The sequence below is a fragment of the Triturus cristatus genome, chromosome 7 (genome assembly GCF_964204655.1).
Source record: "Triturus cristatus chromosome 7, aTriCri1.1, whole genome shotgun sequence".
NCBI lineage: Eukaryota > Metazoa > Chordata > Amphibia > Caudata > Salamandridae > Triturus > Triturus cristatus.
Genome location: NC_140590.1, coordinates 793,247,981 through 793,392,159, shown reverse-complemented (window position 1 = coordinate 793,392,159; position 144,179 = coordinate 793,247,981). Strand labels below are relative to the sequence as shown.

The 144,179-nt window shown below is 47.4% G+C and overlaps 1 long non-coding RNA gene across 2 annotated transcripts; it reads left to right on the top strand.

Moving 5' to 3' along the window:
* The first annotated feature begins 22,742 nt into the window (after positions 1-22,742).
* Positions 22,743-143,176, top strand: LOC146810588 (uncharacterized). 2 transcript variants are annotated; one of them, XR_014965704.1, is made up of 6 exons: positions 22,743-23,019; positions 23,294-23,355; positions 23,465-23,655; positions 135,571-135,609; positions 140,437-140,531; positions 140,619-143,176. It is a non-coding gene; the product is annotated as an uncharacterized LOC146810588 (long non-coding RNA). The 2 variants fall into 2 exon arrangements; XR_014965705.1 differs by lacking the exon at positions 23,465-23,655.
* The last annotated feature ends 1,003 nt before the right edge of the window (positions 143,177-144,179 follow it).

The window sequence follows — 144,179 nt, the reverse complement described above, 5'->3', positions numbered from 1 at the left end:
ACTAAACCACCTTTTGAAGATGAGAAACAAGTCCCAAGGTTTATCACCACCTACAGCAAAGAGAGTGCGCTCATTATGATCAAAATTAAGAAACACTGGCACCTGATCACAAAAGATCCTGATATTGGGAAACTAGTTGGGATAAGACCGACAGTAACTTACAGAAAAACGACATCATTGAAGGATATGCTTGTCAAGAGCCACTTTGTTCAGGAAGAAAAAACCAGCTGGTTAACTGAACAACGAAATGGGTTTACCAAATGCAACTCTTGCAAGGCTTGCAAAATTGGAAAAAATGTGAAACACATTGCTGAGCCGAATGGAAACACTATAAACATAAGAAAAAGAATAACCTGCAACACCAAATTCGCTATTTACATTATCGAGTGCACCTGCGGTCACAAGTACGTAGGTAGTACTATCTGCCCACTCAAAAAACGCATTCTAGAGCACATCCGAGCAGTTAAAAATAAGGACACTGCATACGCAACTGCCAAACACATGATATCATGCCAAAAGGGAAACTGGCGAGCAATGTGCTACTATGGAATCGATACCATCGTGCCAAATGAACGCGGTGGCGATAGAACCAAAAAGCTACGACAGTTGGAATCCCGCTATATTATCAGATTACAAACTAAGACCCCGAAAGGGATGAACAATGATGAAGAACTTTACGTGCACTTGGAGTAACGAATTGAGATTTCCTTAGCCATCAGTGACAATTTGAGACACTAGTATCTATCCCGTCCCTTTTTATCCCTCTTCCCCTTTCTCTTCTTTCTCTCTTTCACCTTTTTCCCTCTCTTATATACTTTAAGCACTGACTCTTTTTCAACACTATATAGTACTTTCTCCTACTTATTTTCACTTTCTGAGTTCAGATATTCCGCCGTTTGTCCAGTTACGTACTATACAGAGACACTAGGCTGATTAAGCTCTTTGACCTATTTTTTGAATAAGTTTTCTGAATACCTTTGCATATTAATGATATTATTTTGTGAAAATCATTTCCGTACTAGACAATGACTAAGTTAACATGTGACATTATGTAATTCTTAGGTACTATACCATGATTTGCTGATGCTAATCCATTTACCTGTTAATAACAGTATAAGATCGATTTTCTTTTAGTTAAAATAGTACAACATTGTATTGATTGCACTACATCCCCCACAATGCCATATTCAGGCTAGCTGGGTATATATAGTGCTATAGAAGAAGGACTCACTAACCGTGAGCAAGGCCGTGTAGGCTGAAACGCGTTGGTTGAGCTGTGTGACTAATAAACACGTTGTTTGAAAATACCTCCTTTCCGAGTGCCGCATCTTTGGATTGATATTGTGGTTTTCGTGGCCAGGATCCGGCCCGTATGCTGAGCACCCGCTGGTAGTGTGCCCCGGAATGTGGATCCCTTTGCCTGGATATATTTGAATCCGTGAGCACCCGAGAGTGCGCGCCTTCACGCCGAAAAGAAGTAGCTCGCTTTGGAACGAAGCGCCGTAGGACGGAGCCGGAGGACGCCGCCTTTACGGGAGCCTTCACCAAGGTGAGTGACACTTGCCTGATAATTAGCGCATTTCTCGAAGCGGCCATTGTTTTGTAGTTGGACGCAAACGACCCGATTTGTGTATTTACACAACGGGAGCCTCCTCTCAAACCGGCAGGGAAGCGAGACTAAACTGATTAAATTAACATAAAGGACACACACAGCTCAAAGTGTTTTTCGATCTGGAGACACAGGAAGATGGAAGCTCGCAAAGGCAAACGAGCCACAACGGCGGCAACATTGTTTAAAATTGTTGAAAGTACAGCAGGGGACGCTGTCAAAGAACCAATCCCACCAGTTGATCTCACGATCAAACAGCAATTCAATAAAGCAGAAAGATTATATAGAAGGGAGATAAATAAGAGCTGGGAGATACTTGCCCTTGAGAACTACTTAGAAGTCAAGAGAATACCAAGAGGGCTACGCATTTTCACAATGCCCACACATCCGGACACTAAAATTGATCTTCTTGAGGAATGGGCAGAGAACAACGCCCAGTGTTCTGCGAACATGATGCGAATTCTAATTAAGCATGCTAAAATCGATCTAACAGAAATAACCAATCAGTTAGAAGAATTGGAGACATTAATACAAGCACATACGAATGTGGAGGAAATTGCAAAATTGCGTAAAGAAATGGAATCAAGATTAGAAAATTATGAGAATGAAATTCAGGAGCGGAAAAAATGCAAATTCATTAGAGATTAGCAAGATTACCGGCATGGCAGAATCCTAACATTTGCCAAACGGTTTGAAACTTTAAAGAAAAATTACCCAGTGAACACATTGGGAGCTACAGGCAGCACAACGGCAAGTGAATCAGACCTCAGCGAAGGAGAACTAAACACTGGGGCTACACCTGGACCAAAAACCAATTTTTTAGAGGAAATGCGCCTGATGCATGTAGATCAAACCCTGACACGAGGAAGAGGCCGCGGAAGGTATCAGAGGCGCGGACGAGGACGAGGAGAGAATGCCTCGCAAGCACCAGAAAAACCAGACGCGCAAAACGCAAAAAGGTAATATCCACTACGAAGTCGAAAATGAATGATGTAAATTTAATTATCAATCTTTCAAAGCACATATTGACACCTGAAGAAATATCTGCTTTAAATAAAGGATTATCTTTTTGCCCAGAGAGCCACTTTGATCACACACAAGTGAGAATAGACCTATATAAATACATCCGCAAGCTTAAACTAGCTAAAGTCCATGCCAACAAAACCTCCAAAGAATCTACAAACGTTCATGCACATAATAATGAACAGACATCCAATTCGGATCCAATGCTTAACATTGATCAAGCCACTGATTTAAAAACTATTTTTGACCTCCTATACGATCTAGAAGATGACGACATGACAGAAGAACAAGTTTTGGACCATCTGTCAATTGAAACAGATAAAAGAACCAACAGTGGGCTAAAGAGAAAGTCTAAGTACTGCCCTGTTTTACCACCAGGGAACCGCTTTGACCAATTCAGTGAAGCCGTAATTGAAGAACTAAATAAAATCAAAAACACTAGGAACAACACCAACAGAGAAAATTTAAGCAAAAAAGAACAGGAAGCAATCAAACACCTGATGCAAGATAAAACTTTGACTATAAAACCTGCTGATAAAGGTGGCAACACCGTACTGTTAAACACCACGGACTACCTGGATGAAGCATATAGGCAATTAAATGATACCACAAATTACAACAGGATTACCACCAATCCGATGAATAAAATGATACATGAACTAGAGACTAAACTAACGGGATGGTACAAGGACAACTTAATCAATGATGAAGAACTCAAATTCTTAACGAATGAATTTCCGGTCACACCGACCATTTATTTTTTACCTAAAATTCATAAAACCCTGAATCACCCACCGGGCAGACCGATTGTCTCTTCATGTAATTCACTATATGAAAATATCTCAGAATATGTGGATCACTTTCTTGCCCCCATCGCTCAGAGTATGAGCTCTTACATCAGGGATACTGGTGACTTCCTACGGATCCTGGATGGCACTTCCTGGAACAACCAATACCTTTTAGTCACCATAGACGTTGTGTCACTTTATACGTCAATACGACATGAGGTGGGGCTGCAAGCATGTACCTATTTTTTTAAAAAAAGGAAAATAACTGAAATGAAGCACACACAAATGTTACTCAGCATGATCGAGACATGCCTTACTAATAACATCTTCTGTTTCAACAATGAACTCTTCAAACAAATGTGTGGAACGGCAATGGGCATTTCCTTTTCCGTAAACTACGCCAACATCACAATGGGATGGTGGGAAAAGACTGTAGCCTGGAACTCAGATAATCAAGAAGAGATGGACAAGATTATTTTATGGGTCCGTTACATCGACGACCTGTTCCTCATCTGGAATGGCACAGATGGGGACTTTCGAAATTACTTTAACAAATTGAATAACAACGAGATTGGTCTATCTTTTACATATGAGATGAGCAGATCGAAGATTCCATTTCTTGACACTCTGATCTACATTGAAAATGACCAGATCTACTCAACACTTTACAGGAAGAAAACGGCTACTAACAGTATCCTGCACGGAACCAGCTTTCACCCCAAACCATTGTTGGACAGTATTCCCTTTGGTGAATTCATAAGACTCAAACGTAACTGCTCTAAACCAGAAGATGCAGAGGAAAAAATACATGAATCCATGGAAAGGCTCAAACAAAGAGGTTATACTGAGTCCATTTTAAAGCGGAACAAAAAGAGAATTGATGCCAAAACCAGAGCGGATACCCTCATGCCTAAAACTAAACCACCTTTTGAAGATGAGAAACAAGTCCCAAGGTTTATCACCACCTACAGCAAAGAGAGTGCGCTCATTATGAGCAAAATTAAGAAACACTGGCACCTGATCACAAAAGATCCTGATATTGGGAAACTAGTTGGGATAAGACCGACAGTAACTTACAGAAAAACGACATCATTGAAGGATATGCTTGTCAAGAGCCACTTTGTTCAGGAAGAAAAAACCAGCTGGTTAACTGAACAACGAAATGGGTTTACCAAATGCAACTCTTGCAAGGCTTGCAAAATTGGAAAAAATGTGAAACACATTGCTGAGCCGAATGGAAACACTATAAACATAAGAAAAAGAATAACCTGCAACACCAAATTCGCTATTTACATTATCGAGTGCACCTGCGGTCACAAGTACGTAGGTAGTACTATCTGCCCACTCAAAAAACGCATTCTAGAGCACATCCGAGCAGTTAAAAATAAGGACACTGCATACGCAACTGCCAAACACATGATATCATGCCAAAAGGGAGACTGGCGAGCAATGTGCTACTATGGAATCGATACCATCGTGCCAAATGAACGCGGTGGCGATAGAACCAAAAAGCTGCGACAGTTGGAATCCTGCTATATTATCAGATTACAAACTAAGACCCCGAAAGGGATGAACAATGATGAAGAACTTTACGTGCACTTGGAGTAACGAATTGAGATTTCCTTAGCCATCAGTGACAATTTGAGACACTAGTATCTATCCCGTCCCTTTTTATCCCTCTTCCCCTTTCTCTTCTTTCTCTCTTTCACCTTTTTCCCTCTCTTATATACTTTAAGCACTGACTCTTTTTCAACACTATATAGTACTTTCTCCTACTTATTTTCACTTTCTGAGTTCAGATATTCCGCCGTTTGTCCAGTTACGTACTATACAGAGACACTAGGCTGATTAAGCTCTTTGACCTATTTTTTGAATAAGTTTTCTGAATACCTTTGCATATTAATGATATTATTTTGTGAAAATCATTTCCGTACTAGACAATGACTAAGTTAACATGTGACATTATGTAATTCTTAGGTACTATACCATGATTTGCTGATGCTAATCCATTTACCTGTTAATAACAGTATAAGATCGATTTTCTTTTAGTTAAAATAGTACAACATTGTATTGATTGCACTACATCCCCCACAATGCCATATTCAGGCTAGCTGGGTATATATAGTGCTATAGAAGAAGGACTCACTAACCGTGAGCAAGGCCGTGTAGGCTGAAACGCGTTGGTTGAGCTGTGTGACTAATAAACAACGTTGTTTGAAAATACCTCCTTTCCGAGTGCCGCATCTTTGGATTGATATTGTGGTTTTCGTGGCCAGGATCCGGCCCGTATGCTGAGCACCCGCTGGTAGTGTGCCCCGGAATAAGTTTGATTGAGAGTTGCGAGCGGTCCCCTGGACCACTGCCTACTCCCCACTAAACGTTTTGGTTCGACATACATTACAATTCGAAATTTGGAGACAGTAACTTTTCAATGTTTTGTGACCGGAGTTTGGTCGCAAACATTGATAAATATTCTGAAGAATCGCCATTTAGAAAGAGGAGCCTTGAACCCTTTGTTTGTTCTTTCTAAGCTCATTTTGCGATTCAGTAATATGTTACCAAATTTCAAAATGAGTTTATTACATGAAATAGCTTGAGTGATTTAGACTTGGGTGATGAAAGGAAGTCTACTGATGTGTTGAGGAAGTGCTAAATCCGATTAAAATCCATCAGCTCAACATCTACTGCCATGGAGAAATTACGGTGGAGGAACTTCTACTGTGTGCTCCACAAAAAGACAAAGCTGTTGTTATGCTTTCCCTTCTTGACTTCTGTTTCAGGAGCAATATACAAAAAAAATAATCATAAACATTATTAAGACTGAAAATCGTGTGAAACCACTGGAGACACTCAGCTTCAAGAGACCCAGTTGGGGCTGTGCTTATAGAACTGTTAACAGATAATCCATTGTGTGCAGTATAAAGGAAAAAACATGTGACCGTTGAGCAATCAAAAGTCTGCATCCAATATAGCGTCCCATCTTGGGCCACAAACTTCAGTTTTCTTTATTGCTTAATCGTGTAGTGTGCTGAGGACATGTCAGTTCAGCCCCCTTCAGGAGTGTTGTCTATATACATTTACCCATATACCACAGGTATAACTAGTCAGTGACCCTGCTAACAAAAGAGAGCAGGAGAAGCATGCCCTCACTCCAGTTTCTCACGCTCACTCTGCCTCCATGTCATAATTATGGTAATGTTGCCCTAGAGCCCATGCCACCACATTGGCAGTAAAGATGGCCACGCCCTTTTTCCTTCACAGTCCTGGCCTAGGTGAGGCCTGATTCCGGCTGTGGAGACACGCTGCTTCTGTCCGGTGTTTGTTAGTGTGGGAAGGAGAAGTGCAGTGCAGTAAGTCCTTTCTATATGTGACCTATTGGAGAATTGCCGGCACAGGAATTGTGACCATCTACACAGTCATCCAAACAGATGTCTTGGCCCCCGGACTCTGAAGTGGTGGGCTTTAGTTGCTCAGAAACCTTCGTACACTACCAGAGGACAGCAACCTACGTTCTGTGGGTCTCTGCCTTTCAGACCCATACATTGTTGCTTATATTCCAAGTGAAGATTGGCTACTTTCCATGCGTGGCAGGTTCCATTCTTTTCTGGAACAGCTTTTAGTAGAAGAGTGCATCCATTCAACCGTATGTCCCAGGCCTTGGTGCTGCCAGTATTATTACTAGCTCGAATCTTCACTGGATCTATGTGAGGAAGCGCGCTTGAAAAAATGGCTAATAACAAGGCTAGTGCAGGGGGGCGATACTGCAAACCCACTCCCACTGAGTCCATCTCAGTTTAGGAAATGCTTGTGATCCTTGCAGATTGTCAACACTATCTGGAGAAAGGGTTCACATGTGTGCTGAACTCAGTGTGTGATAGCACCTCGATTCAAGCCACAGTTCCCAGCAGGTCATGATGTCCCACATATTTTGCAGAACCACCCGCCATTTTGGATTTCTAGTTCTCAATTCCCTATAACTCTTCTCTATGAATCATCCCCATTACTCTTCGGAGCAAATATTCAAGAAACTGGCAGAGCGGTGTTACGCCACAATTGGTCACACCAGCCTCCGACAATTTCAAAACACAGGGATGCTTCGTAATTACAAATATGCAGCGCACCCCTGCGTTTCCCCTAGCGCTGGCGCTAAAAAAGCTGTCTAGTGCCAGCACAGGCACCTTGGTGCCATTTTGCTTGGGTGCCTGCGCTGCAGGGGTGATTGTTTATGTGCAGCAAGGGATACCTTCCTACACATAAACATCCTTTAAAGGTGATTTGCTCTTTCTTTGTGTGCTGCAGAATGCAGCACATGTGGAAAGAGCAAAATACGAGGAGAAATAACAAATTCTCCACATATCGCCTGCTTAACACCAGGTATTCCCAGTGGTATTATTGGTGCTGCTCAGTACTTTGTAAATATGGGGCAGCGTCAAAAAGCAATGGTTGTTGTGGCAGAACGCCCACTGCGACAGCCATTGTATGCCCCTTTCACGATAAGTGTTGCGTGAATTGGGGCATTATTTAACAGGCAGCGTTAAGCCACGTTAAGTGGCTTAATGCCGCCTTGTAAATAAGGCGAAGGAGATAACGCACCAGAACGTCACTAAAAGTGACGTTCTGTGTGCGTTAAGTCCTTGTAAATATGCCCCTTGGTGTCTTTGCTACAGAATTGTATAACTATGTTGTTGCAGCCAAGACCTTGCTACACAGATCTAGGCTTTCTTTTGCAATGGCAAAAGTCAATTAGAAACCATAGCTCATCTTCCACAGAGAATGCATAGTGACAAAGCTTGAGGTGTTGACTAATATATATTAAGATACTTATCTCTTGTATGTTAGTTTCAGGAATAACAAGTTATGCATCAAAGTACAGAACGTTGGTTACACAGAGATATTACTAAGGCATATCCATTTACTGTTACATTTTAGTTTAGTACTGTTACAGCCAATTACGAAAGATATCTGATATTGCCTTTAGACAGTTCACTATGTCTTGCAGACCCCAGTGCAGACCCCAGTGCCCAACAGAAGTGATGAGTCAAAGTATTGGAGCCACGTGTCTATATTATATCACTTATCCCATTACCATTTTCCCATTTCTACAATGGCTTTCATATTCTGGCACTTGTGCCCATTGGTGGAAGCAGTGAGAGAAAGAAGAGTGCATCACTCCCTTGGGATCTTGAGGACAAGTTTAGTGCTCTCTGACACTCCAGCGATTGGGGCCATGCAAGACTCTCTTCATGCTGGGATTTCTCCATTGTGAGGGAGGTACTCCTGAGACGAAAGGTTTTGCACCAACTCTCAGTGTTGTACTTCTCAGATTGTTGGCACCACTTTGGTGGGAACAGGCCTCCGACTTAAGTCAAGTTACCTTTGAACACTTTGGAAAATGGGCACACTCAAAAGGCAACTCAGGACAAGTATCCACAAGTGGCCAGAGCTGAAGTAGAACGTAGAGTCCAGTGCGATACCCATTGCAAAGGAGGCATACTTTATAGCCCCGGTGCTGGGGAATGAATGAAGCCTCCACAGTGGATATCTGAGCAGATCTATCATCCTGGAAATTTGATTGGAGAATCTATGAAAGTTGCAGAAAACAAAGAAACCATACTTGCTCATCCTAAAATGGTGTAATCGAAATCTGATTGCTTTTCTCCCAAACTGGCTAAGTACTCTGGTAATCATCATAAATGAAGAAAAGGGCCTACTTGAGTTTCTGCCAACACTGCTGAAGAAGTGCTTCTTTTCTTACAACTTCCTTGTCTAGTCTACAATTAAAGAACTACTCTATCTACCTGTTCATTCAAGATGCAAATATGTCAATCTGTTACCTGCCTCGTAGCTTCAGCAGGATTACTAGCACCTTATAGTTCCCTCAGACACCACTGGCATCTGTGAGAAAAAATAAAACAATTTGGCTACCGTGAACTAGGCTAAAGATACATCACTATGAAGATCCATCCAGGCAACCGTTCCAAAATTATTCAGTAACTCTAGAAAAAGTTGCTATCTATTCCCTTCCAAATGAGTTATATGTTGTATTACTGAGATGCTGCACATCTGTACTGGATTCCTTGACACACCCCTTGTTTATGCTGCGACACTTCACAAGAAAGGAACCAACAGATCACTCCTATCAACTGACAACTTGGCATCAGCCGTGAAGTCACATCCTTGCCAGGCATCCATATTTTCCAGTAACCAATTCCATATAAGCTTCTACATACAGGAGAACTTTTCCTGAGTAGGCCAGATTACACCACAGATGCTCGATCGTCAACCTCTGCAGGGCTCTGTTAAGCGGCACGCATGGGAAAATCGCTTGTATGGCGGACAAAAGCAGTACCACTGATCTGGCTAATTACCTAAACAAAATTGTGGCCCTTAGCAGAGCCAACCTTATTTCAGAGCCATGCCTATTTCATTCTTGGTGGCAAAACACTTTTGTAACAGGAGTTGAAGTAAGACTCAAATCAAGATCACTTTGAAACCTAGAATCTCCATCTTGTGAGGTAGAAAAATCATGGACTCATCCCAGTTGGCAAATAAATGCCTTGCGACATGTGAATGGCTATTTGCACTTGTTGAGACCTAAATTCCTGGTGTTGTGCAAGATCATATATTTGGAAAATGATAATATGCATACACTCCTGGTCATGAGAAACACTCTCACAGTTTTCAAGAGCTTGTTTAAAAATATTAGGGCCGAGGGGACACCGAATTGAAGATTGGAAAATTCCCATGTCCGGGCGCCCTTATGACCTGTAGGAACCTTTTATTTGAATCTCAGAGTAGTTCTGCTAGTTTTTTAGGTCCAGATGTGCAATCAGTCTCCTGTTCCTCAAAGCACTCTCCAGTAATAGAAACACTCCATCTTAAAGTGTCTGTATAGAATCTATTAATTGAATTGCCTTTATTTTATAATTGTCCCATCTCCTCATACCTTTTCTTTTTTGCAAGAAACAAAATTGTTCTGAAACATCCTTGAATGTGGTAGCGTGTTTACAATTGCTTATTTATATTCCATATTCCTCAACACTTTGTTCACTAATGCACACTTCTGGTGTAGGAATTTCGCAGAAGCAGACAATTGTCTTGTCTTTAAGAACAGTAAAATTCAAGCTTGAAGTCTTAAACTGTCTGTAGTACCCAGGCATCCTGTGAAATATCTCTCCGTCTGTCAATGAAATGTACCAATCTTCTGCCTAGCAAGAAGACTTCAGTCTTCATCAGTAAAGTTCCTGGAGGTTGTCCTTTGTTCTTCTCATCAAACTCTACGTCTTTGCACCTGTGACCTCTATTAGAAGAACATATTAAATGTTTTCAATTCTTTCAACTGATAGAAAGTACCTTTTTCATTGGATGTTGTTTAGCATGATCCTCAGCTGGATGAGCAGCCCCAATCTCCAACAGTCCTTGTTAAAATCTTTTTTTTACATATGTTTTTATTGGGGTTATCAACTAAGAAAAACAGGTACATTGACTGTTCAAGGGTTACATAGAATCATTTCAAGTGTCCAGGAGGCCACTATGGTGTACAAAGGGCGAGGAATCTAGGAGGAGGGAATTGCATGTGAAGGGTGGTCGGGTGAGCAGTGCAGCTATACGAATGGCTCAATAGTTGCGTGGGTAAACCTTGCGTCCTGATTGGGTAAGAGTTTGGGGGCAGGGAGCATGGTTAGAGACCAGGGCACTCCTCAATTTGAAGCTCAGTTGATGTTGAGGTGTGGGTCGCTGAGTGGGCTGGGTTGTGTCAACAGCAGCATTGTTTGGGGGAGAGGGCCTCGGCGGGGTACATCGTGGGTGTTAGGAGAGGGGATAGGGATCTGACACGTGAGAGGTGGGTCCAAGGTGGTAAGTCATCATCACAGTGAGTCGGAGGAAGTGGTCAAGGAGAGTGCCCCTCACAGGGGAGATGGGGCGACTGCATATACACTGAACCTCAAAACATAGGGCTTTGCCCTCGGCCCTCCTCCACCACTGCATCGCTCCATACCAGTACTCTAGCTTGGGGGGCTGGGTTGATCACCAGTGAAGGGTGATAACGCACTTGGCTAAGAGTAATGCAAAGCTAGCAAAGCACACGCTGACCGCTATGCGTTTTCCATGATTGAAAATGCCCAGTGTAGAGGCCTCCCACATGCATATGTATGTCTCTGTTACTTCGCAGAGCTTTGCGATTTTATCTGTCAATATCTGGAATGGGTGGGGCCGGACCACAACATATGCTGTAGGTAGATGGACAATGTGTGGTAGTGCAGGCAACCCAGTCGGGCAGTGGGGAAGAAACGGTTGAGCTGATGTGGCGTTAGATAGGCCCTATGTAGGATGGTGAATTAAATACATTTGAATCAGACATTGCGTGAGACTCGGCGTGGGAATACATGGGCCCTGTCCCATTCAGTGTTGTGGAGTACATGCCCAAAATCTGTTTCCCATTGGTCTCTAAGTGTCGTTAGCGGGGTACCTGTGTGTTCCCTCATTGCCCTGTAAAGCCATGTCACAAGATGGCGTCCGCTTCCCATGGTTAATTAGGGACTGTATGACAGATTGAGTGGGAGGCTCGGTATCCACTATGGACTATTGGGTGCAGAGCATGTACCACATCTGGTGAAACAGAAGGTATTGACCCCCAGGTAGAGCAAAGTTGATGATTAGGTGGTCGATGGTAAATGTAAAATGCGAGAAATGCAATCCGACCGAATGTTTCCTACCGCATTTTGTTATTGTAAACTATAAATGCCAATAAAAACATGTTTAAAAAAATAAAATAGGTGGTCAATGGTAAGAAGTTGCCCTTCTTGAAATAAGTTGAATAAGGTAGTACGGTTACAGGCTTACCAGGGCGTTAGGTCTCTGAATGAGTGAGAGTTGGAAGGGTATGGGAAGTCCACAGGGAGAAGGCAGAAGCATACGGGATGATGTGGCGAGTAAGATTTAGTGCCCGCCTAATGCATTTGTTTGCAATTATCACTAATTGTGATTGCTGCTGTAGGGGGGCTGCCTTGGGCAATAGGAGACTCTGAAGCACTGTGTGGGTGAGGGGGCCCGTGCCTGCAGGTGTTTCAGCCAGATAACGTTGATCCAGCCATCATAAGACCCATTGAAGCTGGCCTACCAGTTAGTAAGCTTCAAACGAGGATGGGCCGAGGCCGCTCTTCTCCACAGGCATCTGTAGTTTCTGCAGTGCTATGCGGTGTCGTTTGTTGCCCCAGATAATCTCTGTGAGCAATGTATCAAGGTCCTGAAAGAAACTGCTGGGGGGATGATGGGAAGATTGGCAAAGTAGTAGAGGAGGCGGGAGAGGATAATCATTTTGCAGATGGCAGTTTTGCCTGTTGTGGCCAGTGGGAGTGTTTTCCAGAGTTGGACCTGTGATTTCAAGGCTGTGATCGTCCTCCTGAGGTTGCCCTCAAAGAGCTCAGTGTGGGTGTGGTACAGGTGCTCCCCCATGGTACTGGATGTTGTCACCCCTCTACTCTAGCTGGCGTCCCCCCATCCGAACCTCGACGGGGGACAAAGAGCCACCCATGGGGAATGCGCACGACTTTACCCAATTAACCCATAGACCAGCTGTATGCGCAAAAGAGTGCAGCGTGGCATAGATGGGGAGAGAGGTCCGTACGTATGTCCCGGAAGTAAGGGAGTAGGTCGTCCACATAGAGGGAGACCTCCTCGTGAGTTGTGCCATCTAGGGCTATACCTCAGGCCTCCCCCTCTAATTGAAGTGTAGCAGCTAGGGGTTCCATCGCGAGGACAAATAGCAGGGGAGAAAGGTGTCAGCCCTGTCTTTCGCCCTTTTCCACTTGGAATGCTGAGGATATCAATCAGCCCAGCCGGACTCTGAATGCGGTGTTTGTATATAGCAGCCGTGTGTATGCATGGAGGTGCTCGCTGACCCCCAGGGTGAACAGAACCTGGAAGAGGTAGTTCCACTCCAGGGTATCAAAAGCCTTTTCTAAATCTAGGATTAGGCGTGCCACATAGGAAAAGCGGCAGAGGGCTTGGTCCATCAGATGAACGAGACGACATATATTTTGAGATGTGCTCTGCCCTGGGACAAAGCCATTTTGATCAGGGTGGACTAGGGTCGGCAGGATCTAAGCGTAGCATCCAACTAATATTTTCCTCAGGATCTCGTAATCCATACCCAGTAGGGCTGTAGGATGCGAGGTGGTTCAGGTCTAGGTCGAGCTTCAGGAGCGAGGTCAGTACGGACTTGCATAAGGATGGTGCTAGTTGTTTGGCTTGCTGAGCCTCTTCAAATATCTTGGCCAGGCAGGGGGCTAGAAGGGAGCTAAGGATGCCATAATATTCAACTGGGAGACCATGCAGGCCAGGGGTTTCATGCCTGGCTAGAGTACGTATAGCCTGTTTGATCTCCATGTGTATGCACGGAGATGCTCGCCCTCGAATCCACAATGATCCAGCCTGGTATTGATGTAGCCAGTCCCAAATTTCTTTGGGGTCCATAAAGAAGAGAGACTTGCCCTCTGGGAGCAGCTTGAGGCGGACTGGGAACAGTAGAGAATATTGTATTCTGAGCTTGCGGAACCTCTTCTCAGCACTCAGGAAAGAGGACCTTTGGTGCTGCACGGCTGGTGTGTAATCCGGGAACAGCATGACCATTTGATTGTCCAGTTTCAGGGGGCCTTCCGAGGTGGGGACGAAGGAGTGGAACCATTTATCAAAGAAAGTTATCGGATCAGGGCTCTCCAGGCCCTCCGCCTCCTATGATGCAAACATTGCTTCTCTGGGAACGACCCTTAGCGTCCTCCGCCCACTTCTTCAGAGACTTCACTTAGGCCTGAGGGTCTGTTGGCATCCGCTGGGCCTCAAACATCTGAGGCTGGAGTGTTGTTAGCTCCTTTGTGCCCTCTGCCATTCGGTCTGACAGTTTTCGATGGTCGTCACTAAGGAATCTGAGATCAGTCATCAGGGTACCCACTGTCGATTCCATGGATAGGCAGGAGCTCTTGATAGTGGTGAGTTTGTCATCAGGGGGCTGCGAGTTGTCCATTGGGTTATTGGCAAGAGGAGTCTCTGCTAAGGCGGAGGAGCGTTGCCCCACTGCTTATGAGCAGTGAAAAATAAAAAATAAAATGATAACAAAAGTTAACAGCATTTTATTTTTCCTCCCTTCTCCCTTACTTCCTGCAGCTGAGCTGAGGGTGGGGCTGTCCATTCCAGCACGTCAACACAGCCGCAGGATGAGGAAGAGGCACTGCTTAAAGTGCGCAAGACAGTTTGGCCGGCCGTTAAAGGCCGGCCAGGCACTCATGCTCACTTTTATCTCTCCACCCGAGCTGTGCTTTACAGCCGGGTGGAGAAATAGCAAAGGGTCATAGACCCTTAGTGAGCGCCTAACTAGGGTGCTCACACCAATCACAGTGCTGCCCTCATGCTGGGTAAAACCAACATGAGAGCAGCGTCTGGATTGGTGTAGGGGACCCTGTGGCATGCCAGGAGTCTAGAAGCAGAGGCCGAAAGAGCACCGATGCTGCAGAATTTAGGTAAGCAGTTTTTTAAAGTATTTCCCCCGTGCTGCAGTCTTTTACTGCTCCCCCCGCTGCCCTCCCCCGCTCTGCCCACCACTTAAATGCTGTAGCAGCCACTACTGATTCTCTGGTACGGTAGTCTGCAGCCCGGTTGGCCGGGTGTGACAGCGCGGGCGTCGTTGTCCTGTGCCTGATCATTATGACTGCTGGGGGATAAGTTGGCCCCCCAACTGAGTTTGGCAAGGTGAGGGTGTAGTGGCGGCTGGTCCTCCGGTGAGTTAAGTTCTCCACGGCTAGGCTGGGAGTCTGTGTGGGGGCTCTTAGTATGGGTAACTGCAGTGTAGCCCACTGTCTCCCAAAGGGGGGGCAGTGGATGGGCGAGTCGCCAACAGCCTCTAACAGGAGGGACTGGCCTGGGCACCATGAGGCAGGAGCTGTATGAGGTGGCCTCCCAAATGTCATGCTGTGCCGCAGAGTTCTGCTGCCAGCGGCTGGTGGTGTCCAAGGATGGAGGCAGAGAATGGTGAGAGGACGAGGAGTCCAACTGAGGAGCACCAGGGGGGTCGGCGAGGATGTCTTCCCTTCCATGGCGGGTCTGGTGGCTCAGTGGACTAATGCATCCACTGCAGGGGCCTTTGTTCGACCTCATGGTCACAGGTTCAAATCCCGGCGGGTCCACTCAGCCTTTCATCCATTTGAGGTCGATAAAATGAGCACCATTGAGTTGGGTATGGATATACACCTGTTATTTCAGCGCCAAGATGCCCCTTTGCTGGGGTGAACGTGCGCTTTACAAATACACGTGTTATGTTATGTTATGTTATGGCATTGTGGGGGCACCCCCCTTGCTGCCACTTTCCAATCAAAGGGGAAGCGAAGCTCCCCCCGCTGTGGCAGGTCGCTGATGCTGGGTGTGAAAGGCAGAGGAAGGCGTGCAGTGATCTGTGTGTATTATGATGGGGGGCCTTCCCAGGAGTCCTGGTACCAGTTGGCCTGCGGGTTCGCTGTGCTGGGCCCCCCTCTCCTCACCTCTCACCCGTGGTTGCTGCTGCCCATTGAACTGTCCTTGAACTGGAGAAGTCCTGCTAATAGCCTTGGGGGCCGCCCAAAGTAGGCTCGCAGACTCGTCCGGACCTCTTGTGTCCTTGTTAAAATCTTAGACCAAAATATCTTCTTCAGAGTCTCATAAGTCCTTCTAATTTGCTAGTGGGTGTATACATTGGCTCCTAAACTAGAGCTTTTGTCCTAAATTGGGCTCCAAGTAAAAGCCATGTGCCCAAAAGTGCATAGGAGTAGTACAGTTATGATGAGATCCACTCAGGGGGGCCACCGCAACTCCCAGTTACCTTTATCTTCAACCCGCCACCACCTAGGACCGTGACTTTGCTGCTTTAAGCGAAGGCCACGTCTGACCATCCCAGAAGCGGGAGGGAGACTGCATGCTGCTGCTGGCCTGAGCCAAGCGCTTTGTGGACATGCACTGTGGTGAGAATCCAGAGACTATTTTCGAACTGTGATAAACTGAGCGCATTGAGCATGCTAGAGGGGTTAATGTGCTCTTGAGCATTTATTCAATCCAGTGTAGGTTAAATTCGGCAAAGGTGTAGTTCTTGCGGGGCCTGCCGCCAACATAGGGCAGGTGACACTGCAGAAAAATAAATAATGCTACCACCTCCTCCAGCAGCAGCCCGTGCAAGTAAGAGCGGTGGGGCCAGGTGGGTGGGATGTCGACAGATGACGGCGAGGGAAAATTAATTGTTTATTTAATTTTCCCTAGTGGTCGTCTGTCGAATCACCCCCAACCCAGCCCCACTGCCCCACCGCTCTCACCTGCACGGGCCACTCCTGACCTTCTCTGACAAACAACTGTCAGGACCCGGTCAGTAACGTTGGGAGCAGGTATCACTGGACCAACTGCCTACCTGTATCATGACTGGGGGTCAGGATTAATTAAACTAAAATACAGACTGTAGGGAAAAAGAAAGAAAAAGAAAAGTGACAAGTAGTGAAAATAAAGTAAGAGGTGAAGAGGTGGGCAGGAAAAATGTCAAACTGGACTGGGATGGGCAGGGAAATACTAGGGAACAGACAGGGAGCACTAGAAGGCTGGAGTCCGAAATACCACATAGTTATGAGAATGGCTGCTGGCATGCTTTTTAGGTCTCGCCTGAGGCAGTGCATGCGCTGCGAGACTTTTAGTAAGGGGGCTTCAAAAAGCTGACCACACACTTTTGCTTGTGGCCTAAAGCTTGCGGTTACGCGCACAGTTACGCGCAAAGGCGCCATCTGGCTTTCCTCTCTTGTCATGGCTCATTAAGCGCATCGCTCGCGGGCACCCTTACAGCACGCGCACATAGCACACCACTCGCCACCATCTGGCTTTCCTCTCTTGTCATGATCGCACGCACATCGCACACCACTCGCCAGATGTGCCTCCTTGTTTTGCGATTTACACACTTTTTCATTATTAAACACACACATCCGCCGCGTTGTTTATATACTTTTTCATTATTAAACACACACCTCCGTCGCGTTATTATTAGCAGCCCTTTAGCATTTGGAACTCACGTGCTCTCTCTCAAAGCCAGCGTCGCCCACAATTGATACACTTTTTAGTCATTAAACAAACATCTACTGCGCATAATTGTTAAATAAATAGAGCGCGGCCCCAGTAAACACATCATTGCAGTGCCAGCAGTGTGATTTTATTTTACTTTTACAAGCACGCGTGTGAGCGCGGCCCTTTGGCATTTTCAACTGACATGCTCTCTCACCAAAGCCAGCCTCGTCCACAATTTGTACACTTTTGCGTTATTAAACACACATTTCGGGGGTGTTATTATGAAATAAAAAGAGCGCGTCCCTTTAGCATTTTGAACTCACGTGCTCGTACACGATTTAGAAACTTTTTTGTTCTTAAACAAACATTTCCGGCTTGTTATTAAAAAATAAATATAGCGCGGGCCTTTTGCATTTTGAACTTACGTGCTCTCTCACCAAAGCCAGCCTCGTACACGATTTAGAAACTTTTTCGTTCTTAAACAAAAATTTCCGCTTGTTATTAAAAAATAAATATAGCGCGGCCCTTTTGCATTTTGAACTCACGTGCTATTTCCCCAAAGCCAGCCTCGTCCACAAGTAATATACTTTATCTCATTGAAGCTCCTTTTCGCATTTCCCTCTGTCCCGGTTATTATTAGATTAAGCATTTACTAAACGCCAAACAACCCTGCTTCCCTTTTTGTTGTACAAATAACTGTTTTTGTTTTGACTTCATTATTGAACATCTCTGTTTCGGTCTCTGCTTTTGACTGCTACAAACATCCTATATTGCTTTTAAAACTTCACCCATATGTGCAACTGCAGTGACGCCACATTTGCCTCTCCTAACGCCGATACTGATCTTTACGAGGATGAAACCATTGTCTTTATTCAGCTTCGGCAGACTCCCATTTAACCACAGGTAGTAACTGTTCGGACGTTTCACACCAGTCCAGATTGGATGGCGGCTACACTTGGGAGTCTTTTTCAAACAAGGTTTCGATGCATTGCTAAAGGATTCCACTTCACAGCTTGACAAAATGCTACATTTTCCTTAACTTCTTTGCTGGCCATTTTTTAAACATTCTTTACATTAAGTTTTAGTACAGCTTGAGATATAGTATGTAGTTAAAGGAGAGTATGGTGTTGCTATGTACGTATTGCGCAAACGCTTTACACATTAACTCAGGGATAAGCCAAACTGCTAGAAAACGTATTTCCATATCCAAGAAAAGCAAAAAAAATGTTATTATCCAAAACAAAATCCTTAGTGCAAAGACAACAACTGTTACATTGTTAAAAAATTATAAGATCCCAAAGGCGAGACCTATTGGCTTTGCCAATGCTTTTTGTACCATGCCACTTTTGCGCTGTTTTTTAACGTGCAATGCACCTTTGAGTCATATTTGGGTGCAAGGTGTCAGAACTGCATTTTAAGTAATAATAAGTCGTCTCACATACTTTTCTGGGTATTTTGTGTAATTTCATTGAAGGAAATTATTAAAGTTACTCCTACCTTACTACCAGATTGAGTGAAAATAGAACTTCTTTTGTCTCCTTTCTCAAACCTGCTTCCCCTGACCATGCTCTTGTCCTTTCCCCACCAGTAGTGGTGGACAGGTCCTCTGAAATTATTCTTTATTCTCACTTTCGTAACTGCAGGCTGGAATATCTCGTAGACTGGCAGGGTTATGGACCAGAGGAGCGTACCTGTGAGTCTGCTTGTCACCTCCAGACTCCCCAACTTGTGTCTTATGGGTTATAGGTGTCTCCTCAGTGTAGACTTAGAGAGGGATTTACTGTCACTTTCCTTATCTTTGCAGTTTCTCCCGCTGCCTGACTTCCCCCACATCACAAATGCCCTGCAGGTCAGTTCACAGTCTCTAGCAGTCCTTGTGATGGATAAACCCCTACACCTTTCCCTGCTCCCATTTCGCCTGTAACAGTTGTGGATGGGCAAAGCAAGAGGACAGCAGCGGTCAGCGGAGGTTCCTCCGTATGAGTGGAGAAGCGCCGCCACCCACACTGCTGTGCAGAAAGCTGGAAAAATAAAATGGTAATAAAAGGACAGAAACTAAACGGAAATGAGGGTCACAAAGGGAATGGAGGTAGGAGTACTTCCCCTCCTTCCAAAAATGGCAGTTACTACTAAATATTGCGAGACAGTTCACATCAAAAAGGACTGCCCAACAGTGGATGCAGTAACCTGATTGTCAATCTAGCTGTGAACACTGAGGACTCTCAGTAGCCCAGTATAGATGGCAGTGGGAGGCTGACCATCACATATTCAACTGAGTTAATCCCAACACACACGGTTTCCCACAGACTGTTTTTGCTGATGGGTAACAGCTTGCCGCTCTCTAGGGCAATTGAGCTGGCAGAAGTATGGTGGAGAGAATATTAATTGACCTCAAGAATATCTTTACTGATAGGGTGAGTTAGCTAAGTCAGCCAGTTGCTACATTCTCTCTTTCCAGTGCAGAAGTGATGCTTTAAGTGAGGAGATAAAATTGAGCAACTGGGAGTGGGGGGTCCCATAGATGTCAGTGGGATGGACTGTTTGTTGGCCAATGACATGATATCCCTGTTGATAGTAGAGACAGTCCTGATTTGCTTTCAGGCTACCATCTTCCCCCCAAAACGCTCAAGATTTACCTTGTGTAGAGAAACAACCTCAAACTGCAATACAAGATGTCAGACCCAGGGAGACCCCAAGGCTGCACTGGTTCACAGCCTAACACCACCTCCTACATATGCAAGGAGGCTGCACGTCTTGAAGGAGATCATGTGCTGGAGACTGGATCTGTACCAAGCTAAAGGAGTTGTTGGCTACTGGAGAACCGACCCAGAGGTATTTTATCTAACTCAATCAGACTGGTGAATCTGGTAGGTCTGAGGAAGGAGGCCAAAGCTCAACTTACTGTAAAGTGGCTTGATGCTTTGAGGTGGCTTGGGAAGATAAACTCCTTTACAGTGAATCCACCAACACTGAACCAGGGTCTAGCTAAGGGCTAGCATTTCCCCAAATGCACATCATTTCTCTGATGCAACTGGCCCATAGGTACCATTAATTGGCAACCTAGGCATCACGAAGAACAAGGAGAGTTACCTCCTCTTCTACTTTCTTAGTATGGGGAAGATTGTTGATAAGTTTTGTACAGCTTACCAGCTCAGTGGGAAGTCTGGGAGTTAGGCAAGGGCACCCTGGATACTCCTCCCAGTGTCTGTGGTCCCTTCTCAGAGGGTGAGGGTTGACCTTCTTAGTTTCCTGGAAACTCCTACAACTTCAGGCAACAAGTAAATTCTGGATCTCTCCACTAAGTACTTTGCAATTTCACTACTGAGGAGTGCCCTAGCAGGTGGTGGCTCGGGCACTTATTAGATTGTTCTGTTGGATATCCCAGGACTGTGACTTCTGATCAAGGAAGTAGTGCAATATCGTCCTGAATCAAGGCCATATAGTATGAATGTGATATGAACTGCCGCTTCTCCACATACTGACATCCACAGACTAATGGTTTGGTGGAGTGTTAGAATAAAAATCTGAAGTGCATAATAGCAAGCAGCTCTGACTCCTAAAAAAAGTAAATTTCCTGTTCAGTTGGAGCACATCAGAATTGTGGCCTGGGCATTGGTGGTAAATGACAGGACCCATGCGGGATAGTCCTGGGTAATCTCTCAATGTCCTAGGACCCTAAAAAACCCTTGTCTTACAAAACACATCACCATACTTACTTGTGTAAGTGGAAGGTTGAATTGTTGGATCGCTTTGAGAGAGAGACCCTTAACCCAAAATTACAGGCATCAGTCTTCCCACAAGAACCTAAATCGCTTAGAAATTGGCTGCAGCATTCAGAAACTACTAATAACGCATGGCAGGCTGCCCACCAGGGTCTAGATCAGGCACCAAGGTACTTGAAATATATTTCCATGGGCTACATGAGGCATAAAAGTCCCTATCAATTTGGGACACAGTTCAGGTGGAAACTAGTTAATGATCTAACTGGTCTCCTAGTATTTGCAATGGCGCAGATGTAGTCTGTTAGCACCTGCTATGACATTACACATGGATACTACATTTTTGGGGCCTGTATCTTGAAAAGCTATTGTAGTTAACGATTTCTGATGGTATCAATTACTGGATGCCAAAGCGTCCCCAGTTCTGTCTGTAAAATGAACTTTAGTTAGAGACAAACTGTGACTTTAAACTTTAATTTCTCTGGAACCATAGGTGCTAGAAAGATGCTTGCGTCAGTTCCAGAACTAAAAACTGTTTTTCACCAATGGAACACAATCTTATTCGTAAGACTTCACATCCCTCTAGGATTGGAAAGCAGGCCGATGCAGGCACACTAAATGTACTGTACTAGGAGGGCATGGTGCAGTTTCACTTTTTTGTCATTTATATTAACATTTTGTACTCACACAAAATGAGGTGGGCTCACCCACCTAACAACATTCCCTAAGGATATCCTCCCACCCATTGTCAAAGTATCCTGTTCTCTCCCACATTCTAGTTTCAGGCTCGGACTCAGGGCTTCGCTGGCCCACAGGCCACAATGTTTCACAGGTATCTTCCTCTCGGTTGGTCGTTCCATATAGGAGGACTTGGTCTCTGACCATCAGGCGCAGTCTGCTCCGGAATGCAGGGCCGGCTTTATGGTCTGTGGAGGGGGGCGCTGTGACCTCAGGGAGGCGCTGTGTTTAGCAATATCTTATGATGGAAGAGATAAAGGGCACTTGCAGGTGGTAGGGAGAGAATCCGAAGAGGTGGTCATGGGATGTGGGGGCGCCATGGGACATCGCATAGGGCGCCATCATCGCATAGGGCGCCATCGGCGCTAAAGCCGGCCCTGCGGGAATGTAACACCCATGTTGTCCAAATTTAAGTGTGCCAGAACATGTATTCCACAATGTAGTAAATCTGTATCACATGTTTAAAGCCGTATGCTAGTTTCTTGTGTCCCAAGAGTACCCATACCCTCTAAATCCAGAGATCGTATGTTGAGGACATTTTCTGACCCCTCAGTAATAAAAGTGTAGTGCCACCTATCTTGTACAGCACCTCCCTTCCGTGTGCATGTTGAGAAAAGTTGTTTGCTCTAATGTATATCTCACTACACTGCTTGTTATTGTTGGGATTGCTGACCGCATATGGGGGCGGGTCAGAGCAAGTCAGAAATAAAGAGGGAAGCGAGAAGGAAAGAGCGCTTCGCGTTCTTGTGCACACGTGACGTGCGCGTATTCAGTCCTTGACCTCTGAACTCACCGTCACTTCTGGGTCCCGTTGGCGGTCGATGTTGGCGTTTGGCATCGGACTGCGCCTCGTTGTGTTTCCGTACTCTAGGGAAAACTTCCACTACACAGCTCGCCTCGCTACCCCTCGGGTCATCAAATCCTACAAAAAAGAAGAAAAACCATGACAATTAAAGAACCAGCAGTTCCAACTTGATCTCACGTGAGGCCATCTTAATTAGGTCATACTTATCTGCTGTGTCTCCACGGCGTTTGGAGATTCCGTTTCCTATTGTGCACTGCTGCTAGCTGCAAAAAGAAAGTAAGAATACTTATAACAAAACAAATCCTGAAGTTAAGGAACGAATTATTTTGTTATATCACCCCTGCCTATTTTTTGGTAAATATTTCTTGTTTTTCTTATTACGCTGGTCCACTCCATCCCGTAAATATGTTTTTTGTTTTTATTCCATTGGGATTATTATATTTTGGGACTATTCTGGTGAGTTAATATCTGCCTTTGTACATAGAATATTTACACATTCATTATTCTCTATATTATTGACACAACCTAATACGCATATTCTTTTATATAGGAAGAAAAGTGCTTCTCTGCCTCGGATACCTATAACATTAACGGAAGAGGATAAATTCACAGGTAGTTGTCACAGAGATAAAAACACTGCATTGATGGGGGAGTACTGGGATTGTTGCTATGTATTAGTTCTATGTAGTCATACACATACATACCTCTTGTCTTACTGCAGGCATTGTCTGTGATCGTGAAGATTCCTATTCAGCCGTGAATATTTTGGAAGTGTGTCTTTTTTTCCCTTGTTTCCCCCCTCTTCCCCATTTCACCATTGTAGACTTTGACCTCGTTGGGCCTCTGTGGTGATTGGGGGGAGTTGGGAACTTGCTACTGGCCTTCATCTTGCCCCTGCGGAAAACCCCAAAGGTGAGAATTACAATGATCTAGGGTGATTGTCACTGCTGTACATATTTTGATACAGGTTGTCGTATATTAAGCACCATATATGTATTTTGTCAGGGGTGAAAGAGGACACCCCTGACAGGTAGCTCCAAAGACATTAATGCACTTTGAGAGCCTTCCAGCAAAATGTAGCCTGTCCCATGGAAATTTGTAGAAAGCATCTATCTATCCATAAGGCGGTCACCTATCTCAGATTTCCTTATAGCATCACTCATTATGTCTCAGTCTACCCTATCAAATGATTTTTCGTTGTAAGGGACAGAAGTACCACCTTCTTGGTGAGTTTTTTCACCATGTCGATCAAATGGAGAGCCCTCCTAGTATTAACACTGGTTGAACAAGAGGCAGGACGCCTCAAGCAAATGAAAACAATAGCAAAGGACAAGCTGGCAAAGCATAAATCTAAGCCCCTCTGGAATATCTGGAAGAAACTAATCTCTTTACAAGGTCAGCTCCGCACCCTTGAAAAAGATACACTTAACCATATTTTTCCCCGAATAGGGTGCAGTAAAGTGGGTACACTTCTAGAGAACACACTACATGCTGATCAAGCCCTTAGACATGTGGGAGAGGTTGTAGATGCTGTCTGATCTGCATGAGTTAGAAAAGGCATTTCCCTGTCCAGATAGTTTACCAGTATCTTGGTAAAGATCTTTACATCTATGTTTAACAGGGAGATTGGGCAGTACAAAGCAAAAGTGGGATCTTAGCCTGTTTTTGCTATGAGGGATTTCCCACCCACATACAAACTCAGTGAAAAGCTCCATCAAGATCTTAAGTAATTGATGGACAATTTTTTTATAAAAGGAAGCAGTGAAGCCGTCTGGCCTGGGTGCTTTGTCTGGCTTCAAATTATTTATCGCCCTTAGAATCTCCTCTTTGATTATGTGGTTGTCCAACTGCGTCATATATGAGGTAGGAAGCTTAGCGAGTGTCACAGACTCCAAATATCGTTGTGGTCACAATGAAAGCAATTGTTTACAGCATTTGTTAGTAAGAGGGGACTACCTGATTTTTCTCTTCCTCACTCATTTGGACCTCTTCTCTCATCTAAGACCTCCCCCACATGTCTATGGGCTTGGATAGCACATAGTCTATTCTCTAGGAGGGTACTCACTTTACTACAGGATGACAGAGTACCACCACAAACGACTGGAGTGAAGATGGAGAACAAGCCATGACGACACAGACAGGAACACCTTTAAATCCATTCTAAGATGCTACCAGCAGCAGATCCACTCCACCTAGTGCACCATGCTCGCAGACTGCATCAACGCCTGAATCCAACAGCAGCAAAGAGATCTTTGCCATTGTGAAAGATTTCCCCATACACAGCAATTTCAACCTTCAACTGGCCCCACAGACCTCATAACACAACTCTCCATCTCGTTCAAAGGCACAACTCTGACTAAAGGGCCTGCCATCACCATGATTGGACCCACTGCTACCATGCAGATCATCCACTCTGGGGCCCCCTTGTCCCACCAAACCTTTGGCAAAGGCTTTCACCCTTCAGCACAGCACTCACGCCAATCCTGAATTCTCATTGGCCACCTTCTTGGACACCTGGAAACACACCACAGTCCTCCCCTACTCAAGAAGCCCTCCATAGATCCCTCTACACTTGCCAACTACAGACCCACCTCCCTGTTACCATACCCAGATAAAGTACTAGAGAACCTCATCGCCAAACGCCTCACCAACCATCTCAACAACCTCCAACTCCTCAACATCCCGCAGTCTGGGTTTAGACCTAACCATAGCACTGAAACTTCCCTCATCTCTGTCACAGAAAACATCCGCATGATTCAGGACATAGAAGAAATGGCTGCCCTTATCCTACTGGAAATCTCTGCAGCGTTTGACATGGTTTCTTACCCGATTCTCATCTGACGTCTGCAAGAGTTTGGAATCGAAGTACTCACTCTCTGCTGGATTTGCTTCTTCTTCAATGGAAGGACACAGTCAGTCAGCCAGGCACCCTACTCTTTGAAAGCACGCAACCTCATCTGCGGGGTACCACAAGAATCATCTCTGAGCGTTACAACGACCGCGTTGTTACATCACACAACCATTACAATGCAAGTGGTTATAACGACTTGCTGTAGGAGGCACTGGATGTTGGAATAGTATAATTTACTATTCCAACTCCAGTGTGTACAACAGTAGGGTATGTGTTGGAATAGTAAATTATATTATTCCTTAGCTTAGAGCGCCCCCTACAGCAAGTCGTTGTAACGACTTGCGTTGTAATGGTTCTGCAATGTAACAACACGGTCGTTGTAACGACCACGTTGTAATCGCATGCATTGTTATGCATGCAATGTAATGGCTGTTTCCCCTGACCCTCTTCAACGCATACATGTTCTTCTTGCTAGTACCATCCACACCCAAAACATAGATGTCCTTTCCTAAGCAGACGATACTCAACCCATCTCGGAGAAGACACCCTACACCCGAAACAAGTTTGCCACCTTCATGACTGAAGTCGCAGACTAGATGAAGACCAAGTGTCTCAAACTCAACACCAACAAGAAGGAAGTTGTGATGTTTGGGAAGAACCCTTCTTCTTGGGACTCAAACTGGTGGCTGGCCAAACCAGGACCCACCCTCACCACCCAATCTTAGAACCTCTGGATTAGCCTAGACCGTAAACTTGAAATAACCAACCAAGTTAACCCCATCGCTGCCTCTTGCTTCCTCACACCGAAGATGCTAAATAAAAAAATTCAAATAGCTCCTGACCAACTCCAGCAAAGCAATCACACATACCCTTGTCACCGGCACACTGGACTACTGGAACACACTCTATGTTAGGATCAGCAAACAACTCACCGACAACTCCAAACCATCCAGAACTCAGCAGCAAGAATTACACTCAGCCATCGATATTACACACACATTACACAGCACCTTGGAGAACTCCACTGACTCCTACTACTCAAATGCAGTTCAAACTCCTCACACCCACCTTCACAGCACTTCACAACAATGGCCCAGCCTACCTTAATCCTGGCCCGCCTCTCAATTCACAAACCATCCAGATACTTTCACTCAGCTAGACTTTTTCTTGCACACATCCTTCACATATTTTGCATATGCAAACACAGAACTCCTGGCAGGGACTTCTGCTTCATGACTCCTAAGGCCTGGGATGACCTGCCAATACACATCAGAGCCTCCTTCTCGACTTGGCTCTTCATAAGTTCCTCTTGCCTACCCTAGGCAAGGCTAGACTCACACCTGCTCAGTGCCAGGATAACCTCTCTGGTAATTGTACGCTTTACAAATATACATAACATAAAATAACATTGCAAGATGGCTCCTCCAGTCAGTACACACTATCCATTTCCTCTCCTTGTTTGGTTTAGTGTTGTGTTCCACAAAGCTGTGTTGGGAACTCAGCAAGATTGCTGCTGCCACTGTTTTGGTTGGCACTGAGGCATGCTACTGCCTAGAGAACTTGCACATCAGTAGCCAAAATTGACCCACAGGAAGTAGGTACATCCCATGCAGGAAGCAAATGTATGCATCCATGTATTGTAGCTCTTGCAAAATTTTCACTCGCTTGGTTGAGCTATTGAGACCTTAGACGTATTTTACAATTTTCAGTGTCCATATGGTGTGTGTCATCAGTGAGTCTTGGAAGTGTTACTGCGTGGTCTTTCATTGTTTGGGAGCTACCAGTGTTTGATCTAGCATAAGTCCGTTGATCTGGTTGGGAAGTGGACCACCCCCTCTTCCCATAATGTCTCTTCACTGGGAATAACCTGAAGTCAAGGGAGGAAGATAATACTCGCCTGTAACAAAAATATCCTTGTCAACTAGAATAATTTAGCCTGGCATCTCATCATGCTTCTCTGACATCTTCCCATGTGCCATTACTAAACGGCAATGAAAGGGAGTCTGAAGTAGGCTGGGTTTTTGGCCCTCTCGCTCCGCTGATTGAATACCATAATATTGGACTTCTCAAGGTTTATACTTAATCTGTTCTTTTTGGCCAAATTGCTCGTGACATTTATCAGATGCTGCAGGCCAACTGGGGTTCGGCTGATCAATATCAGGTCGTCGGCGTATAGTAAGTTTGAAAGTGTCAGACCACCCAAATTCGGGGCGTGGTGATGGCAATTATCCAACTCAGTTGAGAAGTCTGATACAAAAAGGTTAAACAAGGTTGGAGCAAGAACACAGCCCTGTTTTAACCCTTTAGTGGTTGGGATCCTCCTTGAAAGGCTGTTGCCGGTCTCCAGCTTAATTTGGACCCATGTCTTAGAGTGGAGTAAGATTAGCTGGTTCAAAAGGGTTGGGGCTATTTTCCACCCAGCTAGCTTAACCCACAAGTTCCCTCTGTTAACGCTATCAAAAGCAACTCTATAGGCGATGAAACAGACAAATAGTGGTTTATTGATTGCTTTTGTAGGGTCAATTAAAAGTGAAAGAGCAAGAATGTTTGTATTTGTCCCTAGGTTTTTTAAAAGACCTGTTTGGTTGATAGGGATTAGATCTTTTTCCCCTGCCCACTCAGTAATTTCAGCCAATAATAGGCCGGCATAATATTTGGCCTCAATGTCAATGAGTGTTATGAGCCTATAGTTCTTCGGTTCGCTCTTGCTACCTTTCTTATGGATAGGTGAAATGATCGATCCCTTCCAAGAATCTGGGATTCATCCGGTTTCAAGAATATTGTTAAAGAGTCGTAATAATGCTCCAGCCCAGTAGGTTGGGTCTTGCTTGTATATAATTGGAGGGAGGCCGTTAGGGCCAGGCGCTCCTTCGTTTCGGCTTTTTGAAATTCTATTCACAATCGTTTTAATTGAAAAGAGGGATACAGGCTCGGGACCTTGATGTTTTAGGGGCTGCCACTCACTCTGGCATACCACTACGTCTTGTGTGTTTTCACCAGCTTTAGGGTTGAAATGACTCTGTAGGTATTTTACCCAGGAATCCTCCGTTGTATATGAGTTGATTCCTGGTGCCATTGGGTTCTCTATACTCTTGGCTCTGTGCCAAAACCTGGTGCTATTGTTTGTTTTTGCATCGTATAACCGTTTTGCCCATGTTATTTCAGCGGTTTCCTTTTTCGCTAGCCAGATGATTTTATTTTTACGGGCCCTGAGCTTCCTTAGTTCCAGCTGTGTGTTGTCGGCGGGGCGATTTCGACGGAGGCTACGCATTGCTCTGTTGACTTTGCCCCTTATTTGTCTTAATTCGGCATGATGGGTTGCCGATAGAGGAATTCTTTGATTGCTTGCTGGCCTGCTAAGTGGTTACTGTCGGATTTTTTGCTCTGCTTTCGTTACGTTCGCATTAGGGCTTGATGGGCCAAGGTTTTCAGTAAAGAGTTTTCCTGGGTCACGTGTGTAACATTTTATTCTCCGGTGATTAAATGTGATGTTTGTGAATGAGTCAGCAATTGGGTGAGTGCTGTTCCTTGCATAGCAATTGTGAACTCTTGTGGTTGATGATCACTATAATCTAGCATGCCGATCCTGAAATCTTTTATTAAATAGTAAAGTGGTAAGGATGAAAAAGTATAGTCTATTGCGGTGTCGGCAAATGCATTGTGGAAAGTTGCAGCTTGGGGACGATCCCCCGTCAATCGACCATTTAGTGGTACCAAGGACAGGCTTTCTAGATCCTTCAACAGTTCTTTAGAGATTTTAGTTAGCTTGCCCCACTTACACACGCCCTGTAGTGGGATCGCCCACGCTGTTTGTTGGTCTTCTGCCGGCCTGTCTTGAGTCACCACTCCCTGTAATGAACATATTAAAGTAGCCGGAGTTGATATAGTTTGAAGTTGCCTACTCGGTAAGTTCTGTTATCAGTTGTTTCGCGGCGTTTCTTTTGTTCCGGGGGTGTTAATAGGTGTTAACAAGTATTAACTTCTGTTTGTCTTTAGGACCAGCTATTTCCAGTTGAATTGTTTTTATCTCATTTGTTGGAGTACTTTTACTTGTTAGTTCCTTAACAGTCGTTATGGTTTTAATCGAGGCGTAAGTCGTGAGGCCTCCTTTAAAATGGCCGAAGTTTGAATTTCTAGTTGCTGGAAGGTGATATGATTTAAAACCTAGTAGGTGGAGTGGATCTTCCAGCCACTTTTTTTGAAGCAGAATTAGGTCAAATTGTTGAAAGTACATCAGTAAAGCACTGTCCATAGTTTTAGTTCCAAGGCCGTTTATATTCCAGGAGCAGAATTTTAAGTTTGAAGTATTTGCTTCCTGTTCTGATCTCTATCAAAGGGACTCTGGTTTTGTGTTTATGGTTTTTGCTATCCAGGACCAGTCAAGTAGTGTGTCGATTCCTCCTTGACCCCGGATGTCCCAATTGATGGAACTATTTCTCTTCAAGGTCTCTGCAGAAGTACTACATGCCCTCTTGAGCACGGAATTAACAGGCCCAGAACCTCTCATTCTACTTGGTCTACTGTTGTTGGGCTCTTGATGGTGATGGAGTAGTGGGTCTGGATACCCAACTGCTTGGTGGAGATGCAGTCGGATCCCCCAAGTTTCTAATTGATGCTTTTCCTTGAGGATTTTCTCCACTATTTCTCCAGTTGCCCAGACTGTCTTGGTTGCTTCTTGCTACGAAAGGTGTTTAAAAATTTCAAATTCTACTGATTCCAATTCATGTGAACCAGATCCCTGCCAGATTGCTAATAGCAGTTAGTATTTGGAGAATATTACCTCTGTTTAAGGTATCTCCTCGTCCTTTAGATTTATACTCCGGAATTAACAGAATTGACTTGGGGATCTCCCGTCGGGGCTCATTCGGGGGCGATCCACTACATAGGGATTTGCCGCTTCTCCCTGCGCTTAAGGGTATCACGTTTTGTTGTTCTCCCCTTTCTGCGGTGTCCGGGCTTTGCTCTTATTCCCTGCGCCAGCCACTGACGCTTCGCTGTTTCACTGGCCTTGTTCTATTTGTTGTTTCCACTTTTGATTTGGCATCCCTTGTTTTTAGTTGTTAGGCATGTGCCATTGCAAATGCTGTTACCGCAGGGGCAGCTTCACCTACTGTTATAGTTTCTAGTTGATTTTCGGCCTGCTCATTTAAGTTGGTGAGTCCGAGGTAATTATGCTCGCTTATATTCACCTCTCCTGCTTGTTCCGTACCTAATGGGTGGGGGCCGTCAATGGCATTTGGCTCAGGCTGCGCGTTTGTTGGTTCCCCGCTTGCACATCGTACTCGCTGATGTCCACTCGGGGATTTTGATGCGACTTGAAAGAAGAATTTTATAGATGGATTCTTGTTCCTTCCTTTTCTCCTCTGTTTCCGACGCTGTTTGGATGATTGCCATTTGTTCGACTTGGCGTCCCCCTTGTCTGATTGGCTTATCTGCTTGTTGACACTGCTGGCGGTCTGCACCATCGATTGGCGTTCAGGGGTGACTAAAAGCCCTCAGTGGTCGGTGCTCAAAAGCTTGTTTACTTTGGCTGTTCCATGGGTTTCCGGTTCCTTATGTTGTTTTGACTCTGAGGTCACACCTACGACTGGCCCTGTGTCTTTCCCAACCGCCATGGAGGCGGTAACCAGAGTATTTCCATACTTGTCAGGCTCAGATCACTCTTTTTGTTCCTGGACGGGCGTAACATTTCCTTACAATGATCTTGTTGTAGTTTAATTTTGCTAATTTTAGGCTTGCCAATATTTGAATATGTACTTTTTAAATCCATGAGAAGATCACCCATCACTGTAGGCAGTGTTATGAGTTTCTCTGCAATTAAAAGGCAGATGCAGCTTGGAGGGATTATTACCTTTTCAGATTGAGCTCTTTTAATAAAGTTGTTCATTTCCGACAACTTGCTGTCAATGCAGTGACATGCAGGGCTAGACAGTTAAGGAGGGCAAGTTGAATGTCCATCTTGTCCGAGTGATATTCCAGAGCCTTTGTTGAAAGCTGCATGGTGTTTAAGAGAGAGGCCCATATTTTGTTTTCTCCTGTTGGTGTTTCCTCCTGACTCCCCTTCGTAGCCATTCCTGTGCCTTGAGGGGCTGTTTCTCCTTTGTCCTCGGTGGAGTATGTGGTGACCAAATCTTCACATTCTTCAAACGTAAGGAAAGACGTATTGCTGACCACGTAGTTCCGGGGTCTTTTTGTTCACCCCGTCTTTGCTCCTCTTTCCCCTCGCATAAGGGGGACGAGTTCCGACTGCGGTCCAAGGAAAGGTGGATTTGGTGACTTGACTTTTGTTTTAATGCCAATATCGGTGTTATTTACTATCGTTCCGGGGATCTCTCTGAACTGAGTCTTTGCTGTCATCGCTGTGGTCTTCACTGTGATCTTCCCGTTAGTGTCATTAATGTCTTTGAGATCAAGGTCAATAACATTCGGACTCAATTGTGGGGGCTTTCTCCCGCTGCTTTAATTAGGATTTCGTGTAGAGTAGAGGCAGCCGCAGTGCCCGCAGTTATAGAAGCTTCTGGACATGAGAGTGCTGAAAGTGCTGCAACTCCATAGGTCATTACATTCTGGCATGTCTGTATTTTAATATCTGGCTCCAATGGTACTCTTAATGGTAATCTTGAAGCCTCCAAAATAGTGGGGAAGGGCAGATTTCCTGTGCATTGTGTGCTTTCTTCCTTCTCTTTTCCGGTATCTTTATTGGGTTTTTTTGCATTTTGCTGAGCTACATGGGATACCGGTGGATCTGCAGTCTCTTTTGTTGCTCATTCAATGTCGGGCTGGGTAGAGCCATGCTACATCCTCCTGATTTGGTCAGTTTGGCCGATGAGCCTTTGCCTGTTGAGTCTTCCGGATGTAGTGGGGAAGGGAAATCCAGTTGTTTGTTAATACTAAGATTTAACACTGCACCAGATGAAAATTTGGAGTATATATTAGGCTGAAAATGCTTTTTTCCCCAAATTTGCTGGTGGCTGTGCTGGTCTGTCTGTTACTCCGCCCCCATCTATATCTACCAGCATGTTCACTAGGATTACAGAGTCCTTGTAGGCAATTACCTATGCTGTTGCTGCTGCTGAGGCCAGCGGCGTTGTTAATGTGGAAAAGTGACTTTCGGTTGATTCTCTTAGGATCTTGTCTTTCTTTTTTCTATTGTTAATAACATTTGTTACAGACCGCCTCTCCTTGCCAGACCTCATGATCACCTACATGGTATCAGTGTCGGTTTGTTGTTGTTGTTACTAATGTTGTTACTGTTGGTTTTATTGCTGTTATTCTTTTTGTTGTTATTTGATTAACTTTGATGATTGGTTAGTTTGTTGGTTAATCCGCAGTCCCCGCAGCCTCCCCCGATGACGGCTGCACTCACTCGCTGCTTACTGTCCTCGTATACTCACATTCTCGCTTCTTCGCTGAGGCACTGAGTCTGGGACTGCCGGTACCCAGTTAGGCTCCCCGCCTCAATTTCCGGTACACTTGGCGGCATTCAGCCGGTGACGGTGGGGACTTGGCGGGACTTGGCGGTGAGGACTTGGATCACCACGGCTATTTGCGGCTGCCGGCTGCTTGTTGCTAGCTCGTCGCACTCACACTTCCAATCAGCAAGCTGTGCGAGATACTGCAAGCGCCCGCCCTAATGCAGTCAATGCAGTCCTCCGCTTTCACACCCAAAAGTGGCACCTGAGAGCAGGGTGGAAGAACAGAGAACCAGGCACACCGAAAGCAGCGCTGGGAGCAGCAGGCCGGCCACTGGGGAGCCACTGGCGAGCCAAATCGCACCGGAGAGCAGGATGGAGAACAGAAAACCGGGCACACTGAGAGCAGGGGCCGGCCATTAGAGGTCGAGGATGGCCGACATCTCTCGCCCTTACCCCCTACCTCTTGCCACTGCTTCTGCCACTGTTTCTACCCTCAAAGGGCCCCGAAGTGTAAAATCATCGTGTGGTCAGTCTCCGCCAGCCCCCCCGGTTCGCCGAGCTGTCAGCACCCGGCTCCCGGTTTGCAGCCGCCACTCGCTGCTCGTGTCTTGCCTCACTCACTCGCTCGGCTTCTGCTTCCGCTTCCAAGTAAGGGACAGGAAACTATAGACGCTTCAGTGATATGAGACACGAGATCCTGTGCAAGATATCAGGGACAATCTGTGGGTTCTGTCCAGCCTTCTTAGGTCTCAACTTAACCTGGAGTGGACATCGTTAAAGACCTTCATAATGTACAATTTCAAGTTTCTGTGTTTACTTTGTGGGGACTCCCCCAATGTGGAAGTTATTCGCTCTAAAGTGATTCTCAATGTCTTCTCATTTCTCCTGGAGGGTCCCATGCTGCTTCTCGAGTGTTAGCATGCGACTCTGTAGATGTTCTCAGTTCTTGACCCCTTTCTAGCTTGTTCAGTCTGTGTCCCAGCTCTTTGGTGCCCTTCCTCATCTCTTTTCAGATTTGTTGCAGGCCTTTTTTCACTGTATTTCTTCTTTGACTTCTCTAAACGTATGCTAGAGGAAGTGTGTGGTTATCGTTTGATCATTCCCTTCTTGGAGTCTGAGTGTGTCCTGCCATCTGCAATATTCAAGCTCCCCTTTCACTGCTTGTTTTTCGAATTGCATCTTGGTGTAGGAAACCCTTGATATTGATCTCTTTTCTTTCCTGGCCCCCTGTTACGGTGTTGGGACAGTCAGGCAGGCCCTCAAGTCCAATTGAGTTTTCGCTTCTTGTCACAGGGTACTCTCTGCAAAAGTTGAGGAAATGTGCAAGTTTATTGAATTCTCTGATTCTATGAGGCTCAAAGACCCCAGGCTTTAAAGCAGTGGCCTTGACATGCTGTCTACCACATTATCCCCAGGTTTCCATCCACTTCCTGTCTCCCCCAGTCTCATTGTGTCCCTATGCAATTCATTCAGGCAGAGTCTTTCAAAGTTGAGCAATGGATACAGGCTAACCTCTATACCGGGCTTAGAGGGAATTATCGATGGAATCCAGTAGTGTGTGGAATACTTACTTGATTAAAACACAGCCAATGGGGTCCGCAGTTTGCATCCTGTGGGCAGCAGAGTGATCACTGGGTCTGTTGAAAATTAGCTGTGACCATTCCCTCATGACACTAAATGCCCAAAGGGTGTGAGGGGTGGTCCTCTACTCAGAAAATGGTGGTTTATCACTGGCACATAGTGCGCCAATGGTGCTCAGGGTTATTGGGCATCACTGATGTGAGAAAGGGGGTTTAGCAAACACTGGACAAAAGACCTGTTCACTCCACCGGCCCATCAACAGTCTACTAGAGACATAGCTTGTATTGAGATTCCTGTGGGTGGCCAGTCACTGCAGTCTTCTGCATTGAAGCTATCCCTCCCTTTGGGTCTATCCAAATTTGTTGGTGCGCCTAAGTGGAGGGAAAGAGGAGTACAAGCCATCTACCTCTTGCTGTCGCAGATAGACCCTTTGGCTGCTGTAATTTTGACATTGGCCCTTTTCACATATCCATGGCCTGGATGTTTTTTCCATGCAGTCGTCACTAGTCACACGGCTTGGGTAGGCATGAAGAACCCTCTCCATTGTCCCTGGGATTGACCACCTCCAGGCTGCTCCTTCATGAAGAGCAGAACCCCCTGCTGCATCGTTGTCTTCCTTTTTAAGCTGAACCAGGCTGAGCCGGTGCAAGCTTCCTCTACTAATTGGGACTTGGCAGGGCCTGCGACCCCTGGACTCTGCCCCCTCTCAGAGAGCTGCCTTTTCCGAGTTTGTCAGGTTCATTGGGCTTCAGTCCCCTGAGGTCTAGGCCACGACATCAGAGCAAGCACAGAGCCCGCTAGCTATCATCTTGGGTCTTGCCTCGTGACCCACACACAAAACTGAAGGGGGGTTGTTCCCAAATTCGGGGCCTGCTGGTTGGATTTTGTTGTTGGGCTACTGTTGTGTTTCCCAGTGACCCCTGAATGCTCTGGAGCGGCTCCTCTGGGTAGTGGATCTGTAGCGATTTGTGAGCTGGGAGAGGAGCTACAGGATCAAGCATTCACCATCTCAGGCTATTGGCAATGCCCCCGTGCATTTTACCAGAGATTAAGCAGGAAAGCATGTCTTCAGCTTCAATAACATTGTAGGCTTAGAAATCACTGAAATCATTGGAAACAATGAACCCTCGCCAGATTGATCTAATCCTATACCTCTCACCATTGCAAGAGATTATGCACTCCCTCAGTCATAGCTTTCTTCATGACTCAATCCAAATTGGCCCTGTTCGCCCTCACCTTAAAAAACACTATGCCTACCCTGAACTGTTTGTTTATTTATTTATTTATTTATTTTTTGAAACCTTTATTACAAAATTCAAGAGATATACAAGTATGGGCCTACAACCTTCAGGCCGGCCGCTAGCAAACAGTGAGACCATAAAACACATTTATAAAACATGAGCGGCAAGCGGTAAAAGTCCCACAAATCAAAAGTATCATTTGCGACTACATTGCCCAAACATCCCAAATGGCGGTTTCATTTTAAATGAAAAACGAAAAACAAACCCACAAGGCGGCAAAAGTCTAGGCAACATTATGTGCTCCCCTCGGGAGGACCCTACCAACCTACAAGAATAGGAGGGGGGACGGGCAGGGGCAGAGACAAAGTGGTCACGATAACACAGAATCAAGGGAACGTGCAGACTAGGGAGACTGGGCCGCCGCCAAGTCAGGCGTCAGTGGCGGGGTACAGATCGCGATAGGAGTTCCAGGGGCCCCACACTTTTACCCATTTCCCAGGCTTACCTCTCGCCACATACACTACCTTTTCTCGGAACATACACCAATCCATATTTTCCTTCCATACCGAAATCGTTGGTGACCTCTGGGAGCCCCACAATTGTGCTATGTCACGCTTGGCCACCATATATCCCAGTGTCACCCACCACGTTTGCGTCACCGTGTAATCAGTCGGCTCCCACACATTCAACAAACATCTCCTAGACTCGGGGAATAGCGTAACATGCGTGACCGCTTGCAACACCGCATGTACACCACGCCAGAATCGAGCCACCTCCGGACATTCCCACAAAATGTGGAAGAAGGTCCCTAACAAGCCACACCCACGCTTACACATCCCATCCACCGCATATCCCATACGCATCAGACCCGGTCCCGTAACGTAGACCCTGTGGAGTATTTTGAGCTGGACGAAACGAAGGCGGGCCGGTATGGCCACCTCTTTCGGGGAGGCCACCGCAGATAGCCAATCCTCGTCATCCAGCTCCAATCCGTCAGCAACCCATGCCTCACGAAGGCCGGCCAGCAGTCCCGATCGATCGTTGATGAGCTTTTTATAGATCAATGAGATAGTGCCATCCGGTACATGCCCGTCTAGCACTCTATCTTCCAAAGGGGAGCACTCCGGGATGGACGCGACCTCCGGGAATACGGAACACAACGCGTGACGAACCTGTACATACCGGAAGTACTCCCTGTCCTGCAACTGGTATTCCGTTTGCAGCACATCAAACGTTTTAAATCCCCCCTTCGTCCAAAGATCGCCCACCCTGCTGATGCCGATCGTGTCCCACTTCTCAAAGCCTTTCGTAGTCCACAAACAACCCAGTCGCTCAGATGCATACAATGGCGTCGCCCGGGTCAACCGACCCTTCCACCCCATCGCCGAGTTTGCCGCATGCCACACCCGTACCGCGACCCGTGTCGGACCCGTCAAACGTGCGTCGAGCGATCTAGAGTAGAGCGCACGATTGTAGTCGCCACCCGGCAACAACAATTTGTCCATTTCAAAAGCCGGATTAAGGGCGGGCCCATAAAGCCCGTGGTTTATCGCAGCCAGCTGGGAGGCCCAGTAATAACGTTTGATGTCGGGGAGGGCGACCCCCCCCATCGTACCACGGGAGCGTCAGCTTCGCGAGGGCGATCCGCGGCCTCCCATCCCAAAACAGTTGGCGCTGCAGACCCTCCACCTCCCGAAAGTAACGAGCCGGAACGACGTCCATCGTGTTTTGTGAAGCATATAAAAACCGTGGCAACGACATCATCTACTACAGCGCCGCCCGGCCGAGCGGCGAGAGCGGCAAGCGCCTCCAACGCGCTACATCCGCCTTCAAACGCTGGAGGGGGGGGAGTAGGTTCTGTGTGTATCGGGCCGCAGAGTCCAGGGTAATAAAGATACCCAAATACTTAAATCCCTGTTGAGCAACCTGGATAGGACAACCCCGCGGGAGGATAGGAGCCTCCCCTGAGAGGACATATACACAGGATTTAGCCCAGTTGATGACTAGGCCGGAGTTACGGCCAAAGGAACACAGCACATCCACTAACACAATCAACGATTCACGCGGGGAAGCAAGATACAAAAGAATATCGTCCGCGTAGAGAGAGACTCGATCCTCATACTCAGGAGTCCATCGGAGACCACGAATCGAAGGGTGCCACCGCAGCCACTCCGCCAGGGGCTCCAAGGCGAGCGCAAAGAGGAGAGGCGACAGCGGGCAACCCTGCCGCGTGCCCCTGCCCAATTTAAAAGGAGCCGATACTCTACCATTCACCACCACCTGCGCCAGCGGTCCGAATACAACAATTTCACCCAGCCAATGAATCCCGGGCCAAACCCAAACTTCGCCAGCGTCGCCCAGATATATGGCCACTCGAGCGTGTCAAACGCCATAGTGGCGTCCAGGGACGCCAAAATGGCTGGCTCACGTATGAACGGAACCCTCGAGAGCACCCCATGCAGACGCCGCAGGTTAAGCGCGGTGTTGCGATGAGGGATAAAACCGGACTGGTCCTGATGGATCAGATCGCACACCACGCTGACCAGCCGATTAGCCAGCACCTTGGCCAGAATTTTCGGTTCCGCATTCAACAGCGAAATGGGCCTGTAAGACGTGACCCGATCACGTGGCCTCCCCTCCTTGTGAATAACCACAATAGTGGCTAGACGCTGGTCCGCCGAACGGGCCGCGAGGAACATATCACGAAGATGCGGCGCCAATGTATCCGGCCGCAATTTGTACAATTCGATGGGAAGGCCATTAGGACCCATGGCCTTGCCAGAGGCGACTGAACGTATGGCAAGGGCAATCTCCTCAGATGTCGGAGCCGCGTCCATCAACGATTTATCCTCCTCTGAAAGGGAAGGCAACGCAATATCTTTAAGCAGGTCGCGGGAATCCTCTTCCGAGCGAGAAGATACCGGGGAATACACCCCGCGGAAATACTCTGCGAAGCAATCAACAATTTCCTCCGGATCAGTAACACACACACCATCCACTCTCTCAACCAACGGAACAACTCGACTCGCTCTCTCCTTTTTATCCAGCCACGCAATCAGTTTTCCAGCCTTATCACCCATATCATACAGTCGCCCCTGTTGCTCCCTACTCAGGCCCCTGGCCGCCTCGGTGACTAGGGCCTTGTAGTCCGCTTGTTTGAGTCTGAGAGCATGCAGTTTGTCGTCCGTGACACCACAATCCAGGTCACCCTCCAACTCAGTTATCTCAGACTCGATACGGGTCACCTCCTCCCGCTCGCACCTCTTGGAATGGGAAATGAGTGACAGGGCCTCCCCCCGGATTACCGTCTTGAACGCCTCCCACAGAGAAACAGCAGACGACACCGATCCCACATTATCTCCAAAATATTGCTCAAGGGATTTAATCAAATCTGCGCGAATTGCGGGGTTACGCAGGTACCAGGGGTTGATCGGGACCACCCTCCCCTCCGCCCCCGGGACAATATCGAAGTGTAACAAGAGCGGGGAGTGGTCTGAAATACCCCGAGCAAGATGTCGCACCTCCCCGCCTGTGCCGCTGGCATCAGAACATAATCAAGTCTCGAAAGACTACCATGAGCCCCGGAATGAAAGGTGTATTGTACCTGCGCAGGGTGTTTTAGCCGCCAACAATCCACCAGTCCCAGGGTATCCAAGAGGCCAGACAACCAAGTTTGGGCTCGGGGGAGATCCCTGGGTGGGTGACGATCCTCAGTTCCGGAGACTACAGCGTTAAAATCCCCCCCAACCACTAGAATCCCCTCCGGCAGCCCAAGAAGAAGGCGCCCCAAATCAGCAAAAGTAGTCGTCTGCAACTCCAGTGGGACATAAACAGAAACCAAAACAACCACTTTACCCTCCCATCTACCCACCAGAGCCGTATATCGCCCCCTATCATCATGGAACACCTCATCAACCTCCAACGGGAGCGAGGTTTTAACCATAATGCCCACACCCCTCGAACCAGAGGTGAAGCCCGAATGAGCCACAAGGCGGTAGCCCCGCCTATTCATAGCACAGAAGGAATTACCAATAAGGTGTGTTTCCTGCAAGAATACAATATCGGGTGAGATCCGTTTTAAAAACTGCAGGACCACCCCCCGTTTTATCCTGTCCCCCAGTCCGTTAACATTCCAGGAAAGAAGTCTCAATCCCCTACCCCCCATCACAGCCAAAACCAATCAGTCTCCTCCCAGAGAGCACTTTGGATATAACACAACAATACTTCCGCCTTGTGGTACAAACAAACAATACCCAACCCCAACCCAACATTCCAAACAAATCTCCCCCCTCCCTGCACCCCTGCATGAGCCCAAACAGCCCCCCCAACTTGCAGTGTGCCTGTCGCCCCTGCATGAACTAAACTACAAAGACCCCCTAGAGGAGGAAAGAGAACCTCCTCGAGACACACCACAACCTCCAATGGAGGGGGAGCAAGACACGACAGTCAAGAAAACCCTGAGCACAGCCGAAAAGTGGCATCATCAGGAATTAGCCCCAGTGTCAATACCTCAGGCCCGGTCCAGTGGGCACTCTCCTCCCCTCATCCCCTCTCGATCATGTCCCCTAGGCAAAGTGTCCAACCAGTCCCCGGCCGTCTCCGGACGGTCAAAGAAATGAGAGCGACCCTCGGACTCCACACGCAGCCTGGCCGGGAAAAGCATGGCGTATTTCAAGTTCATATCTCGGAGCCGCCGCTTGACGCCCATGAAACCCAGTCTCTGCTTCTGGACCGTCTGCGTGAAGTCAGGATAGAAGTTCACCTCCACGTTCTCCAGCTTAAGCGGCCCCTGCAGTCTAGAAGCTTGTAAAATCGCATCCCTGTCCCGAAAGTTGAAGATACGGGCAATAAGAGGCCGCGGGGGAGCTCCGACCTTCGGCTTGCCACCAGGAACTCTATGGGCCCTCTCCACCGCAAAGAATTTACTCAGTCCTCGAGGCTGCAAACGATTAGAGATCAGATCCTCCACAAAGAGACCCGCTGCCGAATCCTCCAGTCCCTCAGGCACCCCGATAATGCGAACGTTATTCCTCCGGGCCCTACTCTCGGAATCCTCCAGTCGCCGATCCGTGAGCGCACTGGCCTGCCGGAGCCGACGTACCTCCGTCTGGAGGGCCGCCACCTCAGTCGTGAAGCCCGACGCGGTATGGGCCAAAGAGTCAACACTATCATTTGTCTTGGAGAGATCTGCTCTAACAAGGTTGACATCGATGAGAACCGCGTCGAGTTTGTGCGCCAGGGTGTCAAATTGTTGACCCACCGAGGTCTTCATCTCCGCTATGGCGCCCATGACGTCCTGCAAAGTCAGATCCATCGACAAATCCGGGGCATCCGCGGGGCACTCATGAGACTTATGCGACCCGCCGGGAGAACCTTTCGGTAGGGTGTAGCGATCCATAATGTTGACTTGAAGTGCGGCGCCACGCCGGGTCGATTTGGCCTTCAGCCGCTCTCCATCCTGCTTCGTGGCCATCGTCCTGTATCCCGTACACCCACGAGTTATGCAGCGGAGAACGAACAATCGAGGCCGAGGACCCCAGAGGTCACCTCAGGAAGGCGGAGCAGGTCCCTGCAGGCAGGCAGGGTCCCCCAGCGAGGCAACCACCACACAAAGAAACGCCGTGATCCCACTCGCGATGATGGCAAGGGGACTCAAAAGCGAAAGTGAAAGTGTGGGGTACGCGGCTCGCCAGGCCCGTCCCGCCGTTGTTATTCACTTCTCCACTGGATCACCCCCCAACTCAAGTCCGGGGTCAGGAGAGGAGCAGGCCGCAAACTTCAATCGATGCCCATCACGGCACACAGGGTCAGATTCAAAAACGGGTACCACCTCGGCTCAGGTTCACCGACACAGTCCCCTCAACCGAATCAGGATGAAGACAGGATAGACGTAGGAGGTCGCGGAGGTCCTCGGGAGCCTCGCACCTACGCGGCCATCTTGGTTGCGCGCTAGGCTCCTCCTCCCCCCTGAACTGTTTAACAACTACCAATGCAATATTGATTTCATCTTTACTGCAAAAAAGATCTGAAAATATGTGTGGGTAATTAACACAAGAAATATACTTGCATTCAATTGAGTATTAGGAGACAACAGGGAAACCTCCTACTTAAAATAAAGTAATGTTGGCATGTTGTATATATTGAATTAGGGAAACACATGTGTCCTAAGGCTTCTTGATTTGTCTGCAATATTTTAAACTACCAATCAAAACGTCTTTCTAAAACTGTTAAGAGAGATCATGGATATTTCTGGCATCATTCTCAAATGTGTTATTTCCTATCTGACAAATAGATCCCAGTGCACAAAGATTGACAACGTAAAGTCTATTTCCCTTTATTTCCATCTCTCTCATTCTTTTTCTTTCTCTTGCTCTCTCTCATTCTTTTTATCTACCATGCTCACCTTAAACCTGCCTCTTTTCAGTTAGTTTCCTCTTTACTCTTCATCCAGTTGTTCAACCTCTTGGAAGATACTGACAGCCTGATTTATAGTTCGGCTGACAGGTGTGTACTTCACATGGTGACAAACTAAACCACCTCGTTACCCTGACGGAGTCCACGTCTGGCAAATTCTGAAATATCTGCCGGCCTCTCTAGAACTTTCGTAACTGCCGTCACAGTGGTTCCTGTCAATGCATTGTAAGTTTGACGGACGGCTCCGTCAACAAGACAGAGCTGCATGGCAAATTTTCACTTTTTTTTTTCATTTTCTGAAACAAAAATCTAAAGTGTATTCTTTTTAGAAATAAAAAAATCAATGCCCCTCTCACCATGGGAGTTTTCCCCTGGCAGTGACAGACCGTGATATCTGGCCATGTGTTTGCCCACTTTAAATCAGGTAGGCCGGTAAATGGCCATACCTTCGAAGGCCCTTAACCCATTGGGCTGTTGGAGGTTTATGTCGGCTGTGGAGATGGAGTAGTCTCCACCTTCGACACAATGAAGGTCTGCCCATCTCTAAGTGAGGCGGACGGACATTCAGTTTTCTAAGCCGCCCCAAAAAATTGTATCTTCTTACGCCAATCGCTGATGACAACAGCTATACTGAAAACCAAAGACAATCTCTAGCCTCATGCCTTGTTGAAATACAGGTTTGTCTGTCAGAATGTAAACTCAAGCATAACGATTATAAGACAACATTTCTCATTCTCTCCTCAAAAAACTCACAGGAAATGGCTGCTGAATAGATAAATAAGATGAAAGACCTCAACATTTCCCCTTAAATTGTCACCACAGCTATGTTTCTGGACTTTACACTCAGCAAACTACTATGTATGTTTGTGGTTTCTAGAGCGCAGCTGTTGCTCCATGGAGTGTCCTGGCGCTAATGCAAACGAGGGACTAACTGAGGGGGAATAAGGGTATGGGCTCAGATTTTAGGGAAATGCCACGTTTTTAGCTTTTTTTTCAGAATAAGAGGGTACTCTCAATGCGTGTGAGTTCCAGAGGAAGTTTGTTTCACAGAGAGGGGCCCAGGAAGGAGAAAGATCTGTCCCTAGACTTTGCCTTCCTAACTCTCTTAATTTTGGCAAGACAGAGGTTGGCAGAGTGCAGGTTTATCTGGGGAGAATAGAACTTAACTCTAGCTTGTAGACATTTGCGTCCGCAGAAATGTTTCCGGGGGTGGGGGCAAACTTTTAACTTCATCACCAACCTCCGACATGATTGAGCACAAGTATTAGAAAAATGAATAAAAATCTAATAAGACAAAGAGCTTAAATAAACAAAGAAACCCATAGGGGGAAGAGAAAATCGTGGGAGGCGCCACAGCAAATGACCTGGCAACTACAATGAAACAGAGGGAAAAACTAAAAATGGCTGGAAAAAACTAAAAAGTCTAAATCAAGTTGATGTGGTTCTAGAGAGATCCACATCAGCAAACCTTTCAATGATGATACAGTGGACGATTGTGTCAAATTCAAGAGCTAGTAGGATCAGCCTCGCTAAGCCACATCGTCTCAAACAATATTGATGAAGCAACTCATTTAGTACCAAAGCCATGACTGATTCCATCTATCTATTTGGACAGAAACTCACAGAGGAGTGTCCAGAGAATTGGATTCTTCAAGATAGTCGGTAAGTTGTTCAGACATTATTTGCTTTGTCTTTTTTCCAAAGTGGGTAACAGCACCATGAGATCAGAGATATAAACATTTGGAACTTCAAAACCATCTTTTAAAGGCAGAGGGCTAACAACACTGGATTTCCAAACTTTGGGGACAAGTCCAGCTGTGAACAATGCATTGATAATATTGGCAATTTCCTAGACACTGGCAGTAGAAATTCCTAGTAATATTCTCACACAGCACGAGTCATTGGGAAAGCCAGGTTTCAACATGGACAGAAGAATGCCTACCTCCTCTTTAGAGTCTGTGGAAAAGCAAGAGAGGGAGATCTCAGTGCAGAAGTAAAGACCGGGTGCAGGAAAACTGAAACAAGGAAGCAGGGGACTGATAAATGGGTAGGTTTTAGGTGTACTCTGCAAGTCATTGAACATGGAAATGGCACGGCTATATGTCCTCCAATGCACACCTTTTTAGAACAGAGGCAGAGACCAAAAGGCAAACAATAAGGATGGACAGAATGGAGTTCATGGGTTTGGTGAGATGGAGTTCTGAGAGATTTGGGAGTTACATTCAGCTAGGAGTAGGGGGGCAAGAAAATGGAGGACGAGGTTGATGCTGTATTTCACGTTAATCAGGGGCCTTGGCCATTCTAGGGAAGAAACCGTGTTTTGAGGCCACTGTGAGAAAGTGCCATCTTTCTTGCATGGTATGCCCCCACTTTTTGCTGAATTGCTGAATGTACTTTGACTGAGTGTCTAGGGCCTATGTTCCTTCCCTAAAAACTATGCTGAAACCTAAAACCCCAATTGGCAAACCCTGGCCACATGTCAGCCCCTGGTAAATGGTACAATAGGTACCCAGGGCTTTGTGACCAGGGAAGGCCCCTAAGGGCTGCAGCACTTATTGTGCCACCCTTAGAGGCCCTGTACCCAGACACAAACATACTGCCCTTGCACTCTGAGTGTCTGGGTATAGAACAAAACAGGGAGTCGACATGGCACACATCCCTGTGTGCCATGCCCACAACATACACTGCCCTGGCATACATCAGCCACCCCTCTAGCTGGGTGCCCTATGCCAGTGGTGTGGGTACAGGAGCATGAGCCCTGTGCCCCTACAGTACCCAGGTCCATTCCTGGGCACTGTAAGTGCAGTGCTGCCATTTAAGAGTATATGGTGCTGGGAGATCGTCAACATGAACTCCACAGCACCATGATGGCTTCACTGAAGACTGACAAGTTTGGTATCAAACTTCTCAGCACATTAAACATGCACTGATGCCAGTGCAGGATTTTATGTACAATGCACGACAGAGGGCATCTTAGAGATGCCCCCTGAACCTAACCTACAATCCACGTCTGGTCTGAGGGGCTGCCTAGGCTGCCACACAGCAGACATGTTGCTGGACCCCTGGGTAGAGAGCCATCCGCTCTCCTGGGCCTGCAACAATGCACATCCTGGGCGAGGTGCTAGATCTCCTCCCCCAGGATGGGCAGGGGAAGCTTCAAAGGCATGCCGCCTTTGTAAGCTTCTCCAGGCCACTTGCTGTACCCAGCAACTGGCCCCTACCGGTTCTAAACCCCCTCTCTGGCGGGAAGACTGTCCGGAAACCCCAAGGAAGGACAGAGGGTGTGCCAGCCTCTGCCAACCCCACCCCTCAGATGGGGGAGGCGAGGTGAAGCACATCCCCGGGCTTTCGCCATCTTGAAGATGGGGAGCCCTGCCCAATCAGGACTAAGCCCTTTACCTACCTATAACGCCCCTAAATTTAGTATTTAGGGGCACCCTGAACCTTCCTTCCTGAGATTCCAGATTCCGAAACAGCAAAGAAGATCAAGAAGAAAGAAGACCTGCCGTGCAGCTGCTAACAAGAGGAAGACACCAACTGCTTTGGCCCCAGCCCTACCGACCTGTCGACCCTCAAACCTTCTCCTGCTAAATCCCGGCACCTCCCGTGGCCAGCTACCTCACAAACCCCAGTGGACCTGGCTACCTTGTGACTCTGAGCATCTGGGACTCCCACGAGCAGTGGCACTGCTCAAAGCAAGTAACTGACCCCTGGCACCAGCCAGGAACCGCGAACCCTGCACACTCTGCACCCGCCAAGCCTGGCCTGTGCTGGAGTGGACTAAGACCCAGAGGACGTCCCCCCGGTAACTGTGGCCCCCAATCCGGCAACCAAGGACCCACCTGGACGCTCCTGACGACACCTGCAGCCTCAGAACCAGGGACCCCCCAACCGCGATCAACAGAGGGTAAGATTTCCCGACATCAAAAGGCACCCTGGCGCACTGCGGCCCCTGTGCACAACTTCTGGGTACCTACCTATCCTCCAACTACCCAACTTACCTCTCGAAGTGGTGGTCAAACCTGAAGAATCTCCGTCTCGGAGCTTGCAACCTTTGTTCATCCTTGAGCTTTTCCATTGCAATCCATTGAGCACCCGACGGCTCAAAAGCACCCTGCACCCAGCCGCCCGAGTCGCCCTGTGTGAGAAAGTGGCTCTGTATATAATGTTCCCTAATAGGTACAGGGTGTACAGAGTCCACAGTCCCCAAGGGTTTGACAGAGGCTAAAGTTAGATATAACCTTACTCTCTAAAGTGGTAGCTTGGTCGAGCAGTAAGGCAGTATCAGAGGACAGTGTAAAGCATTTGTTGTACACACTCAGTCAGCAAATGGTCTCACACACTCAATAACTGAACTCTAGGCCAATGGTTTATATATAAAAAATATATGCTTGTTTTATTTTAGAACCAACACTTGGTATTAAAATATACTTTCTCCGAATGAGATGCTTTATATAAATACTTTTGCAATATGCAATTGACTTTTGTAAACAGTTACAGTTGGTTGCAATAGGCAACTCTATTTTAAACACAACAATGCATTGAGCTCAATGGAAATTTCAAGTTATTTGCAACAGATTACTTTTTGGATTACTTTTGGAATTCCAGGACTGGATCCTAGATTCAGTCCTGGGTCAGTACTTAGAATCAAGTGATGAAAGTCGACTTAATTACTGTGATGATTTTTAAACAATATTTAGCTATTTTAAAAGTTGACACTTAGAAAATATTTCAAAGAAAACAGTCTATGATTCCCTATGGAAGAAAATTAAAGTTGCAGGTACAGTATGTTCTCGTTACTTTTGTAATCCAGTACTGGGTGCCTAGACTCAGTACTGGGACCTTTATCCAAAACAGGTAAGTAATTACGTTTTCAGATATTATACGATTTTTAAAGGATATTTAAAGATTGCAGAAATTGACACTTAGAAGAAATTTCACAGAAAAACAGTCAATGATTTCCTATGGGAGAAAATTGGGTTACTGGTAAGTACAGTTGTAAGTATTTTTCAGAGTCAGTGCTGGGCACCAAGATCCAGCACTGGGAGCTCACCTAAGAGTAGGTGAGTATTTTCGTTTTCATTACTCGGCTGATTTTTGGTGAATATTTTAAGATTTGAAAAGTCCACACTTAGAAAAAATAAATTTCAGGAAAAAGCCAGTCAATGTTACCCTATGAAGAAAATAGAGTTATCAGTTTAAAGGTAAGTACTCGACTGGCAGAGTTGAGGTTCTGGGCATAGACTCAGGGGTCCCCCAGGGTCAGGTAGGTACAGTTTGTTCACCCTCAGTGACTCTAGGGCGGCCGGGTGTAGAGAGAGTTAGGCCCAATGTTATCCTATGAGCTATAGGGGGGCCTTGGTTGGTGGCTGCTGACTAGCAAGCCACGCGGCTGTGGGAGCTGGGCTCCCGGTCACTTAGTCAGGGCAAGTGGGGAAGTAGGTAGGTGTAGAGGTTGCACTGCCAGGGCCACTCGGGCGGCTGGGTGCAGGGTGCTTTTGAGCCTTCGGGCGCTCAATTGATTTCAATGGGAAATCTCCGGTTTAGAAAAAGACTGCAAGCTCGGGGACGAGGATTCTTCAGGTGCCACCACCACTTTGAGAGGTAAGTTGGGTAGTTGGAGGATAGGTAGGTACCCCGGGATTGGGCACAGGGGGCTGCGGGGCGCCACGTGCAGGGGTGCCTTTTGGTGTCGGGAAATCTTACCCTCTGTTGATCGCGGTAGGGGGGGCACCTTGTTCTGAGGCTGCAGGCTTCTTCAGGAGTGTCGAGGGAGGTCCTTGGGTGCCGGACTCGGGGTCACAGTCGCCGTGGGGCCGTCCTCGTGGTCTTTGTTCACTCCGGCACTGGCCAGGCTTGGCTGGTGCAGAGTGTGCTGGGTTCGCGGTTCCGGGCTGCTGTCAGGGATTAGAGGTAGGTTTTGAGTAGAGCCTCTTCTCATGGGAGTCCCAGGGGCTTAGAGCCAAAAGGTAGCCAGGTCCTCCGGGGTTTGTGAGGTTGCTGGCCACAAGAGATACCGGGTTGGAGCAGGAGCAGGTTCGAGGGTCGACAGGCCGGTAGGGCTGGGGCCAAAGCAGTTGGTGTCTTCCTCTTCTTAGCAGCTGCAGGGCAGGTCTTCTTTCTTCTTGCTCTTCTTTGTATTTTGGAATCTGGAATCTCGGGAAGGAAGGTTCAGGGTGCCCCTAAATACTAGATTTAGGGGCGTTACAGGTAGGTGAAGGGCAGGGACCAATGGGTCCCTGTCCTGGGGTGGGTACACCCCCTATCCTGCCTCTCTCCTGTGGGTGGGGGGCAGTAGCCTAGTCCTGATAGGGTAGGGCTTCCCATCTTCAAGATGGCGAGAGCCCGGAGATGTGCTTCACCTCGCCTCCCCCACCTGAGGGGTGGGGTTGGCAGGCTGGCACATCCCCTGTCCTTATTTGGGGTTTCGGGCCAAGCTTCTCGCCAGAGTGGGGGGTTGCAGTGGCCTGGGGAAGCTCACAGAGGCGGCATGCCTTTGATGCTTCCCCCTGCCCATCCTGGGGTAAGAGATTTAGCACCTCGCCCAGGATGTGCGTTGTTGCAGGCCCAGGAGAGCAGGGGCTCTCCCACCCAGGGGTCCAGCAACATGTCTGCTGTGTGGCAGCCTAGGCAGCCTCAGAGCAGACGTGGATTGCAGGCTAGGTTTAAGGGGGCATCTCTAAGATGCCCTCTGGGGTGCTTGGTACATTAAATCCCACACTGGCATCAGTGTGGGTTTAATGTGCTGAGAAGTTTGATACCAAACTTCTCAGTCTTCAGTGTTGCCATTATGGTGCTGTGGAGTTCGTGTTTGACGAGCTCTCAGCACCATGTACTCTTAAATGGCAGCACTGCACTTACAGTGCTCAGGAATGGACCTGGGTACTGTAGGGACACAGGGCTCCTGCTCCTGTGCCCACACCATTGGCATAAGGCACCCAGCTAGAGGGGTGGCTGACGTATGCCATTGCAGTGTAGGTGATGGGCATGGCACACAGGGATGTGTGCCGTGTCGACTTTGTTTTGTCTTGCACCCAGACACCCAGCCTGCAAAGGCAGTGTGTGTGTGTGTAAATGTACAGGGCCTCTAAGGGTGGCACAATGAGTGCTGCAGCCCTTAGAGGCCTTCCCTGGTCACAAGGCCCTGGGTACCTAGGGTACCATTTACCAGGGGCTGACATGTGGCCAGGGTTTGCCAATTTGGGTTTGGTGTGTTTTAGGGAAGGAACATAGGCCCTGGGCACCTGATTGGCAGGAGTCCAGGGCACACTCGGTCAAAGTACATTCAGCAATTCAGCAAAAAGTGGGGGCATACCATGCAAGAAAGATGGCACTTTCTCACACCCTGGCAGTGCAACTTCTACTCCTACCTACTTCCCCATTTGCCCTTAGCAAGTGACCAGGAGCCCAGCTCCCACAGCCGCGTGGCCTGCTAGTCAGCAGCCACCAACCAAAGGCCCCCTGCCTTCCATAGGATAACATTGGGCCTAACTCACTCTGCACCCAGCTGCTCCTGTGCCGCTAAGGGTGTAACAACTGTACTTACCTGACCCTGGGAGACCCCTGAATCTATGCCCAGAACCTTTTCTCTGCCAGTCAAGTACTTACCCAAAAGCTGCTAACTCACTTTTCGTCCATAGGGTAACATTGACAGGTTTCACTTGAAATTTCTTCTAAGTGTGGAGTTTCTAAACTCTAAAATAATCACCTAAAATCAACCGAGTAACGAAAACGGAAATACTCACCTGCAATTAGGAGAGATCCCAGTGCTGGCTCTTTGTGCCCAGCACTGACCCTGAAAAGTACTTACAACCGTACTTACCATTGACTGTTTTTCTGTGAAATTTCTTCTAAGTGTCAATTTTTGCAAACTACAAATATTCTTTAAAAATCGTACCAACTGTAAAAACGTAATTACTTACCTGTTTTAGATAGATGTCCCAGTACTGAGCCTAGGAGCCCAGCACTGGATTACAAAAGTAACGAGAACATACTTTACCCGTAACTTGAATTTTCTTCCATAGGAAACCATTGACTGTTTTTCTGTGAAATTTCTTTTAAATGTCGATTTTGCAAACTTATAAATATTCGTTAAAAATCGCCTGTATAACTTAAACGCAGTTTCTCAACTGCTGACAGGTGGTACACTAATGCTGGATCCAGGATCCAACATTGACCTAGAAAAAGTAACCGTAACCCCACTTACCTGCTAAGTGAATTTCCTTCCATAGGATAACATTGGTAATTTGATTAGAAAAAGGTTTTGTCTCAACTTTTAAAGTAGAAAAATATCGCTTAAAAAATCACAACAGTAACTAAAACGTAGTTACTCATTTGTTTCCAAGAACTGTCCCAGGACTGAATCTAGGATCCAGTCCTGGAGTTAGAAAAGTAATCCTGAAAGTAATCAATTGCATATAACTTAAAATTCCCATTGAGCTCAATGTATTATGTTTGAAATTGTGTTGCCTATTGCAGCAAACTGTAACTATTACATTCAAAAGTCAATTGCCTATTGCAAAGTATTTAACTAAAGCATCTCATTCTGAGAAAGTATATTTTGATACCTATTGTTGGTTCTAAAATAAAACAACCATATAATTTTATATACAAACCATTGGCCTAGAGTTCAGTTCTTGAGTGTGTGAGACCGTTTGCTGACTGAGTGTGTGCAACAAATGCTTTACACTGTCCTGTGATACTGCCTTACTGCTCGACCAAGTTACCACTTTAGAGAGTAAGGTGATATCTAACTTTAGCCTCTGCCAAACCTCTGGGGGCTGTGGATTCTGTACACACTGTACCTATTTGGGAACAGTATATACAGAGCCACTTTCCTACAGCCACTTAATAAAAAGGTGATGTAGTGAGATTAAAAAAGTACTGTAGATGGAGCAGGGGGTTATGAGGTAGCCCCAACTCTTTCTGGTGTTGCTAAAGCTAGGACACAGATGCCCAGGGCTAACAGATACATTTAGGAGAAAAGTAATCTGCTAAAGAGTCAGGGCCAGAAGCAATAAATCATATTAAGTAAGACTTGCTGGGGATTGATGAGGGATGACCAAAAGGTGGAGATGGACAAATACAGTTGCTCCTAGTTTTAACAAAAACGGAGTTTGGTAGCAAGTCAAGTGAACATTCTACCTCTTAATTTGTCTGGAGGGACCGAGTCAGACATAATATAACCTGGAATCACTGAGATATGGCAGTGCTGGCCTGATACGGTAAGTTTGAGAAAGGACTAAAAGATCAGTGTGAAGAAGGTGTCTGGTAGGCCTAAGAGGAGACCAATATGCCATGCAAAGTGGACAGAGTCTAGTACCCAAAGAACTAGGTAAAGTGGTGTAGTGAGAGAGCTAGACGAGTGTCACATACAGGCTAGGTTATTGCATAGTAGATGGTAATGGTATGGTGTATTAGTTTTTGGTTGACCGTTCTATTAATTTAAAAACTAAAGAAGTGGGGAATTATTTTTAGTTTTTTCTTGTCTCAATAATAACATGAACTTTATTCGACTTTAAAGTTTGTCTGTGCTGATTTCATTGCTCCTTTTCGTCCTTCAATGACAAGCCAATTAGTTTGATCCCAAAGAGATACTTCTCCAGGTGCTAGCCCAAGAGAATTGGCTTCGAATATGCACACCCTATGTTGACACCATTGCATACATACACACACATACGTTGTCTCCACACCCATTCCTGCCTAAAGAGCTGTACTTCACACCGACAATACCCCTATGCAGCTGCAGGTTACATTTTGTTCAAAATAGTGACACCTCACACAGATCCCAACAGAAGCATAGCGCTTTGCAGACACTTCTTCAAAAGAATTGCATCTCTCAAATACACCAAGTTCTTCCTTTCTGAAGACACTGCCCGTTTGTGCTACATATGTAAGGCGACAAGATGCCTGCAAGTTATGGGGAGAATGACTTTTAATTTCCAGACCTGGGCTTTGCTTTTTCATTATTAGCTAGTGTATTCAACCAATTGGCTGAACTAAAATTAACCTAGACTACTGCTCCCAGAATGCACTGGTATGGATAATCAAAACTGGAAAAGTGCCCTCACGAAAGTCATCTGGTCACCCTATACATATGACTGACACTGCCCCGAAAAATGTATATTCGCAGGCAGTGCCCAACCATCACAATGTCTCAAAAGCTCTGCAGTTCACGCAAACAAAGACCCACAGAAAGGGTGAGCCTCACACTAATACTTATTTCTTCCAAACAACATTAATATCGACCCCGCCAAAAAGGTAAAATACCAATGCCCCGACATGGGGTACTTAATACCAGCACAGTACTCCCAGATACGTAGCCCACACAAATGGCTTTAGCTGCAACTCCCCGAAGAGGCGCTCCTCAGAAATAACCCCCAAAGCACACACAGAAAAGAGAAAAATCCCACAAATATGCTGCCACAACGCGCTGTCAATGAAGTCATTCTATACTGCCCCCCCCCCAATGCAAAATGACAATCCTATTTCTGTTCATGCAATGGGGGCTAGCTCACTTCACATTCACCACAGGTACTAAAGCAACTTCTAGGCAGGGTTGCATCACAAAAACACAATGCGCCTCCTCTCAAGTTTCGCATAACCAAATGAAACCCTTACCCCTAATAAAGCACCTTACATAGCATTCCTCTAAGTACCAATATTTCACACAGCCCGAGATGTACTTTAACAAACATCGACATCTTCCCCAAATAAATAAATGATTTATCATTCCGACACTTTGAGGATACCAAAAATAAGCAAAACATGCCGTAATCCGACTGCTAACTTAAGCAACATTTTGTATCTAAAAGGTGTAAACCAACTCCAAAAGCAAGAACGTCAGTATAGTTTCAGTGTTGGGTGACTGAAACCTCCCATCAACCCGTCTCTAGCTGTAAAACAAATGTTTGCTCTATTTCTTTAAACTTACCTTGCGGGGGCAGCAGAAGAAACAGTCAAAGAGGGGTCTGGAGGTGGCAGCCATGATGCCTTTGCAGCGCCACGGAGGTCTCTGCAGCATTTTCCGAGACATCTCTCCCCTCCCCACCTTGACCGGCCGCTCACAGGTGCTGCAGCCAATTACTGGGGGAATATTTTTGGTTAGTAAATCAGTTGTTCCTAGTTGGTGAATTAAAGAGACAGGACTGCAAGAAGCCATTCCTCGCTGGACGTAGCGTTGAATAGCATGAAGAGCAAGGCTACTTTGTGTAGTGAACGTCTGCAGCACTCAAGATCCTTGTGCAAGTAGCTCTGCTAGTTTGCAAGCTTTGTGGGGCACACCACGTGATAAAACATGCTTATATTTTTATGCTTTATACTCTGGCCTTGGCCTGTCCAAAAGTGAACTCAAAATCTTATTGATAGAATAAAATCATTATATAGAAATAAATTCTAAGTAACAAATGCACACATTTAAAAACTGATTTTAGTTGCACCGTGGCAAATTCGGCACCGGCACCAGTACAGTTCGCACCTCGTGGGCCGAGCGCCATTATTTTTGGTAATATCGCACTCCTGCATCCCAGAGTGTCACTGGGCTGCAGGAGTGCCAGTGTTAGAAAACATAATGGCGCCAGGCTGCCCGCTCTGCTGCTGCCACCCGGCCACACCATCCACGTCACCCCCAGTACGTCCCGCACCGGATGGACCGGCGATCCACATAGCTGCCAAGGTTTCAGATTGCTATGTGTAACATTTTCATAATATCAGTGTGATTATGAGTGACATTTCAACGACTATGAGTGACTTTCTTGCGAGCAAAAATCAAGCAATGAAGACGAAGGAAACATAAATATCAGAAATTAGACCCATTTGAGCAATGAGAAATTCTAAGCAGATATAAAACTGCTGCAAACGCCTGTTGCAGCTGACTCATAATTAAAATGAAATTATGAAAATGTTACACATAGCAATCTAAAACCTTGGCAGCTATGGACATCTATAAAGCAGGTCACATGGCTCCGCTAAGAATGAACACCAAAAAGAGCAAGGACCTTCGTTTAGACTGTAGAACCACTGGAGCAAAGCTGTGCAATAAGAGCCACTGGCAATACAAGACAACAGTTTAGTAGAGAGCACAGATCTTTACTGGAACATGCCCCACCAATGTAGAAGGGGTATTGCTGGTGCACATGAGGCTTTCAGAGTTGTAGTGGCATGAGCATCACCAGAGCCTACCCTGATGTCCTGGCATAATTATCTCTAGTCTCAAACTACGAGTGACCAGTTACAGTCCAGGTGTAAATACACTACAAGACACTTCAGGCAAAGATTGAAATTAGTTTTTCAGTCCATGGCACAGAAGCAGCTTGGTCTTCAGTCGGGTATTCTGTCCGCCCTGTATTGCTGCTTAAAGCCTGCAGCACAGCAAGTGTCGAAAGACCCCTAAATCCAACACCCCACCTTCAGATCCAGATACACGCAGGTAAGTGCAAAAGTAGTCTGTCTCGAGTGACAGTAAGGACGCACGCTGATGAGAGTACCTGTCTGTGAACTGGTGGCATTGCGGCTGTTTGGAGAGAGCTCAAATAATAAACCAGGAGAGAAGAATCACTAAACTCCATGCTTCTCTCTCTGTCCTACATGGGACCTGGGCCCAGACAATAACAGGGTGTGAGAGGCCCTAACACAGATCTCAACTGCCTCTGGCCTATACCATAAATTAATTAGAGTTTGCTGACTCGCAGACTTCGGCGCCGCAGTCAGCAGGTGTGTGATAGCATGATTGCTGGGCAAGCCTCAGGAGAACCTGTGAAAGACACATAGCGGTCACAGTAAAGCAGGCTGACAAATATTTAAAAATGTATTTCAAAAATGTCACACAAGTATAATTAAGCGAGCGGCTCCGGGGTGCGGTGCACAGCCCTCTACTACTGCGAGTTCAGATAGTTTACACCAGTTAATAAACTAGGGGGCATATGTATCAAACGATTTTTTAATTGCAAACGCTGCGATTCGCAAAATAACAGCGTTTGCGATTAAAAAATCGGTAATCGGGATGTATGAGCCAAATCCCATCGCAAAATTAAGGAATTGCTAATTTAGCGATTTCTTAATTTTGCGTAAGCATTTAAGAAATCGTAAATTGCGATTTCTTAAATGATATGTACAAAGCACCCAAGTTGTGCGAATTATCCTTAAGAAATCGCAAATTACCACCAACTTCCAGTTGGTGGTAATTTGCGATTTCCTTTCAAAATGCACTTTTTTTAATTTTACAAAGTGCCACGTGGCGCTCATACATGCCCTTAGGGCATGTATGTGCGCCATATGCACACACACGCTCATTTCAGGGGTGCATCAGGGTGTCATCATGACACCCTTGCACCTTTGAAATTATTCTCAAATTGCGATTAGCAAATTGCGATTCGCTATTTGAGAATTACTTCCCATTCATTCCTATGGGTCTCCTGGCCCATAGAAATGAATGGGCAGGTATTCCTTAATTGCGATTTCGCAATTTGCTAATCGCAATTAAGGAATTTTAAGAAATCACAAAAAGTTTGCAATTTTTTAAATACATCCCGTTTTGCAATTCTCAAATAGCGATTCTTTAAAAATCGCTATTTGAGAATCGCAAATGGTGATGTTGATACATATGCCCCTAAGAGACTAGCACTCTGTAGCAAACAGAATCCGTTTATGTCATTTTAAAAACACAGACGTCTTACTGCATATATACTTTGCCGGTTCACCCTGCCTTCGGCGGAGCCTTTCTTCCTGCTGCAGAGTACATCTTCCCCTTCACGCTGACGCTGTCAAGACTCCGCCTCAGTACGTGCTCTCTGAACAGATATCAACTTTTCCAGTAAGTTACTGTCAGTTATGACGTTTCCCTTCAGGCGAAAGAAACTCTTGCAAACAGCTTTTTTTCTGTTATTATGACCCCGCCCACAAAAGCAGCCAGCGCGGTGCGGCACAGACCCTTCCTAGAAACTTCCTTCTCTCCGGCTGCAAAATATGACGTCCTCCGCTGCGCCTTACTGGTCGATTTTGACTACTTCGGATCATGGGGTCATGACGTCAGGCTGCCAGTCAGCCATACCGAGATGCGAGTAATCTGAACACAGGTTAGTTTATCCATGATAGGCACTGCAGTTCCCTTGTCACTGTGAGTGAGCCTTCCAGCACTGACTTAGGTCCTCACAGTGCAAGAGCCGAAGCTTATGTGACAGCTGAGACCAGGGCCGGTCCTAGGATATGTGGGGCCCTGGGCAGAATAGGAACATGTGAGGCCCCTAAGCAGAGACAACGTGGGATCGGATCGGGCCGGCTAAGGAAAGTTTTTTTTATTTTTTATAATTAAAATTAAACATCCCCTTGCGACCCCCATACCCGCGACTCATGCTGGCCGCGACTGAGTTTTGTCAATGGTTGTTAGCTGTTTAAGCTAAATGTGTAACAATAAATTATTTTCCTTTCACCTTGTTGTTTTGACCAACAAGTATCTCCTTCACACACATTTGCATAGGATCACAACTGGAATGCCAGGACCATTGCTCTTTGTGCTCTGCAGAGAGGCCATATTTTGAATGATCACGTAATCTGAACACCTTTTTGACCCACAGACAGGCACAGTGTGAAAGTTGTACTGCCTGCATCCTTAACTCCAAAGTGCTCAACTGTAGCCTGTTATAAACACCTGGAGGTGACTCAGTACAAAGGGTATATCATACAAGAGTAATATGCTGTGAAATGAAATACAGAAACACACATGCTGGAAATAGCTAGCAAACTTGGGGAATGCAAGATTAAGTAAAGCATGTGAAATAAACAGGAACAAAATCACTGCAATGGATTACCCTAACATCAGGACCACTGGAATTATGTGGCAGGAGAGGGCTAAATTATGTGGCAGGGTGAGTAAATTATGTGACAAGAAAAGGCAAATTATGCTGCATAATCCGGCACATTTTGAAATGGTATTACTTCATTTTTTTGCCATTTTTAAACTTCGTAACACTGTTTGGGCACTGGTTGCTCCCCAGTAGTGCCAATTTAGCAGCCAAATGTAGCAGTGGGAAACAGAAAGTTGACTATTCCAGATTTTCAAAGGGCCTTTCCACATGCAGCAAGACATGTCGCTGCATTTTTAGTAACTTTTGAACCATTTGAGATAGAAAGCAATTTTGTTGTTAAAATCTGTAGATTATGCAGCAGATGATGTATTATGTGGCAAATGCGTCAAATGCATAATTCTGCAGAAGTCGCCACTGCTGTACAATCGCATAATTCCGGTGGCCCTGCCAAACATGCAGCATCAGACTGGGAAAGAAAATAGGCCCAGTACCAAAATAAAAGGGGCCCCCATTAGTGAGTTAGTTAGCTAGAAAAGTGTTGAATGTTTGCAAACTAGGGCAGGTTTGAACTTGTAAAGATATGCTGTGTAAGTTTTCTGTAAGGTATGGAAGACTGCACTGATTTGAGTTTGCTGCAGGCAATGTTTGCTTTAATATCCTAACAATCAACAGTAAAAACCGTCTCACCTGACCATAAAGTAGGTCAACAACTAGTCAAACAAGCATTGGCATAGCCAATAGGTCTCGTCTTTGGGACCTTATAAGTATTTAGTTATGCAGCACAATATCCTTGGTGCAACAACATCAACTGTTGCATAGCTAAACACTTAGGTCCCAAAGGCGAGACCTATTGGCTATGCCAATGCTTGTTGTAACAATGCTAATGCCACACTTGCAGTTTACATAAGATTTGCTTCCTTACACCTAGATTTTGATTTTGTTTTCCAAGGTGATGGGGAGTAGTGCAAGGAGTTCAGGGTGATCCTTTAAAAATTGCTGGTGGAATTGAGTTTCATCCTTAGAGGTGCAGCAGCGGACATGGATGGAACAGAAAGTCTGAGTGTGTGCAGCCTTAAGGTGCACCTCACTCTTTTGTGGTGCGTTGTATTGGAACCCTGAAGGACCAGTCCATGAGGGTTTTTTTTTTGGGGGGGGGGGGGGGGGGGGAGGGGGAGGTTATCCATCGGAAGACTGCATCACGTGTCCTGGCTGTGGCTTACATGAGAATGATAAGAATAGTGTGACTCCAAGTGTTGAAAGCAGCCAGTGGTTCATCGCTTACTGTTACCAGGCAATCGACATGCTGCTTCATAGTTTGGATTGCTTCAGTTTGGGAAGTCTAGGATGTGCGTGTAGAGGTGCTGTGTGGCTTTGGGCGGTCACTATGCCCTCAAAATATTTAGAAGAAAAGGAAAGGTTAGCAATTGAATAAGGTTTTGATGAGGATAGCTTTAGCAATGGGGTCTTCAGAGGGAGACATCTTTAAGCGTTGCAACGCTCGAGATGAAACTTGATTTAGTTTCAAAGCAGTTCTTCGTGTTTTAAGCCTGTGGGAAATCAAATGTTGTTGAAAAGTGATCCTGCACACATTATTACTTGTGATTGTGAGCCAGCTATAAGCGTTGCGAAGTTTTTGCCCCCTCAGTCGGAATTCTCAAAGCTGAACCCGTGGTTACGGTTCTGAAGGCGCACGCAGGCTGACGTGAGGACACATGCCGTCATTCATAGGCGGGATGGAAATTGTTTTGATTGCTTCCATGTGCAGTTGATCACGCCTCTCCTCTTTCGTTGGCCCGGGCACCTCTTGAGGGCTCGGACAGATGGCAATGGGGGGACTGAGGCACGGGAGCTGGTGAAGAGGTACGTTCCCTCTGGCTTGGCGGGAGGCCAGCGTCCACCCTCCCCGAGAACTGGCGCGAACAGCTTAAACTGATTTATACATTAAGTATATAGCAGAGTCGCGACGCCACGTCCTGAATAACTGGCATCGTATTTTACAAGGCTGTCCGGCTAAATTTGCAGACAGGAGGGGAGAGATAATATACAGCTTGGCTTAATGTGCAAAATTAGCAATGAAAGTGGAGCATGTTGAACGATGTCAGTGCTTTGCACATGGCTCTGGCCGGGGTCTTTCTGTGTTTTACGATTGAGAGGTTGGCTTTGATCCTTCCATGGCACGAGCAACTGCGAGCAGCAGCTGGTACCGTTTACAATTCTGTTTTCTCCCCAAAAAACGCATGATGTTGGTTGTTGTGGGACTGGAAAGTAGATGGCGAGGAGCCGAAAGTAACACAGCAGCTTCCGAGCTTTAATTTTTTTTTAAATTGGTTTTATACAGTGAAACCATACAAAAACATAGCAATTGCAACAAGCTTTTTTTTTCAACTTGACAAAGAAGCCTGTGAGTGGTGCGTGCGCGCTGCGGCAAAAGTGAAAGCACCTGCAGCGTCCCGCGAGTGGTGCACGCGAGAGCGAGCACCAGGCCATATGTTTTGAATTATCGCGCCTGTGTCGAGGCACGATAATTCAAAACATATGGCGCCCGTGCGGGTAACCGCAAGCAATAGGCCACAACGCACGAGGGTGTGGTCAGCTTTTTGAAGCCCCCTTACAATAAGTCTCGCAGAGCAGCGCATGCGCGCTGCTTGGTGAGACCTAAAAACAGGGCCTACATACTAACCTGACAGCAGTGCTTTAAGTGGGATGAAAAAACTGGGGGGTCTTTCAAATGGGCATGGCTGATGTAATTAAGATGTGGCTTAAAAACATAAGCTTTATAAATCTGTACATAGCATAGTGCGCCGCCCGACGGGTATTTTGCTGCTTTATTCATTGCCTCTAGATAAATATTACAACAAGTAAATTTACACCTACAACTAGCCTGGACTATTGGCTTTGTCAGTGGTTATTAGTTGCATAAGATGAATAAGCAACGTCTATGGCTTCCTTGTATATAATATTGAAAATGCCGCAGTTCTGACATGATGAGACTGTGAAAGAACTATAACAAGTCTCTTTGAAGTTTCATTGAAGCTAGCAGAGGGTGGCACTGCTACAGAGTTAAGATTTGTTTTTTCACTCTGAGGGTGAGGGCAAAAATGGAGAGCAGGCCAGTCTCATCACCTGCTTTTCAGAACTTTCATTCATTGTGCAGACACTGGATCAATGTTTTTACAGGCTAACTTAAGGACGTGAATATAGGGCCCCTTTTGAATGTCCATTTTAATTCACTACCGGGTCTGAGACTTGAGTGACCCAGCAGACTTTAAATCCTGCTCCATCCACTTTTACATGTTGATTCTGCACCTCTTGTCTCACTGCGGTATGCACACCTATCTCCCCCCCTCCCTGCACTCTAATCAGTGTGTCTTAACCCTTTAATCCCCCTCTCTGCTCTCTTTCCACTTGTCGTAGGTGGGCAGTTTCCATTGTGATGCCCCGTTCTATCTTTTGTTCTGCGCCCAGCAGGATATTCTGCTTTTCATTGATACAGGGGCAGGGCAACCTTCACAGGCAAGGGCACTTCAATAAACTGCCTAATTGCTGTCATCAACGTGCATATGCAGCCATTAGGCCCACAGAGTTGTCGTAGGTGGGCAGTTTCCATTGTGATGCCCCGTTCTATCTTTTGTTCTGCGCCCAGCAGGATATTCTGCTTTTCATTGATACAGGGGCAGGGCAACCTTCACAGGCAAGGGCACTTCAATAAACTGCCTAATTGCTGTCATCAACGTGCATATGCAGCCATTAGGCCCACAGAGACAGGCCTGCAGGGGAGATTGTTCAAACAAAGAAAACATTTAAACTGTTAGGAGGCCCCCTGGGCCTCAATAGTCTGGAGTCTGTAAAGGTGCGAGGCCCCACGGTTGCGAGCAAGCGCGGAGCCTGGGCAGCTGCCCATGCCTAGCGCCGGCCCTGGCTGAGACAAAACACAGATATGCGTGACGGTGACAATGCATTTCAGTGCGATGCGTGGCACTTGACAGGACTGGATCCAGGGTGGGCAAGCGCCCCTCCTTGTCCCCCCCCCCACCCCCCTGCGGACGCCCATGCTTGTAGATACCCTGGGTCATGGAAGATCATAGAGAAGCCATGATACGTAGGAATTAAGGCAGACAGAAAATTGGTTGCGCGGCTGCATTCTGGACCAACTGTAACCTATTAATCAGATAGTCGGGCAGGCCTAGGTAGAGCACATTCCCATAATTCAGTTGTGCTGTGACCAGAGCTTGGATCACTTGCTGTCTCGCCGTCAAAGACAGGAGATACAAAAACTTTCTCAAGATATGTAGTAACGTGAAACAAGTGACCACCACGGTGTTGATTTGGGAGCGAAACAACAATTGTTCATCAAATTTAATACCTACATTTTTGACTGACGAGGACTGAGTAAGTGAAGGGGAGGCATCAGTTGGCCAGAAGGACTGCCAAGAAACCTCTGCTTCATGTCCAAAGAAGAGGAGCTCAATCTTCCCAGCCTTGCATTTGAGTTGATTTGATGAAAGTTTCGAATTTTCTCACCTGGAAATGCCTTGTTATTCCTCCAGGAAAACAGCAGTTGGGTGTCATCAGCATATGACACAATTCTGGCCTCTAGTGATTCTGCCAGAGCTGCCAGGGGAGTGAGATACACATTAAACAGTGTGGGGCTCAACGGCGAGCCCTGTGGTACTCCCACCCTCAAATTGCGAGGTTTAGCTGAGAAAATGGGGCATCATACCTCTTATCACCTCCCCTCAATAAAGGATGCTAGCCAATTCCAGGCTTGCCCTCTGATTCCAACAGACATGAGACTGGCCAGTAAGATGTAGTGAGAGATAGTATTGAACGTGGCTGATAAATTTAGCATAACCAGCAGTGCCCTTTCACCTGCATCAAGGCTAAGTCTGATGAAATTGCTGTCTCTGTACTGCAGTTGGGACAGAACCCGGATTGACTAGTATGTAGTATGTTGTTGGGTCTGAGGGAGAACCTGATTTAAGGCTCCTCAACGCTGATAGGGAGTCTTCCATGGAAACTGGAAAGAAGGACTCTAAAAGAATGGCTTTGTCATGAGTGGGGGGGGTTTAGTTGAGCAGACCCAGGATTGTTCTCACCCATAATATCAACGGAGGTTGCCGTAACCCCGCTAGATCCCACGGCACCACCCTCCTCCCTGGGGAGGGGAAGTCTGGCCTAGATTGGAGCAATTTTCTCGTGAAAGAAGAGAGCAAGTTGTTCACACTATTCCCGGGGTAGTTTATGGGCAGTGCAGGCTTTGGGGAGGTGAATGATTTGACAATTTTAAAGATTTCCTTGGAATTATTTCTGGCATTTAAAATGTTGGCCTCAAAATAAAGTTTTTTTAGCTAGTTTGATTTCTTTGTTATATTTTTTTCTTAATGCTGACTTGTACTCCACTTTCGCAATAGGGCAGTATGCCAACCTCCATTTTATCTCTCTATGTTTGCACTGTAGTTTGATCGTTTTAAGGGAGTGAGTGTACCCTCTACAGGATGGCTTAGTCCAGCGTATCTGTTTTCATCTTACTGGGGCTAAGGATAGATTTGAAGACTCAATCCAACTGTCAATAAGACTAACATCCTGGTTGACCTTGCCGGAGAGAGAGGGCTTTCCCTCTACCAACCTACTGCAGAGTACTACAGATTGGACTTTATGAAAGGCTCTTACCGTTGTAGTGGTCCGACCAGATCAAAGCGATAGGGGCATCAACTTCGAGAGGTAGAGAGGTGAAAATTTGGTCTAGAGTGTGACCCGCAAGATGAGTGGAAGCGAATATTGACTCTGTCAAGCCCATAACCGGCAGGTTCTCTTGAAGAACAGATATTTTGCTCACATTCTCAAACTCCATGTGTAGGTTAAAGTCCCCTAGAAGGATACAGTGGGCATATCTGAAGGTTAGAAAAGCAAGAGCAACACATAGTGAGAATATACACTTCCTGTGGGACCTGGGAACCTATATATTAGTGCCCCACATACAGAGATTGGGGGAGAGCCAGAAACCCGTAACCTCCCCTCCATCTAGATCTATTAAGGGTGGAGGGGCAAGAGTGTAACTGTTCTTGTAAATAATCGCTAGCCCTCCTCCTCTACCCTTGTCCTGGCCCTTCCTGAATGAATAGAGTGTCAATGTCCTCTTCATAAAGTATGTTGTAGAACGTATCTGATGTTTTGATAGGGACCGTGAATTAATCAGAGCTGCTACAAAGGTAGAGGTCAGCCCTGGCTGTTTCAAGGTGTTTTGGTCCCTTAGATTAGTGTGGAAGCCACATGAGGTGCATTTGATCTCAGTGTGAGCCAAGGTATTGAAACTAAGAGGTGTACCGAAGGGAATTGGGGTCAGATCCTGGGGTTGAGAGGAGCAATAAGAGAGGCGTGGAATTCCTTTGGAGATAGAACAGGCATAGTGGCTGCCGCTGAACGCTTCCTGGATCCTGACAGGCACAGACGGGCTGGCCTTTGGCACGCCACCAGTGTGCCCGTTACGGGCATCCGCTGCGTGTCTGTGCTGTGTCCCTGTTTAAGTACATCAGGGGTTCAGGAAGCTAGAGCACACACTCAACTCTAGCTGCCCCTCTAAGAGTAGAAATGGCCGCAATGCATGGTCTCACTAAAAAATGTATAGCCCTGCACATTTTAGCTGCTCCCTCCTCCCGCTGTGCCGAAAGCTGAAGAGGATCAACTTTCCCAGGTCAGATTCAAAACAGTGTACAATACAGCATTACATTTCCCATACAACAGATAAAATCTACTCCATCTCGATATCCATGTTAAAGATATGCCCGAGATGGCTAGGTATCAATCAATCAGTCAGGATCTGTAGAGCGCGGCTGCTTTACCCAGGAGGGTCTCAAGTCGCTAGTTTTTAGGGCTTAGGTATCAATTATTCTATCAAACTCTTCCTTCCGAAGCCAGATTATAAACTAGCGCTGTCCAAGTTTACTCACAAACTGATTATGGGAAGGCTCTTCTTGATGGTCTCCCTAAAATATGACTCCCCGAGTAATCCTCCACTTGCAGCTAGGCCGTCACTACACCAAAACAAAAAGTTTGATTGCATCACATCTATACTTGCATCACTTAACTGGTACCCACATGAGTCCTGCTCAAGATTAAAAAAAAATGTTTACATCACCCACAAATAAAATACAACACTGCACATCTGACATTGAAGATTGCAGAAGGGAACAGAGCCTTCAGGAGTCACTCTCTTTTCCACATAAAAAGACCAGGCTTCAGAATGTAATCCACCTAGAAGTGTTCCTTCCATTCTATGGCAATGCGCCTCAAATATGGAATGCTCTCCTTTCACAAATTAGACTTGCGCATTGCTTACCATCTTCAAAAGAAATGTAAAACAGTACCTATTAGGCATATCCACAAGCTCAGCAAACCATCCTACAGTTCAAGTCATTACCTCCTTATCAAATTGCTCTAACCCCAGATTTCCTATCATGATACTTTTCCAATGTGCATATATCTACCAAGGCCTCATTCCCTTGGATTCTGCACTTTCATATGTGGTGCCTGCCTCTTCCTACAATATGTCACCTCTTCTAGGCAGGTGTACTTGCATGAATCTTGCTGCTCTGCCAATGTGGATGCAGATATGCAGGAAACTGACACAGCACTGATCACACGGGTCAGGCACAGTGCACTCAGCATAAGCTTTGTAAGGGCAGGATAAAGGAAGCCTCTCCTTGCTATGCGCGCTGCATGCTTGCTTTTCAAATCTCCTGTCTCTGAGGCGCTTTGAGTGTGTAAGTAAGCCTCTGCTCTGTGGTTTAATGAGGGAAAGAATTTCTGCCTCATAACTGTGAACCATGTCTTTTTCGGAAGACTCTGCTTAACGAGCTGCTCCTCTCCCTCACTTCTGGGAATTTCCAGCATTTAAAATGGCTGCTCTGTCTTTATAAAAAAAACTAAAAGAAAAAGGACTACCCAACACTCTCCCAATCTCCAGCATTCAAATAGCTATGGAAATAGAAAGAGGAATAGTCTATTCTCAATTTATGGTGGCCATCTTGGATAGGGCTAAGAAAACCTGTTTTTCCTACCTGAGTAATGGTCTATGGAAATAGAAAGAGGATTGGTGTATCAATCTGTGGTGGCCATCTTGGATATGGCAACTCACCACATTCCTCCATACTAAATCAATTTGGACCTCCATTAATGACATTCGTGCACTGACTACTGGATTCACCTAAAAGATTCTGTTGCTGTTTCTCCCCTACCACTCATATGGGCACCTCTATTTAATGGAATATGCTTTCTTGCATGTCTTAAGCCTTGTTAGATACCTTCTCCAACATGGTCTCCCTTGTCTATTCCTGAAAACAGAGGAGGGACTTCCACGAACCGCTGCACTGGATGAGCCAATATGGCAGCCATCTTGGAACGGTATTGGTCAATCATCAGTCTGGGTCTTCTCTTCTTTACTTGTCAGCTGACGCACCCCTGGTGGCCAATAGTACCTCCTTTTGGTCCTCATCTGACCACACCTCTCCTGGATAATTTTCACTTGATTTCCGTAATATGCTCACTCCTCTTATTATACTTCTTTGCACTCTCGCTACCCTAGTGGCCCATTCTTCTACCCACACCCCCCATCACCTCATCTCCCTACCATGGCTCCCATTCGAATCAAGTCTGGAGTTAACTGCTTCAAAGTTATTTATCCCCCTAATCTGTCCAAAGTAGCAGCAAAACGATTTAAGCATAACACCATTTAACAATTCCCTGATTCCCTCTTTGTTGACCAATTCCACAATGGGCGTCTAGGGAAGCTAAAAAATGACCTCATTTTCTTCACTCACGACATCCCTTCCTGGTCCACCAGCTTCTTCAATTCCTTCAATGTCTCCTCCTCCTCCTCTATCCCACATGGGCAGCGGCTAAAAATTTCCCCCTCCACTTGTTTTAATGGTTCCCTCACCATTACACTTTATAACAATGGCACTGTCATGATCCAAGCTACTGACTCCTGTCTCTCTCTCTTTGACCACCTCTTCCACTCCCTTCGTCCCACCCTTCCTACTACGATCTCCCTCGATTCTTCTTCTGCTAGCTCCGCTCCTTTCTCCCCTCCTCCCCTCCTTCCCCCATGACCCCCCTATCTTCCTTCAGGTCGCTCTCCCGGGAGACACAGGGCTATCCCTTGTCCCCCCCTTCTCTTGCTCCCTCCTCTCCCATTCTACCCCTTTCCCAATCTGATCTTCCCCCTATCTCATCTGCTTTACCTCCGGCTTCCCCTCCCCACCCTGCATCTTGCCAATATTCCAATGCCATCTCCCGCCCCCTAATCCCCCTATTCTTACCCATCTCCCCCCACTTAATCCACCTTTCTTACAACCTGGTCTACCGGTCAACTTTCCCTACCCTCCCCCTTTCCTCCTCCCTTCTCCTTCTCCTCATCCCTTTCCGCTGTCCCCCTTCACTTCTATCCTTAATTCTTCTCCTTCACCTTCAATCTCTCTCCTACCTCCCCTTACCCCTCCTATGCTTCACAACCCTGTCTCTCCTATCGGTAATTCCACCCTCTTCCCTCCCTCTGACCCTACAGTCCCATACTCCTCCCCCAACTTCCACTTAGCCCAATGCCCTATGCTTCACAACCCTGTCTACCCTATCGGTAATTCCACCATCTTCCTTCCCTCTGACCCTACCGTCCAATACTCCTCCCCAACTTCCACTTAGCCCAATGTCCCCAACTCTGCCTGGTGCCTGTTCCCTACATACACCTTTGCTAGCATACAGTAACTATCCAGCACCTTCTCCTCTCTTCTCCCCTTTCCTCTGGCCTTCTTTTGGCCCCCCCGCCCTCCCTCTCTACTCTTCAACTGCCTCTTCCCACTTTTGATCTCTACTCTACCCCTATGTTCAACACCAGTAAATATGTCACTGTAACACCATCCATTCCTCTCTACCACCATCGTTCCTTACCTTCAACCCCTGCACCCCAATACCCCCCATTCCCCCGCCTATCCCTGTCCTCCCTCGCCTACTGCACTCCCTCCCTTAACCAGCGAGCCTCCCAACACTTCGTGCTCAGCCCTCCTCTCCCTGGAAAATAAACTCGATTCTCTCATCTCTTCCATTTCCCAGCTTGTCTCGTCCATCTCACTTCTAAGTGCTAAGTTATCCCACTTCCCTAACAACCTCCCGAGGAGTTCCCTGGTCCTGCGCCCCAATAAAGCCGACCACAGTCTGTCCTCCACAGGCATCGCCAACTTACTGGCTAGTTACAAGACTGCCAACGTCATTCCCCCTCCACTTCCCCTCCTAAGAATCCTACTCAATTCTCTCTTCAGACCATCTCCTCTGTCAGATCTATCCAGCCTCCCTCTTCTTCCCTGGCACCCTCATAGAAGACTCTTATCCCCATCTCCTTTAATAGCCCAAACTCCCCCATCACTAAAACAGTTGCGTCAGAGCTGCATTGTTTGCTCCACAACTGCAGATCTGCAATCAAGCACAAACTGGAAATTTCCGACACTATCACCCATCACAATCTTGACATGCTCTTCCTTACTGAGACCTGGTTCAATGACTCCTCTCATACTTTGTTTGATCTTCTGATACCTACTGACTACTCTATCCTCAGAAATGACAGAACTGACAAAATTGGGGGAGGTGTCGCTATCATTTTCACAAACTCCCTTCAAATTAAAGTCCTTCCTACCATCCTCTTCCGTACATTCGAATGCCTATCCCTTCAAGTACATCCCGGCTCACCTTTCATGTTCCATGTCATCTACCATCCACCCAGTAACTGCTCTCCCTTTTTGGAGGAACTCACCGACTTCATCAGTGGCCAATTGTCTCAAAGTGACAGACAGATCTTCCTGGGTGACTTCAATCTACACTGGGGCTCTTTGGAAGACTCTGCTGCCAACAAGCTTGCCACATTTCTCTCAGCCAATGATCTTTTACAACACTGCTCGGAAACTACACACTCTAAGGGCTCAATTCTTGACTTTGTCATATCCAAAGCAGACCTGCTCACTATTGCTCCCTTGTCCATGTAGACGGGTCAGACCACTTCCTCATTCCCTTCCGTTTTCATCTATCGCACGTTATTAAATTCGGCCAACCCAAAAGGGCAACTACCTGGTTCCGCAACACTAAAAACATTGATCTTGACCCTCTGTGTGACTCTGCATTGCAATCACTTCCTAGACTAGACCCTAACGTGGATGTCAATGATCTCACCTCCCATTGCCTCTCAGTCCTAGCAGTCGAAATCGATAGCCGCTCCACTCCAAAGCAAAAAGAAAAGACCCATCCCCTCAGCACCTTGGTTCAATAAAGCTCTCTATGATGAAAGGAAAAACCTTAGAATCTTGGAGAAACAGTGGAGACAATCTCCATCCACCACCAATCTCTCTCATTTATGTTCGGCAAGATCCAAATACCACAAGCACATATTCCACGAAAAAGCATCACATTTCACATCCCTCCTCGACTCAGCCACAAACAGACCCAAAAAACTTTTTGACCTCATCAAAAACCCAAACTGCTCTCCCCAAACCATCAAGCCTGAGGATTCTTCAAAGAAAGCAGCAGAATTCGCTTTATTCTTTGATGAAAAGGTAAAATCACTAGTGGATCAGGTCACCCACCCCACCCCCATTGAGGAACGAAAATCCTTAGTCATTTGGCAGAACTTTGCAGCCATCTCGGAAGATGACCTCCTCAAATGCATCCTTGAAACCAAACCCTCCAACCATTCCTCTGACCCCATCCCTAGTGGCATCGCCATTGATTTCTACACCAATACTCTCTCTTACTGGACCAGGCTAGTTAACCCCTTCCTTAGTCAAGGCTCCCTCCCTGCTGCCCTCAAAACAGGACAGGTTACCCCTCTTCTAAAAAAAAAAAAACCTCCGCAGATGCAACTTCCGCCCCTTCACCAACCTCTTTTCTTTCTAAAATCACAGAAAAATGTGTTGCGAAACAACTTTCCGTACATATTATGGACAATAATCTCCTTGACGTGTTCCAGTCTGGTTTCATCGAAAATTCCAGCACCGAAACAGCCCTGCTGCAAGTGATTGATGATGCGCTGCATACACTCGATTCTGGGGAATCGTGCCTTCTGATTCTTCTTGACCTTTCTGCAGCCTTTGACACTGTTAATCACAACTCCCTCCTTAACACTCTTCAAAAGAGAATGGGCGTGGAAGGCACAGTGCTTAAATGGTTTGTCTCATTCCTCTCGGACAGATCCCAAATGATCAAGATAGCGAACAGTCGTTCGTCTCCATTGGCGGTAGGTCAAGGCGTCCCTCAAGGTTCTATCCTTGCACCCACTCTGTTTAATCTCTATCTGGAACCATTAGGGAACCTCCTAAGTAAATCTGGGATCCACTACCATCTCTATGCGGATGACACCCAAATCTACCTCAAGGTGTCTTCCGCACTCGATCTTTCACTAATCAACTCTACTCTCAACTCTGTTCACAACTGGATGTTAGTTCACCAACTCATTCTCAATCCCACCAAAACTGAATTCCTCCTCCTATCTACCTCTCTCCCCTCCTCCGGTTCAATCCTGGATGGATCAGCTGAATTTACTCAACAATAAACCCATCATTGTCGACAGTGCTAAATCCCTAGGTGTCATACTTGACAAAAGACTCAACCTAATCTCCCACATCAACTCCATTGCTAAGAACGCACGTTACCAGCTGCGACTTCTGTGGGGGATCCGTCGGTTCTTCCCGGAGAAAGACCTCAAAACACAGGTCCAATCGCTAGTTCTCTCTAAACTGGATTACTGTAATTCTCTTATGATTGGCTTACCCAAATCTCACCTCTCCCCCCTCAAATCCGTCCTCCATTCAGCAGCTCTCTTTATTTCAGGATCCAAACGAGGCAGGATCCATTTATAAAACTGCCTGCATCACCCATAAAGCCTTGCACACTTCTTCCCCTCATTACCTGGCGAATAAACTGAAAATGTCAGGAGGTCCGAGACCTTCTCGGAATGCGGAAAAGTTTCTGCTTGAGCCCCCCTCCTTCAAAAAGGAAAGATCAATGGCTCAGTCGTTCTCAGGTAATGCGGTGAGAATCTGGAACTCGCTTCCGCCATTGCCCCATGCCACCACCTCCATCCAGATTTTCAAAGCTGACCTCAAATCTCTACTCTTCCAAAGACACTTTCAGAACTAATACCCTCATTCTCAGACACCTCCAGGAAGTTAGTTCATCATTGCAAATTTGTAACATCCTCTTGTTTATTCCTGACCCTTGATTGCTGTGTCTGATATTGTGTTCTTGCCTATATGGTTTTACTCTACCTCTCCTGTTTATTTTTGTAACGTTCTATTTTTTTTTTTTTTATTTTTTTTTTTTAAAGTTTTTATTGAACAATAATTCGATTACAAGCACGGGCCTACAACCACCAGGGCCGGCCGCTAAGTACAGAATAAAATATACATTTATCAAAGCTGCAGTCGGTTCCCGGGGCTCGGCCCCGTAGTGACTCCGGATAGTTCTAAAGGAACAGGAGACTTAAGTCCAACAAACACAAAAAACTAAAAGAAAAACAAAAGGCGAGGCATAAAGACAAACAGTGCAGGTCAGGCTTCCTCCGGGGAACTCCAGTTCAGACCCTTAAGCAGCACGCGAAAGGAAGGAGTACCGGGAGGCTGGGGACGGGGGGGGGGGGGCCAAGGGAAACGAACGTCCATATGTAGTCATTCCAAAAGGTGCCCGGAACCGTCAAGGGTCAGGGGGACATGGCGATATCGGTGTCCACCAGGGGGGGCGTACAGATACCCCCGCGATATGCATTCCATTGCCCCCAGATTCTGCCCCATGCCCCCGGCTTACCACGGGCAACATACACAGTCTTCTCCCTGAACATACACCAGTCCATATTCTCCTTCCATACTGACACGGTGGGCGGCCGCTGGGCACCCCAAAGCTGCGCTATATCTCTCTTGGCAATCATGTTCCCCAGGGCCGCCCACCGAGTCTGAGCTGCGCTATAATCATTGGGCTCCCACACATTCAGGACACAGCGACGCACCTCCGGCAGCAGCACAACCCCAGTGACCTGTCCCATAACCGTATGTACCCGGCGCCAGTAGTCCGCCACCTCGCGGCACTCCCACAGGATATGGAGAAAGGTGGCGCTGAGCCCACAACCCCGCTTACAGAGCCCATCATCGGAATATCCCATCGAGACTAAGCGAGGACCCGTCACATACACCCGGTGAAGAATCTTAAGCTGTACCAACCGGAGACGGGCCGGAATGGCGACCTCCTTGGGGGACGACAGTGCAGACTGCCAGTCCTCGTCGTCCAATTCCACCCCATCCCCCGTCCAAGCCTCCCGAAGGCGCACCAAGAGGTCAGCCCGATGATTAATCAGTTTCTTATAAATTAAAGAAATAGTACTGTCAGGGACATGTCCGTCAAGTATGCGGTCCTCGAGGGGCGAAGAAACCGGGATCTTGGTCCCCTCTCCAAAGACTGAAAGCAGGGCGTGTCGAACTTGGGCATAGCGGAAGAACTCCCTGTCCGTAAGCTCATATTCGGCCTGAAGAGCCGCGAAAGTCTTAACCGCGCCCTTATGCCACAGGTCTCCCACTTTGCTGATACCAATCGTATCCCATTGGTCAAACCCCTTCGTAGTCCAGAGGCTCCCCAGGCGATCGGAGGCAAACAAAGGAGTAGCACATGTCAGTCGCTCACTCCAGCCCGTGGCCGCAGTGGCAGCCCTCCAGGTCCGCACCGCAATCTTAGTAGGACCCGTAAGGGTCCGGCCAGCCGAGCGGGAGTAAAGCGCCCTGTTATAGTCCCCGCCGGGAAGCAGGAACTTGTCCATCTCATACGCCGGATTCAGGCCAGGCGCATACGTGGCATGGTTGATGGCCGAAAGCTGCGCGGCCCAATAATACCTGCGAATGTCGGGAAGCGCGATGCCCCCGTCGTACCAGGGGAGAGTAAGCTTAGCAAGAGCAATACGCGCCCGCCCGTCCCACACCAATCTCCTCTGCAGGCTCTCCACCTCCCGAAAGTAGGCCACTGGGATGACGTCGAAGGAATTCTGGAGTGCATAGAGGAACCTGGGAAGGGACATCATTTTGAACAGCGCGGCCCGACCCAGCGGGGACAGGGGCAGCCTGCACCACCGGGCCGTGTCCTCTCGCAATCGCCGAAGCGGACGCAGGAGATTCTGCTCATAGCGAGCCACCGGGTCCAGCGAAACGTATATCCCCAGGTACTTAAAGCCGCTCAGAGATACCTGGATCGGAAGCCGAGGCGGCAGGAGAGGAGGACCACCGGAGATCGGATAGACGCAGGATTTAGACCAATTGATCGTGAGGCCCGAATTATTCCCAAAGGAAGTCAAAACGTCAAAGAGGACGTTGAGCGACTGCCGCGGTGAGGTGAGATATAGGAGAATATCGTCCGCATACAGCGAAACCCGATCCTCAAAGCCCGGGGCCCACCGGATCCCTCTAAGCGAGGGCTCCCAGCGGAGCCAAGCCGCGAGTGGCTCCAGGGCGAGAGCAAAGAGCAAAGGGGACAAAGGGCATCCCTGCCTCGTGCCCCTGCCGAGGGCAAAGGGCCGAGAGACCCGCCCATTCACCACCACCTGAGCCATGGGTCCCGTGTGAAGAAGCTTCACCCAGCCAATAAATCCTTCCCCAAAGCCAAACTTAGCCAAGACAGCCCAGAGGAATGGCCACTCGATGGTGTCAAAAGCCATCGTGGCATCCAAAGAAACCAGCACGGCCGGTTCGGAGAGGAGCTCCGCCCTGGCAAGGGCGCCGTGAAGACGCCGCAAGTTAAGAGCGGTGTTACGATGCGGGATGAATCCGCATTGGTCCGGATGAATAAGATCGCACACGACGCTCAACAGACGATTGGCAAGGACTTTCGCCAGGACCTTAGGCTCCGCATTTAGCAGTGAAATAGGCCGGTAAGAAGTACAGCGGTCTCGCGGCTTGTCCTCCTTGGGGATAACGACTATCGTGGCCAAACGCTGGTCGGCCGGGAGGGAACCCGCCGCCAGAGACTCACGGAACATGCGACTGAGGAAGGGCGCAAGCTTGTCAGGGCGCAATTTATATAGCTCAATGGGCAGACCGTTGGGACCCATAGCCTTGCCCGAGCGAAGGGAGCGGATCGCGGTCGCTATTTCATCCGCCGACAAGGGGGCGTCCAGCCGCTCACGGTCGTCGACGGACAGGCCGGGCAAGGCGATATCCCTCAAAAGAAGGCGAGAGTCGTCCTCATCCCTGTCAGTCACTGGGGAGTACACAGCCCGGAGGTGGTCGGCAAAACATTCCACAATTTCGTCAGGCTCCGTCACACACACACCATCCGCAGCACGCAACTCCGGGACCACACGATTCACTCTCTCCTTCCTGTCCAGCCACGCGATCAACTTTCCCGCCTTGTCCCCGGCATCGTACAGTCGACCCTGCTGCTCCCTATACATAGTTTTGGCCGCGTCAGTGACCAGGGACCTATACTCAAACTGTTTCAGGCTGAGGGCATGGAGCCCGTCCGGAGTGACATTCGCCTCCAAGGCCGACTCCAGCCCCACTATGTCAGTCTCCAGCCTCACCACTGCCTCACTCTTGACCCTCTTAGCCACCACTATCTGGGAAAGGGCGTGTCCGCGGATCACGGTTTTAAAGGCTTCCCACAGGGACATTGCAGACGACACCGACCCCTCGTTATCCAGGAAGTATTGGTCCATAGCCTTGACCAGGCTGTCACGAGTCGTAGGGTCTCGCAGGTACCATGGGGTAATGGGAGCGATCCGCCCTGCAGACCGCGGCCCGGTGTCGAAAAGAAGCCACAGCGGAGAATGGTCGGAGATACCCCGCGCCAGGTGCCTGACCTCACGAATCCGACCAGTCTGCGCCGCGGGCATAAGGAAGTAGTCTAACCTAGAGAGACTCCCATGCGCCCCCGAGTGAAAGGTGAATTGACATTGGGTCGGATGCATTAATCTCCAACTATCCACCAGGCCGAAGGTATCCAGCATCCCACCCAGCCATGCCTGGGCAGCGGGGAGGGTCCTTGGTGGGTGACGATCCAGTTCACCCGAAACCACAGAATTAAAGTCCCCGCCCATGAGCAGGAGGCTGTCCGGAAGGTCAAGCAGCATTCGACCCAAGTCAGTGAAGGTGGAGTTCTGGAGGCCCGGGGGGACGTAAACTGAAACCAGGGCAAGGGGCTGCCCCTCCCACCTCCCAATCAAGCACACATAGCGCCCTCTGTCATCCGAGACTATCTTAGTGATCTCCACCGGAAGTGAGGTTCGCAGGAGAATGCCCACCCCCCTGGAACCAGTTGTGAAGCCAGAATGGGCCACGAGGCGGTATCCCCCCCTGTTCATTGCATGACAAACATTACCAACCAGATGCGTCTCCTGGAGAAACACCACATCAGGAGTCAAACGACGCAAATATTGCAGTACTACACCCCGCTTGATACGGTCCCCCAACCCATTGACGTTCCATGACATAAGCCTCAACCCGTCCCCCCCCATCCCCCCCAATAGATCAAGGGTCCCCCAGCCTGCAGCACAGTTCCCAAATGTGGACAAAAATCAGTACCTCGCCCTGTAAACAAAAAACACACAGCAAAACAACCCCACCTCCCCCCCAACCCCACCCCAGGACCAACTCCCCCCACCCTGCACCCCTGCGGGCCAAAAAACCCCCCCAACTTGCAGTGTGCCTGTCGCCCCTCTAACCCCATTCTACGAAAAGACCCCAGAGGAGGTAAGGGACCCGTCCCCGCCCGCCCCCCTCACTGGTCCTGGTTAAACACAATATGCAAGTGAAATAAGACCCGACTGTACAGTGCAAAACGGCAAAATCAAGGACCAAAAGTCATTCTAAAGGGGACCCGTCACCCGCGGTGCCCGCAGAGGGTCCGGGACGGCCACCTCCGTCCGGCAGAGAGTCCAGCCAGTCACTTGCAGCCACGGGAGAGTCAAAAAAGGCTGTCCGATCCCCATGTTCCACTCGGAGTTTTGCAGGGTAGAGCATCGAATACTTTAGGCCCAGCTCGCGGAGACGACGCTTCACCCCTTGGAATCCCATCCGTTGTTTCTGGACCAGTTGCGTGAAGTCCGGATAAAAATTGATGGTCGAGTTCTCATGACGAACCGGGCCGTGGGTCCGTGAGGCCTGCAGAATAGCGTCGCGGTCCCTGTAGTAGAACAGTTTGGCCACGATAGGCCTCGGGGGGGCCCCCGGCCGTGGCCGACCGCCCGGAACTCGATGGGCCCGCTCCACGGCAAAGAACTTACTTAGGCCAGCCGGGGACAACTGTTTCAGGATAAGTTCCTCGACCACGAGGTCAACCGGGCGGCCGTCAGAGGACTCCGGTACACCTATGACGCGGATGTTGTTGCGTCGGGCCCGTCCCTCGAAGTCCTCAAGCCGCCGGGCCATATGATCGTTGACCACCCTGATGTCTCCAAGCGCGGCCCGCAGATCCGACACCTCCGCACCGAGGGTGGAGGTCCGTGTGTCGAGAGCCTGGACCCTCTCGTTAGTTTTGGAGAGGTCGGCCCGGATCAGGGTGACATCAATCGCGACAGTGTCAATCTTACGGGCCAGGGCCTCATATTGCGTCGCGATGGTTTCCCTAATGCCCTCAATGGCGCCCATAATGTCCTGCAGGGATAGTTCCGTAGAGACGGTCGCGCCTCCCTCCGCAGTATCCGAGGGGGGGCCAGCAGCGCCAGAGGGCCCCCTGCCCTGGGTGTATCGGTCCATGTTATTGCTCTGGACTGCTCCCCCGCGGAGGGAAGCCTTGGTCTTGCGGCCCTCGGGACCCCCTTTGCCCCCCATGTGAACACGGTCACTCAAGGGGACACCCAATCAAGAGGTGTAAGGGCACCAGCAAGAAGACCACAAAATGTCGGTAGAGGGGGTCCGAGGCGATAGGCACTCTAGTAGCAGGTGAAAGAAAACCTCATTCAGAGGCCCAGGAAGCACCTCGCCACCCCGAGCGCACCCCCCTGCCGGTCTCCTGAAGTGCAAAACCGAAACCGAAAGTGGTGGATCGGCAACTGGCACCGCGCTGAAGCCGCTGTTGTTCAATTGCAGCCCGGCCCCTCGGGTCACCTTCACCCCGGTCACCTCCGTCGGGTGGGTCCCAAAAGTTCCGACGGCGACAACTCAGGATTCCCAGGTCCGATTTGAGTTTTGAAAAGAGATATATGCTCAGCTGGTCTTTATCTCCCAGATTCCATAAGCCACGTCAGGATATTCTCAGGATAGATTCCGAGGAGCAGAGAGGGTCCGGGGAGCCCTGTGCTCACGCGGCCATCTTGGATGCGCGCTAGGCTCCTCCTCCTCGTAACGTTCTATTTTGTACCATTTCTCTCATGTAACATAACTGGTTCTATTGCACTGCGCTCTGACACCTTTGGGTGAAGGCCGCGCTATATAAAATGCATTAAATAAATAAAATAAATAAATAAAAATCCGCTGGGGTGGTGGAGTTCATCACCTCTTCCATCCTGGAGGCACAGTGTACCATCCGCATATCTTAGATAAGCTGTAAAGTGCTGATTTAGAGTTTGTCGGAGTTTGTCGGAGAGGGCAATCCACTGCAAGTGCAACTGAGTACCCTCGCTGCCAAACTGAAGTATGTCAGCAATGAAGACTACTCCCCCACTGACGTATTCCTCCAACGACCCATTGTGTGGGGGCCATTCATTTTCGTATTCTCACAATCCTGCTTTGGGATTTGGATTTTGAAACTACAAAAACATGTTAACAGTTTGACAGACGATACCATCCTATATTGTATTGTATTGTGATTGCATTTATATAGCGCTTACTACCCCTGATGCGGTGTTGGAAGCACTTTTTCGGCGACTAGCATGCTACTCTGGAACCCAGAAAGGATTAGTGGTGAATTAGTATACTGAAAATATGAAATTAATTTGAGTGGTGGATATATTAGTCAGTTATTTGGATTGAGAAGGATAGTAGAGGGATAGAGAAGGGAAAAAGATTTGAATGTATATAGTGCTTGTTACCCCTGATAGGTGTTGAAGCACTTTTTCGGTGAGTAGCACCCTACTTTGGAACCCATAAAGGATTAGTGCTGAATTAGTATAGTGAAAATATGAAAGTAATTTGAGTGATGGATATGCTAGTCAGATATTTAGATTGAGGAGGACAGTGGCGGGATAGAGAAGGGAAAAAGGTTTGCATTTATATAGCACTGCTATCCTTGATGGGTGGGTTGAAGTGCTTTTTTTCGGCGGGTAGCACGTTGCTTCGGAACCCATAATGGATCAGTGGTGAATAAGTATAGTGAAATATGAAATTAGTTTGAGTGGTGGACATGTTAGTCTGTTATTTGGATTGAAAAGGATAGTGGAGGGATAAAAGGGAGGGATTTAGAATCGTTTTTGTTTGTTTGTTTTTTTTGGCGCTCATACTAGTAGGAGGAGGTTTGGGATTAGTAAAATAGAGGTGGAGGGGAAGAGTCAGAGAGAGGTTGTTTTGGAAGATCGGAATGGTAAAAAAAAGGTATGAGATGATGCAAGGAGGGGTGGAGTAGGGAAGAGTCTTGAAGGGGTTATTTTGGGGGTCATAGTAGTGGTATGGGGTTTGGGATGAATGAGAGAGTGTAGGTAGTAGATATATTGATAGAGGTATAGGAAATAGGCTATTGCATTGGAAAGAGTACTAGACAGAGTTTTGAGATGAGTCAGAGAGTTGAACTAGAGGATATATTGAGAGCGGTATAGGGTGAAAAATAGGGTAGTGCATAGGATATGCTGAATTCGAACAAAAGTAATAAATAAGTAAAAGTAATAAATATATAGATCCAAAAGTACATGGAAGGTATATAGATGCATAAAAGAAGGTAGTACATGTAGATTAAAGATGCATTAAATAACTCTATATATATTTATTTGTAGATCAATAGTGAAGCAATTGGGGAGAAGATGTAGCCTTACGGTTAGAGCGGTCGACCTCGAAGCTGGGGAACCGGGCTCGAGTCTCGGCATCGAAGCTCAACATCCTGTGATTCTGGGCAAAGCATTTAATCTCCCCGTGCCTAAAAAAATTAATGTGTCCATCTGTAACGAAAGTGGTGCTCATGTAAAGCGCTCTGATACCTGACATCTTCGGGTCTAGTTTGCGCTATATAAAACTCTAAAAGAAATTGTAGATAAATAGTTACGATAAAAAGATGTTCTTATTTATGCAATCACTTGTATATATGTTAAAAACATAGAATAATGTAACTATCAGTAATATGTACATTTGTTAATCAAAACTAATGAATATATATAATAAAACATGTTTTAAACATAAATATTCTACACGTTTATACAAAGCAATACACATATATAGGTACATATCTATAGTACAAATAAATGCTTATATACAGAGAGATATGCTGTATATTTCTATCTGTTTGCACATGGTGGTTATGTGGGGAAGGCCAATTCTTGAGTAGTTTTCTGAAGATAAGGTGGATATTCGTGGATCTTATGTTAGGGGTAAAGAGTTCCATAGTTTGGCTGCTTGAACAGAGAATGATGTGCCACCCATTGATATTATTCCGGAAGAAGAGCGGTCCCGTTCCATGTATCGCTTTGTGGGTGATACAAAGCAGCTTGAACGTGGATCATCTGGCAACCAGTAACCAATGCAGGGCTTTCAATGCAGGGGAGATGTGGTCTTGTGGATTTATATGTAAGAGTAGTCTGGCAGCTGAGTTCTGAATCCGTTGTAGTCTTTTCATGGTTGTTAAAGGTGATCCATGGTAGAGGCTATTGGCGTAATTGAGTTTGGACAAAACAAGGGAGATGATAGCCTGGACCTTGTGTCGAAATCCCAAATGGGGGAAGATCTGTGGCAGAGTTTTTATAGTAACAAAGCTTGATCTTGCTAGTTTGTCCACTTGGGCATTCATCAATAGCTTGGAGTCCATGGTCATTCCTAGGTTTCTTACTTCCTTCGATATTTTGGGCTGTATTTACAGATCATCAGGCCACATGGTGAGCGGGTCATAATGTTTCCAATTGCCACGCATGAGTATTTCTGTTTCGGAAGCATTCAATTTGAGATGGCTCCACGTCATCCATTGTTACACATCTCTGAGACAACGGAAAAGTGGCGAGTTTCCAAAGTCTTTGGGGCGATGCAACTGAAGGAGTATTTGCATGTCATCTGCATAGTTATAGCACTTGAGGTGGAATCGATTGATCAGTGCCGGTAATGACTTCATGTAGATTTTGAAAAGCAAGGGTGAGATAATAGAGCCTTGAGGGACCCCGCTTTTGTGAAGTATGGCTTGGACGAGAAAGGTGGGGTATGGATGACATTAGTTCTGTTGCAAAGGTAGGATTCGATCCAGTCTAGAGCAGTCCCCACTATGCCGGCATCGTAGAATCTTTGTATCAGAGTGTCATGGTCAACCGTGTCAAAGGCAGCCGAGAGGTCCAAGAGAAGTAGCGCAGCAAACCCGTTGCAGTCAACTGTGTTCTTCAGGTTATCCCAGATGGCAAGTAGGGCAGATTCTGTGCCTCTTTTCTGTGACTGAATCCCATTTGGAAGTCTGAAAGTATGGCATTCTCTTCAATGAATTGTGACACCTGAGCGAAAGCTGCTCTTTCTATCAGTTTGCCCAGGAAAGGTCCATTTGAAATCGGTCTGTAGTTGTCAGGGTTCAGCTGATTCAAATGGGCGTATGTATGACTTTGTGAGTTCTTCTAAAAATATTCTGTAGTTAAGGAGTTGTCAATGATATCCTTACTAGAGTGGCAGCAGAGGTTGTTAAAAGAATTGCCTTGAAGGTTTGCGGTGGACACGGGTCAAAAGGGCTGCCGGCAGGCCTGCTTGCTTTGACCAGCTCCATAAATTCATTGTTTGAAATGTGTTGGAGGGAACTGAGAGGCTGGGTTAGAGTATTCTTGGATTGTAGCTTTGTAAAAGGGTTAGTGTTGATGCTTTGTCTCTGTTTTAAGTATGAGTCCAACGTGTCTGCTTTGTCCGTATAATGATTTGCCAGTTTGTCTGGGAACTCTTGAGTAATGGGATGAGCTGCTTCTAGGTAATTTGGTTTACGAAATTCAGTTAGAATTTATAGAATTCTTTATTTGCACATTTAGCTTTTTAAATTCTGTCTAAATAGTATTTTTTCTTTGCTTTTTTGATAGCTGACTTTTACAATTTGTTAATTTTCTGTAGGCAAAGTTTGTCTTGGTTGGCGTTTGTTTTGAGCCAGGCATTTTGTTGTTTTCTAATGTGTTCTTCTATCTCTTTTATCTCTGTATTTCTCCAAGGTGCTTGTTTTCTTTTGTTCTGGTGTGTGGTTTTTAGTGGTATCAGGATATCAAAAGCTTCCAACACTGTGAACACAGCTCTATGGTTTCGGAAGAAAGGTCTAGTTGCTATCACCAGTAAGGTAGCAAAATAATATAATAGCACCCATTGTAGAAGCACCATTTTCAAAAGCGCCACCTGCCCTAGCTGCATTAATGGAAGCTTCTCCCGAAAGGCTACTGGGAATCTTGCTGAGGCTATGGCCCTTGTTACATTACCTGCGGTTGTATCAGTGGTGTGCCTATATACATATACTCCCAAATATTTAAAGGTCTCCCAGTATGCCAAATATTGTCATTCTATCCATAGACTGTGCAAAGTAATCTCTTAAGCCCATCTCCTGTAGACCCGTTGTTAATGCTAAAGTACTGGTCATGTATGGCATATGAAGTAGGGGTGGACAGGCAGACAGGTGGGCCAGCTGCCAGGTTGGTATCCTGTAGAAGCACCATTTTCAAAAGCGCCACCTGCCCTAGCTGCATTAATGGAAGCTTCTCCCGAAAGGCTACTGGGAATCTTGCTGAGGCCATGGCCCTTGTTACATTACCTGCGGTTGTATCAGTGGTGTGCCTATATACATATACTCCCAAATATTTAAAGGTCTCCCAGTATGCCAAATATTGTCATTCTATCCATAGACTGTGCAAAGTAATCTCTTAAGCCCATCTCCTGTAGACCCGTTGTTAATGCTAAAGTACTGGTCATGTATGGCATATGAAGTAGGGGTGGACAGGCAGACAGGTGGGCCAGCTGCCAGGTTGGTATCCTGGAGAATACAGCCCTCCATTTCAATATCACTAGTAGAGGATTAATATCTAACATCTTGACAGGTATTCTACTGTGGAAGCCTGTCCCCAGATATGTGACGAGAGGATGATCATGTTTTTGCATGTTTGCAAAGGATGACTATGGAAGTAATGAGAATGTTTCCTAACTCATGGTAGGCCGGTCTCCATATCTGCGTTTCCAGCTCCTCAACCATCTGGACAGTTTGTCTGATAGCTTCTAGGTGGCGGCAACCAATAAAGGGGGATGTGATCTGTTGATGGTAACATCTATCACACACTTTAAAATGTCCCATCATGTAGCGCAGCCATAATCAATGAGGTGATTGTGTCCAATTGGCCTGTCTGTGCAGGTGTAGCGGTAAGGAAGGAGCACGTGAGACACAAGGTTGTTTTAGCTTGGGCTTTATTGAGATTAGTCTCTTTCTTTGGGAAGCCAGAGTCAATGCACACGGGATAATTTCTTCTTATCCGGTCCTGTTCGGCTCACCGGGTCAGCTCCCGTCCTCTCCTTTCCTCCTTATGGGCTTGTCTTGGATTCTTGGAAGGCTCAGGGAAAGAAGAAGGTATAAGATACGTGAGGGCTGGTATTCATGGCGTTAACTATAGGGGAGGGGGTAGTGAGGGACCACCGGTGCTATTCCTCCACACTCCCGTGATGTGAGGGTCGGTGCTGGGGAACGGGTACGTGTGGGACAACGAGGCGATACTAAGTGCTGGCACTCGCCTTTCTCCCTACCCACCTCGAGACACGGTCCCGTACCTGTTGAAGCCACGCTCCTCCAGGAGCGTGGCGGGGCGCTGAGCAGAAACATTGGCCTCCTGGCACACTGGATCCGGCTTCTCTTCCCAGGGACGAGGTGCGTAGTGGGCGTCTTTCTCGCGGCGTCTCTCTGCGACTCTCTACCGGGTCCACACTCACGCTCTCCAAGCGTCTTCCGGGTCTCTCTTCTTCCTCGTCAGGGATGACGTCAAAGTCCTGGGCAGAGCCTTCGGGAGAACGGTCCCAGTTAAAGGGACCAGGGACCAAATATAAAGAGCCTGTTTCGGGCTGTGCATTCCCTTCCGCGTTCCCTCCGTCAGTCTGTAATGAGATGAGAGGGTGAATTTCAGGAGGCACAGACCATCTGTTCCCCTAACTCTCCTGTCCCTCCCAGTTCAAGGTGGAATCGCGACAGCAGGGTTAAGAAAATAAAGCCCTAGTAGATAGATACCCTTGCTATCTTCAATCAATCAATCAGAACATTTGTAAAGCGCACTACTCACCCTTGAGGGTCTCAAGGCGATGGGGGGATGCTGCTATACTGCTCGAATAGCCAGATCTTGAGGAATCTTCTGTAGGTCAGCAGGTCCTGGGTCTGCCGTAGGAGGATGGGGAGGCAAGGTGGGAGAACGATCTGCCACTGGAGGTCACTCTTCGAGTGCGGGGGACGGTGGCGAGGGTGAGGTCGGCGGAGCGGAGCTGGCGGTTGGGGGTGTAGAAGCTGAGTAGTCTGTTGAGGTATGCGGGTCCGGTGTTGTGGAGTGCCTTGTGTGCGTGGGTGAGGAGCTTGAAGGTGATCCTCTTGTTGACGGGGAGCCAGTGCAGGTCTCTCAGGTGGGGTGTGATGTGGCTGTGGCGGGGGATGTCGAGGATCAGGCGTGCAGAGGTGTTTTGAATGCGTTGAAGTCATTTCAGGAGCTTGCCCGGGGCTTCTTCATAGAGGGCGTTGACACGTTTTGACATGGAGAGGGTAGAGTCGAGGATGAACACTAGGTTGCGTGCGTGGTCGGTGGGTGTTGGGGCTGTTCCCAGTGTGGTTGGCCACCAGCAGTCATCCCAGGCCGAGGGGGTGGAGCCAAGGATGAGGACTTCCGTCTTGTCTGAGTTTAGCTTCAGTCAGCTGTTCTGCATCCACTCGGCGACGGCTTTCATTCCTTTGTGGAGGTTGGTTTTGGTGATGAGGGGATCCTTGGTGAGGGAGAGGATCAGCTGGGTGTCGTTGGCATAGGAGATGATGTTGAGGTCGTGCAGTCGGGTGACGTGGTTGGGCGGTGCCATGTAGATGTTGAACAATGCCGGCTGAGGGATGAGCCCTGGGGTACGCTGCAGATGATCTTGGTGGCTAACAGAGCGGAAAGGGGGGAGGCGGACGCTCTGGGTTCTGCCGGAGAGGAAGGCGATGGTCCAGTCTAGAGCCTTGTCTCGGATCCCAGCGTCGTTGAGGCGGGTGCGTAGGGTGCAGTGGAAGACTGTGTTGAAGGCGGCTGACAGGTCCAGGAGGATGAGGGCCGCGGTTTCTCCGTTGTCCAGCAGGGCCCTAATGTCATCGGTGGCGGCAATGAGGGCAGTTTCATTGCTGTGGTTGCTGCGTAACCCGGACTGGGATGGGTCCAGGATGCTGTTCTCTTCGAGGTAGTGGGTCAGTTGTCTGTTGCCGGTCTTCTCGATGACCTTCGCCGGGAACGGGAGCAGGGAGATGGGCCGGAAGTTCTTGAGGTCCTTGGGGTCAGCCTTGGGTTTTTTGAGTAGGGCGTTGATCTCGGCATGCTTTCAGCTCTCCTGGAAGGTCGCTGTCTCAAAGGAGATGTTGATGACTTTCTGGAGATGGGGTGCGATGGTGGTGCTGGCTTTGTTGAAGATGTGGTGTGGGTGTGGGTATGGGTCTGACGGAGATCCAGAGTGGATGGTGTTCATGATTATGATGGTGTTGTCATCGTTTTTTTTTTTTTCTTTTTTTTTTTTTTTAAACCTTTATTGAGATATAGTAAATGAACATATCAGATCGCCATAGGCACCTATTACAATGAGTTGCTCCCGCGAGCTCATCTGAACCGATCCGGTGTCTCTCACACAGCCATTTAGCCGACATCCCAGAGGACCGGCGGCATTGCAATAATAACATGACATCAAGCAGTCCAGACTGAATCACTACAGAAGAGTGAAAGACGTATTTGCCCCCAGCCTGCCCAGTAGCCTGACATGCCCGCATGACCAACACACCGTTGTCCAACCTCTACCGCAAATCTGGTCGAGCTCCTAAGATTTTGTAAACCATATCTCAACGCCCACCCCCCCACCCGCCACCATTCCACTGTCTCCTCCTTCGTTACTTCTCCGTGTACACGCTTTCGTAAGCCCAGACGCCAAAATCTGACCAGCCACTGCGCCCCCCGCTTTCAGGCCATTCCAACCCAGCAACTCTCGTTCACGCCTCACTTGCACACTGCTAGGAAGCGCTAGCCGCGGTCGGAGGGCACCCCAGCTCCCCTCCCACCGACCAGCGTCCATCCCAGGCGGTGCACCAACATCATAGCCCATCACACCACAATAGAGTTCTATTCTTGTGTCGCGCCGCCCACCGTCCCTCTGTGCACACCCGGGGCTTCACTTTGTGTCTCCCCCTGACCGGCTGCCTCGGGGTCTCCGGCAGTCAGGTATGTTCTATACAACGCCCAAAAGTTCTTGGGGCGACTCTTAGGGGGTAACAGTTCGCTATACGTTTCCGCCTGCGTGCTGCAATACAGCATATCTCTAACCCATCGTTTCTTAGTAGGAAGCGGCCCTCTCATCCAGCAGGCCGCCACGACGCGTCGCGCGATCAATAACGCCATGTCCGTCAGACGCCGCAGCGCCAGCGGGAGAGGCCTAGAGTAGCCCAGCAGCGCCAAAGCCGGATTAGGGGGGATCTCTTTTTCCAGAATCTGGCTCAATTCCCGAAACACCGCCGTCCAGAACCGGGCCACACCTGGGCAAAGCCAGGCCATGTGCAGGAAGTCAGCCACGGGGACATGACAGCGCTCGCACTCCGCCGTGGGGCGCAACCCGTACCTATGCAGTCTTTCAGGGGTGTAATAGACCCGCTGCAAAAACTTAAAATGTATCAATCGGTGTCGACCATTCAAGGAAACCTTTTTAGTGCTAGAGCAGCAGTACTTCCACATCTCATCTGAAATGTCAATTTCAAGATCCGTCTGCCAGTCTCGCCGCGCTGCAGAGCACTGGTGCACCCTTTGCTGGTCACCAAGTTTTTTGAGGGTCGAGACCAATTTGGACGGCGCCGCAGTTTTGATAACATAGGAAAGTTCCGGGATTTCAGGGGGTTCCTCCCCGCACGGCCCCAACAGGGACAGCAACGCGCCACGGACCCTATGAAATTGAAAACGCTGGAGTAACGTGATCGAGACGACACTCTCCAGTGTCTTGGCCACACCGCCCTGAAACAGGTCCGCCATCCTAACTATTCCCAAATCACTCAGCGCCCGCTTCACCCCTGCTTCCCGCAGAGGGGGGAGCCAAGCTGCCCACTCCAACCGCATCAACGGGGAGTATAAGAGGTCGCGGCCTTGCGCTCTCATAACCGCATGCCATGCGTGGTTTGTGGCTCTAAGCGAGTCCAACAGTCCCACCCTACGATCCACAGGCAGAAAGACCGTCGCCGGGAGAGGGAGCGGATCCGCAAACAAGCGCTCCAGCAACACATGCGGAATATCTGGTTCGGCATGTATCCACGTATGCAAATGGGACGCCTGTGCCACTCTGTAGTAACTTTCTAGGTCCGGAGCTCCGAGCCCCCCCATCTCGTAAGGCAGCGTCAGCACTTTCCACTGGACTCTAGGTTGTTTACCACCCCAGGCCAGTCGAGTCAGGGTCTGAGTCAACTGTGCAAAGAAGGTCTTGGGGAGCACTATAGGGATGTTGTTGAAAAGGAACAGAAATCGCGGTAGGACGACCATTTTCATGATGGCAATTCTGCCCATTAGCGACAAAGGGAGCCTGTTCCACTCCTCCACCTCGTCTACAAGTTTCGAATAAGCTACTCCATAGCTTTCCCTCAGCAAGACCTCCGGGTCCCTGTGCAGCCGAATCCCCAAGTAGCGGATCGAGTCCGTTGTCCACTGCAAAGGGTATTCCATAGGGAATGGCAATGTAGCCGGAGTCAACGGGAAAGCCAGCGACTTGTTCCAGTTGACCTTGAGGCCCGACAGCGCCCCAAACCGGACCACCTCCCGCAAGATGGAAGCGAGATTCTCCTCCGGGTCACGGATGTACAGCAGCGTATCGTCCGCGTAGGTGGAAATACCAATCTTATAGGAGGGAAAGTTAATGCCCTCGAATCTGTGGTATTCTCTTATTGCGCACGCTAAAGGTTCCGCTACCAGCGCGTATAGGAGTGGGGATAGAGGGCAACCCTGCCTGGTCCCCCTGGAGATTGCAAACGCCTCCGTGACTCGGTCTCCGAGGCGCAGCCGGGCAGTGGGCCTAAAATACAATGCTCCAAGCATCTGCAAAAAAGGCTCTCCCAGTCCAAGTTTCCTCAATACCCTCACCATAAACGGCCATTCCACTGAATCAAACGCTTTCTCCATATCCAGGAAGAGCGCTAAGGCCTTACTCTCTGGGCGCACATGCTGCATGACTCCAAGGACCGTGCGGAGATTGTACGTGAGATTCCTGGATGGAACAAAGCCTGCCTGCTCCAGCGCCACGAGCTCCGGCACCAGTAGCGCTAAGCGCGTGGCCAGCACCTTAGCATATATCTTGGCATCGACATTAATCAGGGAGAGTGGCCTATAAGAACCGCACAGGTTAGAGGGTTTCCCGGGTTTTAAAATGGTAACTAGCAGGGCCTCTCGCATCGTGTCAGGCATGCAGCCTTCAAGACATATGTCGTCAAAAAGAGTCATAAGGTGCGGGAGGAGCTGGTCCTGGAAGGCCTTATAAAAGGCCACCGTCAGCCCGTCCGCTCCCGGGGCAGTGCCCGCCTTCATACCTCCCAGGGCCTCCAGAATCTCATCCTTTTGTATGGGCAGCGCCAGGAATTCCCTCCGCGAGTTGGACAAAAACGGCATTTTAATGTAACTGAGGTAGTCGTATATCGCCTCTTCCATGTGAGAGGACTGAGATTTATACAGTCCAGCATAATAGGTCCTGAATTCTTCTATTATCCCCGTCTCGTCAGTGATCACATCGCCCGAGGCAGTGATGAGCTCGTCGATGACTAGGGGTCGCCTAGCGTTACGGAGTATCCCCGCAAGTAAGGATCCCGGGCGCTCGCCCTCCCCGTAGGTGCGAGCCGTTGCGTACTTTCCCATATGTTGCACCTCTCGGTCCGCTTCGCTGTTGAACTCAGTGACCAGGTTCTGCAGCCGCGCAGCTACCTCAGGGTCCGCAGAAATCCCCTGACTCTGCTCCAACCGCGCAATCTGCGTCTCTAGAGCCCCCAGCCGCTGCCGTATGGACTTAAGCACACCAGAATGCTTAGTCATTGCAACACCGCGAATATAAGCCTTAAACGAGTCCCACACCGTTTGGAAACTCTGGACTGAGCCTGAATTTACCGCAAAGAACGATTCTATTTCATCCGCCAGTTCCCCCCGGAACACGTCATCTAACAGTGAGTAAGGCGGGAGCCGCCACGTGAACGGCGGTACTCGTCGGTGCGGAGTAGCCATTACCAATAGAAGGGGGGAGTGGTCCGACAAAGTGCGCGGCAAGACCTCGCAGCCCCTAATGCCCGCAAGCAATGACCGCGACACTAGCCAATAGTCTATTCTGGTATGCACGTCGTGGAATGCCGAGTAATGCGTGAAGCCCCCTTTACCCGGGTGCCGATGCCGCCAGACGTCTAACATTTCCAGTCTGGTTAATTCTGCCTGCATATGTAGGGCGGCGGTCGCCGGGCGGCGTGCCGGCCCCGAGGAGCGGTCCAAATCCGGATTGAATGTAAAGTTAAAGTCACCACCCCATACCATGCCAGTGTGCACGTGTTGCCTGCATTGTGTCGCCAGTGCATCATAGAACTCAGGAGAGTCGTAATTGGGGCCGTACACATTGACTACGATTAGGTCATGGCCCTTCCCAGCGCACCGCGCTATTAAGTAACGCCCGTCCGGGTCGGTGGTCAGCGACGTCAACCGCAGGTTCGATCGTGGGTTTACCCAAGTAACCACCCCTCTGGAGTGTGATGTAAAGCCCGCCGCCGCGCTGTTGCCCGCTAGCCCCTTCGCCGCTAACAGTTTACTTGTAAGAGGGAGGTGGGTCTCCGAAGCAGTGCCAAGTCAATGTGATGCCGGTGGAGATAATTCAAAACTTTCCTGAGCTTGCGATAATCGTTCAACCCCCGAACATTCCACGTCAACGCCCTAATGGCCACTTCGCCAGTGTCACCCATCGGCTCTCCTAGTCCAGTCATCCCAGCAGAAACATACAGCAACCGCTGCAGCGCAGGGGCCGGGCGGGAGTCCCCGCCCACCATTCGGCTCCAGACAACCTGAAACAGCCATACAGCAGTAAGGCAGAAGACTTGCCACTCAGCAGACAGTGCGGGTCCCAGTTCCCAACCACAGAACGTCCCCCTAACTTCCCATCCCTCCTCCCACAGCCGACCGCCCCCAACCTGGCCAGACAGATCCCCAGTCCCACCCCCCTCCCTACCCCACAACAAACATACAAAACCGTCCCAAAACCAGCCCCCAGAGGGGCCCTGTAAGCAATCAGCGCTGGGGCAGGGTCCGCCGATGAACAGCTATCCTAAAACTCTCAACTGTCCACCATATAGTCGTGCCCCCACTCCCAAGCCCCAAGCCTCAGTACAGCTCGAGCTATTATCGCCTCCCCTCCAATAGTTCTAGGGGGGACCCCAACACCCCCATCAGAGGCGAGCCACCCCACCTATCTAAGCTAGCAAGGCACGCTCAAAGCGCCCCCATTTAGTCATCTAGGCCGGAGCCCATGTGTCTCAGAGACCGGCCCGCACGGTGAGCCCCAGGCGCCACCTCAACCAAAGTCCCGCAGTTATAAAGGCCGCAGAGCTATCCCGCCAGTGACCAGTCAGTGGAAGCAGACCAGTCCCCACCACTCCTCCAAGTCTAGGGCCTCGACTCCAGGGCACCCCCAACACATCAGAAAGTTCTCACCCAGCTGCAGCCTCAAAGTCCTCCGGGGTGATCGCCGTCTCCTGCGCACCAACAATGTTCCAGCAGCCACGACACCGCCAGGGAAGCGGCTGCCCCAACGACAGGTCGGCAACCCCCTGCCAGGAGGCAGAGCGTATCCAGGGGCCACTGCCAGCAACCTAGTCCTGCTCCCCCAGGCTGGAGGCCTCCGCTCGGGTGTCGATGCAGTCCTGCAGCCCGCGCCGTTGCTCCTTCGACCACTCCCTCAAGGATCGCTGCAGCTCCCTCGGATCCGTGAAGAAGTTCGAGTGCCCCTGCCTGTTAATCCGGAGCCTCGCCGGGTATAACATAGCATAGTCCAGGCCCAAGTCGCGGAGTTGTTTTTTGTAGGGTGCAAACTGCCTGCGCTCCTCCTGGACCTTCGCTGTGAAGTCGGGATAGATGGAGATGTCCATCCCTTCATATTGCAGCTTCCCCTTTTCCCTTGCCACCCGCAGGGCTGTGTCTCTGTCCCTATAATTCAGTAGTTTTGCTATTATGGGTCTTGCAGGCGCCCCAGGCTTGGGGCGAGGGCCCAACGAACGATGGGCTCTCTCGACAACAAACATGGGGGAGAACACGTCCTCTCCCAGTAGAGCCCACAGCAGCTTTTCAACGAAGAGTTCCATTCGCCCGGTGTGCGTCGACTCCGCCACGCCGGTGATGCGGACGTTCGACCTCCTCGAACGGGCCTCTAAATCTTCGGACTTGTCCTGAATGACCTGCAGTAGTTTACTGAATTGCCTGCGATCCGAGTCCCATGCCGTCTGTGCCTCCTCCACCTGCGTTATTCTCTGTTCGGACGCATCCAGCCTCTCTGAATTCTTATCCACTCGTTCCGACATGCGGTCCATGCGGTATGTGAGCGCGTCAAGCTTGGTGTCTATCGCGGTCAGACTGCCCTGTAGCCCTTTTTCCATTGCCGCCAGCATTGCTTTGATGTCGGCGCACATAGAGCTCTCCGAGGCCGCTCCATCTGGAGGTCGCGCCGGCGGTGCTTCATCGGGCCCCTTCGGCTTACGGGGATCAAAAGACAGTTTGGGCTGGGTCTTATCGCTCTTGCCCATGGCGACGCTGAGGGTCAGCGGCCGCCGCGCGCCCGCCACTCCGGGGCAAAGTCCTGATCCAAGGGGGGCCGCGCTACAGGTAACCCCCACCACGTCTCGCAAATGCCCGGGCCGCCGACCACTCCGAGTCACAATTCCACTCTCCGGTCTCTTCTCGGCCACAGGCACCAGTCAGCTCGCAGAGTCGTAGGTCAGCCTGTGCCACTCCCAGTGTCCGATCGCCACCGCAGGCCCGAGCGAGAGAGGGGTGCTCCCTACGCGGGACAGCTGTTCCACGCTCCTCCACGTGCTCCGCCGCGATCCGGGACCGGGAAGGCACCCCAGGGGCAGCGACCAGTGACTGCTATCCGCGAGGGCCACGCACAGAAGGGCTGCGGCAGCAGACCGCTCCCATCCACACGATCGCCCCAGTGGCCCCTCCAACTCACGCAGCCAGGCCGCAGCACAGGTCAAGAAATCGAGCCCTCCGGGCCCTCACCGTCGCCCACCGGTCCGTCCCGGGCACAGACACCAGCCTCCCGTCAAGCAGAGGGCAGCGAAGGAGGGCGCCGCAGCAACAAGGCACAGCTCGGAGCAAGAAGGAGCGGCGATCACTCTGTAGACTCCACGGGCCCGGGTTATCGCCTGGGGTGCAGGGGGGGGGAAAGCGCCACCACCCGGGCAGCCGGCAAGCGCCCACGACTCCCGGGCACCCAGTTCCGTCACCGCTGCGCTCCCCTGCCGCCTCCCGTCTCGCGGGTGTCCCTCGGCCTGCGCCGATCCTCAGGGGAGCCAGAGGGGGGGGGGGCGGCCCACACCAGACCTCCTGCCTCCCCCGCCGTCCGATGCAAATGTTTCTTGGGGGAGTCTCCGGGTCCAAATCACCGGGGGTACCAAGGGCTCCACGCGGCGCGAGCAGCCGCCTCCGCCGGGGGGCCCAGTCAGCAATCCAGCCGGAGGGGGGGGGGGGGGAGGGGGGGGAGACACCACAACTCACTCTCCTCACCCCCTACGAGTCCGCGCCCCTCCGCCTGTGTGTCCGGTGCACTTGGCTCCGCCGCTCCGCCGTCTCCCAGACTCACAGGAGACGAACCGGGCCGATCGGGGCCTCCCCCTTCAATTCCGCCGCACGTCGCGTGACGCACGGCAGGGAGATCCACAGGGCAGCCCGGGGATCGTGGCCCAGTCCGCCTCTCCGTACGGCGCCCGCCGTTATCGACTCTCCGGGCCCCGCTCGCCGTCGCCAGACATCCGAGGTGAGGCAGCTCAGTACAGGAGGGAACCCCGTCGCCAGCAAACTCGTCAGCTCCGCCGTTCAGGATACTGTAGTCGGATAGTTTGGGGCTTAGAGCGGGAGCTCCGCGCTTACACGTCCGCCATAGCCGCCGGCTAGCTCCGCCCCCGTTGTCATCGTTTATGTTGGTCCAGGAGAGCAGGGGATCGGTGCGGATGGTGGCCGTGGGGACGGAGGTCTCAGTGGTTGTCGGGGCGGTCGTGACGTTGGAACTGTCGTGGATGTCTGCGATCTTGTGATGGAAGAAGGTGGCAGGGAGTCGCACAGGTCTTGCGAAGGTGGGATGTCGTTGGTGTTGGAGCTGGGGTTGGAGAGTTCCTTCACGATGTTGGAGAGCTCTTTGCTGTTGTGTGCGTTGCTGTTGAGGCTGTCTTTGAAGGAGGCCCTTTTGACGGATCTGATGAGGTAATGGTGTCTGCGGCTGGCGTTCTTGTGGGCTGCATAGCTTTCCTGTGTCTGTTCACTGTGCCGTTCCTTCTCTAGCTTTCGGCAGGTTTGCTTGGAGGCCTGGAGGTCCTCAGTGAACCAGCTGGCTTTCTTGCTGGTGTGTCTGTTGGAGGGTTTCTTGATCGGGGTGAGGGTGTTGGCGCAGTCATCGATCGATTGTCTGAGGTTGCGGACAGCGGTGTCTGGGTCGGTGGGATCCACGGGTGGGCTCCGGGTGAGGGTTGTGGTTAGCTGGTCTTCGGTGACTTTGCTCCAGCAGTGGTGGGGGATCTGTTGGGTGCGGTGGTGCGTGGTGGGTTTCCAGAAGGTGAAGTGGATGCAGCGATGGTCGGTCCAGTGGAGTTCAGTGGTGTGGTTGAAGGTGACGTGGGCGCTTGCGGAGAAGATGGGGTCAAGTGTGTGGCCGGCAGAGTGGGTGGGTGTTGTGACGAGTTGTCTGAGTCTGAGGTTGGCGAGGTTGTCAATCAGGGTGGTGGGGTTGTTGTCGTTGTTGTTCTCGAGGTGGAAGTTCAGGTCCCTGAGAAGGATGTAGTCTGTGGAGGCGAGGGCATGAGTACTTACGAACACATACCTCCGATGACATCTAACTGATGTCTCTCTTAAAGGAAAGGTCTTCCTGGCCGTAAGCAGATGAGAACAGGTGTGGCAAAAGCTGAGTAAGTGGTGTAGAACATATTTCCCTCCCTTCTGTGTCTCAATCTTTCTTCTGTTGTCATGAGGTGTGCTTCTTGCAGAATTGCCTTTTGCTATATGTATATACCTGGTTTCTCTTAGCTATGTGCCCCAGCCCTTTAACATTCCACTTCAATAATGTGTATGCAGTTTTTGTTTCCATGTATAAATAGGGAACAAATATGGGTGTGTTAGAATTGAATGTGTCATTGCCCCATCCTCTATACCATATACTGTGTTATGTCGGCATTCATGTAGCTATTTTTGTATTGATAGCTATTGTAAATGTGTGTGACCAGTTCCCTCTAACATTGTGCAGGCTAAAGTTAGCATCTGAGATGCCATTTTCTGCCATGTAACCGCCATATTACGCTGTAATCGAAACCCGGCCTCTGTACCCCTTTCTGCTTGCCTCAGCAGAAAGCTGCTGTTCAGTAATTCCCTCTTATCGTATTCAAGGTTGAAACCCAGATGTACTAAATTAATTGTTTATTCAACTTTTGCATGCCTATCCGTGGACATAGTTATGCTCTCACACTAGAGAGAGCTGAGACCAAGCAAAATGACAGTGGGAGCCCGATAACGTGTGCCCATTCTGAAGGTGGTAGCTCATCCTTCTGTGCCTTCTTTGTTCAGTCTTTGCCCTAGCTGTATTTTTCCACCAGGGGCGGGTCTTGGGATGTGTTGGAAAGCTTATTTTGTGTTACCAAGTGTTCTGAAGTCGGTCCCACAATTGTTATCCCATGAGGCTGGTCAGACCGGACTCCACTGCAGTGTACTTACTAATAAAAGTGTTGGATTGTATTCTCCACTGTCGTCCCGACTCTTCATTTCTGGGAAGGCCGAGAGGTGGTCGCGAGTGACCTAGGTGGCCCATTTCAGGTCACTTCCTTCAGGTGTCCTGCTTATGGTACCCTATGTGTCTTTTCATGCATGGCACGTTTCTAACAACACTATTATTTCTTCGTTATGCTCGATGAGTTGTTGAATGAGTTGCTCTGTCATCGCTGTTACAGTGTGATGTCTTCCCACATCTCATTGAGAACAAAACTAACTAGAACCAACACCATACCCACTGTGAAACCCCACGTTGGGCTGTACTTCGAACTGTCACCTTTCCACTTGTTATCAATTTGTTATAGCAGCAAGTTGGGGTGCTGTTTAGCATTAAATGCTAAGGGCTACCTCCTGGCTGCTCCAATTCCCCTACCCGCAAGCACTCTTAGATTCAGTCCTTTTTCTTCTTGTGTGATTGCAGTTGTAGGATAGGTAGATGGAGGTAACTTCGGCGGTCCCCAGCCTGCCCATACTTTATAGGCCATACAAGACCATTTATATATGTGGGTACCTTGGTATAATCCAATGTTAGCACACCTGATATTGATTGTCGGGGGCGAAGCTAGCCGAGCTGTGAGATGGCTGCGTATTGAGCGAGCTCCTCTCGGACGCCCAAATAAATGCTGATAATCCTGCACAGTTGGCATCTAAAACTACCTAAACGAGGTGATGTCCGAATAAAAACCACTTGTGTCTACTTTCAACGCTTGAGATGATCTGATGCGCCCTGGAATCGCCGAGATAAAGAGATTTGCAGCTGCGGCCCGACGTGTGAAACCGAAACCAGGACATCGGGCTAAAGTACGGCGCAAAGCCGAGACGTAGAGCACGCACACCGGCGAGAATTCACTCTGGGTCGGAGCTCGGAAATAAACGAATGTACTGAGGACAGGAGTACTTAAAATAAGCAGAAGAACTCCAGACAGTCTTCCGATAACAGATGAGGCATCTGGTAGTGCCTCGATCATAGTGGGGCAACTTTGTTGCACCACTAACCCTCCGTACAGTGGAAACAGCATTGAGCGCACGCAGGGCACAACGCTAAACATCAAAACTGTACACGGCGAGAGCCCAGCGGTCACGATCTAAACCCGAGGTGAAAGGACACTGATCTTGCATGGGTAATTAACAGCCAGCAGCACGGAGAGCAGTTCAAAGAACATGGCGATGTAAATAGCTGAACGGAGGGACACACTAGCGAGGCTCAGTTACGACATTGCTCGCACTGATTGGAGTCCCAGAAGCTCTACAAATCGCCGATCACAGCGCCCAGCAGGGACTAGACAGCTGGGGTTCCAACTAATGAGACAGATAAGCCACACAATTACAAGAGCTCACTGGGATACGGCTTTGGCGCAGGTCGGAATTGGTGGGCAGTAATTGCTGAAGCAGGGCAGCGAACCGCGGTGCTCACATCTGTAGGACCACACTGCAACAACTTGTGTGTTGACGATCCGCTGGTTGAAGAGGAAGCTGCTAGGGGTGATAAGAATGTATGAAAGGCAGTGGACCCAGTTGGATACAGCAGTCTGCTGATGAACACTCCATGGCAAGAGGGGACAGAGGCTGAAGATCAACTGTTGGTGCTTCATTCGTAAGTACACAGCTGCGAGGGAGTATCCAAAGAACAACCTGGGAACATATAGTGGTCCAGATAGACAAACTCCCACTAGTTGGCAACAACATGCCGTAACGCCTAGCACCCCAGGAACCAGACCACTGCTATCGCACGAGGGGGAAAGTAGGATAGCACATTCAAAACCAAGCGGTTCAATCTAAACCTACTGTCTGGGACACGGACCGGGCTTGTTAGAGACCCAGAACACTAAAGGACACCCAGGTCAGCGAAACACATAATCCAAAGGCATCTAGATATTAAGCGGCAGTCAACAGTGAAGGCACAATACTAACTAAATACCGCCAGGACCCCGAGGCACAGAAATAACGCCTGTCATACATTGTGGAAGCTTAACTAGACCCTGTCGGCACCGAAACTATGGGCAAACTAACTCTCTGCAGTTCTATGGGGGGAAGACAGAGCTGCTGTACTGCTCCGCAGCAAGACTGTCTAAACCCCTACCGTGTGAGTTTAGGCTTAGGCCGGAGGACGATCCCCTAGTGGCAGCAAAAACGGTTCGTGACCTGGGTGTTATGGTGGATGAGGACCTTCAGATGCAATCTCAGGTCAATAAAACAATCAGTATCTGCTTTGTCATGCTAAGAGCACTTCGGCAGATCCTACCTCTTCTACCCAGTGAGGCTAGACCCTTGGTGGTTAGAAGCATAATCCTGAGTTGATTGGACTATTGCAACTCCCTGCATTTGGGAGCCCCTCAATACATCTTGCAGGGGCTGCAAAGAGTCCAGTCCATGGCAGCCAAACTAGCTCTTAATAGACAACGTAGCTCTTCTGCCACCCTGGCCCTGAGGGACCTTCACTGGCTGCCCATCAGAGACAGGATCAGCTTTAAATCTCTATGCATGGTATATAGAGCACTGCATAACATAGGCCAGATAGCCCTGCAAGAGAGATTCTCCTGGTACAAGCCCAAAAGACTTATTCGATCTTCAAGTCAAAGCTTGGTATCTACTGCCAGATTCAAGTTGGCCAGAATGGGAGGCAGGGCCTTTGGTACAGCAGCATCATGTCTCTGGAATGAGTTACCCCAAAACATCAGACAAGCAGACTCCCTGATGGGCTTCAGGAAGAGTCTTACGACCTGGCTATTTGCCAGAAATAGGAAGTAATACATCCGATTAATAGTTCAGCCTGTTCTCGTTGACCTAATCCACCCTGGTCTCTAAGCGCCAGGATAACCGTTGGGTGACAGCTGCACTATACAAGAATCCCATACAATACAATACAATACAAACCAGATATAAATGAGCCCAAATTAAACTTTGATCAATCTAAAAAAAACAATGGATCAAACTACAGAAGAACGACAGACGGCAACGCAAGAAGCGGCCTCTAATGGTGGAGTCACAAACGATGATCTCCAAACTATGTTCACCACAATACAAACAGCGCTGTCAAACATTGATGGTAAGATTGATTCACTTACGAACAGAGTGGACCGCATGTCTGAACGACTAGACTGCCACACAGAGAGGATAGATATGGCGGAACGTTGTATTTCTGACGCGGAAGATGCACATAATCAAATGGAAATTAAGCAGGGAAAGTTGGACAAGCAATTGGCGGCGCTGACTGCTAAAACAGAAGATTTTGAAGCGAGATCCAGAAGAAGCAATCTACGCCTGATGGGAATAGCATAAACAACAAACACAGGACCCATCGAAAAATATGTGGAACAACTGCTTATCTCACTACTGGGTAGAGACACCTTCTCCAACGTTTTCATAATCGAAAGAACGCATAGATTCCCACGGCCACCAACGGGTACCAGACCAAGACCTATAATTGCCAAATTACTAAACTATAAAGACCGCGATGCGGCCCTGCGAAAATCTCGGGAACTGGGCACATTGCGACATGAAGGTATGGAGATAGCAATTTATCCAGACTTCACGCAAGCAGTTCAAGAAGCGAGGAAGAAATTTGGACCGACAAAGCAGAAACATCGAGACTTAAAAATTGATTATGCGATGCTATATCCAGCTAGATTACGAGTGACAGACGAAGGGACAACCAAAATATATAACGAACCAAAAGACATCATGAAATACTTGCAATTGAAAAGATCACAAGGTCCATGCAGGAAATCACCAAGAGAGAAGCAAATGGACCAAGACACATTGTCCGATGTGGAATGATGACTGTTTTTCTCAGAAGTAGTCAGATGAACCAATAAATCACTGAAACTGCACAGACATCTAGAGTGCACACAGCGCTGTGACCGAGATAAAAGTAAACTACAATGGATATATTCAGAAATTGAATATAAACTCAACAAAGCGCCGAACCACTACTCACCTGACACTCCGTCACTGAGTAGGCCACAACACGGACATGCGAGTATCAACACTGCAGGGTGACAGAGTTGAATACAGATAATCAACTCACGAACTACAAGAAAGCTAAATCTTAATGCTAAGTTATATGTTTAAAATTAATACACTATTCCGCAAAATGGACTATGCCACTGAAGTAAGTGTATATGTCTATTGCTTCATAAAATGGATGCTCAAATGTGCAACAGTCCATAGATACACGGCATCCACCCTCGAACATCATCGTAGAGAGATAAAGGGTTTGGCAGCTTCCGCCCGTTTGTGTACACCACACCAGTTAGTTTCTTTTCTTTAATTTGCAAGGCGGGAGGGGGGTATAGGGGATGTTACAGTACTTGGGAATGTCTTCGTTGTGAAATGAACAGCGGAGTGGGAGGGGGGTGGGTCGGGGGAAATTGGGGGAAAATCAATCAGTGGCAGGAAAACAGACAGATATTTCCACTATCTGAAAAGCACTCTAAGAAATCAGCGGACACATAGACGACACTATACAATATATGGTTAATAATCCAAGACAGGTTCGCACATTATCACTCCTGACCTGGAACATTAGGGGACTTCAAGACCCACAGAAAATACGTAAAGTGCTGGCCTACTTAGATGGACACAAGATAGATGTGGCCTGTATCCAAGAAACTCATCTGACAGATTATAGGGAGAGTAAAATAGGAACCAGATGGGCAATTTATCGTATGGCATCTTCCTACTCCAATTATGCCAGAGGAGTAATGATATTGATCAAAAAGAACACCCTCTTTACACTTATTAACACTATCAAAGACGACCATGGACGTTATGTTATTGTACAAGGCAACTTCGGAGGCACTGCTCTCACGATCATCACAGTATATGGACCAAATCATGATGATCCAAATTTCTATGCACAAATATGGGCTACATTACGAGATTTACAACCCACAGCTATTATATGGGGAGGGGATTTTAATACATGTCTAGACCCGACCCTGGATAATCGACTGGTAATGACAGATATGGTAAGCAATCGTCCAAGGTCTTAAGGGAGGGTATGGAGGAATGGACAATGGTGGACATATGGAGAACGAGACATCCAGGGCGCAAAGAAGGAACATGCATGTCACTAACACACAATATATGGTCTAGAATAGATTATTGGCTGACTACTCAGGAAGTCAGCACGTGGACAACTGAGGTGGAACATTTACCTAAAACACTGTCAGACCATGCCCCAGTATGCCTCAACTTGGCTATCCCCACGCATACCCCACGACAATTCACATGGCGACTACAACAATCTGAACTCTTAGACCAGGTATAGCGTAGCGAGCTACACCAAGCAAGTGTAGACTATTTTAATCAAAATGTAGCATCGGTGAGCAGCACAAGGATGATCTGGGAGGCATTTAAGGTCACCATAAGGGGGAACTGCATTAGTAAACATGCAGGAATACTTAGAGATATCCAACAGCAACTAAAAATGGCAGAAGTAGTAATCAAACACCTCGAGACAGAATATGAAGCTACACAAAATATCGCATTGCTGACAGACATTAGGCAAAAGATAGACACATTCCACGAATTCGCAGAAGATGAGATTAAATATCTATCGCGCAGATACACAGCTCGGAATTATGGAGAGGGTGGCCGGCCAGGGCGAGCACTATCAAATTAAACCGGCACATACAATAACGTATATAACACAGATCACAAATGCACAAAATCAACCATTATATGATACCCCTTCTATATTAGATTGTTTTACAAACTATTACAGACAACTATATAAGATGCAGTCGGCAGTCTCTCCACCCGAAATCTGTAGTTACTTGGATGACATTGCACTAGCGTGCCTATCGGACGAACAACGTGAGTATTTTTGTCACCACATCACAGAAGATGAGATAAGAGGCCATTAACTCTCTTCCCAATAATAAGGCCCCAGGCCTGGATGGTCTCCCAGGTGAATTTTACAAAAAATTCCGAGACCTGCTGATACCTCACCTGGCTGAAATGTAAGAAGAGGCCTATGGGATTGAATGCTTCCGATGTCACTAAGGGAAGCCTTATTGATAGCTCTCCCCAAACCAGATAAAGATTTAGCAAAATGCGACTCATATCGCCCCTTATCCTTAATAAACATTGATATGAAAATTCTGGCAAAAATAATAGCGAAAAGAATACATCCATTACTGTGTGATTTAGTACTACTGGACCAAGCAGGCTTTATACTGACTAGGTCCACTACACAAAACATACGTACAATTTTTGCAATGTACCATCATTTGGATCCGGATATACCAGCAGCTGCTGCACTGCTAGACGCGCCGAAAGCATTTGATTTGGTGGAATGGGTATTTATGTTAACTGTTCTGCGCAGGATGGGATTTCCTGAGCCATTTATACGCTGCATAACACTACTATACAATGAACCCAAAGCTAGAGTTAGAATAAACGGGTCCACCTCCAACACTTTCGACATAAGTCGTGGAATGAGACAGGGATGCCCCCTCTCACCAATTTTATTTGCACTGACTCTAGAACCCCTGGCCTGCAAAATCCGCCAAAAACTCTCAAAGTCAGCTTTACAATTCAGTTTGCGACCTATAGGCATCTCATTATATGCAGACGATACAGTGGTATATACACGCTACCCTGACACCAACCTAAACCCACTCATTAGAGAATATATCCGTTTTGAGAACTACTCAGGTCTCCGAATAAATTGGGATAAATCTGTAGTAATACCTCTTACGACACAACCAAGTCTGGAATACCCATTGAAATGGCACACAGATCCGATAAAATATCTTGGAATATGGATTCATTGTAACCCTGAAATAGTGATTAGAGAGAATTATGGGAGAGCGCTATCAAAACTTCAAGCACAGGTGGATAAATGGATTAAGTTGCCACTCTCACTAGCTGATAGAATCGCTTTGCAAAAAATGATAGTGCTTCCTAGATTCCAAAATTTGTTCTGGAATATCCTGATTTGGCTCACACAGACTATCTTCTCCAAATTGAGGTCCGCTTTACAACGCTTGACATGGGCAGGGAAGCAGGCCAGAGTAAGCTGGAAAATCTTAACAAAACCATATCACCAAGGGGGCTTTGGAGCTCCGGATCTTCAACTATATTTTTATTGTGCGCAAGCGCAACACACACATTATTGGTTACACCCACACGCACACATCCCACATATAGCAGTGTACACCCAACTCCATTGACAACCTATATCATAGACTCGAAAAGTTTCACACCGAGAGAAACTATCCAAACAGTATACTGCACTTCACAAGCATTGCATACGTTAGCTTACCATGCTCAAAATCTCCCATTATATGCACCAGCAATGCCCCTAGCTGATCATCCCAAAATTTCAGTTACACAGGACAAGAAAATGCTTACATTACTAGACGAAATGGGATTGGTTGACATGAGCGAGGTGTTTCCACACAACCAATTCATCTCACAAGATGACCCGTCTCTATGTGCACATCAGACGCCGTTAAAGTTGTTTGTTTATCTGAGACTGCGAACGGCGGTAAGGGAGCTATATGCATCGTTTCTAGAAAAGCCACCACAACTGACTGCGTTACAAATTTTATTAACATCACCTACACATCAAAGCCTAGTAACACGACTGTATAAATCATCACACGATGAACAGAAATGTGGACTTAACATATCATTACAAAGGTGGAAATCAATAACAGGCATCACAATAGATGAACAAGACTGGGACTACAGCTGTGCTCAACTTCACAAACTCACATCAAATTGCAATCAACGCATAATCCATTTTAAATTTCTACACCAAATATATTACACCCTGTTCAAATTACACAAATATGGCCTTAGAACAGATGGCAATTGCACACAATGTAATGCACCCAAGGTCAACTTCTTACACATGGCCTGGGCTTGCCCCCAACTTTACAAGTACTGGCAAGACATTGCTAATACGCTAACAACTATGCTAGCAGAACAAATCCCAAACACGCCAATGGTTTGCCTACTGGGAATCCGCAAACTTAGATTAGCCAGGAGACTGACATTTTTGGCAGTGGCACTATTACTTGCTAAGCAGTGCATAGCCATGCGTTGGGGTAGTAAAAGACCCCCAGACTTAAAGAATGGCTTACTGACATGACCTATTGTAGAGAGACACTGGAGGCCTATGCAGAGGAAATACCACAGGCTTCTAGGCCTCGTGATTTCTGGGAACCGTTAGTACAATACCTACACACACTACTGGTAGAACCCTGAATCGATATAGAGAGTACTCAGGCGGTATAATGGTAAGAAGTACTTGATGAGACGGCGGAATGCCTGGACGGCGGAGTTGATTGTACAATAGAACCCACCAGATCAGGAGTATAAATAAATGGAAATAAATTGTAATAACAAACTTAGCAGATCCTCATGAAGTTCGTATGATGAGTAGCTGATGTCTGTATTAGAACACAAGCTCAGATGATAAGATTTGTAACCAAAATCTGGAATGATAATTTATGTGTGTAATGTACTGCTGCTGATTGGCAAAAAAATTAATAATAAAAAAAAACTGATATTCATTGTCTAGGACCTGACTCTTTAGGTCCCAATCCACTCTTTAAGGACTGTCTCTGCTTTATCACACATTTCTACAGGATAAAAGTCTAGTGGCTTGGGTCGACTTTCTTTGTCCTTGATGCTGTTGTTTATCCGTCATTGCTGTCTTCTTCAAAGGGATCGGGAGTAGTGTCTTTACCCGTTGTAAGAAATTGGATTATTATTTGTTGCTTGTGACTACCCACCTCAAGGAATAACCACTACCCTTATCACGATGAACCCTCAAAGTCACAAAATAATCTGAACTCAAACACCTGGTAACTATGGCACAGAGCAGGCACGATCAGGAGAGTAGCATCCAGGACTATTTCTCGAGCAACTCAGGCACGGCATCATCTAGATTAGTGGAGTGGGATGCATTCAAGGTGGTAGCCCGGGGAGCATGCTTGAAGCAAATAACGGAAACTAAACGCGTGCTGGAACAGGCTCTCACAACGACGGAGCAACGCTTGGCTGCTCTCACCAAACGGGATGTCACAACCGAGGAGGAGGCGCGACGTGTAGCCGAGGCAAAAACGGCCTATCAGGCTGCCTCCGCGGACCTACGAAGGTACAACTTCCGGTCGTATGCTACACGGATGCATAAAGAGAGGGACAAAACAGGCACTCTCTTGGCGTGGTTGGCCAGGCAGGACACGGACATCAAGCCCATCACCGAGGTACTAGACCGTGGGGGGGCGTTGGTGCACTCCCAGGCGGAGATTCTAGGGGCTTTCCGGGACTACTATGCTGAGATGTACAGCGACCCTGCCCCCACCCCGCAAACTGTAGTGGATCGATTCCTCGATCCTCTCCCTATCCCAACCATTACGAGGACAGAGAGGGAGACCCTAGACGCCGTAATAACTGCGGCAGAGGTGAAGCGGGCCCTGCAGGCCCTGGCCCGCAATAAGGCTCCGGGGCTAGATGGGTTCCCCTTAGAATATTACACGACATTCGCGGTGCACCTAGTCCCTCGATTGGTGGAAATGTTTGCGGCGGCACTGAAGAAGGGGGAGTTACCGAAATCCATGCGAGAATCCGTCATTGTGACGTTCTTGAAACCCCATAGGGACCCGCAACACATGGCCACCTATCGCCCGATATCGCTGTTGTCCGCCGATTGCAAACTCCTCGGGAAAGCACTCGCGGACAGATACGTACAAATCATACACACCCTGGTCCACCCGGATCAGTGCAGATTTATTCCCGGCAGACGCACGTCCCAGAATATACGTCGGGTGTTCCACATTCAGGATCAGGTAAGGGCAATATACCCCCGAGCGGCCTGTCTCATCCTGGATCTTGAGAAGGCCTTTGATTCCCTCACATGGCACTTTCTGTTCTCGGTACTGCAGCGAGCGGGCATTGGACCCACCCTCCTCGCCTACACGCGCCTATTGTACACTGGGCTCACCTCGCGGATGCGCCTAGTTCGATATATATCGACGGAGTTCGCGGTTCGGAGGGGCACGCGACGGGGCTGCCCACTGTCCCCTCTACTTTTTGCTCTGGCGGTGGAGCCGCTCGCCATACGCCTTCGACAGGAAGGGGAGAGCTGGGGCATCCCGGTGGCGGGCACAGTGCATAGTGTTTCCTTATACGCTGATGACTTGCTGATCTATGTGCGGGACATCACCGACGACCTGACCCCCCTCTGGGAAACCTTGACGGAGTTTGCGGCGGTCTCGGGACTACGGGTGAATTGGGACAAGTCCACGATATACCCGCTGCACCCGGATCTGCCCCCGCGGGAGGTTCGACTGGGTGCTCAGTGGGTGCCCTGGAGTGCGGAGGCCCCTCGATACCTTGGGATCCGTCTCTACCACTCCTCCACAGATATGTTTGAGGGTAACCATAACAGGGCACTGGCTAGTATTAGGGCTGCGATCGGATTTTGGAAGAGGCTTCCACTGGCTCCAATTGGGAGAGTGGCGCTAGCCAAGATGATCATAGTTCCAAGATTGTTGTATTTTTTTACCAATCTGCCAGTGATCCCGCCCAGGGCCTTTTTCCGGGACCTAGACTCCCTCCTTAGCGCACTCATTTGGGGATCCACTAGGCACAGGATAGCCCTGAAAAAACTGCAGCTACCCACCACACAGGGTGGCTTGGGAGCCCCCTCATTTGAGGCCTACTTCTTGGCAGCACAACTGCAATGGCTGTCTCACTGGACGGCAGACAGATACACTGTGGAAACTCACACTGTCGCAAGACGGATATCGGCCCCGGAGATCCGTCGCCTACTCCTCCCTGGCACTAAACCAAAGCGCACATACCCTTTACAAGTGTCGGTGGCGCGTAAGTGCATGATGAGGATACACCGTATGTCCCCGGGGGTTCCACTGTACTCCCCTCTACTCACCCTGGTGGGGTGGCCCAAACAGGAACACTACTACACCAATAGCGAGCTCCGCACGTGGACATCGTGCGGATTAACAGAGGTGGAGTCCCTATTCGAGGAGGGGCAACTAAGACCATTCCATAGCCAAGTAGAAGAGTATGATCTTCCCCCGGGCCAATTCTTGCTCCATCGCCAACTCCTAGCGAGCTACCGACCTCATCAGGACCTAATCAAAGGGGAGCCACGCACACATCCGGTTCTCCACGCGATCTTACGCATGGGCGTGGGGCGCCATCTCACTACCTGGCTTTATAAAGCCATCCGGGAACTGTCTTACAAACCACTGGAGACCCTGCGAGCCACTTGGGAGGCCGAAATTGGGCGTGCGTTCCACGAGGGGGAGTGGGGGAGTGCCTTGGAGTACCCTAAGAAGGTCTCTAGGAACGCACGCTTTAAGAACATTCAATACTACATCCTGCATAGGGCCTATTTAACACCCGCACGCCTCCAACGGTTCTACCCTGACACTCAGTTCCTCTGTCCCAGATGCCACGAGCGGAATGCAGATTTCCAACATATGTTTTGGAATTGCTCCACCATCAAAACTTTCTGGCACCACATTCACACCGCACTAGGTACCCTCACGGGGCTAACCTGCATGACCACATGGGAGGCCACCGCCATAGGCATCTTCCGCGCGGGTAAGCAACACAAGGTGCGGACTCGCTTCCTCTCCCTGGCGGTGCTTTTGGCCAAACGCAGCATCGCTATGCACTGGCGCTCCCCCACAGGTCCACCGCTGGCGGCTTGGGTGGGAGCTACACACAAGTGGGCGGCGGCAGAGGAGGAGACGTTGCGGGAGGAAGAGGTGAGAGGGGTCCGCAAACACCACATATCAATGGAATGGGCCATGCTATTGTATCAGTTCAAGCAGCTATCCCCGGGTGCAGATCCAACAGACAGCCCACTCACACCGTCGGCTCATCACGCGCAGTCACAGACCCCACCCAACCAATCTCTCGACATTCCGCCCACATGATCTTATTACATACCCCAACATCGGTTATGCTAACGTAATTCTAGGTCGACCCCCAATAGGATAGACACTCATGAGACACAGAGGTGCCTTACCCCAACGACGCTACAAACCCTCGCCGATATCATTGGTTGTGCCTGTTCATGCCTCCCCCCCCCCCTAGTTTAGGCCTTCGATACAATAGCCTTCGTTTTACCCTAGTTTCTGTGCCATATCTGGAACCTGAGACACCGGGGTATACACCTCATATCAAGTCTGTACGTGGGTTATGTTCTCCGATGACGTATCACTGATATATGCAGCTGATGTGTACCACTATTGAATGTACTATCTGTTATAACTATCTGAAAGATCTATATGATGTACAATGTGTCTAATGTAAAAATGGCAATAAAAATAAGTTAAAAAAAAAAAAAACTATGGCACAGAGCAGGCAGGCTTAATGTAGGGCAATGTGTAAAATATGTATGCAGTAATAAAATCCCAAAGAATAGAGTAAAATTTAATAAACAAAATGGCAAAAATGCAATATGAGGAAAAGGCGATATGCATTTTTTAAGTCTTAAGTAAGAAGATTTTTGCAGTCTCCGGCAGAGGCTGGCAGCAGGGTCCATTCCAGATCTAGTTACCAGTGGTCAGCTGGGCAGTTGCAGGAAAAGCCCTTGTAGCTTTTGATAGCCCTATAGTTTGAATAGGGGGTCAGCTTTAGGACCATTGGAGTCCACTTCTTTTTCTTTATCTTGCGTACAATCATCCAGGTCACAGCTGGTCCGGTACGCTTCTGTTCTCCCTCAGGTCCAGAAGTGTTCTGAAGTGGGTGCCTGGAGGTGCCCTATTTATGCTTGGCAGTAGCTAGTAGGTGGGAATGACTCCCAAGGTACGCCCCAACCAATGGGGTGAAAGTTCCCGGGGCCTACCGTACCAACCTTGGGCATTCTCACATGGCAAAGGTCTTTGGCCACTAAATTTGGGCTATGTGACTTGGGGGTGTATGTGGGAGTGTACAATAGTAATCCCAGTGTCCTCACACATCGAACACAAGCAGCCAGTGGTTACCCAAAAATTGTCTTGGTATCCTATTCTCTCTCCCTTGAAGGGTGCCCCAAGGGTTATATGTAAATACAGGAACAGACGATCTGGTAGGACAAAAGCAGAGACCTCAGCAACCAGACAATAGGTCCACAAGAATTATCTTGGCATCCTATTCTCTTCCCTTTCAAGTATGCCCAAGTGTTTGTCATATGTGACCCCAGCAGTCCCGACAAGTAGGATTTCACACTAAAGCAGGATTTGACAGTGCAAAGTCAAAAAGTATACACCTAGCCCCCATGCTACATATTTAGAGTAGTTATCTCTGCCCATTCGGTTCAGCCTATTGTTTGCTCCTGGAAGGCATTTCACACCTATTCACATCTATTCAAGGCTAATTACTGGCTCGTAGAAGCTGGAGATTAACTGAAAATTGGCCTACAGGAGCTACAGGCAGGGAAAAACTAACGTTCTAAAAGTTACTTTTCCTTAATGCTTAATAAAATTCCAACTTCGGTGTTGAATTTGATTTCTAATAACCCTTAAAATAGCTGTTTAATTATTTTTCTAGCTAGTCCTATCCTCGAGATATTAGTATTTTAATACTTTGGTTTTCTACATATGACAACTAGGCCTACACAGTGAAAATAGATTTTGGTGCTAGTGACGGTAAGGAAATATTAATATTGCATTTCTACTTTTTGTACGTTTGATTACCAGGAACACTGCCTTATGGGGGTACATGGCCTACATAGAGGTGACTTATTCATATTTTTAAAAGTGTTTTTTTTCCATCTCATAATGGTTTATTTTGACAGGTTGTATTTCAGTTGTTACACTGCTATTGTCAGGCTACAATGGTAGGCCTGAATCGATGTTTGCACTGCCATGATACTGGATGGCACAATAGGTGCTGCTGTCCACTCTTTGTATTTACATTCCAGGCCCTGCATACATTTTGTACCATATAGTACAGACTTATAGGGAAGTTAAATATACCAATTAGGAGTATGCCAATTCACCCATGTGGAAAGGGGTGGGGGCACGCACTTGACTACTGGTTAGCAGAGGTAATGTGTACAGAGTTCCTAAGCCAGCAGATATATAGGATCCAGCAAACGTAAAAAAGATCTGGGGTGGAAAAAAAAAGCATTAAAGGCGGATTTCCTACATTTGTAATGTGGAAACATGCTGCCATCTTCAGTGCTGCAGCTCTGCCTTCCCAGGCCTGTTACTCCTTCGGGGTTGAGGAGTGAAGCAGGCATATACTGGTGTCAAATTTCTGTCTCTTGCACCATGGTTTGACCTTTTGTGTCTGTGTTGTGGCATATCTGCTTGTCTTGAGGAGACTTGCTGTTCTACCCAATCCCAAGTTGCCTCAGGTTCACTGAAGAGATATGCTTTGTGATTCGCCATGACCTTGAGTTTTGGCTGGTAAAAGCAGGGCGATTTAGAGCCCCATTTTGCAGAGCTTCCGCTTCATTCCAAGAAAGAGGCATTTTGATGTTGAACGAAAAGAGTGTTGTTCTGGAATATCAGTAACTTGCTGTTTTTTATTTCAAGTGTCCTGCCTACCTGGCTCTCTCACTGGAAAACAAGGGAGACATTTCTTGTGATGTTACTTTAGTTGTTTTCCAGTTTGAAAAGAAACCCGTCCCATCCTGTCACCACCCTTATATTGCTCCACCTGGCATGTTCTTCGTACATACTCTGACGTTTCTTCTAGGATGAGGAGATGATCCATGAGATCTTGAACGTACTATTCTAAATTGACTATTTGTGGCTGGAGCTCCTTCAACACAGATTTAGTTTCGACCACTCTCTCAGTAAACTTATTTTTACATTTTTTTATTAAGCTTTTATACAAAACCAATGTAGTGCGCGATATTACATCTCAACGAAAGCATGGTAAGCACATGGTGATCAGACAATTACAGGGAATCATAATAAATACAGATCATCAGCAAAATGATGTAACACTTTGGTGGAATACCCATGTAGTGAACTGATTGGAGATACACAGTCGCCCCCATCAACACAAGAGTATAGCATCGCTACCTGAGAGTCAGGTCTCACATGACGTCCAAGATGGAGCAGTCGAAGAGGGATAATGAAAGGCGAGCTAAACAGCAGGAGTAGAGCTATTGCATTCTCGCGTGGTGTTACAGTTATCAGTCGCGTCAATCTCTCTAGTGGTCAGGTATGTCGTGTAAAGCCCCCAGAAGTTCTTGGGTCGACTCCGGAGAGAGAGAAGTTCACTAAAGTTTTCGGTCTGCGTACTGCAGTACAGCATATCGTGCGACCACTGTGCCATTGTGGGTGTAGGGCCACGTGACCAGCTAATCGCCACCCTGCACTTCGCTAGGAGCAGTCCCATGTCTATCAATCTACTTACTCCCTTGGATGTCTTCTTAGAATATCCCAAAAGGGCTAGTGCGGGGTCCGAGAGTAGTGCAAAGTCAGCTATTTTTCCCAGTTCGCTGAATGCCGAGTCCCAAAATTTGTGTATCCCCGGGCAGGACCAGGCTAAATGTAAGAAGTCAGCAGTCTGCTCATTGCACTTCTCACAAGCAGGGCTATCCCTCAACCCATATCTATGCAATCTTTCTGGTGTATAGTATACTCTGTTTAAATATTTAAAATGGAACAGCCTGTGTCTGGCATTTAAAGAAATACGCCGAGTACTAGCACAACTATAAGTCCATATGGGGTCATCTATAGTCTGCTGCAAATCCCTCTGCCAGTCCAGCCTAGCTTTAGTGTAATAGTTTGTCCTATGAGACATTGACAGCTTGTATATGTTAGAGATAATCTTATGGGGAGACTGTCAAGAATTCCTGTCATACAAGGGAAACACGCCCTTATGTAAACAGGAGAGCTGTTACATAACTCAAGGGAAACACGCCCTTATGTAAACAGGAGAGCTGTTACATAACTCAAGGGAAACACGCCCTTATGTAAACAGGAGAGCTGTTACATAACTCAAGGGAAACACGCCCTTATGTAAACAGGAGAGCTGTTACATAACTCAAGGAAAACACGCCCTATAAAGGGAGGAACCGGGAGGTACAAGGCTGTCGGATATTGTGTTTACACCGACGTACCTGCTTCGTGAAGAGCAGTGTTCCGGAGTGGTGCTCCAGTAAGGCAAGAACGGAGGTAGGTCGAGTCGTTACTCCCTGGGCCGTGTCTTGCCCCATCGTCACCTGTGAAGGACCCGGAAGCTCTACCGGTCAACCATTGAGCTTCGCTTTTTGACTCGGCTGAGTCCAAGCGCAGTGGCGCTTTTGCTGGTTGGAGTCGTAACTCCCAGCCCGACCAGAGACACAGGGACTGCCAGCTGTAACGCACACCAGGAGGTGTTTGCCGCGTTACAGACTCGGAAGTCCACAGGATCGATCGAGCGGCTGCTCTCGGTTCAGTCTTCTTGCTTGTGATTGGGGTATCGGTGACGCATCACCAGGAGGTGACTCCGCGTCCCGGTGCAGTCTGAGGAAGAGGTTGAGCGGCTGCTCCCTTCAGGTAGAGACCCCGGCTGGGTGTTTCCCTGACTCCTCGATTCTCCCCAACACTCTTCGTGCCCCTCACAGCCTACCGATTGGCATTGTCGGCCATTTCATTTCTGCCCTCTGTTGGCATACGCCGGGATCGGCGTATATGCAGAGGACGGTTAGGACCATCCGTGCTGTGGGCTGGTAACGTACTTAGCCTGGAGGATTCCAGTGACTATAACTTTTGTTTGTTCTTTGTATTTTATTTGCCTTCATTAAAAGAACTAACCCTTCACAAGTGGTTGCGTCCTCATTGTCGTGTCTGTTAAACGATCCTGAGACGTTCAGGGCGTTACAAAATATCCGACCTTAATAACACTAACTGTCTCCCGGTCGATAACAGACATGGCAACACTTGATGATGAGCTGGCTGCTTTAGCGGCCATGCAAGTTGAAGTGGCTGCCTCTAGGCAAGAAACAGCCGATGTAAAAGCCAGACTGGATGCTATCCAATTGGACCCGCTCACGCCCAGCACCTCCCTCACGAACCAGACCCCTGCGGTAGTAGTGGAAATGCCGGTAGCCATCCCCTTGGCAACACCAGAGAGGTACAGTGGGGATCCTAACACAGTGCAGGTATTCCTCACACAAGTGGCGCTACATTTATCGTGCAAACCAAGGGCGTTCCCCACGAGTCAGGCTCGTGTGGCTTTCCTTATATCCTATTTGGCTGGAAACGCGGCACAATGGGCTGTACCTCTGGTGAGCAGGGACGACCCCCTCTTATGTGATTGGGGTGCTTTTCGCGAGGAATTCCTGAAGGTATTCGACAGAAGGGCTGACACGTACACGGCGGACCGTGAAATGCTTGAGTTGAGACAGGGATCCAACGACCTGGTGCAGTATCTCAACGCGTTCCGAAGGCTGGTTGCGGAAACCAAGTGGCCTGTTGCTAAACAGACGGCGCTCTTCCATCAAGGGCTGTGCGATGAGCTCAAGGACGCCGTGGCTCATATTGACCCTCAACCCAAGACATGTGAGGGCCTTATCAACCTGGTATTACGGCTGGAACATAGGCTAAGTGAAAGAAAGGGGGATCATGGGAGAAAAGGAAAATCCCTTCCATCCTATGTGACGGTGGGAAGTCCTGAAACTTCCACCGCATCCAAGGGAGAACCCATGGACATCAGCGCAATACGAGCGAGCCTCACAGCCACGGAGAAAGAGTCACGCCGTAAACAAGGATTGTGCCTATATTGTGGCAAAAAAGGCCACTACGTACGTGAATGCCCTGCCAAACCGAAGACGTCACGTTATCGGGCCAACCGGTCGGTAACAGCCGTGGTGGACATACCGGCGGAAAACTAGAGGACTCCAAGACCAGAGAAGGGGCATCTCGGAGTCACTCATCCATCCCTTCACTTTCCAACTCGGTCACTAAGGGACAACGACACCTGTTTATCACGGTGCACGTGGGAGTGCATGACCAGTGGATACCCGTTGTGGCCATGGTGGATTCAGGGGCCACTGGCATGTTTATGGACCACAACGAGGCATGCAGGCTAGGGCTAGTGCTTCTTCCCAAAGCAGTACCCGAAGACGTCTATGCGGTAGACGGAAGGCGATTGGTGACGGGGCCCATCGGACAGCACACGGGGGTCCTTCCGATGAGATATGGGAGGAACCATTTGGAACAAATCGATTTTAACATCATCCGAGCGCCCCAATATGGCGTCATATTGGGATTGCCGTGGCTACAGAAACACAACCCCTTTGTGGATTGGCCAACACATCGCATCGAAATGACGTCACCGTATTGCATCCTGCATTGTGGAATAAGAACGGAATCCCTTGACGCAGATGAGAGCGGGAGTCAGACGGTGGCTACAGCGGCAGAAAAAGATGTGGCTCTCCCCCAGGCTTATCACAGTTTTGAGGATGTATTTGATGAGGTGAAGGCGGAAGTGCTACCACCACATAGACAGTTTGACTGCCAGATCGACCTGGTGCCAGGGGCCAGCGTTCCCAGCGGCAGGCTGTATGCCCTGACGGAGCCTGAAAACGTGCATCTCCGGGGGTACCTGGATAAACTCCTCAAGCTAGGATTCATCCGCCCGTCCAAGTCTCCGGCCGCCTCGCCACTCTTCTTCATCCCGAAGGCTAATGGGGAGCTGAGAGCCTGTGTGGGCTTTAGGGCATTGAATGCGATAACCATAAAAAATCGGTACCCCTTGCCTCTCATCAGTGTACTTCTGGAACAGGTCAAGAAAGCTCGTATCTACACCAAGTTGGATTTGAAAGGGGCATACCATCTGGTGCGCATGAGGGACGGAGACGAGTGGAAGACCGCCTTTAAGACCAGGTTCGGCCTTTTTGAGTACCTCGTCATGCCGTTCGGTCTGTGCAACGCCCCGGCAGCCTTTCAGTACTTTTTGAATGAGGTATTCAGAGAGGAGTTGGATATCTACGTGGTCGTATATATCGACGACATCCTCATCTATTCGTCCAGTGTGGAGGAGCACGTACACCACGTCAAAGCTGTGCTCCAAAAGCTGAGGGAAAACATGCTGTTTTGTAAACTCAGCAAGTGTGACTTCCACGTCACATCCGTGGAATTCCTCGGAGTGATGCTGAGTCCAGAGGGACAGGAGATGGCAGAACGAAAGATCAAGGCGGTGAAAGAATGGCCGGTGCCCCAAAGCGTGAAGGACGTCCAAAGTTTCATTGGCTTCGCCAACTTTTACAGGCGGTTTATAGATGGATTTTCAGGAGTGGTGGCCCCAATCACACAGCTACTGAGGAAGTCCAAGGAGTTTGTCTGGTCCCCTGAAGCGAACAAAGCCTTTGAGGCCCTGAAAAGCGCCTTTGGTAAGGCGCCGGTGTTGGCTCACCCCGATCCGGATCTCCCCTACGTGGTGGAAGCGGACGCGTCGGATGTGGCGCTGGGGGCTATCTTGTCCCAACGCAACCACGACACAGGGGTGCTTCATCCCGTTGCGTACATGTCCCGCAAACTCAACGACGCCGAACGCAACTACCATATTGCGGAGAAGGAGCTTCTCGCGATCAAGGACGCCTTCACCGAATGGAGGCATTGGTTGATGGGGGCAAGACATGTGGTATCGGTGTACACGGACCATCGGAACCTACAGTTCATGACGGCCACTAGACACCTTTCTCCCAGGCAGCTGCGGTGGATGATCTTCTTTGCAGGGTTCCACTTCCGCATCACATATCGGCCGGGGACGGAAAACCGGAAGGCGGACGCCATGTCCCGTCAATCTGCAGTTAAGGAACCATTGCCTGCAACCGAGCGTTCCATCATTTCCCCGAGGATGGTATTGGGGGTTATCCAACCGGATACTTTCCTGAGGGGAATAAAGAGAGGGATCAGGTCATTCGCATGGCGGAGGTGGCTCCTCAGTCACAGAGAATGGCAGCTGAAGGACGGGATACCCCTGAAGGGCAGGTGCCTATTGATACCCACGCCTAGGCTAAGGAAACAAGCATTCATCTGGTGCCATGACTCTCCATGCGCAGGTCATTTGGGCTTTGAAAAAACGGTGGCTAGCATGGGACGGCATTTCTGGTGGCCAACCATGAGAGTGGATGTCAGGAGGTGGGGACAGGAGTGTCCTACGTGTGCTACCATGAAGGCCGACCATGGCCGAACCCAAGGGCTCTTACATCCACTTCCGACCCCGGATAGACCATGGGATAGCATATCACTGGACTTCGTGGTGGGCCTACCGGTAGACCAGGGGATGACGGCAATACTGGTGGTGGTGGATTACTTGACGAAAATGGGGCACTTCATCCCCTGCAAGAGAGTCCCTACGGCCGGGGAATTGGCGTCACTACTCCTAAAGAATGTGGTACGACTGCATGGATTACCTGGGGTGATCGTGTCGGACCGGGGGTCGCAGTTTACTGCGCAATTCTGGAAGACTTGGTGCACTGCGCTGCATGTTAAGACCGCCCTGTCCACCAGCTACCACCCTCAAACGGACGGCCAAACCGAGCGCCTGAACCAAACGCTCAAACAGTATCTGCGATGTTTTGTGGACCAGGGCAGGGAAGAATGGGTCGACTTGCTATGGGTTGCAGAGATAGCCTATAACAACGCCACTCACAGCTCCACACAGTCCTCTCCGTTCTATAGCAACTATGGCCAACATCCCAGGTTCTTGCCATTTCTACATCCGTTCAGAGAGGACAGGATTCCCGCCACAGCGGACAGGGTGGCACACATAAAAGACACGTTGATGCGCTCAAGGGCTGTCCTAATAGAGGCCAAGAGAAGATACAAGGCTGCGGCAGATAGGAAGAGAAGGCCCGGGCCACTGTACCGCACTGGAGACTACGTCTGGATATCCACAAGAAACATGAGGTTTCGAAAGAACAGTGTGTTCCATCCCAAGTACATGGGCCCCTATCGAATTACCAAGTGTATGGGTCCCGTGAACGTGAAGGTGTGCTTGCCCCAGTCATTGCGGATACACCCTGTCTTTCATGTATCATTGCTCAAACCAGCACCCTCCAAGCCGTCTGGGACACCTAGGCCGGTATGCGTGGAGTCGGAGGTGGAGTATGAAGTGTCGGGCATACGGGCGTCCAAATGGCGCAGGGGGAAGCTGTGGTACCTGGTTGCGTGGAAAGGCTATGGCCCGGAGGAGCATTCATGGGAACCGGCTGAAGGGGTTCATGCTCCGCGCTTGGTCTCCTTGTTCCATCGGCGTTTTCCTGCCAGCGCTGGACCCGTGGGGAGCCGCTGAGAGGGAGGATGTACTGTCAAGAATTCCTGTCATACAAGGGAAACACACCCTTATGTAAACAGGAGAGCTGTTACATAACTCAAGGGAAACACGCCCTTATGTAAACAGGAGAGCTGTTACATAACTCAAGGGAAACACGCCCTTATGTAAACAGGAGAGCTGTTACATAACTCAAGGGAAACACGCCCTTATGTAAACAGGAGAGCTGTTACATAACTCAAGGAAAACACGCCCTATAAAGGGAGGAACCGGGAGGTACAAGGCTGTCGGATATTGTGTTTACACCGACGTACCTGCTTCGTGAAGAGCAGTGTTCCGGAGTGGTGCTCCAGTAAGGCAAGAACGGAGGTAGGTCGAGTCGTTACTCCCTGGGCCGTGTCTTGCCCCATCGTCACCTGTGAAGGACCCGGAAGCTCTACCGGTCAACCATTGAGCTTCGCTTTTTGACTCGGCTGAGTCCAAGCGCAGTGGCGCTTTTGCTGGTTGGAGTCGTAACTCCCAGCCCGACCAGAGACACAGGGACTGCCAGCTGTAACGCACACCAGGAGGTGTTTGCCGCGTTACAGACTCGGAAGTCCACAGGATCGATCGAGCGGCTGCTCTCGGTTCAGTCTTCTTGCTTGTGATTGGGGTATCGGTGACGCATCACCAGGAGGTGACTCCGCGTCCCGGTGCAGTCTGAGGAAGAGGTTGAGCGGCTGCTCCCTTCAGGTAGAGACCCCGGCTGGGTGTTTCCCTGACTCCTCGATTCTCCCCAACACTCTTCGTGCCCCTCACAGCCTACCGATTGGCATTGTCGGCCATTTCATTTCTGCCCTCTGTTGGCATACGCCGGGATCGGCGTATATGCAGAGGACGGTTAGGACCATCCGTGCTGTGGGCTGGTAACGTACTTAGCCTGGAGGATTCCAGTGACTATAACTTTTGTTTGTTCTTTGTATTTTATTTGCCTTCATTAAAGGAACTAACCCTTCACAAGTGGTTGCGTCCTCATTGTCGTGTCTGTTAAACGATCCTGAGACGTTCAGGGCGTTACAGAGACTTATCTTTGATGATGTAGGTCAGTTCCAGTAGTTCTGGGGGTTCTTGGAGGTCTTCTCCTAATATATCGTGTAGTGCATGTCGCGTTCTGTGGTACTGGAATTGCTGAAGCAGAGTATTAGCAGTAGCCTGGTTCTCCAGTTCCTCCCACTTTTTAACTACACCGTTGTGGAATAGGTCCCCAGCAGTCAGGATTTGTAATGAACTCAACGCACGTAGAACCCCTCTGTCCCTGCATGTTGGTAGCCAGCGAAGCCATTCAATTGGCATAGCCGAGGAATATAGGAGAGCTCCTACAAGTAATTGTAGTAGGGAGTGCCAAGCATGACGGGTCGCATTAATGGAATCAAGAATCCCTGTTCTACGATCTGTGGCTTCAAAAATCTTGGCCAGAAGTGGTAGCGGGTCAGCAATGATCGTTTCTATACGGAGATGCGGGACTTCCGGCGAGCCATGTATCCAGTAGTATGCTTGAGCACTCTGCGCAGCTCTGTAGTATAAGTTAAGGTCTGGCGCGCCCAACCCCCCCAAATTGTATGGTAAAGTGAGTATCTGCCATTTAACCCTCGCATGTTTGCCTGCCCAAGCCAGTTTTATCAACAATGTGGTGACCCGGTTAAAAAAGGAGCAAGGTAAAATCATAGGGATATTTATAAAAAGCAACAGAAACCGGGGTAACACCCCCATTTTCATGATAGAGATTCTGTCTAGCAGGGACAGGGGCAGCCTAATCCAGGTTTCAACGTCATCTTCTAATCTGCTGACAGCAGTACCGTAATTTTCCCTAAATCCCATATCATAATTAGTATGTATTTGGATACCCAAGTATCTTATCGCATCCGTGGACCACTGTAGTGGGTAGTCCGGTTCAAAGGGGGCCGTGACCGGCGTGAGAGGGAAAACAATAGACTTAGGCCAGTTGACTCGCAGTCCCGACAGCGCGCCGAAGTGTACCACCTCCCGCAAGACTGAGGAGAGTTTACTTTCCGGATTGCGGATGTACAACAGCGTGTCATCAGCATAGGTGGACACTATAAGCTCATAGTTTTGGAAACAGATACCTTTGTGGCTGTGATATTCGGCCACCAAGGCATATAATATGGGAGACAGCGCGCATCCTTGTCTCGTCCCTCTGGTAATGGCAATGGGGTCCATCACCAGATTTCCTATTTTTATCCTGGCAGAGGGGGAATTGTATAGCACCCCTATCAATTGAAGGAAGACTGGGCCCAATCCCATCCTAGTCAGCACATGGCGCATAAAGGGCCATTCGACCGAATCAAAGGCCTTCTCCATGTCAAGGAAGACCGCGACCGCTTTTGAGTCCTGCCTGATATGTTGCGGAGCCCCAAAGACCGTGCGAAGATTGTAGGTGAGGTTCCTGTCTGGGATGAACCCAGCTTGTTCAGGGGCAACAAGTATCGGAGCGAGGGGGGCTAATCGGTTAGCTAGAATTTTAGCGAACAGTTTCGTGTTAACATTTAGCAAGGAAAGAGGGCGATAAGATCCGCACTCCTCCGGTGGCCTCCCTGACTTGGGAATGGCAACTATAACAGCCTCGCTCATCGTAGGCAGCATAAGGCCTGAAACACACGTCATCAAAGAGCTCAGACAAGTACGGGAGTAAGATATCGAGGAACGCCTTGTAAAATGCTACCGTGAGGCCGTCCACACCAGGGGCACTCCCAGCCTTTATATGCGATAGAGCCAATTGAATTTCATCTTTTTCTATAGGCCTCATAAGGAACTCTCGATGCGTATTTGTGAGGAATGGTAATTTAATATGTGCGAGGTAGTCTAAGATTTCATCCTCCGTACCAGTAGAACAAGAAGTGTATAGATCAGCGTTGAATTGTTTAAACCTTTCTGCAATTGCAGTCTCCTCGGGCAGCGTGTTGCCTTCCGCCGATTTGAGTTTAGTGACCTGTGTATGGCTGTGCCTTTTCTTCAGTAGTTTTGCTAGAACAGAACCTGGTCGTTCACCTTCGCCATACACCCGCGCCGTGGCGTATTTCCCTAAGTGTTTTACTTCAGTGTCAGCCGCATCTTGATAGTCTCCTAGCAGCTCCTTAATTTCCACCGATATAGCTTCATCAGCACACCTTAGTTGGCGTTTTTCTAAGTCTCCTAGTTTCTTTTCTAAGTCAGCCAGTCGCTTTCGGATAGAGCGGAGGACCCCAGAGTGCTTGGCAATTGTGACACCTCGAATATAGACCTTGAATGCCTCCCAGACCACTTGGAAGCTATCCACAGATCCCACATTAGTTGTGACGAAATTCTATTACAGGACCGGAGGCTTCGGTTTATGCTTCTCTTTCTTTTATTTGCTACTCACAGCAGCCAATGAAAATCGTTTTGTATGCAAATAAAACTACATTTCCCATGATGCTCGTCCATACATCACATCCTGTACAGCCCAATAAGAGCCACCGTATCCCGCTTCTGCTCCTCTTTCTTCGCTGCTCACGCAGGAAGTTAAGTGCTCAGAACATTATATTGTGATTTATGTCTCATTTGACTGTTATATTGCCTTTGATGATGTTGCAATTATGTTTGCGCTGTGGAAAAGTGGATTTTCCTGATCAGTTATGTCCCCTATCTTGGACCCCAACGGTTCTATATGCATGTTACAAGTACATGTATGTTCCCTCCAGTTCCAGTTTCTAAGACGCAAACATATGTGTGTCTACCGTCAACATGTTCTCTGTCAGATCCGCCATCAATGGGCTGGATATTCGATTCCTAAGTATGAAAGGCCACCGACTTTATATGGCTAAGTTACTCCATTTTTACAGTTCAGGCGAGTAGGCCCGATTCTGTCCTCAAAGCCTTTCCCTGCTCTCTGTCTCTGACAGCTTCAGCTTGAGCTCGCATCTGTATCCATGAACTTTGTCCTACTCCCTGTGCAGCTAACGGAGCCTGCCTCGGCCAGTTTTCGCTTGTCTGCCAAGAAGTTGTATTTCACCTTCGAATTATCTATTTTGCTCTTCAGCCGATGCATTCCTGCCTAGTAGTTTAAGTAAACATTCCTCCAGTTACCAAGCAAAAGGCCAGGCTTCTCTGTCCTCATGCAAGTGATTCATAGCCCTGTTGCTATGGAAAGTTTTCTGCCCCTCGCATCTCATATAGACACTTAGACGCTTGTACACGCACATAGTCAGTATAGAATAGATTCTGTCCGAGAGTCCTTCCTTGTGGATAACATAGTTCTTTAAACATAGGATGTTAGATATGATTTGGGATTAGGATGACTTGACCCCAGACTTCTCGTCTCCACATGTAGAGCTAAATGTCAAGTCCCCTTCACCCCCTAGTTACACGTCAATTACACGTCATGCTGCCGCGCGCGCATCTATGCCAAGTATTATCTTATAGATCCACCTATGTCTGATAATTCTAACCAATCATGTTTCTTTTATTCCTTATTACGCCTAGTTTCGATTATGTCACTGCTACGTCATTTTTCTTATCAAATGTTACGCCTTCTACATTCGTTTCATTGTAATGTACTTATTATAAAAATACATGTCTGTTAATAAATTATTGTACTTCACTTCCTGAACCTTCGTGGTGACGGAACCTGAAGGCCGCCACTCGAGTCGGCCATTTTGAATGGAATAAAGCCCATTAGAGAACCTCTTATACCACGGATTCTGCCTCTTGTTATTTTGAGCTATTTTACTTTATTTTAAGACTCCGTACGAAATTCAGTCAGGTAATATTTATTTTATTTACCACATAATGGCGCCCGAACAGGGACACTTTCTCATCTCACGCGCCGGCGGTGCGTTGCAGGCCCGGTCTCCTGCCACAGCTGGACGGACCATAAACGCGTACCAGCAGGATTTCCTGTAAGCTCCCTCCGGTCAAGCGGGGGCGACTGAGGCTGCGATCAACCCAGACGAGGCGGTGAGAAGTGCGAAGTATCCCGACCAGAGCCTAGCTGAGAGAGCAAGATCCGAGGTATACAGAGGCCCACCAGGTTTTCCGAAAGTCCGATGTCCAGAGGGTCCGATGTCCGCAGTTATCGAGTCCTGTCCATTCTCTGAGGCCTTCCGTTTCAAGGAGCTACTCGGTGAGTACCATCGCCGGGGAGGCATGTTGACGTGCACATAGGTTGTGCCGGTCAAGACGGATTTGGGTACACAAATCCGGTCTGCACTGTTTAGCAGTGTATATGTACTGTTTAGCAGTATATCAAGTATTCCGAAGTATTCAGTTATTGTCAAGAATTCAGCGTGGTGATTAGTTAAGCAGACTGTCATCATTGTCGACCATTACCAAATGTTTAATGTTTAATGTTTAAAGTATTCAGAAAATGTCTTGCATATTGTGGTATGAATGACTGTTCATTGTTCACTGTTCATTATTGTGTTTCTCGTATTAAGTAAGTTCAAGAGTAAGTATCAGATCAGTTGTTAATATGCCGCTCTTCTCGAAGTTAAGACAGATTACTACCAGAAAAGGGGTGCTTGAAGAAGCAGTTCCTATTCCTCCTAGAGACACTCCAGGACATTTCATGTACCATAAACATGGCTTAGATGCCATATTGTTTCTTGATCTATGGGTAGATTATACCAAGGGATTACCGGAAAGTCAAAGGTGGCCCATAGCGGGACCCTGGGATGCAGAGTGCATCATGAAAGTGGAGGAAGAGTTATGGAAAAGAAAGGTCAGACAGTCACAGAAAGACGCTATTGAGTTATGGCGTAAAGAATCTCATAGACGAACAGAAAAAGCACGTAGACAAGAAGAGAGGAGTAAAGAAAGTTCAAATAAAGTTCAAGAAAATCTATTAATTGAGGAAGGTATCCGAGTGAAATCAGAACAAGTAAATAGACAAAGAAATGCTCTTATGAATGGTATGTATCCCCTTCTAGCCGAAGGACTACCTAAGGCTGTTACGGAGGTGCCAAAAGACTTGCCACCCCCATTATTTCCAATTAAGGTACATCCAAAAGGGCATCCCAGAACCGCAGAAGACGTTTTCCTTTCCTCATATCTAGACGATGCAGCCCCCGAGTATGCTAACGCCACACCACATAGACCGTCTGGCGGAGGGGTTCAACGTCAGGATCAGGTATCTGTTCCCGTGCAACAGCAAGTCCCGACACAAACGTCGGCAAGCACATCTGTTTCCGCATCTGTCTCCGCAGTCGACTCTACAGGGGTAACAACACCCATAGTTGCGGTGTCACGTTCAACGAACCCATTCACACCCGACGCCCCAGATGGGGCCACGGGAGGTGCTAGCAGTACTTTTACACCACCTAGAATAAATAAACTTGTCTTTCAAGAGTCCGCACATTCACGTACACCAAAATTCGTAAATGAACGTACGCTTAAGGAACTCCTTGTAAATTGTAGATATGACCCAGTGGTTGGTAAAGAGGACGAAATGGTTCTGGCATCATTACGAATTAGGCGAGCCGCAGAGTATTTAGCAAGGTTACCAGGAATGACTACGCATCTGGATAACATATATCATTTTGTTCAAACAGGACGAGATCCAGGATGTATTAACAGAGCTATGGAATTCCAGAAAGTAGAAATACAGGGGGAACTGTTACGTTTCCTCATAAACTGTGTGATCAGAAATCAAGATCGTCCGGGGGTAGACCGGAATGCAATGCTTACTCTTACAAGATGGAGTCAGAATATATCAGAAGGGAGACACGATAAGCAAAATTGTATAATAGCCATGTGTCGAAAAATACGTAAAGAAATAGAGCGTATTTATGAAGAGAGATTGGGAACAGACGAGTTTGAGCAAGATGAAGTGTCCGAAGCAGGGAATTCTGCAAGACAGTCAGAGACCATAGCCTATGTAGGCAGAGGAAGATCTTGTGAAAATACTAGATGTTTTTCTGATCCCATACACTCTGTATGTCCAAATAATAGCAGAACGTATCCGACGCCTGTAATGAATCTGAAGTCTCCTGAACATTCGTTTCAAGCCGCAGATAAAATACTACGAGAACGAAGGGGTTACCACCTCCTCGATTCCATGGATGAGCAAGAATTAGCCAGATCAGCCGTTCACTGGATCGTTAGTCCTGAAAAATATGGTGATGAGACCGTAGCACACACGTTTCTCAACCTCAGTACAGATGAACAACGTTTAGCTGGAATCTATATGATTCAGCAACTCCTCATATTATATAAGAGCCAACATGCTGATCCTGGTCCTTTACCTGATATATTAATGGAACTACTCACGAACAGATGGAGAGGTTCTAGTAACAAGTTAATTAAAGAGATATTAGTGTCACGTAAACAGTATGTCCTTTTTGTAAGTCCGGATTCTCTCTCGCTGCCCCATAGAGAAAGAACGCCGTACTATATGGATAGACAAAATCCTTTACGAGAAGTGCACCCAATAAAAGGCGAAGACAATGAGTTTCACCGTGTATTTGTTTACACACCTATATCAAAAATGGAATTATTAGAAATGAAGAAAGTAGTACCTAGCCATGATAAAGACCCAGCGGGTTTCCACCGAGAAATTAAAGACATGTTACTGATGGGAGAATATACCTTTCCTGATATTATGACGATATTAAAGGTGCTTTTGCCTGCTGGCATTTATGAAAAATTGAAAGAAAAAGAGTGGGAAGTGGGAGACCAAAAGATAGACTGGACAGCATTAGCAGAGGAAGAAAGGGGCCGAACTGCAGGTTCGGGGCTCGGGGATAAAGTTAAACTGTTACCAGGTTTACTAGTACAGGTACTGCCACGTTTATTAACTACAAAAAAGGAAGATTGGGGTGCAATCACAGCCTGCAAACAAAAGCAAGATGAAGACACAAGCGATTATTATGCTCGATTTGAAAAATGTTTTGGTATAAATAGTGGTATAAAAGCAAGTAGTGACTCATATCCACATTTATTTGTGACAAAATTAGTGGAAAATGCATTGCCTCCAGTGAAGAATAGAATATTGAAATTCGAGAGTACCTGGCAAAGTAACACTCCGTCGCAAATGCTACAAATGTTACAGTATCATCACAATAGAATTAGGGATGAACAAGAACACGAGCATAGACGCATGAAGGATACAAAAATGAAAATGCTAGTTTCTCAGACAGTACCAGCAGATGGTCACAAAAAGGGTGTGACACATTCTGGTGATTCTGCAGTTCCTGTAAAAGGAACCTGCAATTACTGTAAACAACTGGGCCATCATGTACACGATTGTCCAGTCCTGAAACGTAATATAGCTACAGGCATTACAAAGGAGAGACCACGATTAGTTAGACAAGATCAGAATGAACAAGGAGCTATGCAGCATGGACAGTCCATGCCAGCCTCACAGCAACCCATACAGATTGTGCCAGCTGCACCACCGTTGCCTGCTACTGCCACACAAACCGCAACACGACAACTGTATCAGACTGCACAGTATGAATACCCTGAATACCAGCGTTACGCATGAACCAGCCTAGAGAGGGAAGTTGACTTACCACTTATCGAGATTCCTGTAGATCAAGAAGGACCTTATGTACATAGTGAATTATTAGGTCAAGATAGAAAATTCTTACTCGATACAGGGGCAAGTCGAACAACTATAAAACGTAGCGAAGTTCCAGGGGCACCCCTCTCAGGCTCTCAAAATGTTTCCCTTGGTTTTTCAGGAAAACCTATTGTTAATGAAGTATCAAAGCCTCTACCACTTACAATAGGACCTTTGACACGAACTACAGATTTATTGCTTACTAAATCATGCCCAGAAAATTTGTTAGGAATTAAAACTCTGAAAGCACTAGGAGCCATAATATGTTGTTCTCCGGAAGGAGTAAGGTTGTTTTTGCGTGATTTTAAAGGTCACTATGTGTCTAGAGACATGGATCCCCGACTACAGATTTTACCAGTACATCTATGGGCACAAGGCCCTACGGATGTTGGCTGCATGAACATTACACCCTATCGAGTCACACTGAAAGCAGGAGTGGTACTGCCACGAATGCGACAATACAAGTTACCGCATGATGCTGTAGTGGCTTTGCTGAAAATCATTGATGAGCTAATTGCCCAGGGAGTAGTTGTAGAAACAGACTCCAATGTATGTAATTCACCGATAATTCCGATTCTTAAACGAACTGATCCTACTGCTCCACCAGTGTACCGATTGGTTATTGATTTGCGTGAACTAAACAAGTGTATTGTACCACAATTCCCTGTGGTCCCTGATATATCATCATTATTGACAGCAATTGATTCCGAAGCAACATTCTTTACTGTAATTGATCTCAAGAATGCCTTTTTCAGCGTCCCAATAGATCCGGAAAGCCAATACTTGTTCGGATTCAGTTTAAATGGGCGCAGCTTTAAATTCTCACGCGCTCCCCAAGGATTTACAGAAAGCCCCAGCATCTACAGCCAAGCACTGAAACGAGAACTTGACAGTATCCACATGCCAGTCAATACAGCACTGCTTCAATATGTCGATGATCTGCTGATCACCGCGAGAAGCGAGCCAGAATGTGAAAAAGCTTCTCTGACAGTTTTACATTTCCTAGCCGACAAGGGGCACAAGGTGTCCCCTTCTAAGCTGCAATTCTGTGTTCAGCGAGTTATTTATCTTGGTCACTCGCTGTCCAAGGAGGGAAGGCAGCTTACACCTGATCGCATTCAGTTAATTGCAAACATGCCAATACCGCAGACGCAAAAGGAAGTGCGGGCTTTTATAGGCCTCACTTCATACTGTAGACAGTGGATTCCTCAGTACGCATTTCTAGCAAAACCACTCATTCAGTTAACCACACAGGAGGCAGCCACATCGACTGTTCTCCCTTGGACTCAGGAACATACACAAGCTTTTGAAAGCTTAAAGAAAGCTCTATGTCAAGCACCTGTTTTAGCAACACCATGTTATAGCAAACATTTTACACTCTTTGTTACAGAACGCGAAGGTACTGCCTTATCAGTACTCACTCAGGATCAAGCAGGATCACGCAAGCCATGTGCTTATTTTTCCAGTACATTAGATCCCGTAGCTCAGGCTTTGCCTGCATGCCTGAAATCAGTGGCAGCGACAGCTTTAGCAATCAGACAAAGCGATGCCATAGTTTTAGGACACCCATTGACAGTACAAGTACCACATGCAGTAGAGGTTCTTGTGAACCGAACACAAACACAACACTTGACCATAGCAAGACTTACTGGTTATGAACTGACATTGTTTCAACCACACATAGAGATCCGACGGTGTAATACATTGAATCCTGCTACACTATTACCTGTAATTGGAACAGACCCACTAGCTCATGATTGTGTTGAAATCATTGAAATAAAGACGAAACCTAGACAAGATTTGACAGACGTTCCATTGTTAGATCCAGACCTGACGTTGTATGTAGACGGATCGTGCATGAGAACAAGTACAGGAGATTTAGTGGCCGCGTATGCAGTCACAACAGACACTGAAGTTATTGAGACACATTGTATAGATATTCTGTCAGCCCAAGCAGCAGAACTTGTTGCTCTAACACAAGCCTGTATTCAAGCCACAAATAAGAAAGTTAATGTATACACTGATTCACGTTATGCATTCGGAGTTGTACACGACTTCGGCGTACTATGGCGAGAGAGAGGTTATTTAACTTCCCATGGTGCCCACATTCAGCACGGACCCCTCATTCATGCCTTGTTAGACGCAATACATCTACCCACTGCTATATCGATTATGAAATGTAAAGCACACACGAAGGTTACTGATACCATTTCTCAAGGCAATGATTTAGCTGACAGAACAGCTAAACAGACTGCTCAGAATCGCACATCCGACATGACAAAGCCAATAGTTCAGACACCAACACAGTGTATGACAATTAAGGATCCCACACTTGATGTAATTGACATACAGACACATGCCACAGCAGAAGAAATAAAGAAGTGGACTGAACTAGGAGGGATCCAGACAGATCAAGGATGGATGACGAAAGAGAAATCCGTGTGGTTTCTCCCTGATTCCATGGTTCAAGCCATTATAGCTACAGTTCACAGTCCAGCACATTTAGGAGAGAAGGCTATGCTAGACAGCATTCAGCACATTTGGTTCAACAAACATTTACGAGCAGCAGCTAAACAAAAAGTTCGTACCTGTATGATATGTTGTCAGTTTAATCCAGGAAAGAGTGTTCCCGTAGAGCAGGGTGGATTTCAGCCTCCTGACCATCCTTTTGAAGTCCTCCAGATGGATTATATTCAGATGGAACGTTGTCGAGGATTCAAATATGTCCTCGTAGTTGTCTGCGCTCTCTCCCGTTGGACAGAGGCGTATCCCGTATCAGATTACACTGCCCCGACTACTGCCAAGCAGCTAGTTCGAGAATTCTTCCCACGGTACGGTTTACCACGTGTTGTATATTCAGATAACGGCCAGCCTTTCTCATCCGAATTAATGAAACATGTCTCACTTTTGTTGGGATATCAGTGGAAATTCCACTGTGTCCGACACCCCGAGGCAGCAGGTCTCGTGGAACGACATAATCAACTTTTAAAAATCAGATTGTCTAAAATATGTCAGGAAAAAGGTGTGGACTGGATAGTAGCCTTACCAGTTGCACTCTTTTACATGAGAATGGTAGCACACTCTCGAACAGGGCTATCCCCGTATGAGGTGATCTTTGGTAGACCACCGAATATGTGGGGGACGCCTATACCCCGTAAAATAACTGATGTTGACTGTAATATGCTGACAGATTACCTGGCTTCCTTGATGTCTGCACTACAATCTTCTCGTTCACAGGTGGTCGCAGCTTTTCCTGACAACACTGAGGTGAAACCCCATGACGTGGTCCCCGGGGACTTTGTCCTGGTTCGGAATTTTGATAGGAAAAGCCAATTGGATCCTAGGTGGAAGTTGCCTAAGCAGGTCCTGCTGACGACCAGAACAGCTGTGAAGATCGAAGGACGGAAAGGATGGGTGCATTCCACCCATATAAAAAAATTTCATGGACTACCTTCAGATATAGACACTGTGCCCTGCACTCCCTCACAGACTGATTCAAAACTTCCTTTTGTTGAACTGACTGACTCTCAGTGCTATAAACAGAAACTCAGGTCCAGATCTAAACTGTCGGACGATTTGATTGTTTAAGTCCTCTCCAAGGTGAAGCGGTTGAATCTGTCCCGACATGTACCCCTTAGGTCTGAATCATGTAGAGTCCAGAATCATAATGAAACGACATGCTTATTGTAAATTACTGCGTAACCACTGTATTGTGACATTATTAATTTTGTTTTTATTGAGTATTTTAGTAATTATTACGAGTATGATTTTGCACATATATCATCCTGTTTCTAAACGTGTTTTCAATATAACTGATGAACATTCTTTTAGTGACCTACCGCCACATGAATTATCCTATAGACTTGCGCTGCGCAATAACACATTCATTAGTATGTTACATCATTCCCATCAGACTAGTAATGCGACCAATTGTTGGGTGTGTGGCAGACTTCCTCCCTATCAGAATAACAAAGGAGTTCTGCCATTCTTTCCACATCCGTTCACACACAATGGCTCCTGTGGAGCATGGTTTAGTTTATTAAATTCCATAGACCCAGACACAGCAGTTTATCAACAACATTGGATATGGGGAAATCTGAATCTAGTTTTATTCAAAGTCTGTCACCCTAATAAGGAGGGTCACCCCAGTAGAACAGGAACTGATTTAGAAAATGAAGTGTATAAATTAGGTAATTTTACGCCTAATCTTATGATTTTGAATGTCAAATCCGAAGTTGAACTAATTCTGCCCACTATGTCAGTATTTCCAGTTAAGGGTGAATTATGTGTGAGAAAAGTTGGTTCCATACATATGGGCCATAGCCAATGCGTTACTACAGTAGAATATAGTGATCAAGGTAAATCTTCATTTAGAGCTTCTCGCCATTCTTACTTTATATGTGGTCAGACGGCATATATGCGTCTGCCTCTAGATTGGGATGGTACCTGTTATATAGCATTCCTTCTGCCACCTGTTTTCCTAGCTCCCCCTGATTATTATCGAAATGTTCATTTAGTACACAATAGAGAGCAAAGAGATCTCCCAGTTGTCGATTATACTGAGACAGCATGGGACAAGTATGTAGATTTCAATAAAGGTATCTTTCCCTATATAGGTACTATATCAAATAGTAAGCTGATACGCAGACTCACCAAGACTCTTGAAGCTGTAGTAAACGAGACTATAGCCGCCCTAGGCAATCTGACAGAGGAACAATCAGTGATGAGAATTGTTGTTCTCCAGAATCGTCTTGTCCTTGACGTCATACTGGCCGATAGGGGCGGAGCTTGCAGGGTCATCGGATCCAGCTGCTGCATTTTCATACCAGAAAATTCGCCATCTGTATATAAAGCTATAACACGCCTTCATAAGATTGTAAGCCAGATACACGAGAATCCAGGCACTTGGACGTGGTCCGGGTGGTTTTGGAATGTGATATCAGCCTGGGGATGGAGAGTTCTATCCTTCCTAGGTATTGGCCTTCTTATGCTCTTCAGTTGTTGTTTATGCCTACAATGTGGACCAGCGATTTGTGGTCTGTGTGCCACATCATGCATTCCACATCACAGTTCTCGTTCAAAATGCCGGAAGGAAGAAGAAATGATGCTCCATGAGCAAATCAATGGAATGATGAAGATTGATGTATCGTGAAGGGCAAGAAGGGGACAAGGAGGGAATGTGGAAAAGTGGATTTTCCTGATCAGTTATGTCCCCTATCTTGGACCCCAACGGTTCTATATGCATGTTACAAGTACATGTATGTTCCCTCCAGTTCCAGTTTCTAAGACGCAAACATATGTGTGTCTACCGTCAACATGTTCTCTGTCAGATCCGCCATCAATGGGCTGGATATTCGATTCCTAAGTATGAAAGGCCACCGACTTTATATGGCTAAGTTACTCCATTTTTACAGTTCAGGCGAGTAGGCCCGATTCTGTCCTCAAAGCCTTTCCCTGCTCTCTGTCTCTGACAGCTTCAGCTTGAGCTCGCATCTGTATCCATGAACTTTGTCCTACTCCCTGTGCAGCTAACGGAGCCTGCCTCGGCCAGTTTTCGCTTGTCTGCCAAGAAGTTGTATTTCACCTTCGAATTATCTATTTTGCTCTTCAGCCGATGCATTCCTGCCTAGTAGTTTAAGTAAACATTCCTCCAGTTACCAAGCAAAAGGCCAGGCTTCTCTGTCCTCATGCAAGTGATTCATAGCCCTGTTGCTATGGAAAGTTTTCTGCCCCTCGCATCTCATATAGACACTTAGACGCTTGTACACGCACATAGTCAGTATAGAATAGATTCTGTCCGAGAGTCCTTCCTTGTGGATAACATAGTTCTTTAAACATAGGATGTTAGATATGATTTGGGATTAGGATGACTTGACCCCAGACTTCTCGTCTCCACATGTAGAGCTAAATGTCAAGTCCCCTTCACCCCCTAGTTACACGTCAATTACACGTCATGCTGCCGCGCGCGCATCTATGCCAAGTATTATCTTATAGATCCACCTATGTCTGATAATTCTAACCAATCATGTTTCTTTTATTCCTTATTACGCCTAGTTTCGATTATGTCACTGCTACGTCATTTTTCTTATCAAATGTTACGCCTTCTACATTCGTTTCATTGTAATGTACTTATTATAAAAATACATGTCTGTTAATAAATTATTGTACTTCACTTCCTGAACCTTCGTGGTGACGGAACCTGAAGGCCGCCACTCGAGTCGGCCATTTTGAATGGAATAAAGCCCATTAGAGAACCTCTTATACCACGGATTCTGCCTCTTGTTATTTTGAGCTATTTTACTTTATTTTAAGACTCCGTACGAAATTCAGTCAGGTAATATTTATTTTATTTACCACAGCGCTTATATCGCGCTAGGTTGAATAATTGTGTTTCAGTATGTGTGCGATTTTGTGCTGTGGGCAATTATGTCTCCCTTTCAGGTTGCGCTGTTGCCATATGTTTTCCCTCTTTAGCGCTCGCTGGCGCTATCGTTAGCCTGCGGGCGTCTTGAGAGGCTCCCGCTGGGAGCGGCGGGATCTGTGGGGTGCTCCCGCTGGAAGCAGTGTATATGATTACCGCGGGCGGCCCCATCGGGCATTGTTTCATTCCCCGCTCGGAGCAGGACATTTCGTTAACACTGGTGGCTCGATCGGTCTTCGCTTCACTCCCTGCTGGCCTCAGAGTACCGCGCTGCCTTCTATGCGCATAGATCGATTAGATTTTAAGCAGGCACGCGCCGCCATTTTTTTACTTAAATGCGGTACTCTCGCTTTGTTTTCACTTACTTTGTCTGTTCATCACAGGGACCATAACACAAGGTATTTTACGAGGCAAGCTCACATTATTTATACTATATATTAAAAGCTTTAATGCAACGAGCCGTACTCAGCATTTAGCCCACGCGCTCTTTCAGGGCAAGACTCCCGCTGGGAGCTGGCGATCTCCGCTGTCCGGGCAGCGTTTGGACTTAAGGAAAGTTTCTTGATTTCCCGCCTATGTCGGGATGAAAACGGACATCGTGGCCCGCTTGGCCAACTACATTCAAGCTCCGCTTGGAGTCCTGGTACCGCGCTGCCTGCGGCAGCCATCATTGGGTGATTATAGCTCGCTGAGACTTCCCTCATTGGCCAGACGTGCCCAGAACCTGCTTATTCCAAGTTTTTCATGTGCCTAGCCCTATTGGGTTACTGTCTAGTAGATTGGGCTACGTATTTCTAAAGCACTTAATTAGCAATTTGTGTGCACAGGCGTGTTCCCGCGAGGCGCGCTTCGAAACTCCAATGCATTGTAGATGTGTTCCTCGGTGGCCTAGTGGATAAGGCACCAGCCTTCTAAGCCAGTGTTTGTGGGTTTGAGTCACACCTGAGGTGCAAACTAATATCCTTCTTAATGCGTGATAGTGCTACGTAGTTTGCCCCGGGCACAGCATAATGAGGCTCCCGCGGGAGCGGAGAGGCGCGATGGCATTACGCAGATTGCCCGGCTGAGCACAAAATCAAGATGCTCCCTCGAGAGCGGGGATACCACGCTGTTGCCAACAGCGTTCCTAATGAGTCACTGTGATGTAGTGGTTGAGGTATCTGACTCGGATCCCAAAGGTTATGTGTTCAAATCCTGCTGTTTTCAATAATGTTTTTTCAATAATAGTGTTTCTGAAGTAAAATTTTTAGGCAAGGTACTTTATCTGATAGATGTCAGAAATATTTTATGTTCACTGCGCGACTTCGCGCTTGACCGCCAAAGGCTTTCCCTAGTTGCCGAGTGCGGGATGGAGCCGATCACGCTCCGAGGTGCGTAACCCAATTGGGCTATATATATAGATATATTTGGACGTTTGAGCTACGCACATCGTACGAGTCCCCTGTTTGCTCCGAGGCTCATAATGCCTTGTACGTTAGACGGAGCAGTTTTTCTTTTACGCCTTCCCGGCTGCAACAACAGGCTGGCCCTTGGAGTGCGCACACGCTCCTGATATTTATATATGGCTCTTACGCCCTTTGGGCTGGAATAATTTAGACTACAGCATTGCTGAGGAGCTAGGTACATTATTTTCACTTCTCGTGTGCATAGGGTTGGCTCCCCCTCTACTCCTCCATGATTTTGTGCTTTGCACTACAATATTACACACAGACACCCCTAAGCTTTGCATGGGTGAGATATAAGGATGATGTGATCTATTCTGAAGGAGCGCAGAATAGTCTCCTAGAAGAACTTGTTGACACTCGGGATATCCCCATCCTAGAGTCGTCCACAGAGCCTCAGAAATTACAGTCTCTAGCACTGTGTAGCAAGCCGCATTAGCATACATCACTATTCAACCAATTCTTAACATGCAAGCGTTCATAGGAGGGCACCCAGCTAGGCCCTCTTGCCTTCCCTCCGTCGTTTCCTGCTATTCCGATACGAAACAGATATTTGGAGTCTTTGGTCCTTCCCTTTCGGGCTCCTCCACGCCCTACTGCTTCACCACCTTATTAAATCGGTAATTGCTCCCTTAAGGGAACAGGGCAGCCTTCGGATCGTGTTTATCAGGATACATATATACATCTGTTCATCTTAACACAGACTTAGCTCTTAGCCTCACAATTTTTCCAACTATAAATTCAGTATCCTTCTGCTTTGGGTTAGAACTTTCCAGGATTATCTTGTTCCCTTGTCCGTCTCGACGGTGGAGTTCTGATTTGATTATGAACTATCAGAGTAATGGTGCTATTAGCATCCTTTATCAAAGTTTCTTCCCTCCCCCTCGATTCGTTTTGGAACTTTGTCCTCCACAATCCAGCAAGCCACAAGCACTCGTCCCACAGGCAAAATCAGCGTCCTAGTACCCTGTATGACATGCCCCGCAGTGGGCGCAAGGAGGGCCGATAGGAGGCTGCAGGCCGCAAATCCACATGTAAGACCGCTCCAGCAGCAAGGAACCCGCCGCTTCAGGCGACGTCCTCAAAAGCAGAAAACACGGGCAGGAGCGCCACAGCCATAGGTCTTCCTCGGGTGTCCAGGGGCGCTACAGCACCAGTCCCGCAGTGTCCCTCCTATAGGCGCCAATCCCAATGCGCCGCTCAGCCTCCAGGACGTGGTCCTCAGGGGCAGCACGATCGCCTCCCAAACAAGCCTCTCACATTCCTAGCAGCTGCCCAGCGTGTCGAAGTTGTGCGGCGACAAAATGGCGGACCCGAGCTCTCCAGAGCCCCCAGGGTCCCCAAAGCGTACCAGTCAGGAGTGCATCGCAGCAGGCAGCCAACCCGCTGCACCAGCATCAGCCCCAGGAGCCAAAGAGGTCTGTACGGCAGCGCGGGCTCTACTACACGAGCCGCCGCTCCCACCAGCTGCAGCGCTCCAGCACAGCTCCGGATAGCGCAGCCTCCACTGCTACAGTGCAGCGCGCCCCCAGGGAGCGGAACAGCACACCTGGGACACGTCGGCCGCAAAGTCTTCTCAGTTGTTGCCAGCCAAAGAGCAATCCCGGCTACAAAGCGTGGTGTGTGTGACCCGGATCTCCGTGCCCTAGAGCCTCCGGGCACGTACTGCTACCCAGCTTCACTTTAGCCTGGGGATCAAGGCCTTGCCGATCGGCACTTGGCGGGACGACGTATCTCAGTCAGTACTGGGCTCACAGGGGTCGGGATAAGAGCTTTCTATTCCGGCGGTCCTCCGGAGGTCAAAAATCGCACTGTGATGCGCCCAAAATCATGTAGTCGCGGGATAATTGAAGGATATGGTGACGGTGTAACAGAGCTCACAGCTCAAGCGGCCATTTTGGTGGCGAGCAAGCTCCGCCCCCCCCCCTAGTAAACTTCTTCTGACCTTCTCAATGTAGTCCGATGTCTATAGCATTGATCGCGGCTTTTATGGTCACTCAGCTGGTACTAAGTGCCTCACATATTGTGCAGTGATATTCTGAGTTTGCTCATCAACAGTAATAGTCTATCTTAGAACCAGAATTGTCTCTCATTTCTCAAATTGTGGCCTCTGAAACTGTGCAGGTTCTGAGCACTTACTAAGTGATGGCGTTAGTAGATCTGTGGGACCCACACTGACATGCAAGCTCTAAGGGCCTCAGAGTCCCACCAGGGTTTCATGACAGGGTCGGGTCTCCAAGGGGTTTTCTATGCCACCCCGTCATGGCAAGGGCTGTTTACTGGATCACTTGGCTGGGTGCAGCCCTTGGGGCATGCCTGAATAATGTCCACATACTTCAGGGATGGCTGGATGGGAGCCGAAATCTGCTGTCAAACTCCAGGCCCACCGGCCTTTGGCTACCCAAGGCTGCACACAAGGGCCTCAACCCATTGAAGGGAAGCCGATGGCAGGTCCTCTCTCAGCAGAACTTGTAGTCACTGCATGTCAGGTCTTTCTGCATCCGAAAGTTAGAAGTGGGTCATTATGTCATTTCCTTATCATCCTCATTCTTCAGTAGGCAGAAGGGAGTAGACACCTGGGTTCCCAGTGCCTATCATTCTCCTGCCACTACTGGACCTAGCCATCTGTTGATAAGCAACATTGGTTGAAAGAATGAAAAGGTAGATATGAAAACGATGGATTATATTAAGAAAAATGTTTGTACTTGCTGTCAGTTTAGTTCAGAGAGCAAGCTAAGAAACGGTTCATGACTGTAAAGTTGTTGGGCATCCTGGAATAGCTAAGACCTTAGACGCAGTCAGGAGATATTTTACTGGTCAAGTTTATTTATGTATGTTAGAAACTATGCAAAAATATTCTCTGTTAATGCCCAGAACATAAATTCCCAAAGTAAACCTGTGGGATTACTGAGACTATTGCCCATTATGCCTGTATCTTCACATACAGTGTCACTGTAAGATTACACAAAAGCCAATGTTGTACAGGAAGTTTAGCGGTTGTGGATCATTTGATTAAAGTTGGGTGATTTTATATCCTTGCCGGGTTGCCTGCTTCTCTGGAATTGGTACATGTTTTAACACAAAACATTGTCTAAATACATGGTATTCACAAGTTTTAATCAGTGAGAGACGGTCTCAATTTACTCTAAGATTTTGGTCTGCCTTGTGTAAGGAGTAAGATATGGAAGTCCACCTTTCCATCAGGTATCACCCTCAGGTGGACCGACAAACTGACAGGTTGCATCAGTGTGTTGAACAGTGTCTGAGCTATCAACCCTTGGAATGCCATATAGGCAGATTGGAGGAGATCATTGTGGTTAGCAGAACTAACATACAATAATAGTAAACATTCATCTATGGGAACTCCTTTCTTTTGTAAGTATAGCTATCCAAACAAATTTGGACTCAGCCTTTGAGTCCAAAACATATAAAGCTTTGGTGAAAGCAAAAGCGAATTGCAAATTCTATGTTGTTCATAAAAGAAATCTAGCTCCCTGGTATGTTGTTGTTGGTGAGAAACTGTGGTTAATCACAAACAATTACATTTCAAGAAATCTTCTAAGTTGCAACCTAAATTTGTAGATGCATTTCCTATTAAACAGATTATGAGTCCAGTTACTGTAAGGCACAACTTGTTCCAAATCCTCTGCCAATTCATGTGAATGTGCAAACTGAATATAAAGGTGCATAAAATGCAGATGCAAAAATTATCAGAAACAAATTGCAATATTTAGTAAATTGGAAGGGGATTAGCACTGAGGAGTGATCATGAGAACAAGACTCTAAACATCATGCCCCATGTTTATTACATGAATTTTACGTAAGATATTCTGACAAACCAGAGGATCCGATGCTGCAATAGCAGCCCCTAAGGGGGACACTGTATGGAGGACGATTCAGAGGCATTTGTTACAGTTATTGGCTCTTGTAGGGTGCAGGAGTAAAATTCCTAAAACGTGCTTGTGCTGAGTGTATTTCAAAGATGGATGGAAATGCTGGCACAAGCCTTTACTCTCTCGCACCATGCGAAAGCACATAACAAGAACGCTACAATACCCAAGAGTCCTGGAACTCTGACGATGTTTGGCAATAGCGGTGGCTATATAGGATTTTCAGGCACAACTTCCATAGTGTTTCGATGCGTCTTTGCTAGGCAATTGTGTTACAATATGGCTGTAGCCAAGACCCTTGCTTTTTGGACCTGCGATTTGTTTTGGAAGAACAGTTAGCTTCTTGAGAGCTTGCTGAAGAACCGTTTGAGTAGAGAAAAATAGTCTGGAAATCAAGTCTTGTTGAAAAACAAACTCTGAACTATTATTTTAACTTTTGGTCATAACAGTTTAAGACTATGTGATTGATTACAATATTGAACTTTGTTTCTTTCCATAAAGGAATTGAAGATACCTAATATCAACCTTATGATTATTTACAATATGTGTATATGAATATGCATAAAAGACACATTTGCTATTTTTAGTACGTGATACTTAGTTTTTAAAAATAGATATTGCAGAATATTAATGACTGTTACTTACTTTTCAGATACACAAGAAACAAGTTAGAATCTAAGCCACTCAGAAGGTGAATATTACGAAACCTGTGTTAGTTATCTTTCAATAAAGATGGAATGTAGTTCAACTTAAAAGGAGTTACATTAAAAAATCTGTTATGCTTCAGTTTCAGGAAGTTAGCTTCATATCAAAAACACAGAGGGTTGGTTAGGCAGAGATATTTTAAGATATATCTTTTCGCTGTTCAGATTAGATGCAGAATGTTCATGGCATTCTTACCTGCATACTCTAGTGCTCATCAGAATGGTGAGTCAGAATGATGATTTCAAGTGTTTGTATTTTCTGTCTTACCTCTTTCCCCATTCTACTATTGTGCAAGTAGATTATATTGTAGCTGTACTGCAGGGTGGAAGAGTGCATCACTCCCATTTAATTTAGAATACAAGTTAGTGCTTTCTGACATTTCAAGTATTTTAATATCAGTATCTGTTTGAATCATATCTAAAAAGGTATTTCCAAGTGAAAGATGCATCACAATACATTCATTCCCATATTTTCATTCCCGTATTTGTTATCCCTTTCTTTGCCTCCTTGCTACTATAGGAAGGTGGCTCTTTATATAGTATACCAAAAAGAGATGTACTGTGCAAAGAGTCCAGGTATCCCTCATAAGTGGACAGGGGCTCGCTCTAGCAATCCCATGGTACTCTCTTAGGGGGGGTAGTGTGGTTGAGCTGCCTTAGGCTTATTAGAGTGGAGTGTTCGACATCTGCTGCAAACACACAGTGAATAAATGATGCACACACCTCATTAAGGAGATCCACACCAATTTATAAAAATAACACATATCTTTATGTAAATGTATGCACCAAGATAATCAAAATCAGGTAAGTACAGTTCGAGTTAGAAATGCTTACAGTTTGTGCAGGGTCCAAGGCAGCACTAACAGGTCACCATTGTACCACTGGGAAGGTTGGGTACAGAGATGCAATACAGCGTCGGGTGCCACATTGAAGTCAATGGGAATTGGAGTCGTCAAAAAGAGGCTGCCCGCTAGGGGGCAGGTCTGGCTGAACCAAAAAGGGGGGCTTAGGTCTCACAATGCTCGGAATGTGGGGACACCTTTGGTTCTCTTCTCCTCGGGCCAGGGCGACCGGGTGCAGAGGTGTCCTGAGGCTTCGGGTTTCTGTCACCGGAGACACTCGCGGTCGAGGAGGCCTGCACAAAGAGGCTGCAGGCAGCATTGGAAAGTCCACAGTTGGTAAACCCACAGCTGGCTTCAGATCTGGAGCATCTGGGGGACCATGGTGGCACTTCTGGCCAACTTCATCTCGGGCTAAGGGACACAGGTGCAGTGGTACTTTCCGGTGTTGGGTTTTTGGCAGTTCGGAGTCCTCGCAGCTCTTCTAGGGTGCCTGCAGGATGCAGGAGAGCAGCTCTGCTATGCCACAGGAGTTCCTGGGTCTGGGTGAAGGCTTGCAGTCCTCCCAGGCTTTTGGAGGCAGCTGTAGGACGAGGTCTTTGGTGCAACTGTCGAGGACAGCAGACAGGCCGGCAGGGTTGGCGCCAAGTCAGTTGCTGGTCTTCTGTTATTATTTTTGCAACTCTTCCGCAACCGTCTTCATCTTTCAGGTCAGCAGGATCTGATTTCCTGGTGCTAGGGGCTCCCCTAAATACTAGATTTAGGGATGTTAGGGGAGTGTAGGGTAGTGGTCAATGTGCCACTTACCCCTGGGGTCACTACGCCCCTTATATGACCACTTCCTAGGGCAAGTGGGCATAACCCTGTCCCAGCATTCCTAATTCTGCCATCACAAAGATGGCAGACTTTTAATTTTCGTGTCCACATCAGGTAACCCACCTTAGGCCTGAGGGAGAACAGGCCTCTTTGACTACTAATTTTCCCACCTATCCAGGTGCCAAATGGGCCCTGGTCAGGGGGAGTGGCATCACCTCTGAGGGAAGCCAGATGTGCATACCAAAGGCGTCAGGCCCTTTGAAGCTCCCTGCCTTGGAATGCTAATTTACAGATCATCCTGCTGTAGGGGGTGTAAAACACCTTCTACTGGAGTAGGCGTTGTTCCTAAACTCTTGAGAGCGTGGGCTCTCACCCCTGGGGGTCAGAAACCCGTCTCTGGAGGCAGGGTGTACAGAACCAGTCAGTTAACACAATACTAGTTGGTAGATTTTGAGGGGGCACCTCTAAGGTGCCCTCTGGGTGCATGTATTAATAAATCCATCACTGGAATCAGCGTGGGTTTATTAATACAAGATGTTTCATACCAAACATCTTTGGATTCAGTGAAGCCATGATGTAGCTGGGGAACTCGTTTTACACACATTTCCAGCATATTTATTTAAAAATGGCTTTGATGATCACTGGCAGTAATTGAACTGCCCTGCACAGGGGCTCATGCAGATATGTCCACACATGTAGCATAGTGCACCCTGCCTTAGGGCTGTAAGGCCTGCTCTAGGGGTGACTTATCTATACTGCATGCAGTGTCTGCAGGCATGACACAAGAATGTGTGCCATGTCTTGTCTTCACTTTTGTCTGCACCAAGACATGCAGCCTGCAGTGACAGTCTGCATGAGTTGGGTGAGGGGTCCCTTAGGGTGGCATAATACATGCTGCAACCCTTAGGGATCCTCTTTGACACTCATGCCCTAGGTACCGGGGTACCATTTACTAGGGACATACAGGGGAGCCAAGGGTATTGCCAATTGGGGGAACAATTGTACAGTTTTAGGGAAAGAAATCTGGCACTCGGGACCTGGTTAGCAGGAATCCAGTGCACTTTCTGTCAAAATTGCATTGAATACCAGGCAAAAGGTGGGATGACCATGTCAAAAAGAGCCGTTTTCGTACAGCTACTATTATTGTCCCTGATTTTTGCTTTGAGCAGTTGGTACTTCAAACTGCATTCTACTTCTGGATATTCTTGCTTGTCTCATTGCTCTTGTCGGGCATGCCCTGATGTAGATGGAATGCAGGGACTAAAACATTCTGGGATTGACGACCACAACAAGATGCCAGACATACAGGCTCCCAGCAAGAAGAACACAATTCACGCACACACAAAGTACTCCATGGCAGGGGGAAACTGAATAGACCTGAAGTGCTAGGAATCTTGAACAGCAAGAGATCAGGGTGAGCTGCCTCATGTTTTAATGTGCACAATAGTAATGACTGCGCTCCAGCGAGATTCCAAAATTTCGCAAGAGCGGCAGCGATATTGGGCATGGTAGACTATAAAATTCATGCCCACCTGTGACTCACCGCTTGTTATCTTACCTGCTTAAAGAAAGAAGCATCTTTGCTCCTGCTTCTGTTTTCATCTGCCCAGTAGCTTCCATCTTCATTCCAGAGAGAGACCTTGACCAGACTTTGAAAGCGAAACAAAAGAAGAAAAACATTAACCAGAGTTGCATCTGTTCTACTCTATCACTATAACATACATGCAAGAGTGCTGATACTTACTGTAGTGAGTTCTGAACTCAGGAGGCGTTGTCTTAAGTGGAGAAGGGGAACATTTGTAAAGTAAAAGACATTATTTAATATTTACGTCACAAGCAAGTTTGAAGCCCAATGTGCAACGCACTGTATGTTGGTCACATTGTAGGCCCTAGTAGAAACACCACCATTTTACATGCTCACGTTTTTAAGTTGCCTTCTTTTCTTAAACTCAATGACATTTGACACACATATGCTTGCGTGCTTGTGCAGGATAATATTCTCTGAAACAGCTTTGCTTACATTTCTACTTCGTTGACATATTATCAAATACATTGAACATTCTGTACAAGGGCTAAGTTTACTGTGCAAAATGGTGTTGTATGTTATTTTCCATTTGGCGACTGAGCTATCACAATAGAATCAAAAATAGCGGCCTGATTTGGACTTCGGCATGGCAACATGAGTGATGGTTATGATATAAACAACATCATTCCCTTGTTTAGTTAGAGGAGCATTTCACTGGCACTGAAAGGTCGCTGCATGCCGGAATTCCAGCCCAGCTAATTCACATTTTCCTCTTGCGAAGGATGATGCCCAGCTCTCCACCAAGATGGGATTCCTGATGACACTTACCCACAGTAACAGGGGGAGTTAGATCACCCTACAGGGATTTGGCAGATTCACCCACCCTAGGCACACTTGGATAGATAGTGCTAGGTAGGAGGCAAATATAACAGTATTGATATGCTTGCATATATTCTCTGTAAACAGCACGAAGGTTGAATTATTTATCTTCTTTACCATTCTTGTATTGCTGATCACACTATTCTGTTTCCTTCTGTTGATTATTGCAGCACATGCAATTTACACAAGAATCACAATGCTTCAATAAATATTGAAACGCCATATTGTGTATTTCTTGTGTATGTCTTTGGGTATGCATGAGTAACCAAATAAAAAGGTTCTAGATCTGTTACCACGATTTCCTCGGGGAGTCAGCGTTGTCATGTTCTGAGGTTGCATATTTCACCTGTTACCTTTCCTGGTTAGGGGTACGGGTGGTGCACTGTGAGCTAGCAGGACTAAGGCAACATATCCTGATAGTGTGCATAGAGTCAGTCTTGCACAGTTTTAACGTTTATGTTGTCCAACAAACACACAGTTTTTACTGAGAAAGTATAGTCCGTATGACAGCATTAGCGTGAGGAATTGTCGCAATATGAACAAGTTGACTTTAAGCTGATGTTCCTCTGCTATGTATCAAGATAAGAGACTTGCTACTCTATGTAGTGTGTTATGATATTTTATGATGGAACTCCATTAAGCTTTGACATAGGTGTCAGATCGCAGTGCCATGAAAGCTTGTTAATAAATGTTGAGTTCGCAGTTACACGCAGCAAACTCAAAACATGTAATACTAATCTCCTTGTGTGCCGTAGTCATTGGCGTGTACCCAGGCTGGGAAGATGCTACAGTACACAAGTTGAAGAAACAGAGTGAACCATAGTTACCATTCTCCTAAAGGCTAGAACAGGTAAACGGGCGGCTTGGTGTAATGTTGCATTTTCCATGTAAGGACATAACAAGATTGCAATTACTGACTGCACTTATTTTCTTTCAGAAGGCAATACAACTCAACTTTTCCTGAGAATTGATCATTGGTGGTAAACATTTAAAATGTGTGTTCACAGTCACAGCAACATGAACAGCACCAGTGACAAAGGGGGCTTAACAAGCACAAGCAGAACAGCCGATCCTCAGACCATCCTGAACGAAGTCTACTCCTTCTCATCTCTTCCCATTCCCCTTTCTCGTGTGCAGCTTTGTTTTGTAGTGGGTGTAGTTGGGTAGTGAATTGGGAACCAGCATGGGTAATTCCTCCTCCATCCTACTTGATCTCGCATACCACAGATTAGTGTATGCCCAGTACTTGACAGAGCTTGGCAGCTACTGCCTGATTTCTGGGGGAGTTTGGTGCCTTGCTAATCACTTACGTAATAATTCCCTTTAATCAAGAGCTACTAGATTGCGAATGAGGGTTATTACCTTTTGTATTTTCTTCTTTCTACCTGGGACCCTTTTAATGAAACACTTGACAACTTTCACATGTACTGTTCTGTGCGGGATGGGTCTGTGGCCAGAGGAGTCACCTTTTCCTTGAGTAATGAAGACGGGGACTCAACAGGCCTTCTCAGTGTCCAGTCATTGACAGAGAGACAGACTGCTGCTGAGAGACAGGGAGCTGAAGTTCCAGACTTTAGTAAAGCTGGCAGAGAATGAGTCAAACTGTATTAATTTTTATTTTATTTTTTTGAGGCAAGGAATTCAAGAAGGAGAGTTTTGGAACTTCAGAGAGAGTGAAGACGTTCAGAGATTTTCAGTTTATGAAAGAGGTAGTAAATGTAGGCAGAGTGGATGGTTTTTATGAACTAGTAGAGCCATTTGAAGATGTGCTTTGGTTCAACTGGGAGCCTGTATAGAGAGATACAAATAGGAGTGATGTGGTCAAAGTGATAACGTCCAGAAAACGATTAGCTACAGCTATTCACGGATGAAAGGTTTATGGCTACTAACCAAGCATTTTGAGCAGTAATGTGCATTTTAGCCATTTATTGATTTCAGTGTGCAGGTTGAATCTTGATTTGAGGTAGCATATGAGAGATTTCATAAATTTGATAGGATGCATGCAGTCAAGGAACATGAAAGAGTCAAGCCAGGATTAAACAGGAGTAGAAGATGGCCAAGGTGAAAGAGGGGTAAGAAGACATTCATCTTTTAGAGGGGTATGTGTGAGATAGTGACTAATTATCTAATAGTAAAGTACAGAAACAAGTAACCAAACAAAGGAAGACCCAAATGTATACACCCTGGCTGAAGTACATCAGTACTCTATCTTGCTGTTCAGCCAGTTAAGTGTTTGCATTTGTTCAAATATGTATTAATGTACTCTTTATTTCAAGGTATTTTTATTATTATATTATTTGCTATTTTTCTAATCTTACAACATACTGTTGGGGCCAAAGAATAGAGCTCACTGTGCAACCCTTCTCCGGATAGAGACTATTACAGCAGTTTGTTACATCAACCATGTAGGGGTTACAAAATCAAAAGTTGAAGAAGATGCAAAGAAGAATTGGGGATTTTTGTCTAGACCACTGAGTTTCAGTGACAGCAAAAGTATCTTCCAGGTATCCACAACATATGATCAGATTTGCCCTCCCGTCCTCCTTCAGGTTACAGTGAATAGCGTCTCCATTCTCCAATCTTCAAAGATATTTGAAGCCTCATACAAGTGGATATATGTGCTTCCGGTGTAAGTACACAACTTCCCTTCTTTTACAGCTGCAAACCAGATCCAATTTCCCTCAAACTATATGTGTGTCTTTAGGGTGGAGTCCCAGACCCAAATATGTTTCTTCTATACAGTATGAAAGCTAGGTGCCTACCTGCATCACATCAGATCTCTGATCATTCGGATTTCGTTCTGGCAGTCACAAGTTTGGTTCTCAGATTCTTTGGATATAGCAGTAGGTTTTCCAATAAGGACAATATCATAAGATGAAGATATCAACAATGTCCTGAGAATTTCATAGTTAAACACTTTATTAAATAGTTAATTGAAGCCATTGTAAAAGAATTAAAAAATTACAGTGGAAGTTCAAAGATACAACATATTCGGAGTGCACCCCTTCAACAGAATGTAAAAATAATGGTTAATCAGATGATTATGAATTCAAATAAAATCATTAAAATGGTCCATTAAAATGTTTAAAATATGTAAGATGACGTATGGCTACTAAAGAGAACAATTATGAATGTTACAATTTAACCGATATGATTAAAAAAATGTGTCTTGAAAATGAAACCTGTATGACAAAAGGTGCGAGATTAATGTTAATATAAATTGTTTTATAAAAAAATGTTTAAAATATGATTCATAAACTTCAAAAAATCCAATTCATTATGTGTAGTTCAGTAAAGGGTGCTCTGTCACTATTTCTCTGCTTTTCCTAAGTCCTAATCTATTGTCCACGTTATAAGGCCAGTGGCAAGCGGATACAAACTGCATGCTTTAATGTATCACTTATACAATCACAAAATTTACAGCAAAGCTATTTCCAACATGTTTCCAACAATCGTAAAATTCTGGTAGTTGAATTAGATATTGCCATATCCGAATAAACGTACACTTCATTGGTAATTCAAATTGTGTGTGTACATTTAGCTGTAAATGGTGATAACAGAACAAACCATGAATGATTAATTAGTTGCATGATTAATTAAAATGTGAGTAGGATCAAGAGTAATGAAGATTAACAGTAAGTAATCTGGGCATTACACTGCATGTGTGACTGTGTATTATGCGTTGTGAATTTGCGGTTCATTAGGTGGTCTAATTACTGTGATTTGTTTTGTGTTGTCGTACCTGTGAGTTAAAGATTTAATATTTGTGATGCCGCTTGTCTGATGTTTGATAAAAGGGTTGAATTTCTTATGTGTCAAAGAAGCTGTTGGGTTTTCTATATTCATTGTTTTTTTAATGTATTTTTAGTTTTCATTTTAATGCACAAAATATGCAAGGCATAACTGTAAAGTGCCACATGTACCATCACCCACTTAATTTCAAAAGAGATGCTATTAGATAAAGGACTAGAGTAAAATCATATGACAGTCTTTGATGCAACTGGCAAAAAAAAAGTACATTGATAGAATGACACATTGCTCATGTCAAATCAAACCAACTAGTAGCCACATTGGACGTTTCCTTGGGGCTTCCATATGCAGACTCCAATCCATACTAGGTTCTCCACCACCCCCTGATTTTAACGAACTTGCAGGAGCAATCTCTACTGCGATATATCACTTTTTCCGCTGCCGTGTATTGATCATCCCCGTCTCCATTCCTGTATGTACTAGTTTAAAACGAGGAATGTCCATATAATTCGGTAACCCCAATATAAAATAATCGTGGGTCGAGCTGAAGTTTCACTTTCTATATTCATTGTTGGTCAAGGCAATCAGGTTTGTTGCAGTCCAAGATCTTGACTTATGTTGTTGAACTTGTCGGCAGGATAGTGTGTTTTGTGAGGCACCGCATATATGCGTAGAATCTCTGCCTTGATTTTGTATTAATAATTTTAGACTGAATGTGTTTAATTTAGATTGGTGTTTGTTTGTTTAT